This window comes from Antechinus flavipes, chromosome 1 (assembly GCF_016432865.1).
Source record: "Antechinus flavipes isolate AdamAnt ecotype Samford, QLD, Australia chromosome 1, AdamAnt_v2, whole genome shotgun sequence".
In the NCBI taxonomy this organism is placed as follows: domain Eukaryota; kingdom Metazoa; phylum Chordata; class Mammalia; order Dasyuromorphia; family Dasyuridae; genus Antechinus; species Antechinus flavipes.
The window spans coordinates 284076757-284220935 of NC_067398.1; the positions used below are offsets into that span (position 1 = coordinate 284076757).

The 144179-nt window shown below is 34.3% G+C and overlaps 1 protein-coding gene across 1 annotated transcript; it reads left to right on the top strand.

The window, feature by feature from the left end:
• Nucleotides 1-1119: 1119 nt before the first annotated feature.
• SMC5 (structural maintenance of chromosomes 5) lies at nt 1120-69317 on the top strand. Its single transcript, XM_051962029.1, has 24 exons — nt 1120-4880; nt 21771-21912; nt 25463-25515; nt 27535-27697; nt 30823-30957; nt 35557-35697; nt 36992-37153; nt 39346-39417; nt 41784-42039; nt 42902-43056; nt 45033-45146; nt 51308-51402; nt 51540-51672; nt 53591-53764; nt 54739-54908; nt 55933-56056; nt 56314-56436; nt 60153-60278; nt 63620-63715; nt 64108-64212; nt 64488-64607; nt 66289-66468; nt 66557-66652; nt 68601-69317. Exons 1-24 carry the CDS (start codon nt 4702-4704, stop codon nt 68742-68744), a joined length of 3258 nt encoding a protein of 1085 aa, XP_051817989.1. The 5' UTR covers nt 1120-4701; the 3' UTR covers nt 68745-69317.
• The last annotated feature ends 74862 nt before the right edge of the window (nt 69318-144179 follow it).

Here is a 144179-nt window from a genome sequence, read left to right on the forward strand (position 1 = left end):
TATCATTACTAGGTCTCTATCCCAAAGAGATCATAAAAAAGGGAAAAGGACCCATGTATGCAAAATATTTATAGCAGTTATTTTAGTGGTGTTAAAGAATTGGAAATTGGAGGGGAAATTAATTGGGGAATGGTTGAACAATTTATGGTACATGAATGAAATGGAAGTTTGAAAGACTTATATGATCTGAGTGAAGTGAGCAGAATCAGGAGAGCATTGTACACAGTAACAGCAACATTATATGAAGATTAAGAATGATACATAGCTATTCTTAACAATATAATGATCCAAGACAATTCCAAAACTCTCAAAATAGAAAATGCTACCTCTATCCAGAGAAAAAACTATGGAATCTGAAAATAGATTGAAGCATACTATTTTCACTTTTTTGGTTGTTTTTAGCTTTTCTTTCTTGTAGTTTTTCCCTTTTGTTCTGATTCTTCTTTCACAATATGATTAATATGGAAATATGTTTAACATGGTTGTACACATATAACCTATATTAAGATTGCTTGCTGTCTTAAAAGAAAGGATAGAGAAGGAAGAGAGGGAGAAAATTTTGGAACTCAAAAATCTTATTAAAATTAATGTTGAAAATTATCTGTACATATAATTGGAAAAAATAAAATATTATTAAATGAAAAAAAAAGAATGGCTGAACCAATTCACGGGTGCACCAATGATATATGAATATTCTGTAGATGGAGAAGTTCTTAAGAAATAAAATTTGATAACACAAATTAATTATTTTGGTGAAGAAGAAAAAGAGCTCTGTTAAAACAAATGTGAATACACAGACCAACATGGATTTATTTTTTAAAAGACAAAAGCATGGACAAGTACTGAGGATGAATAGAAAACTAAAAGAATATTGTAACAATAATGTCACAGAAGCATTAATGCTCAGAATGATCTAAGGCTAGATAGATCCTAAGAGAAAGCAGAGCCAAGGTCATAGAGTAACAGAGCAGTAAACTTCCCTTGCTGAAGCCCTACAAACAGAACTGGAAAACACATCAAGTGGCATCCTGATAGGGAAATCCAAGACAAAATCACAGTGAGTTATTTTTGCAGCCCAGGCTGGCATAAGGAAAAAGAAAGAAAGGTCTGTGGCCACTGGGAAGTAGTTCTGGTCAGGAGAAAGTACCCCAGAAGGAGCTTTCTACCTTTTAAAGAAAGGTGCAGTACATAAAGAGGAGGTCCTAGATCCATGCAGGGTACCCTGAGATCTATATCAAAACACCTCAATGGAGACAGATGTCAACTGGCACCTTTGTTACTCATATTCATTTCCCAAAGATTGAAGGTGGACTGAGGAGAGGATTTGTTCCAACAGATTAAGAGTTTTAATTAACTACAAGCTAAGTATGAGTCAGGAAAAAAATTACATTATAGCTAAAAATGTTAAAAGTATCTTGAGCTTCACTAATCAATGTTCAAGATTAGAGGCACAAATAATGGCATTACACTCTGTCACAGTCAAATACTATCTAGAACATTGTGTTTAGTCAGTGATGCTATATTTTTAAAAGCTAGGGAGAGTTCAGATAAGGGAACCTAAAATGGCATAGGAATCAGAGAGGATGCCATATGAGGACTGATTAAAGGAATTAGAGATATTTAGCCCAGAAAAAAAAAAAAAAGAAAGAAAGAAAATTTAGGGGGAATATTCAAGAATGTGCTAGTAGATGTTTACCAACTCACTCTAAATGTATACATGATACATTTTTAAATTTAATCTGCATTAATTCTTCATCAGTCAAGACAATCAACAAAGCAGTAAAACAAATCATATTTTTAACATTTGTAGATTTCCGAAATATAAATGCTCACACTGAAAATTTAAAAATTGATTTTCTAAAGCATGTAGAAGCTGGCTTCAGTACCCTGGCATTGAAGGCCAAAGGCCAAGAACCTGTCTCCTTGCTAAGTTTCTGAATATCACAAGATTCACAACCCAGTCAAATCTCATTCATATTAACCCCTACCTTATGAGTAGACTTCCTAACTCTTCAAAGTCTATTCATGCTTGCCTAGCTGGTTGGGACAGACTAACTACTGCTATGTGATGAGAAACACACCACTTCTTGCTCATACCTGTCATGTGAGAGAGGCTTCCACATGCCTTCTAAGGCATAGCAACATGCCAAATTGGGCAACTAAAGGTTCTGCCAAAACTTTGATCAACCTTCAACTTCTAGTCATTTGCCTCCATCCACAGAACTTACAGATATCTAATCTGGATCTACTCCCAAATACTTGGCATGCTCCTATTCCATTCCAATGATGCAAAACCTCTAAAATTTACATATTTAGTGATGTGCACATTTACTACATAAAAATCCTTGTCTTGCTTTGCTGGGCTGCTAACTTCTTCAAGGAGCTTGGCCTGCCCATGAGAACATATATCTCATTTTAAAATACCTTTGCTTAAGTTGGAGACTGTCTGAGCCTTTCAGAGGTTGTACCATGACACATACCTGATACCTCAACAATACCAGAATCACATGACTGGTAAAATAAAAATTATAATTTAGCCCAAAAAGAAAGAAAATAGAATCCATATGAAGTTTTGTTTTTGTTTTTTTTAATGTATAATTTTAAGATTGTGATCAAAATGGAGAACAACTGTGTCTATTTCATCTTAGTCTTTTGCTTGACCTTCATCTGTGTCACTCTCACTGACTGTAGGTTTCCCCAAGGGTCTGTCCTAGACCTTCTCTATTTTTTCCACATTTAAGTTTGTTGAATTTCATCAGCTCTAATGAGTTCATTTATCATCTTTGCCAATTCCATAGACTTGGAGTGGAAAATGCCAGTTGTACCGATTGAGAACTATGGAGACTGAATGGATAGAAACATTTTTCTTTCTCATGTTTTTTTTTTTTTTCCCCTCTTTTTCTGATTTTTCTTGTATAACATAACAAATTTGGAAATATGTTTAAAAGGATTGTACATATTTAACCTATATCAGATTGCTTGCTTTCTTGGGGAGGGAGGACAAAAGGGAGAAAGAAAAATTTGGAACACAGTCTTACAAAAATGAATGTTAAAAACTATCTTTACAATATTTGGAAAAATAAAATACTATTGAAAAAAATTATTATCTTTATGCAGATAATTCCCAGATCAATATATCTAGTTCTAGTTCCACATTACTAATTGCCTATTAAATATTTTGAAGTGGATATCCTGTAAAGTTTTCAAATTCAGGATATCCAGAACTAATTATCTTTCTACATAAGTCTACTTCTTGTCTAAATTTTCCTATTATTGAGGGAACTATGCTCCTTTCAGTCACCCAAGAAAGCTACCTCAATATAAGTACTTTTAATTAATTTTTTTTTTTTTTTCTGGAGGCTTTTGACTTTTTTTTTTTTTTTTTAAATTGGGACATGATTTTCTAAACTGATGTGTGATTTCTGTGATGTGGGTAACCTCTAAGTGAAGAAAGCAATTTTTCATGTCTGGTAATTGGAGGGAGGGGTTCTGAGAGGTTTTGTGACTGGAGAGGAAGAAAAACACAGTCAATATGCTATTGTTGTGGATCTTGTTTATCTACTGTATCATTGTATCAGACTTGTCTCATTGACTTTTGTTTTTTACTAGTGATTCCAGTCATCTCATATTTTCTTTTTTCCATCTCTGTCACTTCAGTACTTTATTATCTGGTACTTTAGCAATTATTTTAAAAATGTACTAAGTATTTGACTTGCTCATTTTGCCTTTTGCTTGATTCTTATTTCTTCGTGTTTGATTTTTGTTTTTTTTTTTGGGGGGGTAGGGATATTTCTGGGTGTGTCTGAGAAATCTAGATCGTTTTGAACTGGACAACATCATCACCTTCTCCTCCTCCTTAATAATCTCTTGTTGTTCTGGTTATCTCTTAGTTACCTTTTTTTGGATTTTTTTGGCCAGGAGACAGGAATGGTTTGTCATTTCCTTCTCCAACTCAGATCAAGAATTGAAACAAACAAGGTTAACTGAACTGACACACTGCTGAGTCTATGAGAGTACAGATTTGAATTTAAGATGATTTATCTTCTGTACTCCAGGTCCAGCATGACAGCACTCCATTCACTGTGGCATCTAGCTGTCCTCTTCATAATAACAACAACAATAAAGAATGACCTCCAGTGCACATTTAGAGATAGTTATGGGAAGAAACTCAAATTGCTTGAGATGAGGAACACCCAAACTGACTAATCCCTTCAGTTACTAAAATCAGGAGTCTTATCTCGAGCAGCTCCTCCCTCGCTTTCCATAATTTTCCCTTTGCTCCAACTCAATCACAGAAGAAAAGAGATTAGAAGAAAAGTCTTAAAACCCGCCTCTCCTCAACTCCCCACAACCTTTCAGCTCTTCTCATTTCTTCCTGATTCTTTCCTTCCTCGCCCACCTTTATTCGTCTCCTGAGTGTGACGTAGGGTTACTACCGGATCCATTTCCGTTGAAACTGAAAGTTTTCTCCGGAAGGCGCGGCCAGCAGTCTGGCGGAACCGAGGCAGAGGAGGGAAAAAAGGCTAGGCCAAGGAGCCGCGCAAGCGCAGGCGCGGGAGCCTGAACCCCCGCGCGCGCTTTTTCTGCGCGGGAGTCGTGATCGAAAGGCTTCTCCTTTCTTTTCTTCTCCTTCTCGTCCTTCTTTGCTTTTTCGTCCTGGAGGGAGTAGAAGCCGCGGTCGGGGCAGTTGAGCCGGCGGCGATGGCGACTACTGGTAAGAGGAAGGCAGACTCGGACGCGGGTCATTCTAAGAAGACGGCTTTGGATCTCGAAGAGACTAGATGGGGGAAAAGAGGAAGCCTCCTGCCTCCGCCTTCGCGGGCGATGCTGTCAGGATTCGTGGAGGGCTCCATCGTCCGGATCACCATGGAGAACTTCCTGTGAGTGAATCCGGGGTGGGAGCGCCAAGGCTGGACCCCAGCGGCGGGAATCTTTAGGCCGCCTCTGGGGCCTGTTGCGCGAATCCCAGCTGTCCCTGCCCCTCCCCCTCAAGTCTAGTCGCTCTTTCTTCCTCCACCTTCCAGTGCCCAATCCTTTGCCTTATCCCCCTTCCTCCAACCCATCCATTCCCTCTTATTATCTCCTCCCTCCTCTCTCCAGCCTATCCCGACCCCCAAACCTTGCAGATGATTAAAAAATTCCATTCTAAGGGCTTATTTTGTGCAAGCCCCCAAAAATTGTTAGACTTGGGAGGGACTCCCAGAGCTTATCGAGGACAAGGAGTCCCTTTTTGTCTCTTAAACCTAACCCCTTTGACAATCCTGTTGAAGCCGATGGACCCCATCCCCGAATAATATTTTTAAATAACTGGAGGAAATGTTAAATTTCATATAGTGAAAATAAAGAGTTTCCCCTCACCAACCTTAATTCACAGAATCATTTAAATATCTATACAGATCACCCTTTTCCCCCAGGTTAAGAATCCTTGATTTAGTGTAATGCCCTCTTCTTATTTTTTTTTTTTTTATTACAAAGAAGGAAAATGCAAGAGTCCGATTGTAGCCTAGCAAATATTTAAATCCCAAATCTTTTATTTTGAATCTAGGTGGTTGGGATTTTTTTGTTTTTTTCATTTGTGCCTTTTCCTGTTCACTTCCCATTCCTTAAATTGCTACTTCTGGGCTTTCTCTGATTACTAAATAGCCGAATTGCAATATCTTCATTTATTTTGCGTTGGGAAAGGAAATTATTTTAATGCCTTGGCTTTCAGCGTGATGCAGAGTTCTGAGTTTTTGTTTTTGTTTTTTTCCTCTTGGAGTTTGGTAATCAGCTTTGATAGCTCTTCCCTGTAACATTGAATTTGTCTGGTAATGAGGGCCAGGGATACACATGCTGAATTTATTTTTCATGTGCCTCCACATGAAATTGAGTTTTGAAAAGGAGACAATTTACATAACTATTAAAGTTTTGCTGGTTTTATAAAACAATTAGATATTTCTGTTAAATTCAAAAGAGGTCAGTTCCCAATTTTATTTACCAGTCTAGAAAGTTTCTTCCTTTGGAAGAATTAGTACTAGCTTCTGACATAAAAGACTTTAAAGTTTTGAAAAATACCTTAGATGTATGTGTGTAGGTTTTTTGAAATCTGTGTATACATACATTTGTGTAGTTTATATATACCTATATCACACATCCATATCTCCTTTGATCCAGCATTGTTGTGATGATACATCTCTTAACAAAAAATAGAATAACGGATGATCATTTTTTTCCTTAGTTAAATTTTTATTTGCATATTGTTTTAGGTCCCATCCTTTGCATTTAGGCTTGTTTTGTGTTGTAATTATGAGTATTTTTTTCTATTTCATAGATCACTTGAATTATAAGGTGAAACGATTTTATGTATGAGAAAAGTGAGATAGATTGAGAAAAAGTAACATCTAGGATCATACAGGACAAGAGTTCAGATTTTCTCATCCTAGTCCAATATTTACTCAGCCAATAAATATTTTTTAAGCACTATCTTTACAATAAGCTATACTACTAGATTAGTGTGCTATTCAGTACTGTGCTAAGTGCTGAAGATACAAAGAAAGATAAAAGACAGCACTTGATTCCAAAAAGCTCACAATCTAATGGGGGAGACAGCCTGGAAACAACTGTACAAACAAACTAAATTGGAAATATTAAACAGGGATTGGTAAAGGCTTATAAAAGATGGAATTTTAACTGGGACTTGAAGGGGAGCCAGGAAGAAAAAATGTAGCATGGTAGAAAGCCAGTGAAAATGCCTGGAGTCAGGAAATGATCTGTCATGTAACTAGGAACAAACAGCAAGGAGACCAGTCTGGATTGCAGTGTGTGGGAAGTGAAAAAGGAGTATAAGGTATAAAGGAAAATTGGGGAGGAAAGTGTGGTAGATTTTAAAGAACTGTGAGCATAAATAGAGGTTTATATATTTGATGCTGGATGTGAGAGGGAGCCACTAGAGTTCACTGAGTAGCGGTTAAAATAGAAAATCACTTTGACAACTGAAATAAGGATGGACTGGAAGAGAAAGAGACGTGTGGAAGAAAGACTAGTACCCAAGCTTTTGGCAATTCAGATAGGCCTACACCAATGTGAAGGCAGTGTTAGAGGCAAATAGGGTATATGTATATACATGGGGGTAAAATCACAAACATTGGCAACAGATTAGATATGGGGCCTTGATAAGTTTTGAACATTTGGGCCGTTATCAAAGAAAAGAGGGTAATAGACAGTATTGAGAAGTAAAGAAAGATAAGGATTGACAAAAGGCCATTAGTTTTGTCAGTTAAGAGATCATTGGTAACAATGTAGAGACTTTTTATTGAACTATGAGGTAGGAAGCTAGACTAGATAATTTAATGGAATGTAATGAAAAGCAATAAATACTGGGAATTCAGGGAAGATTTATATGAATTAATACAAAATGAAGTTAGGTAGAAACATCCAGTTACACAATGACAAGGTAAATTTTTTTTGATATTTTTCCAATTTTATGTAAAGACAATTTTCAACTTTCGTTTTTACAAAATTCTGAGTTTTTAATTTTTCTCCCTTCTCTCTCCCTAAAATGGTAATTTGATGTTACATAGGTTCAATCATGTAAAGCCTATTTCCAAATTAGTCACAGTTGTGAAAACAGAAACAGAGCAAAAAGAAAAAAAAAAAGTGAAAATAATATATTTTGATCTGCATTCAGAGTGCATCAGTTCTATTTCTGGAAGTAGATAGCATTTTTCATTATGAGTCCTTTGGTATTGTCTTGGATCATTGTATTGCTGAGAAGACCTAATTAGCTCATCCATAGTTTATCATCATACAATATTGCTATTACTGTATATAGCATTTTACTTTGTATCAGTTCCTAAAAGTCTTCACAAATTTTTCTTAAATCGTCTTGCTCCTTATTTCTTATTGCATGGTAGTATTCCGTTACAATTAGATCATGTAAGTTTTTAAATCACCAGAAGGAAGCTGAATTTGGGGTGACTACACTATTAGTTATCCTAGAGACAAGTAATGACACACACTTCCTTTCTCTACATAAATAGGTGGGGCAATTGGGCAAAATTTTTTTGTTTAATTTTTTTTCTTTGAGGGAACTTTCTAAAAATTATTGTTGTGAAAACAAAGCATTGATGACATTTTAAAAAAATTAAATTTCTCAGAGCAGATCTATGTATTTTTCTCAATTGTATTTTATTTATCCAAATAACATGTAAAGATAGTTTTCAACATTCATTTGTTGTAAAACGTTTTGTTCCAAATTTCCTTACTCCTTTGCCTCCCCCTCTGATAAAGGTTAAATATGTACTATCCTTTTAAACATTTCCATATTTGTTATATTGTGCAAAAAAAAAAAAAAATCAGACCAAAAGGAAACAAACCCAACAAACAAAAAAGTGAAAATATGCTATGATCCACATTGAATTTCCATAGTTCTCTCTCTGGATGTAATTGGCATTTTCCATCCCAACTCTTATTAGAATTGCCTTGAACCATTGTTCAGAGTTGTTTAGAAAAACTGGATCTGTCATAGTTGATCGTCATATAATCTTATTACTGTGCACAATTCAGTCAACATCAGTTCATGTAATTCTTTCTAGCTTTTTTGAAATCAGCCTGTTTCATCATTTCTTATAGAACAATAATATTCCATTAACTTCATAGATCATAACTTATTCAGCTATTCCTTACCTGATCGGCATCCACTCGATTTCCAGTTTCTTGCCACTACAAAAAAAGCTGCTAAAACATTTATGCACATGTGGGTCTTTTCCCCTTTTTTTATGATCCCCTTTTAGCTACAGATCCAGTAGAAATACTGCTAGATCAAAGAGATGCAGTTTGATAGTCCTTTCATAGTTTTAAAGGCATAGTTTTAAGAAAAGGGTATAGTGTAAAGTAAATCAAGAAAAGTTGAGTAAGGCCCAAATGTAGGGGACATTGAATGACCAATTTTATTCAAGTTTGGCTTTGTGGAGGGAAAAGGACCATCAAAAGATTTTTTAAGCAAGAGACTGGCATGGCTAGAGAAAGCTATTTTGTTGTTAGTATTTAAAATGGATTGTAGGAGATAACTCTTGCTTGGACAGGAATTTTTTTGTTTTACATCACTGGCAAGGAGTCATCCAACTTTTGCTTGAAAGCCTCTTAATGATTAGAAGTTATATTGCCCAACTATCTACCTATAAAACAATCTAATAAAGTAGATGATAATTACAAAAATAAGTATTGCCCAAATTAACATAAGGGAAATTAGAATAACACTAACTTAGAAAAACCAATTTAATAAGCTATAAATGATATCTCTAAGAAAAACTTAAGCTGTTTGAAAAAATAAGTTTAAAAAGAGTTCTACTGTGCATATCCTTTGATCCAGCAGTGTTACTACTGGGCTTATATCCCAAAGAGATTTTAAAGAAAGGAAAGGGACTTGTATGTTCACGAATGTTTGTGGCAGCCCTCTTTGTAATGGCCAGAAACTGGAAATTGAGTGGATGCCCATCAATTGGAGAATGGCTGAATAAATTGTGGTATATGAATATTATGGAATATTATTGTTCGGTAAGAAATGACCAACAGGATGATTTCAGAAAGGCCTGGAGAGACTTGCAAGAACTCATGCTGAGTGAAATGAGCAGGACCAGGAGATCATTATATACTTCAACAACAATACTATCTGATGATCAATTCTGATGGACCTGGCCATCTTCAGCAATGAGATGAACCAAATCAGTTCCAATGGAGCAGTAGTGAACTGAACCAGCTACACCCAGCAAAAGAACTCTGGGAGATGACTAAGAACCTTACATTGAATTCCCAATCCTTATATTTTTGCCTGCCTGCATTTTTTTTTTTTTAATTTCCTTCACAGGCTAATTGTACAATATTTCAGAGGCCGATTCTTTTTGTACAGCAAAATAACAGTTTGGACATGTAAATTTATTTTGTATTTAATTTATACTTTAATATATTTAACATGTACTGATCATTCTGCCATCTAGGGGAGGGGGTGGGGGGAAGGAGGGGAAAAATTAGAACAAAAGGTTTTGTCAATGCTGTAAAATTACCCATGCATATAACTTGTAAATAAAAAGCTATTAAAAAATAAATAATAATAATAATAAATAAATAAATAAAGAGTTCTACCAAATCTCTTCTATGTCACAAATATTATTTTGGTGCCTAACCTAGGGAGAGCAAAAACAGAAACAAAACAATCCTAGTAGTTATTGACTAATTTCCCTTTAGAGCAAGATTATAGCAATATATCACAAAGATAATATACTATGATTAGGTAGAATTTATTCTAGAAATGTAGGGGAGGTTTAATATTAGGAAATCTATAAGTGTAATTTAGCTTTAGTAACAAAAACAACCAAAAAAAATCACTATTAGGTCAGTAGATGGATAAAAAAATTTTATTAACAAAATACAACATTCATTTCAATTCAAAGCAATAGAAAGCCCAGGAATAAATAGAGGTTTTCTTAAATAATAATTAATAGCTATTTAAAACTGAAGTCTTTCAGTAAGATTAGAGGTAAAGCAATGATGTTCATTATTAGCATTCATATTCATTATTGTACTATAGCAGTGACAAGAAAAAGAAATTGAAGGGATAAGAATAAGCAGTAAAGAAAACTATCACTCTTTGCAGATTATATTATGATATATATTATGTGGAGAATGCTAGAGTATCAATTAAAACAATTAAAACTTTAACAAAATTGCAGAGTATAAAATAAACCCTTATAAATTATCAACATTTCTGTATACTACTAACAAAATCCAACACAGAGAATTAGATATTTTATTTAAAATAAATGCAGATGTTTGGGAAAAGGACCAAAATTATGTTGATTAATTAATTAACTATGTTAATCAAGTTAATGTACACAACTGTGGCTGATCAGACCAATATGAATTTGGAATACAATTCAGATACAAATCCCTGTGAACATTTGGGGTGGGTTGTCTAACTGTTTATCTTTCATTTCTGTTGAGCTAATTCAATTCCACTTTGCTCATAGAATACATCTTCTCTAATGAGGGTATGCTATGCTGAGCAGTCCAGTGCCAGTGTCTCCTGTATCAATCAATCAATTGTAAAATTCTTGAGAGTATCCTTGTATCTTTTTCTGACCTGTGAATGCTTAACCCATGTGAGTCTTTCTGGCATTCCAATAGTTTGGTCAGCTGAACAGAGTTGCACCCTCTGTGGTAGTGTGAATGCTTGGCAGTTTAGTTCAAGAAAGGATATCAGTCCTGATCTTCAGAATCTTCCTAAGATAATTCAAATGGAAGTGATAGTATAAAATACTTAAGATTCTATCAGCCAAGACACATACAGAAACAATATGAATACACAAAGCAATGTTCACCCAAATACGTAACTAAATAATTGGAGAAATGTTAATTGCTCATGAGTAGATTGAAGCAGTAATATAAAAATGACATTACTACCTAAATTGACATATTCAATGCTGTTGCATTCAAACTGCCAAAGAATTACTTTGAAGAGCTAGGAAAAAAAACAACAAAATTCTTCTGGAAGAATAAAATGTCAAGAATATCAAGGCAGTCAATGGAGAAAAATGTGAAGGAAAGGCATCTATCTATCAATACCAGATCTCAAAATATATTATAAAGAAATACTCATCAAAACAGTTTGGGATTGGATAAAAAATACAGTAGTTGAACAATATGCAATAGATAGAAGCAAATGAGCATAGTAACCTAGAGTTTGAATCTCATTTATCAGGATAAGAGCTCACTATTTGACAACTGCTAAGAAAACAGGAAAGTCATCTGGCAGAAACTAAGCATAGACCACAAATAGACCCAAATCTTTTTTTTTTTTTTAATTTTTATTTAATAATTACTTTATATTGACACTCGTTTCTGTTCCAATTTTTTTTTCCCTCCCTCCCTCCACCCCCTCCCCTAGATGGCAAGCAGAACCGAACAGTTCTCTTGTTGCATAGGGAGAATTGGATTCAGAAGGTATAAATAACCCGGGAAGAAAAACAAAAATGCAGATAGTTCACATTCGTTTCCCAGTGTTCTTTCTTTGGGTGTAGCTGCTTTTGTCCGTCATTTATCAATTGAAACTCAGATCTCTTTGTCAAAGAAATCCCCTTCCATCAAAATATGTCCTCATACAATATCGTTGTCGAAGTGTATAATGATCTCCTGATTCTGCTCATTTCACTTAGCATCAGTTCATGTAAGTCTCGCCAGTCCTCTCTGTATTCATCCTGCTGGTCATTTCTTACAGAACAATAATATTCCATAACATTCATATACCACAATTTACCCAGCCATTCTCCAATTGATGGGCATCCATTCATTTTCCAGTTTCTAGCCACTACAAACAGGGCTGCTACAAACATTTTGGCACATACAGGTCCCTTTCCCTTCTTTAGTATTTCTTTGGGATATAAGCCCAATAGAAATACTGCTGGATCAAAGGGTATGCACAATTTGATAATTTTTTGGGCATAATTCCAGATTGCTCTCCATAATGGTTGGATTCGTTCACAACTCCACCAACAATGCAATAGTGTCCCAGTTTTCCCGCATCCCCTCCAACATTCATCATTATTTTTTCCTGTCATTTTAGCCAATCTGACAGGTGTGTAGTGGTATCTCAGAGTTGTCTTAATTTGCATTTCTCTGATCAATAATGATTTGGAACACTCTTTCATATGAGTGGTAATAGTTTCAATTTCATCCTCTGAAAATTGAAATAGACCCAAATCTTAAGGGGAGGGGGGCAGGGGGAATTACCTATAGCTAGAAAAAGAATTCATGACCAAACGAGAGAGATTTCATGGAAGATAAAATGGATAATTTTACTTACATAAATTTAAAAGGTTTTGCACAAACAAAACCATTACACTCAAAATTAGGGGGGGAAATCAGGAAATGGGGATGGGAAGGAAGGTATAACAAGTTTCTATGCTAAAGGTCTTATTTCTCAAATAAAAGAGCCATTCCTAGTTGATAACTAGGCAAAGGATATGAATAAGAAGTTTTCACAAAGTTTTTCCCTATCTCAAACCAAAATCTATGTGCTTTTTAACCCATTAACCATTCTTTTAGTTCTGCCTTTTAAAGAGTTAATTTTTATTCTATGTGGGTTTTTGCAAATTTTTAAAAACATCTGTCATAATCTTAAGTTTTCCGCATTTCTTTCAGATGATCCTCATATGGCCTTAAGTTCCATAATTATTGTGTTCACTATTCTTTAATTATGTCCAATGTTATCCTTTCTGAACTAAACACAGTACTCTAGACATAGTCTAATCACAGTAAGGTAGAACAGGACTGTGAATGAATGAATTTATTAAGCACTTATTTTGTGCCAGGCACTGTGCTAAGTCCTGCCATTACAAATATAAGAAGTGAGACAATTCCTACATTCAGGGAGCTTGAATTCTTATAGAGGAACATAGTGTATAGGGTTGTGTTAGAGAATAAGAGAGAGAAAAAGGGATAGTGTGGAGAGAGAAGGACAGAATATCAAGGCAATCAATGGAGAAAAATGTGAAGGAAAGGCATCTATCTATCAATACCAGATCTCAAAATATATTATAAAGAAATACTTATCAAAACAGTTTGGGATTGGATAAAAAATACAGTAGTTGACAGTAGATTTTCCAAGACAGTTTTGGTCTATAAAGGGATGGTGAGTTGTTCCATAGAGTGCAACTGTTGTCATTTTCTGGGAGATTGGGGCCTGTGAACTTCAAAGAAAAATTTGATAATCACATTTCAAAATAATGGTTTCTTCTGTAGTTGTTTATCTCTTATTTAAGGCATTTAAAAATGTTATTCTGAAAAGAGGCCCATAGGCTTCATCAGATAGTCAAAAAGACCCAAAAAGGGTTAAGAACCCCTGGCTTAGAACAAGAGGTAGAAAACAGGATTGGATGAAAGATTTGAGGAAAGTAGAGGGTGGGTGTAATGTGTGCACTTACTTTCAAGATGGCATAGGTGGACTTGCAGGCGGGATCTGGAGCTAGCCAAATATAAAGTAAATTAATAAGTAAAGTTGAATAAATTAAGTAAATTTGAACTCTCAGTCACCATTTAAAATGCATGCTCAAAGATCACTACAGATGCAAGCTTTGAAATTAAGACTTACCTTTTGGACAGAAGCCATGGCTACTAAAAAGTAAGAGACATACCTTGCCAACAAAGGTTCACATAGTCAGAGGTATGTTTTTTCTAGTAACAATGTATGTCTGAACCTCATAGAAACAGTGCTTTTGAATTGTGGTGCAGAAAACTCTCAAGAATCCCTTGAATAACAAGGAAATCAAATCAGTCAATACTTGATGAAATTCAAGCTATTCCTTGGAAAGATAATTACTGAAACTGAAGTTTAAGTACTTTGGCCATATGATGAGAAGACAAGATATAGTGTGGACTCTGCTTTTCTTAACAAAACCTAGTTAGCACTAATCATATTATTAACCTTGTAGTCCACTAAAGGATCATTTTCCCTACCGCCATTTTTTCACATTAACTGTTCTGACATGCATCCACCTAAGTACATACAAGATCTATACAATATAAATGGAAAATAATCTCATAAGGAAAACATTAGTAAAAGGAGGAACAAGGGTAGCATTTTGTAGAAGATAGACTAGCTGAATTTTAAAGAAAGTCAGGAATAAATCAGTGAAAGGTACTGAATTGGGAAATGGAATCTAAGTTTACAACAGCTAGAGGACAGGTGTCATTGGATTAGAAAGTACTGAAAGAGAAAGTGGAGATGAAATCTTTTTTAGTAGAAGTCTATATGAGAATGAGGTTTTGAACCTCATTGAAAGTGGTGCTTGTAGGAATGAAAAAGAAAGAGATGTATTAAGATATTGAACTCAAAATAGTAGAACTTGACAGTTGTATTAGCTATTTGGGAAAACAGTATATTGAGGAGTGGTGATAGGACCAAGAAGGATCTTCTGCAGATGGTGCCACTTGAACTCAGTCTTGAAGGAACCAAATATTGCAAGAGGTGGAGGTAAGAAAAACATTCCAGTTATAGGGAATAGACATTGTAATAACATGAAGATGGGAGATGAAGGGAAAACTTTTGAGAGCTAATGAATCTCTTCCAGGAATTCCTATAATGCAATCCAAGTATGATTACCTGTCACCTACTGAATGGAAAGTGGGAGAGGAGTTTGAACTAGATGGATAATGAACTAGTTAAATGGATGAATCCTAAGATCCCTTCTACTATCTTATACTCCTATAATCTGCAAATATGAACATCTTCAATACCCTCCTATCTTCCAAAAAAATCCTTAGACCTTTGTACTAGGTTTCCATTATATTGACAGACATATTCGGCATATAGTCATTCTCTCCTCTACCACTTTTCTGAGATTTAATATCCTCAAATTATATTATCTCTGATGTTATGTCATTTTAGAAATTTCCTATAATTTTGGCATCTACCTTGTTGGAAGAACCTTAAGATAGTATTTTGCTCTTATCAAATCATATGTACTTTTTTTTTTTAAGTAATCAAATAAGTGGAATTGTATCTTCTACGTCAGTGGTATTGAATTCAAATGAAAAAAGAGCTCAGCTGTCTATATATTAACTTGGAAAATCTACATATTAACATGTTGCTTGTGGTTTTTATTTACTTTGTTAAACAGTTCCTAATTGCATTTTAATCTTATTCCAGGTCACACCTGGGGATTTTGTAGCAGTGAGTTTGACACCTGTTTCACATAGTATTTTCAATCAGTTGTGGAAAAGGAAAGAAAAGCAAAACCCTTGTAATAGCTATACCCCCCAAAAATATATCTCATTTTGCAACCCTAATCTCATCACTTCCTTGTCATTGATTATCTCTTGAATAATCTACTCTGGAATTTTTCTAGGAATTGAAGTTAAATTTTTTGGCTTTATTTGCAGAGTATATTTTGAAAATTAGGACATTTGCCCTTCTGCAATCATATACCTTTCAGTGACTGGCAGACATATCTGTCAGCTTTTTCAGTACTTTTACTATATGACCTTTTAGGATGTAATTCATCTGGACTTGATGATTGAAACCCAAGAGCAGTTATATGTTTATTATTAGTTCCCCATTAGCATTTTTCTTCTATCCTTTCCAAACCAAGGATGAAGCTTTTGGGGAGCGAAAACAGAACAATTAGAATTGAGATGCTTTTTTTTTTTTTTAGCCTCCAATATTTTCTTAACTGTCTTCTTTATAATGATTTTTTTTTTTTTTTAAGTCTGCCTTGGTTGGTGAGCTCTTTCATTTACTTCAGTTCATCTGACAGCAAGTGGCTAACTATTTGGAATTAGGGAAGGGATATTGCATGTCCTGTCTCTTCTTGCTTTAGCTGAGATAATGGAAATCGGGCAAGATTGGTCTCAGGAGTCCCAGATTAAGGCATTAATTTTTGGTTTAAGATTCCCTTAATTCAAAATTCTGATCCCCCTACAAGTAAATTAATTAATTAAAAATGCTAATTATGCAGATAAAAATGTTATGGGCCAAAGTACCTTGGGCCAAAAAGTAGGGAGACCAAAATAACCCTCTTTACCCCCACCTTCCTACAACATTGACTGGTACTATTAAGAAAGGAAGCAGCAGTGAAAACTTCGGGTTAACTTCATCTCCAGTTAGATTGATCTGGGACCCAATTCTAGGTCTTTGGGACAACAATATGAAAGGACTTTTAGGACTTTTATTTTGAGAGACCTTTCTATTTTTGGGGTGGGGTGGGGGGGAGTTGGTTTGTTTGGTTTTTTTCCTTTTCCTGAACTTTTTAACCCACTTCTTTTACTAGATCAAAAGTAATTGATATATTTTTACTAAATGGATTGTTCGAATTCTTGGGCTTTGATTGTTCAGAATAAAAAGTAACTATTTGGACAACAAAGAATGAAACAGTCCATGATCTTAAGGAGCTTTTTTTCTAAAGGAGAAGAATTATAAGTGTGTGAATATATAAAATAAGTATAAAGTCATTGCCAAGTAATTAGAAGGGGATCTCACTAGTAGTTGGTTGAGTCTTGGAGGAGGTGGTTTTCCAGTACCTTTTGAAGGAAGTTAGTTGAAGTGAGGCAGGAGGGAGGAGGGAGTAGGCACAGTGAGGCTAGAGTAGGCCAGGGCTAGGTTATAAAGGACTTTTAAAATAATTATATATTCTAGAGTCAATAGGGAGTCATTGAAGTTGTTCATTTGAATAGTGGAATAATAAACTCTCATAGACTTGATTTAGGAGGTAGTAGTCTGTCAAGGTGTAGGATCCTCTTAATTCAAAACAGACTCCTTTGAAACAGTGAAGACAGTGTTTTATTTTCTATCCTGAAGAGCAAGTTCCTCCATTCTCCATTAACTGGGTGTTATAGAAATTACAGAATGTGAATCTCCATCTCTCCTTACATAGCTAGTCCCTGTCCCCAAGAAAGCTTACATTATAGTTTTTTTCCTCCCCACTTTAAAAAAGCAAAGATATTTAATAGGAATTAAATATTTAACCATTTTCAAACATTTTTACCACATTCTTTTAATATCTCAATTCATAACCTAACAGCATCCAGATTAAAAAGGAAAGTGTTTTTAAATAGCATTTCTGATAAAATGGTTCCCCAAATTTCACAACATAAGAAAAAATTTTGAAAAACAAAAATAACATACACAATATCATTTATTTAAAACATGAAGCAACACTTATCAGTCATATATCATCAATTTAGTAAAAGGCATTTCCAAATTACTTTACATAGAAAATTACTTGATCACTTTTGACATTTTAAATTTATTGTATTCAAGAACAATTTAGAATTGCATAGTTCTTTCTTTACAATCATGTGATTCTCATCACCACTTTGGTAGATAGGTACTAACTATAGTTATCTCTCTCTTTTTTTTTCTGTGTGACTTTAAAAAAAAAAGGAACTTATATTCTTATAGGGAAAGATAACCCAAAGAGGCAAAGTTCTAGAAATCTCCTGTTTATGTCTAAAATCTCCATCTCTGATTATTATTTGATGTCCTTATGGATTTCAGTTTTCTAATTTAAGTTTTATTTTTCCAATTCATAACCATGGAAACAAAATTCCATCCATTTCTCACAAGCTTGATTTGAGTAGGGAAGCAGAAGTAGCAAGGTGACACTGATAGAGTTATATGAAGTAGATTTGGGAGAGTGTAATGGTTCATTTTGGGAAATGAAACAATCCTGACACAGTCATTTATCACAGGACCAGAGATTTGCCATTTATTATGTGAAATAACAACTTTCTTTGAGGTTCAGGAACCTTTAAAGTTTTGGGAGAGAAGGAACAATGGTTGGGTCTGAGAATAAGGAGAGGAGTAACAACAATCTATGATGACTTAGAAGGCAGTTTGAGAAAATTGACTTTTGTGTGTGGTTATGGTTGGTAGAGTTCATTGAATGACTCTCTTAAATAGACAGTTTGGGAAAATTAACCTCCTTTTATATGTGATTAAGATTGATAATAGGTACTTTAACACTTTCTAACTGTGTGACCCTGGGCAAGTCACTTAACCCCAATTGCTTCAGGGGAAAAAAAAAGATTAATAATAGGAACAGTATGGGCTCCTTTTGACATTTACAGAATCATCTGGTTTAAAGTTAATATCAGCTTCATGGATAGAGTACCAGGGCTGGGTTCAAGACACTTATTAGCTCTGTGACCTTAGGCAAGGCACTTCATCTTTGTCTGCCTCAGTTTCCTTACCTATAAAATGGGGATAAAAAGGGCTATTATGAGAATCAAATCAGATAATATTTGCAGATTGCTTAGCACATGGCTGGCACATAATAAGGACTGGCTCTTTTTCTGAAGGAAAAGAACTGTTTCACCATGCCCTAGTCCTAAAATCCACACTTAGAAAGTACCTTTCACCCCCACAACCTCTCTCTTACTAGATTCCTGTTAGAGTCTCCATTTAAATAAATTCTTATACCAGACACTCTAAATGAATATGCCTCTGGCAGGCTCTCTCTACTCTTTATTTCAGGTTCCTTCAAAATACATTCCTTGAGAGCAAAGACTGTATTTGTGTATGTATTCCCAGTACTTAAAGCTTAGTTAAGTGCCTTAAAAATAAATGCTTGAATAACTAGAAATACTTTTTACTTACTTTAGAAAGTATGGAGAGCTCCCTAGCAACCTATTGGAAGATGTATATAGAGGTTGGCTATTCTTCTGGTAGACAGGGATAACTTTTTCTTTCTTTTTCTGTCTTGCTCATTTTCTCCTCCAGGCGTTGAGAAGTTAATATGGCCTAGTTAGTGTTAAGGTAGGTTCAACTGAACCCAAAGAGATGATCCATGGATCCTCCTCCACCCCACCCTTATGAAATTAGTGTGTCATAATTTTAGTATTATTGTTAAGAATTGCATTAAAGAGGAGCAGCTAGGTTGCCCAGTGGATAGAGCAGTAGCCCTGAAGTCAGGAGGAGTTGAGTTCAAAATTTGCCTTCAGATACTTAACACTTCCTAGCTGTGTGACCTGTGTGTAAATTACTTAATCCCAATTGCCTCAGGAAGGGGGGGAGGAGGAAGAATTACATTAAGCAATGGTTTTAGTAGATTTTGTTCTTTATATTGAGCTAGGAATTTCTTCTAGTAATTTCCCTACTTGATAGAATCAAATTATACTGCAGTTACATGTTATTTATTGCTCTTTTTTCCCTTATAACCCATGTGCTTGATAGTTCACATTAAATATTTCTTCATCATAGAATTTTACCTTAGCATTCAACTAATGCAATCCATACTTGAAAAAGAATATCTACTACAACATACCCAACAAGTGATCAGCCAGTATTTGCTTGAAGACTTCCAGTGAGGGAGAGACCAGCTACCTCCCAGAGCAGTCCATTTCGCTTTTGGATAGTTCTCATTGTTAGTAAGTTTTCCTTACATTGAAATAGTCCAGGCAATAAAATTCAAGACAGCTGCAATGAGGAAAGTTTTAGAATTTATTTGGTACCGAGCTCAGGACGGAATTCTGATCGAATTCTGTACCTTACAGAACTAAAGACAGCCTTATAAGCATTTCTGTTCGGCTTGTTACATTTTGTGATTTGCATTTTACAACAGGAGGATTGGGGTTTTACAAACCGCACCTGGGCAGATATTTTAATATAGATAGATTGGTTCGAGTACCACCCTCCCAGAACAGATACCCTTAAGGGCATTGTTGAGCGGGCCTTTTGAAATGCAAAAGAAATCCCCCAATCTAGCTGAGCAAACTTTTTTCTGCTGGCCCAAGGCGGAAAGGAGGGATTTGTCCATTTCAACATCAAGCTTTTTGCAACTTCCACACATTACTCCTAGTAAAGTACCTAGTGGGTACTAGCTAGTAAAATTATGTCTATCTTTGTGGGGTTAAGTCTCTAGACATTATACTGATGGGTGCCTAGGAAATCTCAAGAGTATTAACACCTGACAGATTTGGGGTACAAAACAAAGCAGCTTCCTACTATGTTTCTCTACTCTGGTATCTGGGTCACATAAGCATGTCTCATTAATACTGTGTCCCACGCCCTAATCTCTTAGCTATTTTCTTTTGAGTAAAGCATTACCTTCTAAATTAAAGAACTGTTAAGTTTCCCTATCTTTGTACCTTGTGCAAGTTATCTCCTATGCCTGGAATGTCCTTCAACTCTCTCCTCTTAATCAGAGCCTTCTGCATCCTGCATTTGCTAGTTTATTTAAAAGTTTAGCTTAACACCACTTCCCATTTGAAGCTTTTGCTGATCCCTTTAGCTACTAGCATCTCCCATTTTCCATTCCATCCCCCTTGCCTTTTTATACTTAGGTTTGCACTTACTGCCTCTCTCTCCCCCTCCTCTCCTTCCATTAGAATATAAACTCCTTGTGGTCAAAGACTATCATTTTCATCTTTCTATTCCCATTGACCAGCATAGTGCCTGGCATATAGTCATTTAATAAATACTTAGGTTAATTGATTTATTCTGGTCATGGGGCTCATTCTCTACCAAATCTTATTGAGAATTATTTAAATTAGCTTCCCTTTGTATTTTCTAGTTTAGTGTATATAAAATACTACTACTAATGGGTGAGACTGCTTCTGGTATCTCTTCGATCTCTAGTTGTTAATTAGGACTCTTTGCAATGATTTATAGGTTCCTTCTGTCTGTGTCATTTGTATCTTTTTAAATCATTAGTGATTGATAGAAGTCATTAGTGTGGAAACTTATTAAAAATTTTTAGTTTTTCTGATTTTTGTTTTATTTTGTTTTGTTTTTGCTGAGGCAATTAGGATTAAGTGACTTACTCAGCTAGATTTGAATTCAATTCCTTTTGACTTCAGGACTGGGCTGGGGCTCTATCCACTGCGCCACCTAGCTGCCTCCAAAACTTTTTTTAGTTTTTTTTTGTTTTTTTTTTTTTAAACAATATTAAGAAGTAATTCTCTAAAACTCTTTCCAAAATCCTTGGAAAATCCCCTTAGAAAATTGTGTCATAAATAGAGGACACTTTCTTAGAAAAATGGATAAAGGTGATAAATAGTAAGTGTTGTCTTAAGATTATATCTCTGCGTTCCTCATTACCGGAGTGATTAGTACTGGGATTAATATTGGTACTTTCTCTATTTACAATGGATTAAGATATCAATGGAAATGGAGGGATTTCCTTTATTTAACTCCGTGAGTGAGAGGCTAGGAAAAAAACAATTGTGGCTTGATTTAATACCCATTAGGTCATTATTCCTTGGTTTATCTCTTTGATAATTTTATCTGCATTTTCTTTCAGAACCTATGATACCTGTGAAGTAATCCCTGGACCCAACTTGAATATGATAGTTGGAGCTAATGGAACAGGGAAATCTAGCATAGTTTGTGCCATTTGTCTTGGATTGGCGGGTAAACCATCTTTTATAGGCCGAGTAGATAAGGTAAGTAACATTCCTTGTTCATTATCAACCATTTGTTTAGTGCTCAACAGATTCTGAGGTGTTTGATGCTATATCTGAATTCCTTGATTCCATAAACCCATTTTATTTGAGTAGTGGTCAAATAAGAAGTTGAGGGAAGAGGAATATAAGATAAAATGGTTTGCTTACATTTTTAAAAAGAAAGTCAGACGTTCCCACTGTTTTTTTTTTTTTTTTTTTTTGGTGGATTTAATTTAAAAACATTTTATTGATCATACTTTATTTTTTTCAGACTAGATGATTTAGGAAAAACTTTGAAGCTATGCTTATAAAATGATCATCAGCTCTTAAAGTGGATTGAAACTCTGAATGATGGTTTACATGTAATTATAAGAGACTGAGACTTCTAAAATTATAATAGCAATATTTTCAAAGCTGAGGTTTCAATGCTGAGGTTTAGCATCTGGTAAATAGAAAGTTTAAAAGCATTGTCTTGTGTGTGTGTGTGTGTGTGTGTCTTTGTGTCTGCATATGTGTGTTTGATAGCATGAATACATGCTGAAAGTTGGCTTGTTTAGCCCCTAATTCTGCCCCCATTGCAGTACAAGTTCTTCTACAAGCAGCTTAGAAATTTATCATTTAAATACAAATAAATGAAAAAGCATTGATTGAACAATTACTGTATACTAAGTACTGTGCTATATTGTAGGGTTAAGCTCTAGCATTATAAATACAAAAACAAAGCACACATTGAGAAGTGGTAGCCAAGAAGGGGAAGGGTACAGGAATAGTGAGTGGGACCTTAGTGGATATATTGATATAATCAATCTAAAAAAACAGTGGCAGATTTGATTTGCTCATACTTTGTGGATTGTCCAGGTTGTGAAGAACTTGGCCTGAGATGAGTATGAAATAGTGTTAGGGTATAGGATATCATCAAGATTTGTGGAACCCAAGGGCGCATGGGCTAGGGCAAGTCCCAAGTAATTGGGAAGATTGTAGAGGGAAGACAGTGTTTTTCAACATGAGATCTGACTATTGTCTGTCAAAATTTCTAGCATTGTTATCATTACATAAAGAAGGCATTGTGACAGAATATAGCATTTTCATTGCACATGCTATATTACACTGAATCCTTATAGATTCGTATACACTGAAACTTGTAAATATGGTATTTCTCTTTCAAATCACTTACAATCTGGAATAAACCTTCTGGGGACTACCATCAAAATTAGTATGTCATGCACCCTGATTTTCAGAATACATTTTTTTGTGTTTGGGTTTTTTTTTTTTTTTCTGACAACATGGAGTGTTTGCACTAATTCTCAGCTCTTACTCTCCTATCTATAATTTATATTTTACATTTTCTTATAACCTATAAAAACTTGCTGGTGTCAGAATTCATCTTTAAAAGAGTACCTCTATGAAGGATGTGTATGTATCTGTGTTCAAGTCTGAAGATGTAGTTTTTTTTATACCTGCTTGAGATTTGCACATCTTTTTCAGAAGCATTGAGGGGTGTTTGAAACTAATGGGAAAAACTAAGTCTAATGTGCATATGTTGTTTATAGAAAAATTAGTGCTGGGATTCAAAACAGTCAATGTGTTAAAAAGAAAATTATCTTTTAATTGCCAAGTCTGATGACATTTTCTCTCTACATTCCTTTTTACAACCTTTTTTTAGCATTTAAGATTATTGATTGCCCTTCCCTCCTGGATTCTTTTTTTCCCCCACTGGGAAAACTCTTCTCCCTTGGTTTTCTTTCTGTTTGTCTGACTGCTCAGTCTCCTTTGTGGATCATCATCCATATCACGTGTCCAAACTAGGATTATTCATCAAGGCTCTGTCCTGGACACACACACACACACACACACACACTCTCTCTCTCTCTCTCTCTCTCTCTCTCTCTTTTGTTATTAGATGATATAGATTTCATTATGTCTATAAAGCTGACTTTCAGGTCTATATATCTGTCTCCTAAGCTCCAGTTTTATATCAAATGCCCATTGATCATTTTCAACCTGACGTCTAATAAAGCTTCCTTCATGACTCACCTAAAGTGCCATGTTCTCCATGAAGCATTTCTTCATCCCCCCAGCTATTAATGCCTTCCCTTGTATTTATTAAAATTACCTTGTATTTATTTTATAAATAAATATGTGTGTATGTACAAATCCCTTAAGAGTATGACGATGTAAGTCCCTTAAGGGTAAAATCATTTCATTTTTGTCTCTTATTTCAATATCTAGCACAATGAAAAGAACATAGAAAGACTATTTGCATTTGCTTGTTGATTCCATAATAGTCATTGCTTGTGAAGGAATTTCAGAGCCCTAGTGGGATTATTCTAGCATCAAAAATATATTTGAGAAAAGCAATTCTTTAATGTCACTGTACTAGCACATAGTTAATCAGTTTAAAAGTGTCTATTTTACTATAATGGATTAGAAAACTAGTATTTATTTATTTAAAGGATAAAAATCCAATATTTATCATTAGATGGCCATAAACTGCTTGTTGACTAAGTAATTAGGATTTAGGAGAAAAGGTTACATTTTTTTTGGTCAAACATAGAAAGTATGCTATTTAGTAGTTTCTTTTTTCCATGTGTTAATTCTCCTTCTGCATTGTACTTCATTGTACTTCAAATCTATCCTCTATTTCAAATTGTAACCCACTTCTTGGACTTTTTTTCAATAGCCTCCTCTAACAAGGTAACCAGTTTCTCACTTTTGCCCCAGTCAATCAATTTATGCTATATTTTGCTGTCAGATGGAAACCCTAGCATTCAAAATTCTCCAAAATATGGGGTCATTCTACCTTTCTTCCCTTTACTTTTAATAATCCTCTTCATGTAGCATCTCTAATACCACTTAATTTGACTGTTTAGAAAGTTGGCTGCTTTCCTAAAAGAAAGAAAAGGGACCTTTTCTTGTGTTCTCTGCCTGGATTACTTTCTTCACTCTCTTTCTACCTTACTCATCCATTAAAGCCCCCATCAAATAGCATTTTCTTTAGGAAACTTTTCCTCTTTTTTTTTTCTTTTTTTTTGCTGAGGCAATTGGGGTTAAGTGACTTGCCCAAGGTCACACAGCTAGGAAATGTTAAGTGAGGCCAGATTTGAACTCAGGTCCTCCTGACTTCAGGGCTGATGCAACATTTCCTCTTCCTTCTCTCCTCCTTTAGCACTCGCTTATATACTCTCTTAATTATGTGATATATATGTGATATGTGATATATCCCTTTTCTAGACTATAAACTTATATATAATGTGTGTTATCTTATTTAAACCTTCGTTTTTTTTTCAGTCTGTGTGCTATGTGTACTCTGCCATTATAATGAATTAAAGATATTTATAGGAAGAAGTAATGATAGTGCCTAGAATTTAAGTATTGCAATTTTACACAGTCAAAGGGATGTATATGTATGTATCATATGCATTAAAGAACCAAATATGGTCACCTGAGATAGATATCTAGTAATGCTAATTGCTCAGTGTCTCCTATCTAGCAAGTTAAATCATTTTTAAAGAATTCTCTCACTCATTTTGCCTTTTCTCGTGTTCTTTAGGTTGGTTTTTATGTGAAGCGAGGATGTGCCAAAGGCTCAATTGAAATTGAATTGTGAGTGTTGAAAATGCTCAAATTAAACTTCAGTAATTAGCTTTTAAGTTTTTTTTCATTTAATATGTTATTTTGTTTTATGCATTGGCTGTAGGAAATGACAGTAATGCAATAATATCAATTATGTCTTCTCAACAATATAATTTATTCAAATAAGTAAATATACTACTTAACTTTGCTTTTTGAGTATTTTTTTTTTTTTTAATGCAAGCATTTTCTTTAAAAACTAGCTTCCTTTAGGGGATAGTTTCTCCATTGAAATCACTTAAAATGTTTCTTGTTTTAAAGTTATTTTAGATAATGAATTGTAATATCAGCTGTAGAAGAATTTAACAGTGTGCAATATTACAGTATAAGGACCACTCAGTAGCCATAAATGTATGCCTAAAACAAAGCAAAGCTATATGTTAGTTAATAAACATTTAGAGTCTAAATAAATTATTTTGCTTTTGTTAATAGTCATCTTTAAGGTTATAATGATGGCCAAAGACAAAATACAAAATAAAAATGGCTTAATGTAAATTGGCTTTTTCAAGTGATTTAGTTGGAAATTTACTCTCTATTTTCTAGAATATATGCAAGAACCTTCGAGGACTTTTAATCTTTGAAGTCGTTATATTAATAGACAGACTGTGTAAAAAAATAGATTAGGAGATAACAGATCATAGAATATTAGATTTGGAAGAAACTTTAAAGATCTAACCTAGCTCTTTATTTTACAGATAAGGATACTGAGATCGTGAGAAATTAAGTAAATTTTGTGATCCAGATTGCATAGCAATATCAGACTCTCTGATTCCAGGTCCAATGTTCTTTATGCAGTACCATACTTCTTTCTAACTTACAGCTTAGAATAAAAGAAATTAAAAAAAAAAAGTTTTTAAGTGCGCAAGAAGAGAAAGTAAAACTGAGAGATTGAACTTGGAGAATTTATAGCTAAATTAATCAAGGTTCACAAAACAGAATTAAAATTTTTACTTAAAGTGGCTTCAGTAGTCTTAGAAGATAGGTAAATAAAAAGAAATCTTAGCTCTGTTTTCTGTACTATTGAGATTTGCAAGATTTAATTTTTATTGAATTTGATTGTATCTTATCTGAGAATTCACAGTAGTTCAAAATAAACTGTACTTTACAGGCCGAATGTTCATCTTTCCCCTATCCAGCTTCCATATTCTTTTTTCTTATTTATTCTCTACTCCAACCTAGAAATGGAATGAATCCATCATTTCTCAGACTATTTCACCAGACTATTTATTAGGACACTAAGTTATTGGATATAACATATCACATTTAGTAATTTACACCTTTGCTTAGGCAGGGTCATAGTTTGCCATAGAAGATTTTTTAGGTTATTTTAATTATTTTGGAATGAAGCAGCTTGCTCTTCCTTCTGACTTTTCCTTATTTTTATTAGCACCTCCACAATTGTTCTTTCCAGTCACTCAATTCAAAAATTTTGTTATCTTACCCTTCGTATCCAGTCATTTGACAAGTTATATCAATTAAATGATTTCAAATTTAATAAATAAATGCTACCATAGGTAGGTTGGGTTTGGATGTCTATAGTATTTCACAATTAATTTAGACTGAAAAATAAGTAACATTTATAGAGAGAAACTCTTCATAACCACATCTGAGATTTCCTTGGCGGATACCAGAGCAGTTTGCTACATCCTTCTCTGTCTTATTTTAGGAAACTGAGGCAGACAGGGTTAAGTAATTTGCCCAGGATCATAGAATTAGTGTCTGAGTCCAGATTTGAACTCAGAAGATGAATCTTTCTGATTCCAGGCCTGGCGCTCTTTCCATTGTGCCACCTAGCTGCCTTTTGGAAGATGAAGTAAATGATAAGTAGGATTTCAAATGGAGCAAAGATTGACGTATCGGGGGGAGGGGAGAAAGGGAGGGGCAGTTATTGTTTATTTTCCCGAAAGTTATGACATTAATTTAGATGATAAATTTAGGCAACTTTCAAACTGTTTTTAAAATAAAATATTTTAAAATATGTTTGTTAACCAGGTTCAAGACTTCTGGAAATGTTATAATTACTCGAGAGATTGATGTGCTTAAAAATCAGTCTTCTTGGTTCATTGATAAAAAATCTACAACTCAAAAAGCCGTAGAAGAGCAGGTAGCAGCCTTGAATATTCAAGTAGGCAATCTTTGCCAGTTTCTTCCTCAGGTATGAAGAAGATATAAAGACTAGAAAATTTTTTGTTTGCATGATTTAAAGAGCTTTTGTTTTGTGAAGAGGAAAATAAATTAATGTTTTGAGATATATTTTGTAAAAATTGAAATTTAGTAGTATTGGGTAAGTTATAGTCTTAATGCATAGCAAATTGATATTTCTAAGAAGCTATACTTAACAGCTTATAGTACAATCTTAACTTTCCAGTTTCTCTTAATATTAAATCTGAATCAATAATCTCTTACATCAATGCTTCTTTCAGTGACTCTATAATCTCTTCAATGTTCTTCTCCTTCCAAAGATACAAATTGCAACTGATTCGAGCTTTCCTATATTTTGCATATTGCTGCATAGCTTTTAATTATGTCCTCATATAAATTCTCCCTTGGGGCTTTACTCAGCATTTTGGGACTTTTTCATACCACCGGAGCATACAAGCTCTCTATTGGTTATTTCTCAGGTTTGCTATATGAATAGGTCTTCTTTTTCAGATAATGCATCTTAATATCCTTTTTGCATTTCTTCATTGGTGATAATGCTGCATTCTATTTGTGATATACTATATATCTGCTCATTGCCCTTTGAGTGACCATAGCATTTAATTTTTTAGAGGCATTAATCATTCCAAGATTTATAGCTATACAAAAAATATTCATGTTTAAAAGATTTGTTTCAGGGGAAGTTTTAGGACATTGAATGCATTGTACATCTTCCCAACTAGAAATCGGCTTATTCTCTTTATTTCCTTCAATGTTTGACAGTTCATTGTCATTCCAGAATATCTGTCCAAGATGTTTCTTCTGATGGACCAGCTTTATAGACTGACTTTTTTTTATGTGAATAATTAGGCTGAAGTCTTTTAAGAGATTATAAATACCATTTAAGAGGTTGTACAGTGTTCTGGATCTTCAAACAATCATCATAATAATATTGATAAACAGCTTGGAGGTCCCACCATCTGCAGCGTATCCCCTTTCCCTGTGGGATACTTGGTATTCTATTCCAGATAATCTTCGTTGTACTGGCAAATGCCTTTACCAAAACATACATTTCCTTATTTTCTCATTAATAATAAGAGGATTGTTAAAAATAATCTTCTCTGTTAATCTACCAAGGAATTTTGTATTATTTTAATGCATTCATGGAAACAAACTTGTTGGAAGAGAATCTTAAGAAAACATTTTATTCTGCCAAATCAAATATTTATTTAGTCAATAAGTATGATAGGATATTATATTATCTATATCCATAAATATCAAAGAGTATGTTATGTTTCACTAGGTATGCCACAAAATGCTTCCTTCTATGCCAAGACACCCATAGTCGCCTTCCTTATAACCCTATTGCAATTATAATCCTATTGCAGTTAGCTAATTGCCTTCTTTTTCTAGCTTGGTATTGGGAAATTCACAATAGCAGTTTAATCCACAGATGTACAAAACTGCCTTTTCTGTTGTTAGTCCTATGTAAGTGAAGAAGGGGATTAATGGGTGGGGATAGGGAGATTGCAAGAGAGGCAGAAATATCTCAGGGCCTGGTAGGAGATCTGGAAGCCCAACAATCTAGAAACTTTTCTTTGTAGCCGTCCTAAAATGTTCTTTTGTCATAATTCCACTTTGTAAAGAGTACTAAACCATGAGGACAAAAAGCTTTCTGAGCCACTCTTTTTTTTGTTTCAGGAACTTGGGTGACTTAGCTAAAGGATCTTTTTTCCAAAGATTTACCTATTTCCCTAATATTCTGTACATAACAAAGATAATACCTCACAAAGATATTATAAATTGGAATGGTTTATATGTATATATTTATATAACGGGTTAGTAGTTATTAATATTTTGTTTGCATTTTTTTGACAATAGGAACAATGATCCTTTTTTTCTCTCAACTGTATGAGAAAATTTGCATAGTATTATATCCGTTTCCAAATATTTAAAGAATTGATCCTTTAACATCCTCAAAAGCATAATTGATATCTCCAGCAGAAACCTCTCTGAGCAACTGTACATAACTAATCCAACTGGGGTGGATTTTTCCATTCTCTTTTGTTTTTCTTCGATGCCATTTCTACTCTAAAAACCCATCAGGGATTATTTTTATTAGGATCCTCAGATATGATCTCTACCTTTTCTTTTTCTTTTTCTTTTTTTTTATTATACTAAACATATATGCACCTAATGGTAGATCCCTACCTTTTCAATGATAGAGAAAAGAATTTGTTATAGATATTTTGATGGACATTTAACATTTTTCATTTCTTTTATCTATTCAAGTTTTATGCTTCTATATTATCAAGATGGTGTAGCTTAATTAGATTTCTCACCAAACTCGCTATAAGTTGTTTTTCCATCCATTCTTGCCATTTAATCTTCAGTCTATCTGTATAAAATTTTTACAAATTAATTTGATACATATTCTAAACTAATACTGCCTTTCATTGGTATATCTCTATATTTTACAAGCAGAGCAAGCATTTTCTGGGTGAAGCAGTCTATGGATACTTGGTTTTCTTCATTGTGAAAGTTATTTTACATTAGTTACATTTCTTTAGGAAATGGTGAAAGTCTATATTCTTCTAATTTAGCTTTGACTTCAGCCTTTAGTTCTACTTTACATTGGTGCTGTTGTGTTTTTTAGATTAATGGATACCAAATTTTGTAATTTAAAAGTACTAATTGGATCTCTTTCTATAAATATATAAAGATTATAGAAAACTTAAGAACTATATTAATGGTGTTTTATCATGGTCAGGTATAATTTTTTGTCTAGAGTTCAAAGTATCTTACCCTTTTCTGTGTTGTGAACAACTTTGGCAGTTTCTTAAACCTGTAAACCTCCTTCTTAGAATAAATGTTGTTTTTAAGTGTATGAAATAAATACACAAGATTATAAAGAAAACCGATACACATTTAAGAAAAGATTTTTAAAAACAAGTTTGTGGACCCCAGATTAAGTCTAGACAATTGTTCTTACTTTGATTGTAACTGGCAAAAGGTTACCTGTGGCATTTCTTTACCAATACTTCATTTGAAATAGCTCTTTATGGTTCTTAGACAGAAAGCATCAAATGTCTTATGTAATAGCATTTTTATAATTAAATACTGATTTTTCTGATACTCCAGGACAAAGTTGGAGAATTTGCAAAACTCAGCAGAGTTGAACTTCTTGAAGCTACTGAGAAGTCAATTGGTCCTCCAGAAATGCACAAGTTTCATTGTGAACTCAAAAACTTCAGAGAAAAAGAAAAACATCTCCAGGTACTTATGTGTATTGGACATTTACAATATTGCATAAAGATAACATTTAAAAGTTTTTATAGTGGCATTTTTTAAAAACTCCAATAGTAATGAGTTTGAATGAAAATATAAAAAACAAATTATTTTCTCTAACTTCTCAAAATAATGAAATGTGTGTACTTTATTTTAATTCTAGGTTTTCCTTATTATTTAAAAACTTCACCTTGTCACCCTTGAGTTCAGTTCAGTAAAATTCATTTATTAAATGTGCCAGGTACTGTGTTAAGCACTGGGAATATAAAAAGAGGCAAAATACAATCCTCACTATCAAGGAGCTTATATTTTCCCTTTTAGAGCCAAATTGCTAGGGGGAAAAAAAAGAGGCAACACTTTTTTACTTCCTTTTTCAGCCCCTTCCAATATGACTGAAATTGCTCTCCAATCTTAGGAAAGACCTCTTTTAATTGTTAAATTCAATTGCATTTCCTTAATCACCCATTTCTTTTCTCTCTTTGGTTTTTGAAAATATTGACTATTTCCTTCTGAATATATTTTCCTTTCTCTTAGCTGTTCTTTCTCTTTGTTTTACTGTGTATCTGACCACTCTTTCACAGGTTTTATCATCCATAATCATGTGTCTTTTTCAAGATCAGTCATAAGTTCATTTTTCTCTCTTTACCCTCTCTTCTGGTAATTTCATCATTTGATCTTTTCAGGCCCTGAAGTTGATCTGTCATCTGTGCAGATGACGAATTCCAAACCTTCTCTCCCTTAGCTCCAATTCCCCATCACAAATTATATTCCTTTCCAAGCATCTTTATATCAGTAGCATGTATTTCCACTGTGTTCTAGTTATTTTAGTTTGAAACCTTGACGTCATCCTCAAAAGTAAAAATGAAGTCATCCTCTGCTTGGTCTTCACATATACATCTCTGTCCCATCAGTTGCCAAGTGTTCAATTCTACCTCTACTATATGTATCTTTCATCCATCCTTTTCTTCTCACTTATGTGGCTACTTCCTAATTCAGACTGCTCCACCTCTCACTTAAGACTTTCACAATAATCTCCTAACCAGACTCCCCATTTCCCCTCTCTCCCTTTCTCAGTCTATTCTTCACATAGCTCTACCATGTGGATAGGGCCCTTTCTTTCCCCCCCTCCACTCACCCCTCTCCAGGACCATTCTTCACAATACCTCAGCATCATCTACTGTCCTGGTCCTTCACTTCATTTTCAAAGAAAAAGGTAATCCTTATCCATACCAAGACTAACTCCTTCTATTTATGACCTTGATCCAATTCTAGCTCATTCCCCAGTATGCTTCTTTAGTCATGTTCCTACTTCTAGAGCTGATAGTTCTGAGTCTCTTTTGTAGGTTTATCAAGTTATGTCCTATGTCTGTATTTTAATATATCCTGGGGTTCTGTCCTGTCCCATGTTCTCTCTATACACTTTCTCTCTTGATGACCTCATCAACTCTCTTGTGTTCAGTTGTCATTTCTCTGCAGGTAATTCCTAGACTCATGTATCCATCCCTAATCCCTCAAACTCAAGTCCTCCATCACTAATTGGATGTTGTATAGGCATCTCAAACTCATGGCCAAAAACAAGTTCATTATCTTTCCCCCTGAACTGACCCTTTTTTTTTTGTTTGTTTTTAACTTAGCAGTTTATCTCAGAACCACTCCCATTCTATCAGTTGCTCACAGTGTTCACAATATAGACATTATCTTAAACTTTTCATTATCAGTCACACATCCCTCCCTCCCTATACGAGATCATTTGCTGACTCTTGCAAATTCTGCTTCCTTGATATTTCTCATATCTATCCCTTTTTCTTGTCACACCATAATCAGATTAGTGTAGTCCTTCATCATCCCCCTACCTGAACTATTAGCATCACCTCCTAATTGATCTCTCTGTTTCTTTTTCTTCTGCACAGCCAAATGTTAAATTGACCTTTCTATTATACAGATCTAAACATTTCACTCTCCTACTTTAGTGGCTTCCCATTATCTTTAGATTTAAAGTACAAACTCCCTTTTAAAGTCCTTCACAATCTGCCTATACCAGATGCTCCAGCCAAAATGGCTCACCTGCTTTTCAACATTCACAAGTTTCTTTTTCCTACCTCCATGCTTTTAATAATTCACAGATTATTCTTTACCCCTGGAATTTTCTCCCACTTCAGTTTAGTCTCTTGGAACAACTTCTAGTATCTTTCAAAGCTTAGCTCGTGTCTCTTTCTTCAAAAGCCCTTTTCTGATTCCCCCAATTGTTTCTGCTTCTCTTTGTATTATTTCCTTATCTGTGAATATTATGTATCCTTTAGTGGACTTTAAGCTTCTTCAGGGCACAAGCTGTCTCATTTTTCTGTTTTTAGCCCCAATATTTGGCATATAGTAGGCATTTAATAAATTCTTATTGATAGTTTTATTGCTAAAATAATCTTCCTAAAGTAGGGATCTTACCATGTTCCTTCCCTATTTAAGATTCTTAATTGGTTCCCTAGTGTCTCTTAAAGTCCTTCAAATATATTCCCAGCCTGCCTTCACACACTTTACATTTGAACCAAACTGGCCTACTTTCTTTTCCTCAAGCAAGGCTTTTTAATCCTCCATTCTTTTGTATACCCATAATGCTCTTTTTCCTCTTATAATTATTAGCTTCCTTCAAGGCTAAGGAAAGGAACCACTTTCTTTAGGAAACCTTTGCTCATCCCCCTAGTTGTTTGTCTCTCTTCTGAAGTTAACATTTATTCACTTATTTTTGTAAATTCCTCTCCGTACATAAGAGTGCTTTGTAGATGAAAACTCAAAAAAGTGTTAGATTCCAAATCTTTCATTTTATGAAAGAAATAGGTTTATAGAGGTGAGAGCTTAATAAAGCAGTTGCACTAGGTCATACAAGTAATAGGTAGCCAAGTTGAGATTTGTATTCAAGTCATTTAACTCTAAATTCAATGCTATTTCCCCTGCTCTATACTATCTCTCATCAGTCTCCTTGATGGTAATTGTTCAATCAGCAAACATTTATCAAGCTCTTATTGTGTTCTAGGTACTATGCTAAGTATGGGTATCCCCCTTTTCCTCCCAAAAGACAAAGTTGCCCGGTATTATAAATTTTAGTCTCTGCTTGAATATGTCATTTAAGTGTAATATCAATATATCCGATAATATATCAGACTAGTATAATTCTATAATGAATAGAATTTACAGACTTTGCTAGTTGCAACAATACAATGATCCACAACTACTCTGAAGGACTTAGGAAGAAAAGTGTTTTCCATACCCAGAGAAAGAACTGATTGTGTGTGAACATAGATTGAAGCATACTCTTTCATTATTTTTCTTGATAGTTTTTTTATAGGGAGAAGGGAAAGAATCTGTTTTCTTTCACAGTGTGACTTATGAAATTGTTTACATAACTTCATGTGTATCTTAATGGGGAGTGAGGATGGGGAGGAAAGGTGAGACTTTAGAACTCAGTTTTAAAACAAATGAAAAAAAAACTTTTTCTTGTAAATGGGGAAAATAAAAATATTAAATATGAAAAAAATACCATTTACAGAAGAATTCCATAACAGAATTCAATTCATTTTCTTGGTAGATGGCTGGTAGTAAGGTATTTTTAAAAAATTGCATTCTATTTTCTATGTGATATATAATATTGGAGGAACATATTTTCCTATAGAAATACAGTGGAATTTAAAGCTTAAAAGGGCTTTTAGGTATTAATGAATCTGATTGTCTTATTTTAACATGAAATAATTGATACCTAGAGGAGTTGAATTACATGTTCAAGATCATACAACCAATAAATACCAGATCCAGGATTTGAATCTTGATTCTCTTAGCTACAAATCTAATAGTCCTAGAAGCAGCTACACCCAAAGAAAGAACACTGGGAAATGAATATAAACTGCTTGCATTTTTGTTTTTCTTCCCGGGTTATTTATACCTTCTGAATTCAATTCTCCCTGTGCAACAAGAAAACTGTTCGGTTCTGCACACATATATTGTATCTAGGATATACTGTAACCTATTAAACATGTAAAGGACTGCTTGCCATCTGAGGGAGGGGGTGGAGGGAGGGAGGGGAAAAATCGGAACAGAAGTGAATGCAAGGGATAATGCTGTAAAAAAAACCCTGGCATGGGTTCTAGCAATAAAAAGTTATTTTTAAAAAATCTAATAGTCCTTTTCCATATCAGTCATTCCTATCAGAAAATCTTACCTTAGCTCTCAGCAATGTAACAAAAACAAAGCTAGTACATAACTCAGAATGATCTAGTAGCTTTAGAAAGCATATGAATTGAGAATAACTTATGGCTCCCTGATTTTCTATAGAAGACAACTTTCTTATTAATTCATAGTGTTGAAATTGTACTTTACCATTGAGTTTCATTTCTATAACCTGAAGATTGAGAAAAATGAATAATAATGACGATGATAACAATAACATTTCCTTGTCATTTAAATTTTACTACAGTAATATAACTTGAAGGTTCTGTGGAACTCACCATAATGGAATTTTTATACGTATCAGATTTTTTTATTTGAACAGATTTTTACCTACAAGTATTCTAAGTCTGCTTTGTGTAATATATACCTGTATAGATCGCATGCAAAGAAAAAAGTGACTACTTGGAAAAATTGAAACAGACTAATGAAAGGCATAAGCAGGATGTGGAGAGATATTATGAGTGTAAACGTCATTTGGATTTAATTGAGATGCTTGAAGCAAAAAGGCCATGGGTGGTAAGTCTTAAATCTTGGAGACCATTTCTTCATCTTTTGCCTCATTTATTACATACAGTATAGTATGTTTTCTTGTTCCATTTTGTGAAATTGTGCTTCTTTCACTTATTATTAATTACTGTTTTACTAATTAGAATAATTAGACAAGGAATCTTTTAATATGTATGAGAGTTCTCAAATTCTATCTGTAGACTTCAACTAAATATTTTATAATTATATATACATCTATTACTTTATATATTGTATCTTCAAGTAGAAAGGTAAGTGCCTTGAAGGGAGAAGGACATATTTAATTTTATCCTTGCAACTGCAGCCAATATATGTCATTGCAAATACTGGATATTTAATGAGTACTTACTGTTTTGGAATGAATTTTATCAGTTTTTTCAATCTTATTCATCTAAGGTTTCCAATCAAGTTTTATTCTGGTCTCTTGTTTTGGTATGGAATAGGTTTTTGTCAAGTTGGAAATGGACCCTTTGATTATGGGGTAGACACACCAGCCTAGCTAGCTTATTAGGAAAGAAGAACTCCACCAGAAAATTGACCATTCATAAAAATACTTTTTTTTTTGACCATGGCAGCTTTTAAAATGAAGATTGTTTGATTTGTATTTGTGAATAAAAATATGTATATTTTTAAGGGGCAAGAGAGAGCACATGTGCATGTTTGTGAAAATTTAATCTTACGGTGTCCTCATGGCTAGGACATTGAGAAATTATTTGGAAGATATAAATATAAATATAAAATTAATGTTCTAATTCATCTAAATTTTTTGCTAAAATCTCATATTCTTTGTATTCTATGATTCTGCTTCTAATTGCTGTATAACGTATTTGCTTTCACCTTTAGCACTTTAAATTATTGAATCCACATGAATTAACATCTTTTAAGATAATGTCAGTAAAGAGCAATATGGTTTTTCACTTTATATTTTTCTGTTAAAATTTAATTCCTTGCTTCTTGACTTTATTAATGTATCCACTGTCAGTCAAGATACATTATGAAATTTGTTTTTCTTTACTGTTTTACTATTTAAGTAGAATAAGAATGATTAGTTTTGAATACTAGAAAGACCTCTGGATATATTCTATGTTTGTCCTTTTTTTTTTTTTTTTTTTTTTCTTTTTCTTTGCCCTTTCTCAAATATTTCTTTACTTTTCCTTTCTAATTTATATTTTTTAATCTTTGCATCTCCTATTTTGTTCCTATTCTCTTTAGCTTATATACTTTATCACTTAAATACCAGCCTAGACTAGCAGGTTAAATTCCATAACCTCACTTTTTTTGCAAGGAATATGAAAATGTTCGCCAACAGTATGAAGAAGTAAAACAGAATCGTGAACAGATGAAGGAAGAACTCAAAAAGCTTAAAGAAACACAGGGCCCTCTAACACAAAAAATTCAAGAGTATGAAAGGCAGCGCCGGCAGTTGGATAATCAAGTCAAAATAAAGGTACTGTATCTATATTGAATTTCAAATTGTTTCTCGTATAGAAAAACTGAGTGAAAATGTGTAATATAGAGCCTAAATTGATGTTACCAAATCTGCATTTGTAGGAATTGAGGAATTGGGGAGAGATTTGCGTGTAGAGCATTCTCTACTAAAATTTACTAGTAGGAAGAAATATATCTCTTTAAAGTTTGTATAGTATTATACATATACAGTGGTACCTCAGTACTTTTTGTTAATTGGTTCTAGAAGGTAAGTCGAGTGGCAAAAGTGATGAGGACTGAATATTTTTCCATAAGGAGCATATCTAACCATCCCTCCCAAAATGGGCAGAGGCACTTTCAGCTGCAGAGAAACAAGCCCAGCCAGCTTCCTCCCTCTTAGATCCAAATTGCTTTCTGAGAGGAACTTGCAACATTTATGCTTTACCTTTACCCCACCCAGTCCAGGGCTGGGGAGCAGGGGAAGCATTGGGATGGAGTCTGGATGTGATGCAAAAACTATGTTCCCATGTCCCCTGCCACCCAGGATTTAGGTCTACTGGGAATCCTGGGTCCTGTACCATTACTGCTGCTGCTTCTCTTGCTGAGCACTATGGCTGTTCTACCCCTTCAGTATTACTAATGGGAGGCAAGAAACTAATAATGCTGTAGCCACATCATCCTGCCAACACAAACAACTTCTGCATTGTGGGCTCCAACATGACAGTCCTGCACACTTCTGCCTTCACTAAAGAGGAATTGCTCCTGGCTGAGGACAATGACAGCTGTCACAGGGGCTGGGCGATACCCCAGTATAAGTAGTCTTATATCCCTACTCCTCAACCGACAGTAACCAAGTATGATGAGTGCCAAGCAAGCATCATGTGTTGAAGCATTTTTTTTGGTCATTGTAATTGTTGAATACTGAATTCAATTTGAAGCATACTGAGACACCACTGTAATCTTAAAGTTATTGAATTTTAGATTTGGACGTGACCTTTTAAAGATTAATAGTCAGGTAGAGGAGACTTAGAATATTTAAAAAAATAAAACTAGACCTTGCTTCTTCAGACTTCTACTCAGTTGTGCCTTTTACTTATTGCACTGTTTAAAAAAAAAAGTGATGTGAATCACTTTTTAAAAACCCAGTGTAATAAATATGATCCCTGTCCTGAATACTAAAGCTTCACACACTGAAATAAATTGCTCAGCACAACCAATTTTAATCCCAGCCAGCCTCTTTATACTAATTTGGACAAAAATGTAGTTGTCTTAGCATATCAGTTTAAATGTTCTGCATTCCTATTGTTGGAAAAACTTTGGAAATGCATCTTCTTCTTGATAAGTTGTATCATGTTGAACATTTGAAATAGTGTTATTATTATACTTTTTTTTATTATTCAGCTCTCATGTGATTGTAGAAATAATGTGTCTATTGAAAAAATTCAGTATTCATGTACATATGTGATCTCATTAGTATCGATGTTCCTTTCTACACTGATCACCAACCCATCCTTTGGAATACCGTCCAGTGGTATTCCTTACTTTCTTTTGATGAGAAGATATTGGTTTGAACTATCTACCTAATGTCACTTGCCTTTACCACCCTGCCATCTACTCTTCCTTTTTTCTGATGAATTTTGTTCCTCTTCTTTGAATTTTTTCTTCAATTATATATATTATATCTAACTTATACACCCCATGTGTTTCTTTATTGCTATGTAAACCCAACCTTTGTTTCTGGGAGCAGTTGAGAGTCATTCAGGGAACTTAAAATGTCTCTAATGGAGATCCCAGCATTTTCTCATTGTCCCTTTTAAAAGATGAAAAGGTATTTTTGTTAATAATCTGAGTGGCAGCTGCTAAAAAAAAAATCAGAAGTATTAAGTTTTACTGTGCCAGAAATTTTCTCATCAGAGGACAAAATGCTAGAGAACAGTAAGTCAAGTGGAGAGAAACTTTTTTACTGGCAAAAAGACAGGCATAAAACATGCTTATACTTATAGAAAATGAATGTTTGGACATTTGTTTATAAACATGATGACATAAAGGTACCACAGGAAAGATCCTGCTTTACTGCTGATCCTGTTCTTCTGTTGTATAAGTTTTCTTAGCTTTCCTGGCTGTTTGAGGTCTGGGAAGTTGAGATCAGATGAATAAATGACTATGCACTTACTTAAATTTTAATTTGTATACATTTTTATTTCCTTATAGAATAATGACATCAGAGATACATCTTGTAAATGCAAAGAAAAGCAAGATGCATTAGAAAGGAGAGAGAAACAAGTAAGACTACATAATGAAATATTAACTACATAAATCTGTGATGCATATACTGCTCTTGTCTTAGAGCAGTGATTTTTAATGTGGGATTCATAAGCTTATTTTTACAAATGTTTTTAACCATATTTCAGTACAATTGGTTTACTTTGCAAATTTTTATATATAAAAATATTTTCATTTTTAAAAATTCATTCTAAGAAGAGGTTCATAGGCTTTACCATACTGCTAAAGGGGTCCATGTGTGCAAAGAGAATAAGAACTCCTGTTCTTAGAGCATAGAAACTCTGATATAAATGTAAGTGTGAAATAGGAAATTTTGGGGGAATTGCTGCTTTGTTAAAGCTCTCTTAACACTATTTGGAAGGAAGGCTTATTCAGAATTGTACTGGTTGAAAACTGAATTCTGTGACGGTTAATATTTCCCACTCATGGGAATAGTGGGTTGGGATCACCTAAGTTAATTAAAAAATAAATGATAAAACATACTCAGCAACCTCATTGGAATTTGATCCATGAGGGCTTTCTGGTGCTCAGTAGAATGAATTTGCTTTTACATAGAATTTAACTGTTAACCATTCTCTTGTAAAAGTATTTAGATATAAATATAATACAAATAAGAAATTAAGAGAAAGATTGCTGCCTTGGAAGGAGATATTTTATTTGCAAATGTGCTCATAGTCTAAAATATGTCATGAAAGTGCTTTGTACTCTTCCAAAAAGTATAAATTGCCAGGGAAATTTCTATGTGTGGACAGATTTCATGCTGATACTATATATCAATGTCATTTTTCCCTTTTTCTATCTCACAGTTAAAAAGATAGGAAAACAGAATTAAGGTAATATTCTCACTCCTCCTTCTGCCTGTTCTTTCCCAAAGTTGTGGAAGTTCTTCCCCCAATAATTGATAAAAAAAAATGAAACTGAGGTAGAATATGTAACATAATAACTAGTTTTTAGGAAACTAAGAATTTTGAATCTTAAGCAACAAAGAGAAATGTGTATATGCAATTTCAACACCAAGAAAGTCAAATGTTTTCTTTCTTTGAAGAGCTAAGGAGAAAGGGAGACAATTATTAAATTTAAAGTTAATAGCAAGAAAAGTTCTAAATTGTGCTTTGGTGGATTCTTCAAAAACTTTCAGGTTCATTTTGCAAATCTAAACTTGGGAGTCTCCTGTGAAGTTACACACAGGAACTATATAGACACAATAATAAAACATTCTTTACACAAATAAAGATAGATCTAAAAAGATTTTCCATAAGCTGTGGCATTTGAGTGAAGTCTTATATGAACCTAGAAACTCTACAGGACAGCAGTCAGAAGGAAAGGTGTTTTCATTCCCAGCATAGGGAACAACCCCTCCCAGATTGATTGATTATTTTTTTTTGAGTAGGTAAAAAAAAGCCATTCTTTGCCCCATTTCTTTATCTAGTCCTAATGACTGAATGGGCATTACCAAAGACCTAAGCTTAAAAAGGCCAAGGTCTTTCACTGTATCCAGAGATAAATCCAATCGTCCTGATCTATATCTTGCCACTGGACCCAGATGGTTTTGGAAGAGAAAGTGAAGCCAGTGACTTTGCTCTTCCTCACTTAAATCCAATTCACTTGCATATCATGGCATTACCTCACTGATGTGGTCCTCTTCGGGAACAAAGGATAAACAACAATATAATTTGCAGTTCTTTTGTGAACTTTTTATTCCTGTTCTTTGACTCCTTATTTGGTCTAGCAGAAAATGTTAATTGTCTTGGATACTACATCAGAGAAATTTGCTAGAAAGTTTTTTCATTCAACCATTTCCCTTCTTATTCTAAATATATTAATTTTGTTTGTATAGAAGCTTTTCAGTTTCATATGATTAATATGAGCTTTGGTATTAAGGTAATGTATGCACTTAAAATTTATTGTGGAATGTTGATATAAGCCTAATTTCTGTCAGTTCTCAACTTTTTTTTTTAAATCAGGTAGAGAATTCCTTAGTGATATGTGTTTCAGTTTATTGGACATTGGGGTTTTGAATTTTTCTGAAACAAAATGGTTTCTTTTTCCATTTTTTTTTAAAAAATTGAATATTCATCAAGTTGCATTCATTTCTGTGAATTTGTTACTGTAACCATATTATATGTCTCTTGTGCCCTGGGAATGATTTTTTACATGGATAATTGATACATAAGAATGACTCTTGTTTACATATACTTTGAATATTTAGTTGGGCTTAAAAATGGGATATTTTTCATTAGTACTAAGGCATAAATAAAATATACACTTAGAATGTTGATTTTACCTTTTTTGAAAAAATCAACAATATAGATTTTTAAACCAACAGAAAAAGTCCTAAGTAATAATTTATTCTTGTACTCTGTTAGATTGAAGAAGCAAAGCATGCTTTCAGAGTGAAGCGAGACGAAGAAGATAATAGACTGCAGAGAATAAGTAATACTCGTAAGATGATCGATGATTGGAAGAGTGAAATTGAGTCCATAGGAAGCTGTGAGAATCTGCAACCTCAAATTGATTCCCTTAATGAAGATCTAAAACAAGTGCATGAGGAAAAGTCAGCAATTGATGTAGAGATAAATGAGAGGCTAAAAGAGATAGAAAATCTAAAGAAAGATAAAGAAAGTAAGTTTTATTAAAACTCTGTATATATATATATGTATGTATATATTTGAATATTGTTTTAAATAAAGGCAATATTATTTTTCCACATTTGCTGTATACAAAGCCTGAAGCTGTCCTATAATATATTGTTTTCATGTATTATATATATTTACTTCCTCTCAGTCAGTAGGCATTTTTAAGAACCTATTTTGCTTAGCCAAGAACTGTGCCAAATTCTGGGGATTCTAAAAGAAAGGCAAAGTGCCCAGCTCTCAAGGAATTCAGAATCTTTAAAAAAAGGCAATATGCAAACAATTCTATTCAAAAAAATAGAATAAATTGGGTATAGTCTGCAAGGGAAGGTACCAGCATTCTAGGTGGTTAAGAAAGATTTTTTTGTAGGGGCTGAGATGCTAGCTGGGACTTGACAGAATCCAGGAGACAGAAAGGAGGAGAGAGAGAGAATTTCAAGTATAAGAACAGCCAGGAAAAATGCCTGCAGTCATAGCATTGCGTGTAAGGACAGCAAGGAAGCCACTGTTAATGCATCACAGAATATACTGATTATATTGCAGTATTCTAGAAATCAGGTGATTAAGGCTTGCATCAGGGTGGTGGCATTGTCTGCAGAGAAATAGAAATGATACACATGAGAAATATTGCAGAGTTGAATTTGGCAACAGATAGGTTATAAGTTGTTGAGAAAGTGAGAAATTGAGGTTGACTCCTAGGTTAGAAAGATGGAAACTTATTTTCTATTTAAAATTACCTATGAAACAGTTACAGTGATATAATACTATATTTATCATGTTTGATAAATGGCCAAATTAACTTGCTAAACTTTTCAGAGGCATAATGCTTTATTTTTGTTTTTCAAAAATAGCTATAACTGCTCGTATTGTATGCCTTGATAACCTATTGAATCAAAGGGAAGAGAAATTGAGAATGAGATATCGTGATACACATGATGCTGTTATGTGGCTAAGAAAAAATAAGCAAAGATTTAAGAAAACAGTTTTTGAACCCATCGTGCTCATGGTAAGAGAATCTGTTCATTTTAAGAAAGCTTATTTTGTCAGTAATCTAATTGATGTTTTTTGTTATAATAAAAATGTTTAGACAAGTAACACTTCATTTATTCCATCATCATGCTTCTGGCCACTTGTAACAGATTTTAATCTAGAATTGAATTTAAATACACATCCTTTCACACCTTGGTAATCTCTGAAGCCTTCACTTTACCATTTAAAACAATGCAGTAATTGATATTCATAAGATTAAAATTTATTTTAATGTTTATTTTTATGTTATATGTTATGTTTAATAAATAATAATAAAAATAATCATACTATATATTATGATTACTTAAATAATTTTAAATAGTAAATAACTTAAAATGAAAATCTAGTAATTAAAGTATACATTTTATTGATATATTTAGTACGTATTGCTTATATATCAATACTAATATATCACTTATGTGGAATAACATTCTGTGACATGCTATAAATAGGATATTATGTATAGATAATAAAACATAAAATAGAGAATAATAATCTGCATAACAAAATGATTTTACTTAACAGAAGAATTTATTACACTTTTCCTGCACTTCTAAAAGTATATATATATATGTGTATATATATATATACACATAATGATAACTGTATTTCAATATAATTGGTTTCCTTTGTAATATTATGTATTTCATTTTGTATATTTAAAAACATTCTGAAAAGGGATCCATAGACTTTACCAGTCAACCAAAGGGGGTACATGACACACAAAAAAAGGGTAAGAATTCCTGGTTTGAATAAATCAGTAGTTTTCTTTCAATATTGGATATGTGAAACATAATTATATTTTATATAGCAGATATTCAAAGCAGGTAGTTCCTCTCATTTATTTAATTTATATTAATTATTTGAGTGCATAAAAGTATTCTAATAATGTGTTCTTTCTATATTTCTGATGTTTTAAGCAATTCAAGGCACATCTACCTTCAAGTTAAATTTTATTTGAAATATTAAATATTACTTGAAAGAAAATGTTACTTTGAAAAGCTTTGTGACATTTTACAAATACCCTAAATATTAAATAAGCCTTGGAAAGTGACTCTCATTAAGTCTCTATAGCAACATAAAATCAGCTAGAAAGTCTAACTGTAAAAATGGTTCTTTATTATTTTCATCTTTTCTTCTTAACAATCTTCTCTCATCGATTTAATATGATGCATTTACCATTTAAATATTAAAATTTATTTTGAGGAGAATTTCATGATATAGCTTGCTTTTTTTTTTTTTTTTAAACCCACTAGATTGATTATAAACTCCTTGCTCTCCTTATAGTTACCTTGTCCCAGTACCTAGCACAGGACTTGGCCAAACAGCAGGTATTCAGTAAATATTGAATAAATATTAGGGTATTAAATGCCAGGTTTAAGAATTGTTCTTCTCAAAATGTTTAGCATTATACTAAAGCCATCATAAATTCTAAATTCTAAAGAGTTGGGTGTTTTGTTTTGTTTTGTTTTGTTTTTGTATTTTATTTGCCAGTTATACATTTCAGTGTACATATCTTCTTGTATATTGTAAAGACAAATGTTAAGTTTGGAGTCTTCTGGGAAATTTTTCTGTAACTGGATATAATTTAAAACTTTTTTTTTAAATTGCATGCATTTACCTTTTTTTAATTAATTAAGAACATATGCAGAATAGGAGTTATATACTCTGAAGGGAAAACATTGATCAGAGATTGAGGCTACTTATCAGTTGCTAATAGTCTTGGATTTGTCTTTTTTATAAATCCATTTTAAATTCATCCAAGACTAGGCTTGAAAAATTAAATTGTAACTGTCACCTTAAACAAGAAGTATTTTTTTTTTTAATTTGAGCCTTTAAAACTTCAATATTTCTTCTAGGACCTTTGACCTTCTTTGCAGTTTCATTTATAGAGACATTGGGTTTTGAATGGTTTCAGTAGTCATAAATATACTATTTCTTTTCTTGATTTAGATTCATGTGAAAGACTATAAAAATGCCAAATATATTGAAAATCACATTCCATCAAATGACTTGAGATCTTTTGTATTTGAAAGTCAAGAAGATATGGAATATTTTCTCAAAGAGGCAAGTACTTATTGATAGAATTCTTTGAATATCTGAGTAAATGTTTTTCATTTCAGAGCTCAAATAATGCCAGAATTTTATTTTTCTTACCAAGGTAACATGATGTAATTAACTTTGACAGGTAACATTTTGTAGATTCTTTTGGTTTTGCTTGTCTTCTCCCTGTGTTTATCATTAATATAATTAAGTACTTATGATTTTATTTTTATGAGTAGTGCCTCAGTTTATGCAATATTTTGTTTATTGTAATTTATAACATTATAGAATATTATATGTGAAAATGTCAGTTGGTCAATAAATATTTATTAATTACTTAACTATATGCCAGATGCTGTGCCAGAGATACAAAGAAAAGTGAGAGATAGTTCCTATTTTCATGGAGCCTTATGGTCTCTGTATACTACTTAGTGGCTCCCCTGGAGTCAGGATGATCTGAATTTAAATCTGATCTGAGATAATTACTACTTTGGGCACGTCAATTTATTCTGTTTGTCTCTTTTTCCTCATATGTAAAATGAGCTGGAGAAGGAAATGGCAAATCGCTCCAGTATTTTTGCCCAAAAACCCCACAAAAATTAGGTCACAAAGAATCAGGCACAACTATCAACTAAAAAACAATTTGTATTTGTAATATATTCTGTCCTCCTTTGCCCAGTTCAGATGAGTAAGATTTCATGTAAATTCCATTTTCTCCCATTTTTTTCTTTCATTGTATATTATTTGCTTTGTGTATTCCTATTTTGTGAAATACAATCAGTCCTTAACATTTGTGCTTTTTACTTCCACAATTTAGTAACCTGATTTATATTTTTTAACATCCATATGCATCCAGAGCTATGCAAAGTAGAGAAAAAGTAAGAAATGTGATGTGTCCAAGTTTGTGGAGGAGCTGATAACCTAATAGGCACTTGTGGTTTTGTTAACTTATCATTGTAAAAAGCATACTCTGCATTTGTTGCCTATTTTTCATTGTTTGCCTTTAAAATTAAATTTTGGGTTACAATTATGCCTCTAAATAATAATGCACATTCCCTAGGCTCTAAGCTACAGCTTTGCAAAGTTCATGATGCAGTGTAGTAATTTAATATAGTAAGTTATATCTGCAAAAAAGGAGGAAAGTATGGTTCCATAGATTTCATGTATTATGGAAAGAGAATATTGTCTGAAATCATTGTTTTGGTTATTTTTTTTTAATTGAGAAGTTAGCACAATAATTCAGTTTCAATTGATCAAGGATGGACAGAAGCAGCTACACTCAAAGAAAGAACACTGGGAAATGAATATAAACTGCTTGCATGTCTGTTTTTCTTCTTGGGTTATTTATTCCTTTTGAATCCAATTCTTCCTGTGCAACAAAAGAACTGTTCGGTTCTGCACACATATATTGTATCTAGGATATACTGTAACCTATTTAACATATAAAGGACTGCTTGCCATCTGGGGGAGGGGATAGAGGGAGGGAGAGGAAAAATCAGAACAGAAGTGAGTGCAAGGGATAATGCTGTAAAAAAAATTACCCTGGCATGGGTTCTGTCAATAAAAAGTTTAAAAAAAAAGAGAGAGAGAGAGAGAGAAGTTAGCACAAAAGGTCACAGAATTCTAGAGAATTACTGAGTGAGAAAATGTTTTATATGTTTACCCATTTTATTTTGTGTACATGATTACTGTGTTAGAAAAAGTGTATATTAATAGAAAAGTGTACTTTCAGCAATGAAATACTTGTTTTTGGTGGTCACAGGAACCTTTATTTCCCATAGTTCAATAGATCCAACATTAATATTTTTTAAAACTTTTGTGCCATTGTCTAGAAATATTACCCCCATAAAAAGTTGAGATTTGACAGTAGTAAATGCTCTCTCTCTTCTTTCCTTTTACTATTCTTTTTAAACCACTAAAATAGAATAAAACCACCCAATAACCACCCCTTGGTCCTCTGTTTTATTTTACTTTATTTTACTGCCTCTCTTTTTTAGTTTTTGTTTGATTTTTGGGTCTACATTTGAAAGTTTTAGTTGGCTCTCTCCCTATATAGTCTTGGTTGTAAGTCTTTTAGCTGTTTTGCCTTTGAGAATATCATTTATCAAGATTACTTTTTCTTTTTAGTAGTAGTTGCCAAATCTTAGTGATCCTGCATGTGGCTTTTTAGGTCTTGAAATGTTTCATTCTGGCTATTTGAAATATTTATTCATTGATCTGTAAACTGCATTTTGGCTGTGTTTTGGGGACTAGTTTTGTTTCTCATTGCTAGTGTTTCTTTTAGGAGATATTCAATAGATTTTTTTCTCTTTCTACTTTGTTTGTGGGCAGTTTTCAGTTGTGATTTCCTGAACTCTATTACCCAAGCATTTTTGTTTAGTTGTGATTTATAATTAATTTTTAGATTATCTCTTTTTGGATTATTTTTCCAGGCCATTTTTTAGTAATATGTATTTAAATTTTCTTTTTAAAATTTTAATCTTTTGATTTGTTTTCAGTTTTTTTATTGTATTGTAGACATTGTTTCTTATTTAGTTCCCTTCTAAGTTTCAAGGAGACCAGTTTTGGGCAAGATTTATTTTCCATTCTAGCTATTAATTCAACTTCACATTCTTTTTTCATTAACTCTCATTTCACATATTTTTTTTTTTTTTTTTAATCTCTTGCTTAATTCATCTGGATACTTTTATATACTTATTGGAGAGTTTCTCTCTTTTGAGTTTACTTCTTGGTCTTTTCTTATTTTATAGCATTTCTTTTTTGTATTTAGCATTTTATGCTATTTATTCATATCACCAGCTTGCTTCTTGTTTGGAGCTTTGTACTTGAATCATAATTTGCTCTTTCTTGTATTGAATAGTATGGACACGCTTCCTGAATATAATGCTGCCCTGCTCATTGGCTAGACCCCCTATCTCTTTTTGTGACTTTGGAATTTCCTGGGTAGTGGGTCTGGTCCAGTTCCATGTGGGTCCAGAATGCTTGTATCCTGTGCCTTTTACTACATTGGATTTTCTTTGCTCATATCTAATGTTGGTTTTTGACAGTCTTTTCATGCAGTCCCAGGGTTTGGACAATTTCCCTTGGGTCTTTTTTTTTTTTAAACCAATATTCCTTCTGGTACACCTTTAGGACTTTAATGATATGATTATGAAGAATATGGACTTTTCAGCATCCTAACATCATTGTCATAGTTGGAAGCCTTCTTTGTATTTTATAAAATATTTTTCCTGGTTCTGCTTCTGGAATCAAGTGTTTGAAGATAACTGTTATATCCTCCCAATTCATTTTTTCCCCAGGCTCAGTGTCCCCAGATCTTTCAATCCTCATATATTATGAACTCCAAACTGTGCACCTTCCAATTTTCTGTCCTAAATCTTTTCCAGTTTACTATTTTTATTCCTAAAATATAATAGCTAAACTGATTACATTGTTCTAAGATGTATCCTCCTCAGAGCAGAGTACAGTGGGACCTCCTTATTCTTTGAAATGCTCTTGAACTTTGCTCTTGAAGCTTAGATTGTATTTGTGTTCTTGTTCCTTCATAACATCTCTAACAATTCGAGGTGAGGGTTATCTTGCACCTCTTGCCTCTGGTTCCTCTCCTCCCCCAAGATTGTTTGTGTGTATGTTTGCTTGTCTCTCCCTTTGGATTGTAACTGTCTTTTGCCTTTTTTTTTTTTTTTAAATAGCACAGTGCCTAGCACACAGTAGAGGCTTAATCGATATTTATTGACTGATACATATCTACTAGAATGCTATGATATGCTTTATTTAGTTCTTTAAAAGAGCCATGATATCATTGATGAGAATACTTACTTAGCAACTCTACAATAAGGCCATCTGTAGGATTCTCATGCTTGTGCTATATGGAAAAATCACGTACACTATGAAAATACATGGAGAGCTTTTCCAAAGATAGAAGAGTAGAGCAAAGATGCCCACTTTCCCCATTATTATTTTATGTAGTTCTAGAAATGCTCTAATAGTAAAACAAGAGAAAAAAACTAATAATAAAAAAAATAATAATCAGAGGAGATGACAAGATGGTTATTTAGAAAGTCCAAAGTATCAGCAAATATATTATTGAGAACATTAATAAATTCAGCAAAGCTGCAGGCTCCAAAATAAACCCACAAAAATCAACACCATTTCCATATAATAATAATAGCCAAAAGCAATAATAGAAAGGGAAATCTTATTCAAAATAAATGTATAATAATGTTTGGGGATCAATCTACCAACTTACACAAAATATTTGTATAAATTCCATTATACATTGCTTCTTAAAAAAATACTGCATAACTTAAATTGCTCGAGGAATATAATTATTAAGTGCAGAGCAGGCCAAAACAATAAACATATCAAATTACCAAAAACATTTCATGGAACTCAATAAAATAATAATAATAAAATTAATTTGGAAGAACAAAATATTCAGAATAATAAAGGATATAATGAAAAAAGGAAGGAAGGGAAAAGATCACTTCCATCTCTCAGAGTATATTATAAAATAAGTCATCATAATCATTTGTTAAAATTTTAGGGAAAAAAAAGTAGATCAATAGAACAAGAATAGAAGAGAGAATCAATAATCTAGGATTTTGATTTGATAAAGCTGAAAATATAAATACTTAGGAAATAATTCTCTGTCTGATAAGAAATACCAGGAAGACTAGAAAGTAGTCTGACAAAAATTCGGCTTAGATCAATATTTTACACCATATTCCATAATAAATTCAAAATGACTTCAGCATTAAGAATCACAGCATAAAAAATTAGAAAAGATAAAAATGTACTTTTCACAGCTATGGGTAAGGAGTAGATTTTTAACCAAACGAGATATTGATGAGGCTGTTAGATAAATTTGATTATATGAAACCAAAAAGCTTCTGCACAAAGTTAATACACTTAAGAGAGGAAGTAGTTGAATGTAAAGAAATCCATATCAAATGTCTCTACAAGAGTTTAATAACCAAGATATATGGATAGTCAACATGTATGTGTTATTATCCCCAATAGATAAATGGTCAAAAGATATGAACAAATAGTTTTCAAAGAAAACCTGTAAATAACTACATGAAAATGTTCCAAATCACCAATAATAAGAGATCTGTAAATGAAAACAACCTCGAGGTTTTACCTCACACCCAACAAATTGGCAGAGATGACAAAAGATGGAAATAGGCCGCATTAGAAAGGTTGTTGGAAGATAGGTATTCTGACCCCATATGGTTGATAGAACTGTCAATCCATACAGCCATAATGGAAAACAAGTTGTAATTAAGCAACTAAATAATAAATAAATAAATAGATAAATAGAGCAGGCATGCAACTAAAATGGCCATATCTTTTGACTTAGAGATCTAGTTATAAAGCATATACCTTGAGGAGGTCATTAAGGAAAAAAATAACCTATGTACCCCAAAACACTTACAACAGCACTTTTTTATGATAGTAAAAAATTGGAAATAGTTAACATTGTTGTATATGGCTGTAATTTAGTATTTCTGTGCTATTAAAAAAAAAAAAAAAAAAAGCATGGTAAACAGAGAAACATGGCAAGATCTACATAATTGTTGTAAAAATGAAATAAAAAGAACCAAGAAAACAATATACACAGTGGATACCACATTGTAAATGAAAAGAACAAACACCACCAAAAAAACCCCCAAAACCTCAAAGTGACTGTTGCAGGATTACAAAGAAAGAATTATGAAGAACTGTAGGAAGAGAATTCCTACTCCTTTTCAGAAGTGTGAGGTCCACGGTCCACAAATATGAAACATTGCATATATGTCCAGATTTTTTTTTTTAATTGTACTAACTGGTTTTCTTGGGCTTTTATTTTCCTTTAAAAAAATATTATTTGTTATAAAAAATCACTTCATCTTAACTGTGAAGTTCATTTATTATATTTTTGATATTTTTCTATTTTTTTGTCCTAATATTCCTAAACTTTCTAGGAAAGATTTTGTTTAATTGAGTCTCTCACCTTAAACTTATTTTACTCTTGACTGCTTTTCTGTTTTATGAGATGATATTGCTCGTAATATTCCAGAGTCCTCTTTTCAGATTTTACAAATAATTTTATATTCCAGCCCTTAATTCATAAATTTTTTTATGAAGCTTTTTTTTGTTTTGAAATTGCTTTTTAAGAATGCTTTTGCTTTCCTACTATCTAGATGCGTGACAATCACAAATTAAAAGTAAATGCTGTTTGTATCCCCAGTATCGTATATGCAGACAGAGTACCCACAAGGTCTCTAAATGATCTAAAGTAAGTATTTAAAATTATTTCTGATTTTGAACCATTTTTACCTCTTAAATGTTTTTTAAGTATTATTTACAATGTAAAATTATTGGAAAATATATTAAAACTAAGACCATTCTGTTGGTCATCTTTGTATTCATTAGGAAATATGGACTTTTTTCTTATCTAAGAGAGTTGTTTGATGCACCTCAATTTGTGATGAGTTACCTTTGCTACCAGCATCATGTTCACGATGTCCCTGTAGGAACAGAAAAGACCAGAGCAATAATTGAACAGGTGAGGAGATTATAACTAATACTATAGTAAAATATTGTAGTTTAACTTAGTTAAAATCCCTGTAAGAAATGGCAGAAATATTGGAAATAACATTCAGAACAATGAGATAAGATGACAGCCTTGTGGTTTTGCCTTTAAGCAACTATAAAAGTTACTTTGGCATTTTTCATTTTTTGTAAATTGAAAACAGGACTATTGGGTAAAATTGACAGCAAGAAGTAAAGGGTAAGTAACAAATAGGTTTAAGTTAACAGATTGAATATAAAATTTCACCTGGAACACTTCTGCTTTTATTCTTTCTAAGTAATTGTCTCTTTCTCTAATCTCATCTTGATGGCATAATTGAAAAATATACATCACTACATTGTCAAAGTCTAAATTGTCATCTTAGTAATTTTGAAATGGTGGATGTTATAAAATCATATAGGCATTATCATACATGTAAAAATTTGTGTGAATATCCACTACCTTTGTGAAAACATATCCACATTTGGAATAACAATTTATGAAACTTCTTAGTATGTTTTTCAGTGGAAGGAATATCCACACCAATGGAATAATATATCTTTTCAATTACAACAATAAAGATTTTTTTTTTTAAGAAAAAGCAATATTTTTACTTCGAATAAAGATTATGGGTTTTTTTTTTCTTTTGAGCAAAGGAAAGAACCCTGAGCTAGAAGTCAGGAAGTCTCAATCCGGTGATCATCTCAATCATTAATTAAACAGCTTAGCCCTTCAGGACCCCTGGTTTCCTTATATGTAACATGAGTCTATTTGGAATGACCATTAAAAAATATCTTCTATTTCTAAAATGTTAGGAATCTTTAAAAAGTTTAGCAAGATATGGATAGAGGTGCCTGTTTTGCACCTGGTGCAATGCCAAGGCCTTTGCAAATATCTCTTAATCCTTACAGCTTTGGGAAATAAATACTATTATAATCATTTTACAGATGAGGAAACTGAGGTAAACAGGCTAAGTTATTTACTGATGGTTACATTGTTAATAAGTATATGAGGCTGGACTTGAACTAAAATGTTCTGATTCTAAGCTCAGTACTTTATTGTGCCATCTAGCTGCCTCAAGTCCCCAAAATACCATCACTTCTGAGATTACTCTTCAGGTTTTTGTTTTTGTTGTAGTTGTTGTTTTGGAGGGTTTTTTAGATCCCAAACCTTTAGGGAATCATCAGATGAAATTTTAATGGTCTGTTATAAGGTTTTAGAAAAGGAAAATCAAAAAGGAGAATCCTCAGCAAAGAGTCATTGTAGATATCAGGGACTTTAAGTACCACAGAATACTTCATTTATATTTGATATTCTACTCCACTGAAAAATTACAGGATCAAGCCACATTGAAATCCAAGAGACTAAGAAAGTCAGAGTAGCTCTTTACCCTATTATTCCTATTAATTCACATCAACAACAACAACAACAAAATTTTACAAAATATTTTATCTAATATAGGATCTATTTATGGTATTTGTTTAATAAATAGAAATTCCTGAGATCTAGAACCACCTACACAGGACTATATGTTTTATGCTTGTTTTTTTTTTTTTTTTTTTTTTTTTTTTTTTAATGGTAGAATTAGGCTGTGATTTGTTTAAGGTGGCATAATAAGTCTTTGAAGGCATGGAAGATTTTTTTTTTAAGTGGATGTAAATGCATGAAATTATTTTGATTTACCTACTATATTAGAATTAAGTTGATGATAAAGCACAATTTCTAGGTCTTGGACTCAGTTTGCTCAGTTTTTAGTAATTTTCAAAATTAGCAAAAATTTTATCGATCTGTTTTCAACTATAGTTGTCTTAGTTACCCCTTCAGAATTCAAATGTATTCATTTATGCTTTGATCCTTTAAAAAATAATGCAAATGAGCATGACCAAATAAGTGATCATATTTTTTGTTTTAGGTTATTCATGAAACCAAACTGAAACAGATTTACACAGCTCAAGAAAAGTATGTAGTAAAAACTTCTATTTATTCAAATGACATTATATCTAGTAACACACACCTGAAAACAGCCCAGTTTCTCACATTTACTGTGAATGTTCAAGAAAGAAGACAATTAGAAGATCAGGATAAGGTTGGTTATCTCTTTAAAGTAGACAGCACTACTCTTGCCTTTTCTATTTCTCCCACCCCAACTCCTGCCCTCTCCCATACTCCCACCTTCCCCCCACTGACATGTATAAAACTTGAAAATGTAAAAACTTAGTATTGATTAGTCTAGTACTTCTACTCACTGCTGCAGAAATAATTTCATGGAGCTCCATGAGGCAGAATAAGAGGGAGGTGAAGACTGAATAGATTCCACAAGGTAGTAATGTTTCTAATATGTATAATTGACAAGCAGTTGTCTTAGTTTAAAAAGGAGTTGGGGGGGGGTGGAGAAAAATTAAGGACAAAGAAGGACAAGCAATCCCATCTATATCAGTCTTCTTCCCAGTAAAAGCTAAAGAAATGTACTAGTTGCTATTGCCTCCAAAATAAATAACAATTGAGAGCTTTTAATTAGTTCAAGATAAAATTGACATCCTTAATTTAGAATCCTAAGAAGCCAGCATGTCAGCAAGTTGTTTACCAACATACGAGAATATGATATGGTGGGACAGCATCCTAAGACTCTGAAGGATGGGTGAAGTATAAAGAAGATGACTTATTTCACCAAAGTCATGTTCAGAAGCCATCAGAAAGAGGGGATATTTCTTAGCCTAAGGCTATTTACCTAGCATTCCCTCACTTACTGATATAAAACATTTTTTCTATGTAGTTTGAATGGGATGCTTCTGACTCAAAGGTATCAAGATTTGGTACACAAGACCAGGAAATGTGAATTTGAGAGTAATACTCAACAAGGGTTCTCATCTCTACAAACATGAGATGGGTTTCTCCTACATGGATAATTTTATATGATTCTTTTTCATATACATTTTCCTTTAATTTGTTAATTTATGGGTTAAAGGCTATATTTGGGTAGCACTTATTTAAACCAATATTGAAATTCAACTAGGACTTGCTTAAATATGTACTTACAATTTGAATCTATATTTTCCATAGGAAATAATTAAAAAATTTCAGACACTTGATATAGAGTTAACAGTCTTTCGTGAAAAAATCAAACATCTTGAACACAGAGACAATGAATTCAGAAATAAAAAGAAGGATCTTCAAGACAGGAAAACCAAAAAGAATCAACTGGAACAGAAAATTGGTTCCAAATTAGATAGGTATTGTATTATTTTTACCCTAAAGTAATATTTTTGACTTTTTTCTTCTTTTTAATAACAATATTAATGACTTGAATTATATATTATTCTTTAAAGTTAACAAAGAATAGTAGATATATGAGGCAGAAAATAGAAAATATTATTTCAATTTAAAGATGAGAAAATGTTTTCACAAATTATAATGTAGTATTAAGTAGTGGAAGCAGTATTTGAACCCAGGTTTCCTAGCTCTGAGTTTTATTTTTTTCTAGTATATCACACTATAATAAGTGACAATTTTTTGTGCAAGTTCAGTTTTGACTCTATATACTTTCCTAAAGAATTCAAGTCATATTAAATCGACTTGAACTCAGTCTATGAAAGAATTCTACTTTTAATTCTTTTGTTAAGTTAATATGTTGCCCTCTTGCCTGCTGTTAATATCAACTTTTCTTGGCTTCTAAGACTTTTCATAATCTAATTCTATCCTATTAACCTTTGCAACATATTCTCATCAAATGAATGTTCTCTCTGCACTCTGCATCTTTCAGGTTTTTTTCTCACCTCTACACCTTTGCTCTTGAATTTCCACCCACCTAGAATCCTTTCTTCTTTCTCATTGATCCTTCAAGATCTAATTGAAATTGGTTCGTTCATTAAAAAAAAAAAAGTTTGTGTTTAGAGTAGTTCTAAGCTAGTTCTACCTCCTCCAGATTATTAGAGGAGATGCTATGCTTTGTGGGTTTTTTTTGTATTTGCTACAATAAACCTAGGTGATGATAGGTGTAAAGTAGATCTTCAGTTAAACCTTTAGAATCATGGAGTGTGAGATTTAGAGATTTACAAAGACTTTAAAAAACATCTAACCCAACTCTCTCATTATATGAGAGAGAAACTGAGGCCTCTTTCAGATTAAGTAGTTAATTGACAACAAGGCTAAACAGCCATTGAATGGCAGAGCTAGAACTTCGATGTCAGAATAGAATTGTTCTCCCAGTATTTCAGGATACCCTTAATTAGGGTATCATTTTATTTTTTTGTACAGTTTAAAGCTGATAGAACATCGTACTTACAATCTTGAAGAAGAGGAGCAGAAAACAAATGCCAAAATCAAAGAAATTAATGCCCAAAAAGCAAAGCTGGTTTCTGAATTATTGAAGCTAATTAAGGTAAGTTTTGAAATCTATAGGTGATATGTCAAGAAAAAATATTAAAACTTATTTAAAAACCTGATTTTGCCATTCTGAAGTAACACATTTAACATAATTTTTTCTGTAGGAAAATTGTAAACAGAATTGACATAAATAATTTAAGAGATGATTGATTAAATTGATTTTTTAAAAACTATATTATAGTAATCTTAGATATGAAATATAGGAAAGCTTTTAAAATAAATATAAACAAGTTTTGTGGGTTTTGTTACCAGACTTGCACAATGTTGAATGTACGGAAAGTAGATTTAGTTCTTGAGCTGGCTACTGAAGGCTATGAGAAGAACAAATTAGAAAGAGAATATAAAACTACAATATCAAACCTGCGGCAACTGGAGGTAAGATTTTACCATTTACTTATTTTAAATAAGAAATTTTGGTCATTATAAAAATCTGTGCAATTTCATATTTGGATCGCAGGTTTTTAGTTTTGGGAGGTACCTTAAGAGTTATTTTCTTCAGCCTCTTCATTTTACATCTGAGAGTGTCCAGAGATATTCAGTGATCTTGCCTGAGATTACAAAGGTAGTAATTAGTCAAGTAGGGATTTGAATCCCTGAACTTTGAATCCATATATGCCTTTAAATTTTACTGTCTTTGTGAAGCCTATTGATGAAAAAAAAATATTCAAAACATAGGTTGGATTGGGTTTGGTTTTAAAATGATCATTTTTTAAAGAGAGGTTAGGTTACCTAATTTGGTTATTTAGTACAATTGCTTGTGTTTTTTTCCTGTGATAATTTTTGGACATTAAGGTCTTCATAATTAGTAAATAATAGCCATTGGCTTTGATTGCTATTTTTACATCTTATAATATCTAAAGATAAATAAAAATAAAGAGCATAACTGTATATTTTGATATCCATATCTAAACATTTTCAATTAGTATATTGAATCAACAATTAGTATATTGAACTATTACTAGGGGACAGCTTGGTGATATGGTGGATCGGGCACTCACTAAGGAGTCAGAAGAACCTGAGTTCAAATTTGGCCTCAGACACGTGACACTTACTGTGTGACCCTGGGCAAGTCACTTAATCCAGATTGCCTCATCCTCTCAAAGAAAAAATACTAGTCTAATATTTTAAAAATATATCTTGTTATATTTTTATATTCTTCAAAATTGTAATTTAAATGATGACATAAGAATTGAGGATAGATGTGCTATACCCTAAGTTAAAATCCAACAAAATTCTAAGGTAATCATGAGAGTATCTTCAAAGAATAAAAATCAAAACCAAGATTGTATTAAATACTTTATTAACATTTTTCCTATTATGTTATAAAATGTTTAATTTGAAATCTCAGATTAACAGTAATACTGGTTCAATAGAGACAAAACAGCATAGATGAAGGGAAAGTTGGCCTTAGGATCAGGAAGACATGAATGCCATGCCAGGGGTTCACATGCAAGTCATTTCCTTGTTCCCCAGATTCTGTTTCTTCTCTATAAAAAAGGAGATAATAACATCTATCACATTGAGTTCTCAATAGTATTTTATTTCAAAATTTTTTTCCCTTTTTCCCCAAGACAGCAAGCAATCATATACAGGTCATACATGTACAATACTTTTAAACAGAATATATTCAAATTTTGCCTTGTTTATTGCCTTATTTGTAGTATCTTTGTAATGGTTATACTGAAAAGAGAGCACTGGATTTAGAATCACAAAATCTGGGTTCATGTATCTGCTCTGCCACTTATTAACCATATGACCTTGGGCAAATCATGAAATCTCTCAGATTCTTAGCGTCCTCATCTATAAAATAAAACTAATAATACTGTAAGTTCAAAAGTACAATAATTCCTAATGATATCTGCATGCCATGCTGAGAGCACATCTCCCATGAGACATCTCTTACTAATTTATCTTGATTGGCCAGAAGCAACAAGTCAGGAAGTGAATTCCTCTTGCTTTCCACATGCTTTTATTTATTTCTCTTATCCTTCCCTCTTTAGCAGAACCAAAGAGGGAAAGTACTTTAAATAGATTGAAAATCAATAAACCATTTCCATAAATAATATTGATTTTTTAAATTATGCTGTCACAGTATTTTTAAGTTTTCAGGTGATGATTTAGTTTTCATGTTCTGAAACCCATTTATCTTGTGCTATAAATATATCCAGTTAATTTGAAATGGGAAGCAACTTTTGTTACAGTTGTAATATTACATGGCAGAAAGAAAGAAATATAGAATAGCATTGATTAAAAAGAAAATAATAATTAATATGTTAAAAGGCTCACATATCTGGAATTGCTTAATTTCTCATATGAAATATTTTCCTACATTTTTGATTCTTGTATTTCAGTATTATTAAGTTATATATTTTGAAACATCTTCAGTGTCATTAGTGTACTTATATAAACTTATATAAATTGTAAAAATTCATGCCTCCTTACTTAAACTTTTATTTTTGACCATGTTCTTCTATAAATCCTCTAAGAAGATTCTTATCCAATAAAATTCATATGTATGCATTTTGGATCTAGATTTAAAATAAAGAACATCTTTTCTATGGGTGACCTCTAGTAAAATAGTTCTAAGAATTTGTTCTTATATAAATATATGTTTGTACATATATGCATATATGTGCATATAGAGTATATTATAATATATTCTAATATATAATATGGTTTTTATCTGCATATAATACATGTTCATGTGTGTGCATTCCTTTGTAGAACTATTCTAATATCTCCCACTAGGGGGCATCCATAGAAAAGCTGTTCCTTATTTTAAAGCCAGAGAATTTGTTCTTTAAAAATTAGGAGTATGTGTTGCTCAGTGGATAGAATGCCAGGCTTAGAATCAGGAAAACTTGAGCTCAAATCTAGCCTCATAAACTTCCTAGCTATGTGTCACCCTGAAGAAGGAAAAGGCAAACTACTTTATGGTCTTTGCCAAGAAAACCCCATAGACCAAGGTCCATGGGGTCACAAAAGAATCCAACATAACTGAAAAGGCTGAACAACAACAAATACATATATTTGTATATATAGATTTTTTTGAGAACAGATTTCTAAAGATCTAATCTCTTACTTTAGAGGTCACCTCCCCCCCAAAAAAATAAATAAGGACCCCAGTTAAACCCAGACATTCCTACTTGCAAATCAGACTTTTTCAAGAAAAAATTTAAGCAGTGTATCAGATATATATCTCTTAAGAATTTTGCTTATAATTAATAGTGTGACTTGAAGTCTTTTTCTGTAGTTTTGTTATACTGTATGTATGTATGTGTACATATATATATTCTGTTATAAAGAGGCCCCCTAATTGCTCTATTTATCATTGTATGAGGTGAATCTTGTGAGCAGGACTAAATATGATCTTCATATCTAAAATCATAGCTGAGCAATCCTGAGAATTTATCTGCTCTTGGTGTTTCAATTCTCCACTGAAAACTGTCTTAGGGAACCCTGGAAAGAAAAGTTATTCAGTGATCTCCAATTTTCAGTGGTGTGTGATCCTGAAGGGCCATTAAGGTATAGAATATGCAGTTTCAACAGACATGACAGTACTGGTGAATTTATTCATACTCCCTGCTAGGATAGCAGGTTATAGGAAGTAAGTAATTCCAAGTCAGATTTAAGGAATTGGCACAGGGACAAGAAACTTTCATCTTATACAAGAGTTTTTCCTTTGCATGTTTCTACTTATACCAGTAATAGTTGTTATGTTATGTATGTCAATTAAAGCAATTGTATTCTATTGTCATATTCATCCTCATGATCTTCCTTATTTGAGGGGGATGGGGACATCACATGGACACCTATGGTTCTAGATGGAAGATAAGTGTTATTTTTTTTAATGACATGTTTACACTAAGTGTTTAAATTTTTCTTCTCTAGATGTATATAGGTAAGTTTACCCTTTATACTCAGAACAAAATTTGCATTTCTTTGTCAGTAAATTAACTGTAATTTTCAATACTATTGCAGTTGATTTACTCATGATTGTGAAATAAAGTACATAGATGAATTTGCTCTGATGGTTTAATATAACTGTTCTCCAAATTCTTAAAAGCCCTTCTCTCGTTTTATTATAATAGCAACAATACAACGTTTTTGGGGAAAAAAAACGTAGACTTCTAGAAAAGTGCAAAGAGCTTATGAAGAAAGCTCGACATGTGTGTAACCTTGGCCCAGATCAGAGCATTCCTCAAGAGTACCAGACAGTAAGTATTAGAGTACATAATTTTGTAGATGTGGGTATTTTACTTTTGTTAGCATTTAACTCTTCGATATACTCCTACCCCATACTGTTGAGAAAAAATGTGGTATAAAGGAAAGAGCATTAGAATGAGAACCAGATGACTTAAATTCTAATCTTAGTTTTTAAATGAATTGCTTGATTTTTCTGGATTTCACTATATTTCTCTCTGCCCATTTTCTTATGTCTGTAAGACTTGAACAAACTACTTGTAAGGAAATTGCTTTTTAAACTGTTCAGTGCTATATAAAGATATAACCTACTGTGACATTACTGATCATTTCAGAAAAAGATCATTTTTTAGCTGTAGTACCATAATTCTCAAATCTTGGGTTGGTTGGTGATCATTCTCCTCTATTGGTCCTGTCTTATCCAGTTTTACTTTTAAAAATACATACATACATACATACACACACACACACACACACACACACACACACGTAGAAAGGTTTTTTTTGGTTGTTTGTTTGTTTTTTTAGGAAAGTTTTTCTGGAGGTTAGATTATTTTAGGAAAATTTTCCTAGAGGTTGGATTATTAGTTGAGTGGCCCAGATATGTTAGTAAAAAAAAGAAAGAAAAAGAAAAGCCTTTGTGCTCTCCATTCAATGTTAAATGTCGACAACTCATTGATGTACTAAACAGGAAAGATTTGTCTTAGTCCAGTTTTTTTTTCCAATTACAAAGTTCTGAAAATTTCTTCTGTATTCTTTACTTCAGCTTCCCTGAAAGAGGGAAAGAAATCCTGACAAAGTGTGAAAAGGTCATTGGATTTAGAGTTGAGTAGATTTATGTTCAAACCTTGACTTACTCATTAGGAGCAAGTCACTTGGACAAGCCACTCAGCTTTCTGAGCTTCTGATTCTGAGTCTTTTCTAGATTAAATCTGTCTTAGAAACTGGGACTCAGGACATTTGGGTAATAGTCAGTTCTTCACTTCATATTAACCATATGAGCTTTAGCAAATAACTTAAGATCTCTGAGCCTAGTTTTTGTGGGAGACAGGAAAGGGCACTGAATTTGGAAGATTGTATTCAAATTCTAGCTCTAAGGAATTAGCTTAAACGACTTCTGAAGTCTGTTCTAGCTCTTAATCTATGAACACTCCATATGAAATGATGAGATTGACAAGATGATCTTTACAGCTTTCCTTCTAGCTCTCACATATTAGAATACTTTGTATTGAATAAATGAGTGGCAAATTCTTTGAAAATAGTTATAATATTTATAATTTTTAAATATTTGTATAGAATTTTAATTGTTTTGGTATTTTGACATATCAAAGTGTAAGTATTTAATCAGTCTAAGTATTTTTTCCACTATTTGCAGGACCTTCTCGTTCTGTTTGCTTCTTGTCCATTTTCCCCATAATTTATTGCTAATTATTTAAAATGCTAATTACTTCACAAATATAATTAAAGATAATAATCACAAAGATAGATAAATGAAATGTAGACAACTGATACATGCCTCTAATTGGGATTAAAGTCAGTCTGTCTATAATTATGATGCAATAATATCACTCACAAAGTAGATAGAAAATGAGTTTGATCTCTATAGAGTTTAATCTAGATTTATTATTATACATTAAAAGTAAAAATTCATACTAACCACCAGCTCCTATCCCTAATTTTTTTTTTTAAGTAATGTGGTCTTACCCAAGAGAGTCATATTACTCTTTGAGAAATATAAAATGAAAGAGGTACAGTATAGATCCATCTCCTACTCCTGCCTCTACTATACCACATTTCAAAAGGAAGGGAAGTCAGATTGATTTCAAGAGGGTAAAATTGAGAAAACATGGACCTTGATGAAGTAAAAAGTTTTGAATAATAGTTAGGATCATAAAATTGCACCAAATCTCAGCTTGAAGAGAACTCTCTGATGTGGTATACTCAAAAACTTTTGAACTAAAATTCTCTCAAAAGGATCATGGAGCTTTTGTCTACTTGAAAACTTCCAAAGTTAGGGCATACATGACTTCATTAGGCAGATTTCCTTTAAGGAAAGCTTCACCCCTGGCTCCTTGTTCTGTCCCATGGATCTTTTTCATCCTATGTTTTTTCAGCTTACTTCTTTGAGCCTAAGCTTAGGAGTTTATATTTATGTCTATTAAATACTTCATTGGTATCTGTAGCCCATCAAGATCTCTTTGGATCTTGGATAGTAGTTATTCCTCTCAGATTATTATATGCAGATTTCAGAAACAGGTCAACAATTAACTTTATCCAAATTATGGATATGAATATAGAACAATACAGCCAAGGGCAGATATTTGTAGCACTCCTCTGAAGTCCTTCTACAGTTAAAAGAGCCTTTAAAAATCTAGTCCATTTCTTTCATTTTATGTATGAAGAAATTGAATCCCCTGAAAGATTCAATAACTCACCTAAGAGAATAAATGTGAGTCAGTATTCAGATTCAAATGGTTTGACACTATATCCTTCCAATACGTATTAGTAAAGAAGTGGAAATAAAATTATAGTGGGTCTTAGAAAGCAGACGAAGGTGTTTGTATTTCATATTGTAGATTGTTGGATATTAAAATGCTAAAAATCTTTCATCCCTTTTTACCTATCCAAATCTCAGCTCAGGACCCTATTTATCTACAAACATTTATCAAGCTCTGAGAATGTGCCAGGCATTGTATTAAGTAATGAAAATGAAACCCCCCAAAAAAGACTTGTCTTTAAGGAGCTTACATTTTAATGAGGAAAATAATACTAAAAGGAATGCTAGAAAAAGGAAGTTTGTTTGGGTTGGGAGGATGGGGGGAGAGTGAGACAGGAATGGGGCGGGGGGGCGGAGAAAGGATGCCTAATGGAAAAGTCCAGATAGGGAATACAAATAACCCTTCTAAATACACCAACCAGAGGAAGGGTCTCCAGAGTCAGAGGATATTTCCAGGGTCTGAGTTCCAGAATTGAAGTAATCTTCCAGGATGAAGAATAATGGAAAAGTCCAGTGGAATACAGTTTGGTGAGAATGAAGAGTTAAAAGATTTCCTGACCACTGTAGCCTACCTGATTTCTCATTCCATATTTTAAACCCAAATGACACTATTTATGTTATTTATTTTTATTCTTTATGTCAAATTTATGTTGTATTCCTTATAAATTATATGGTGCATATATATTCTCTATAAGGCTTGTTTTTTCAAGAAAATTGTAAGCTTTTTCAAAGCAATATTTATGTAATTATTTTGTATTCCTACATGGTGCCAGCCTCAGTAAAATACTAATTGAATTTTGTTATTTCTTAGTATTCTTACTATCTAGTACTAATGGGCAGATTTTTTTTTTTCTTTAGGCTTTCCAAGATCTCCCAAACACAGTGGAAGAAATTGATTCTTTACTTGCTGAAGAGAAGACGAGAGCTTCTTGCTTCACAGGCCTGAATGCTTCAGTATGCTTTCCACCCCCCAGTCTTCTTAGTACTTGCCTCCCACTCTGTACTAGAGCTCTTGGTAATAATAAGCTAGACAGCAGGAACAATGTGCTTTAAATGCCAGCTTCTGAATCTATTAGAATTTTAAATAGATTTTTCCTAAGAAACAGGGTGTTCTTGCCTTTTCTTTATAAAAAGAATAGTAGGGCTAACTTAGAATAGCAATGTCTAACAATTTTCAAAAGATAGAAATGTCATATTTTCAGTATATAAGGAGTGCATGAGTTAATTGCATGCAAACAAAGCAACACAGTTGGCATTTTTGAGTTAAGATTTTAATTGATGTACATTTTAATGTTATTTTATCTTCTGAAAGATTTGTCCTAAAGTAAAGTGCTTTTTGCTGCCAGGTTGTTGAAGATTACAAAAAAAGAGCACAAGAAATACAACAGCTTACTGAAGAACTAGAGCAAAAGACAAATGAGCTGGATAACTATAGGCAGACTATTTCAAAGGTGATATTTTAAATTCTTTTTTTTTGCCCCTTGACTCAACTAATGAACATGAGGAGAGGTAGGACATAAAAGGGAATATACTATGAATAGATTCATGGGTTTTTTGTTTTTATGGGAAAAAAAATTTTTAGAGAAAATGGTAGTATTTAAAGTTTATTCAGTATGTAATAAAGTCTAATTTGATGTTGTGTTCTTTTTATAATATAATAGTTTGAGGGGGTTTTTTGTTTTTCTCAAATTTGTATGGTACTATATATTTGTCTCTTTATTTTTAGGTTAAAGAAAGGTGGCTCAATCCATTGAAACATCTGGTAGAACAAATAAATGAAAAATTTGGCAGTTTTTTTAGTTCCATGCAGTGTGCTGGTGAAGTAGATCTCCATACAGAAAATGAGGTATAAATGTCTTTCCTGAATACAAAAAGAACTACAAAAGAATTAAAGAACAATAATTTACTTTTCTCCTATAGAAATCCCCCTTAAGTTTATTTAGTTTGAGGTCTTAGAAGTCTTCTGTTAAAAGTCATTGCTCACTTAAAAAAAAAATTGGAGGAAAGAAAAATAGCTGTTCAATCAAACCTTTTTAGTGACTTTTAAAGATTAGTGAATTAATAATCTCATGGTGAATCCAACTTGGTGAACAATAATGAAAAAACTTCTTGATTTAGAATTGAACTATAAAATTCATTAGTGTGAAAATTTGTGAAAAAGAATTAGTAATATTGCAAAAGCTAGAATTTCACAAATTTTAGTATTTAATATTAAGTAAAATAACTATATGATAAGTAGTAAAGCAGAATGTTAATACAATAAAATGTGGAGGCACAGGGATTTTTTTTAGTATTTAAGTATTGCTTAACAATTTGGAATAGAAGTACAGGCAAGCCCTTAATGATAAGGTTTATCAGGATTCTTTCCCTCTCCTCTAGGAATATTTTCTCTTTCTTGATATTGATTCACTCCTAGAATCCTTTTTTTCTTCACCTATATATGATGAGGATTGTTGATAGCCAACTTAGGCAAAGCCATTTCCTGGAATTTAACTAAATGTTATATTCATTAGTTTTGGTGAACTGATGCACCTTTCTCCAATAATGTTCAGTTGTAACATATCTGGAAACTAAGGCCATCATTCTAAGACTGTTTCTTTTAACTTATGTATTCTGTAAAGTTTTAGATGGGTTGATTTGCTTCTTAGATAATTAAACAGATTTAATTTCAGAAAATAGTTTTTCTCATCTAGTTGAATGTGAATAGTGAAAGGTTTTTTAAAACAAATCTTTTAAGCACTTCTATGTTCACAAAACACTGCTAAGTGCCGGAAATACAAACACAAAAGCAACCTAGTCTTTGGGTTCAAGGAGTACACATTACTGAAGGCCACTTTAGAAGGTTTCAGATGGATGTTAGATAGAAAACCAAGTAGACTTTTAAGATATAGAGACAAAAAGAGTAGTAAGGTTAATACTGATAAAATCATCTAAAGTCAGTTTTGATGATGCCAAGGCATTTAAGGATAAGAACTTTCTGATTTCCTTAAGGTAGGACTACTTTGGAGGCAGCTGCTTGGATCTGTCTCCCTAAGGATTGTTCTTCTTGAACAGTGGCCACAGGGATTAGAAATAGGGCTGGTGATACTGAGGATGATCAGAGGATGGCAGTTAGTCAGTAATTGAAGTGGATATGGTAGACATAGTTGGCTTTCAATTAGGAATACTCTCCTTGGTTACTGCAGGAGTTGGATAAGTAGTCTGGGGAATGATACTATTTCTGGGATTCCATTTCCATTGGTGTTTGAGTGGTAGTATTTGTTTGTCTAACTGGGACCATATTGCCTCTTGTCTTTCAGGGAACCTTCTATATTAACCCGTATAGAAATATTTTCACTATGCATTAGAGCCCAGTAATGCATTTTAACAATTTCATTTCAGACAAAACAGTTCCACTAAAATTTAATCACTTTATCTTATAATTGATATTTTTATCTTGAGAACTTATTTTACCCTATTGTAAAAATATTACATGAAATACAAGAGGAAAAGGCTTAAGTTATTTATAAAATGTATCTGATTTACAGGAAGACTATGATAAATATGGAATTAGAATTAGGGTCAAATTTCGCAGTAGCACCCAACTGCACGAATTAACATCTAGTCATCAAAGTGGAGGTGAAAGAAGTGTTTCCACGATGTTATACTTGATGGCACTCCAGGAACTTAATAGATGTCCATTCAGAGTTGTAGATGAAATCAATCAGGTAAGAGTATTACTTTGTGAAATTAAGTTTTATTCATTTTCCAATAAATAGGAATTTAATTTTTACTATTATCATTATTATTATCAAGGGAATGGATCCAGCCAATGAAAGAAGAGTGTTTGAGATGGTTGTAAATACTGCCTGTAAAGAAACCACATCTCAGTATTTCTTAATTACCCCAAAGGTAGGTAATCTATAACCTGAAAGCATTAACATACTTTTAAGTATGTTGCCATTTGATGATGTCTATTTAGTAACTAGATAATTTAAGAGAATTTACCCAATTGTAAAAATATTCATGTACTTTATAGTAATAGCAGTGGTAAAGGAATAACAGAAAGAATTAAAATAATGTTTCTTTTATTAAAGAGGATAATAGAGGCTCATACCTCCAGAATTGGGAAAAAAAACTAGGCCCCAAGGAGGTTAAGTCATTCCCTTGAGATCATGCCAGATAGTCAGCATCTGGCAGTATTTGAAGCAAGGTCCTTTTCACTCTAGAGCCAGTACTCTGTGCCCTATAGATAAATACCTTCTACATCATTTAAGATGAAATTTTGTTTTCTGTAATTAGTGTTCTTTGTATTTTATTTTCATTCTCTGAAATTGTAGTACATTTGTATTAATTACTATTCCTCATGGAATTCTGTATGACAGAATACATATACTTCAGAGTACATTTCCTACAATTATGAAATGTTAGAAAACTTGAATTTGTGAAACAAAATATTATCTTTCCATTTTTAAACTGTTTCCCGTTTTTATTAATGCTTCAATTTGTAAAGGTAAAAATGTTGGAGGACTTTTATGAGGTAGTTTCATTAAAAATTTGTCTTCAGGCTCATGAAAATTCATCCATTCTATTCCAGTAGCACACTTTGCTATTTGAAACTTCATCGTCACAATTTTAAAAAGTTAGTCATCTTCTCCCATTTCTCCTGCCTTGGCAGAGTATATTATATTTTCCTGGCCCTTTTATGCTACATAAGGGGCATCCCTATAAATGACCATAGCCATTGGTATGTGATAAGGACACTAAATCAGATGGTGGATCTCACTACCTTAAAAAAAAAAAAACAACCTACCTGAAATAGTGTGGTCACCTTTTCCATAATCACCTAAACACTTAAAGAGTCTGAACCTTCCCCTAACTTCCATTTGTCAAATACTACTGTATTTAGTGCTGTGACTAAATCTTAATACTAGCATTCAGACAGAGATTTATTAAGAGAAATCCATCAGAACTCTGACTTCATTCTAGAGTTAACTATTTAACCGGGCACTATCCTCTTTCTATAACCACTTTGTCCCTTCTACTAAACTTTTCACTTCCAACTAAATTCTAATCCTGCAGATACTTCATCTGCAGAATGAAGATATCCTTATGTATCATACCTATTTTGGTGTTCGTTGAGTACCAAATGAAATAACATATAAAGCATTTTGTAGACTTAAAGTCCTATATAAATGCCAGCTTATTGCTATTTTTCACTATTACTTCTTAACCAGTTAGTCCACTCAAAGTTCATGCTCCAATCAGATTTGGATTCTTACTGCTGCAAGCACAACTCTTTTTTTTTTTTTTTTTTTTTTTTTTTTTTCCTCCTGAGGCAATTGGGGTTAAGTGATTTGCCCAGGGTCACTAGAAAATGTTAAGTCTGAGGTCAGATTTGAACTCAGGTTCTCCTGACTTGAGAGCTGATGCTCTATCCCCTGCACCACCTAGCTGCCCTTAGAGATGGGGCATGAAATTCTTTAATGCTTATTATGCATCGTAAGCACTGGGCACTGGCTGATTCTGGGAAAACATGAGGATTCAGGTTTAAACTGGAACAAGATCACAGAGTCCACTCTAGACCAGAGTCTCACCAGAAATTTTGATTATGTTCCTTTAATAATAATCATCTGGAGGGCTCCCTGGAACATACAGGTTGGTCTTTGAACCCTTTTCAAAGCTGTTCAGCTGAGGATCCCAGACTGAGTCTCAGTTATACATTTGAAATCATTCAGTGATTACTGGTCTTTTGTAATTATTTTGGAGTTCCTAGAATTTTGTAGTATTGTTATAATGAAATAATAATGTTAAAAGAATGTCCCTTAACTTAAGTTTTTATGTGTTTTAATTTTTACAGCTTCTTCAGAATCTCACTTACTCCGAAAAGATGACAGTGTTGTTTGTCTACAATGGCCCTTGCATGCTAGAGCCAAAGAAATACAATTTAAAGGCTTTCCTTAGGAGACGACGACGTATTGGAGTTAGCCGAATGGATCAGTGATGAAAGAAAAGGGGTCTTAGGAATTTTGCCTTAAAACTATGTTTATAATTACAGAGCTGTTTAATGAAAATGAAAAGTTTGCTGAAATGACAAAGAACAAGATTTACTTTTGGAAGCCTGCTTTCAAATATAAGTAGGGTGATAAGGTTGAAACCATGTACTTTGTGCTCCTTTGGAAAATTTGCTGGTAGAGTTACCCTATTTAGTTTTTGTTGATTTGGGGTCCTTAGTACCCTGGTGTTAATTCATTGAGGTTCTATGTAAAATTTCTAGTATGGAATCAAATTGTGTCGTGTAATATGTGAAAATGCAGATTATAGAGTTAGATGGTTCATGCTCATGTGGCTATTGACAACAGAACAACCATTAGTTAAATGTAGAGAGACCTAAGTAATTTTTAAAACCTAAAATTGGTTCTGTAAGCTTAGGTCATGATTTTTCTTCTAAGGTTCCTTATTTAACTGATAAAAATGATTTTAATATTTCTAGTCTGAAATGTTTGTCAGTACTCATTTCTACTCTGAGATATACCTTTGTTTTGGAAAATTTAGAAAAAATTTTATGGAATTTGAAGTTTTTTGTCCTATTTGTCTTTCATATTCCTCCTTTCTCCCCCTGCTTCCCAGTTAAGCATATTGGTTTAAAAAATAGTAGTAGGACTCTTTTGAAGTGACATAAGGTGGAACTTGGAAGTAACACGAATAAAACCAGGAAACTTCCAAGGAAGAAAATCAGGTGTTGAGGTTACTGGGGAGGGAAATAATAACACTATAAAGTTTTTGTATTAAAAGTAAATTTTATTTTCCATTTTAAATCTTGAGCAGTTTCATAATTTGGAAGGAATTAGTTTGGGATTCATATATTCTGGGACTTATTTATATCTAAGATTCTTAAATATTTTACATAGAGGAAAAGTGCATTCATTTATTCAGAACACAAAGAGTTCTTAAAACTTCATATTTATTGCACTTCTGTAATTATATTGATCTTCTTCATTGTCTCAAACCTAATTAAATTTTTTTTCTTCAGTGAAAAACCTGTTAAATAATTTTTAAATTGAAGATATCCCCTCAGCAGTGCAAAGCAAATTCTGCACCTTTTTGAAATATATATGTGTATATATATATATATATATATATATATATATATATATTGGAAACAAAGGCTTGCTCTAAGAATACATCCATTTGCTTAAATGGATGAATTGTCCATTTGGTTAAATTTGTATTATCATCTACATATGTCCATTCAGTGTGTCTGCTCACAGAAAATGAGAAATTAAACTCAGTGCATTTTATATATGTATATATTTTAAATAGCCTTCAGAATTGATATTTTTCTTAGGTCAAGAAATAATGGTGTTATAACTTATACTCTTTCAGCCTAGAGATTTTCTCAGTGAAAAAGAGTGAAATTGCATTTTCCTGTATAAAAAGTTTAAAAGAAAACCTTTGTTTATTAAGTCTAATGAATGAAATATGTAAATAATATTTTTACTTGTGAGTTTATCAAATTGCTTTGATATTTTGTTCCTTATGGAAATTCTGAAACTTAGTAAATTTTTTTGTTTTATTTTAAAGTATATTCATTTTTACCAGTTAAATCTATTATTTATGTTGTTAACGTAATATAGATTTAATTTTTTTATTCTGGGTTCAGTCATTACTTTTTAGCAAGATAAAAGATTTATGGAAACAAACTCAAACTTGCCATAGATAAAAATAAGAGGGTAATGACATTTCAATTTATATATCATAATCATTTCTTTATAAGCATTCAGATTTTTGTACTAAAAACATGAATGTGTGATTCCCCTTTGAAATACTGACTTCAAAGATAAATTATGTAGCATTTTAATACAAAAAGTAAAAAATGCAAAGAATGAAAAGTCTACCAAGGTCAATATATTGTCAACCACTTGTAAATGTCATTTTGAAAAGGGAAAAAAAATGAATTCTATTTGCACACAATTCATAAAAACATCAAGAATAAGATTTGATTTAAGTAATGTAATATTCAAAATTTTTAGTGCATTGATGTTAAAGGGTAAAGATTTTCAGTAATTGAAAGTAAAAGGAAAATATTTTGCTGTTTTCTAATTGGTTTTAATATTTAATTTTCTTTTGTATATTTCCTTCAAGATTATGCCATTTTCATAAGTCCATCCTTCTGAAATATTTTTATCCAAAAATGTGAGTAAATAAAGAGATGATGAACAAAAGACTTATTTTTAGGAATTGATGGAGGGATAGGGAGGAGTGAGGTTGGGAAGAAGGGACAACCTATCATCTTGTTGGGAAATTTGGAAATAAATCTATATTTTTATATATTTTTGGTGAAAATTATTTTAAACTGAAAAAAAGTTATATTTTTTACATATTAACATCACATTTGAGTTTCAAATGTGTCAAAAACAATTCTGAGATGTTATTTACAAAAAATGTCTGGGCTTGATACAAAATTACAGTTGAATAGGAACTGAGGTCGAGGCTTATCTTCAAGAAGTTTATAATCTAGTTGGAAAACAAAATATTTACCTAAAAGAGATTTGCCTTTCAGAGCAACCAATGCTGAGTTTATCCAATGTAATAGAAGTTTGTGAGTTAAAATCAGTTGTAATTGTTACTTTGTTATTGTTTAAGTCATTTCAGTCATGTCCAACTCTTTGTGATCTTATTTAGGATTTTCTTCGCAAAGAGTGGTTTGCTATTTTCTTCTCCAGCTCATTTTACAGATGTGGAAACAGTGGCAAAAAGGGTTAAGCAACTTGCCCAGGATCTCACAGGATCCTGTAAGTATAGGTCAAATTTGAACTCGGTTCTTTCTGAGTCCAGGCCCAGCGGTTTTTTCTCTATGTCAACTAGCTTACCCCATCTTTAATTCTTAGCCTCACTGCATTTTTAAAATTTTAAATATTTTTACAGTGTTTATGAAACATTTTATCATCAAAATGTTTAATATTCATTTCTGTAGATATAGATAGATATAGATATAAAACCTAGTTGAAAATTAGTGAATAATTTTCATCTTTGCTGTCCAATAAATTTAATATCATTATTGAGAATATCTAGATATTTGGTCTTCAACCAATTGGCTGTAGTTTTGAGACATTCTTTTTTAAAAGATTTTAAGATTTTATATCCATTAGAAGGATCTGTAAATTAATAATACTGGTTTCAATAGATCATATAAGGAAATAAGTTTTTTTTTTTTAATAGTCCTGCCTTGTATTCTGTCACTTTCTAATTATAGTACGTATATATGAATTCTGGAGGTGAGCCCATGTCCCCCACTAAGTTTTCTGTATTGTGGGCATATAGTGGTTGTTGACATAATAGGTTACTTGGTTATGCAAAATTAGGTTCTTAGTAACTAGGGTATAGGTAGGTGTGGGTTTGGGTGTTGGCACCAGGGTAGTTAACTGGTGGAAAAAACAGCCATTGATGCAACTCTAAATGCAGCACTTGAAGCTGAGAAATGCATTCTCAGATATTTCCCTGAGTCCTGCTTAAAAATAGTCTGGTTTTGTTCTTCTGTAACACTGGCTCCGTCTGAACCTCTGCAGTAAGGAGAGGTTAGTTATTTTTAGACAGGCCTCAGAGAAACACCTGAAAGGTACTCTGATTCACCAGATGCCACAACTGTGCCTGTCTGACCTTCCTAAAGCTAATGAACTTACTTGAAATCTTATCAAACCATTTTTCTATCTTTATGTTGGAATTGTGTATTGATGCCACTTTAGCTTATCCTTCAGATAAGAAACCATAAGGAAATGCAAGAGAGAATTTGTCAGGAAGGTAAATTACTGCTAATCTGCTATTTATTTCATGAACTTTATCTATCACTTCATTTTTAGACACACTTAATACTTTACCAGAATCAATAGAATGACAGTCACTATTATTTTCTTTTATCATCTTCAGACACAATTCAGTTGAAATAATCATTTAAACTATGTACTTTGTGGATGTGATATGCTTCAGAAATTCTTTGCATAATCCTGTCTCATATCTATAGACTTATTGCATCTTAGATGATAGTAGCTGCTGGTGACCTTAGACCTAATGGTTATCTGGAGAATGGAATGAAAAGAGGATATGCTAAAATTAGAAAGGCTAATTAAATCCAAGCAGAAACCTGAACAAAAAGCATTCTCTGTAGAAGAGAGGCTGGATATTAGGGATGTAGAATTAAACATTTGGCAACTGATTAGATGTGAACTGTGAGGCAGAAGGAAAAGTCTTGAGTTTACTGATCTGGGTGACTTATATGATGGTGGCTTATTCAGGAAATACAGAAGTTTTGAGGTTTCTGGGTTGGAAAGTGGAAACGGGCAGAGATGATCAGCTCTAATTTGCACATATTGAATTAATGTTAATGGAATGTCTACATAGAAATGTCCAGCAGTTAGTGGGTAATGTCAAAACATGTAAATTTGGTGGTCTTCTGCATAGAAAACTAAACCTTGCAACTGAAGAGGTCACCATGGCAGAAAGCAGAGAACCTAATTCAGAATCTTAAAAGGTCAAGTACAGTTTGAACAGAATGATGAGCTAGCAAAGGACACAGAAATGAAAAGCATGAAATAGGACATTCCAAAGAGAGTATTATTGCCACAGATAAGAGGAATAAGAGAAAAATCCAAGAGGAGGGGGTACTCAGCAGTCAAAAGTTTTAGAGATTTCATTAGCATGAAGACAGAGAAAAGACTGATGATAGAAATTCCAGGATTGTTAGTAATGAAGAGAATGGAATGCAAGTGGGTACTGAAGTTAGACAAATTTTTTTTCATTCATGTGTACTTATTTAGAAGTCCATAAATTTGGCAAATAAAGGAAGAGATAAAAGGTGACTGAGAAGATTTTATGATTCCAATAAAAGTTTCTTAAAGATGGAAGAGATGGTCATACTATACAGTCAATAGGCAAGGACATGGGAAAGAGATCAAAGATGAGCAGATTAATAGGGCATCTTGAAGCTTATGGGAAGAAATGGATTGAAAGCACAAGGAGGTCCACCACTCCACAAAGAATAGGGGTCCTTTTCCCCAGTAGAATTTTTTTTTTTTTTTAAGCAAGTTGCTTTGATTTTTGGCATCTTTCTAGAACCTTACATAGAATGGGTACATAATTCTCATCGAATTAAAAGAAATAGTTTGGTCATTCTCTGCCCTACCTTTTGGCAGAATATAACCTGACCTCTCTTCCAAAAGACTATACAAGAAAAGCTCTATTTGTAGCCTGTTTCATGTTCTTACTAGATTACAAAAAACCAAAACATTACATTAACTCAATCTTTGCAATTTTAAGTTCAGTTCTTCCAATTCTTTCAGCAGTGAAGTGTTAAAACTTGGTCAGCATCATTGATTTCAAGGTAAGAAATGATTGATGAAAATAGTATAACCACATAGACCTTTCATAAATAACTTTGACTTTTTGTATTAAGAAATACTTCCCATTAACTTAAAAGTGTAACATTCTATTAGGACCAATGCCTTTTTATTAGGTAATATATTTGAGAATTAACAAAATATGGTTGAAGAACAAATAAAATCCAGATCTGAGAGAACTTTAGAAAATGTGTATTTCTTAAGAGTTTTAGTTAACAAAATATTCATACTTCTGAGGAAGATCTCAGATGATCATAATGTTATACTTGGGATTTTCTTGATTAAGTTTAGCTTTTAAAGTTCTTTAGATTACCTCGATTTCCCAAATCTGGCAAAAAATGGTTAAATGTACCTTCTGAGGAAGTATACTCTTTGCTTTTGAATGAAATTAGAATTTAGAGAAGAATTTCTTATCCTTTATGGTTGGTTCTCAGGTAAAGCATTACTTTACCAGTTACATAAGCTTAAGCTTCCCAAACAGGAGAAATCTATTATAGAAGAAAATGCCAAGGAAAAAGTCCTTAGGCCATTCATCTGTAGAGCTTTAAAGTTCAGCAATCTGAAACTAGAGTTTAAATTATGCTTTTTAAAAAGTAAATTAGGAAAAAATATTAATATAAGAAATATAGAAAACCTAAAAAAATAAATGCAGAAGGAACCTGCAATACTACAGAGGGAAAGCAAGCTCAGAAAATAACTAATGAATTGGGGAAAAAAATGCAAATGATTGGAAGAGCTGTCTCTCTCCTTGACCCCAGTTGACACTTCCAAGAAAATTTAAGGGAGAAAAAACTTGTAAATTAAAATAGTTTAGACCTTAAGTCACAAAAATATGTCAGAACAAAAGAGTGAACCCCCAGATGAACTGTCTGTGGCTCTGCTGAATAATAGAAGACCAATATTTACTTGAAATTTCTGAATTCCTATTTTGATTTTAATAAGGCACATAGGATAGAGTGCCAGACCTGAAGTCAGACTCTTCTTGATTTCAAATCCAACCTCAGATACTAGCTTTGTGACCCTAGGCAAGTCATTTAATCCTTTTTGCTTCGATTCCTCATCTGTCAAATGAGCTGGAGAAGGAAATGGCAAATCACTCCACTGTCTTTGCCAGGAAAACCCCACCATGGGATCACAAAGAGTGAGACATGACTGAAACAACTGAACAATCTAATTTTACTAAAAGATCTTTAAGGATCATCTAAACTAATCTTGTCTTCTTCATAGTTTGCCTTTGTGTTTTTAAAGACCTTTTCTATAAAACTTTACCTTCTCATTGCTTAATAAGAGAAAGTGGAGTTTTTCAGATCTGATTTTGTAAACAAGTTCATTTTCTCTATCAAAATGGAAACAAGTGTTAATTACTAAGAATTGTTAAGCGATTTTAAAATCTGGTGAAATTACCTACTAAGTTCTTTCAAATGAGGTAATATTCATAAAAGTACTATGGTACCCAGCAAACTTAATGCTTATTCCCTTCCACCTGTCTCAATTGTTGATCAAAAGGTTGATGTTACATAGTTTATGTGTTAAAATAGACAGTCTTTCCCACAAAAAGTGACACAAATGAATTCCTTTGGGGAAGGAATTATGTAAATATAGCATCAAAATATTTAATACTTGAGTCATTTTTAACCATGCATTAAAAGGATTTCATGAACAAAATTCAAAACTACATCACCTGGCTATTTACACACTTTGGAAGTTAATATGGATAAAGGAAGATTTATGGAACCTCTTTTTTTAATATTATAATTTTTCCCAATTGCATGTAAAAACAATTTTACCATTCATTTTTAAAATTGAGTGTTTAGAATAAGCAATTTGACATAGTTATATATGTGCAATTATGCAAAATCTGTCCATATTATGTTGTGAAAGAAAATGCACATGCAAACCCACGAAAAAATTAAGTGAAAAATAGTTTGCTTTGATTTGCATTCAGACTCCAGTTCTTTCTCTGGAAATGGATAGCATTTTTTTTTAGTATAAGTTATTCAGAATTGTCTTGGATCATTATATTGTTCAGGATAACAAAATTCTTCACAGTTGGTCATCATATGTTGTTAATATTACTGTGTACAATGGTCTGCTTCTGCTTGTTTCAGTCTACATCAATTCATTTAGGCTTTTCTGGGTTTTTCTGAAATCACCATTTTCTTATAACATAAGAAAATCATATATCTCAAATTGTTCAGCCATTTCCCAGTTGATGAACTTCCCTTCAATTTCCACTTCTTTGGCAACATAAGAATTGCTAAAAATAATTTTGTACAAATAAGTCCTTTTTAAAAATCTCTTTTTGATACAGCTGTAGTAGCTGAATCAAAGGGAATGCATAGTTTTATAGTTCTTTGGACATAGTTCCAAATTACTCTGCACAATGGTTGAATCTGTTTACAACACCAACAGAGTATTAGTGTCCTAATTTTCCCACATTCCCTCCAACATTTATTATTTTCCTTTTCTATCATGTTAGCCAATCTAAGGAATGAGGTGGTACTTCAAAGTTGATTTAATATGCATTTTTCTAGTCAATGGTGACTTAGGGCATTTTTTTAATGACTAAAAATAGCTTTTATTATCAATTGGGGAATAACTAGTATTTAAATTTTATTCAGTTCTCTAAGAGATATGATCTTTATCAGAAACACTTGCTGTTAAAAAAAATACTCAATATTTTGCTTTTCTTTTAATTTTGGTTTCATTAGTTTTGTTTGTGCAAAACCTTTTTAATTAAATATAATCAAAATTATTAATTTCATCTTTTAATGCTCTCTCCTTCCATAGATTTGACAAACTATTCCATGCTTCCCTAATTTGCCCGTGTTAATCTCCCTTTATGTCTAAGTCTTGTACCCATTTTATTCTTATCTTGGTATACACAATATGAGATACTAATCTGTATCTAATTTGTATTTAAGTGCTTTTTAATTTCCCAACAGTTTTAGTGAATTTTTGTCCCTAAAACTTGGATTTTGTGCTTACTTTATTCTATTGATCAACCACTCCAGTGTTTTGATAAATACTTTATAATAGTTTTGAGATTTGATATAACCAGACTACCTTCCTTCACATTATTTTATTAATTCCCTTGATATTTTGTTTTGTTTAACATTTTTATTTTCCCCAGTTACATATAAAACATTTTTTTTTACATTTGTATTTAAAATTTTGAGTTCCAGATTTCCCCCCCTTCCTTTCCATACCACCCTTCCCCTCATTGAGAAGGCTCATGTGAAATTGTGCAAAACATTTTCATAAAAGCAAGGATGCTTCAGTCTATTCAGATACAATTAGTTCTTTTCTCTAGGTATAGAGAGCATTTTCTATTATAAATTCTTCAGAGTAGTCTTAGATGTATTGCTGAGAATAGTAAAGCCATTCACAGCTGTTCACTTAGCTATTTTTATTATGTACATAGTACAATAATATTTCACTTTGCTGGACTATATGGAGGATTTTCCAAGGTTTTTCTTCTAGAACAATAATATTCTTTCATAATCACATACCATAGTTTATTCAGCCATTCCCCAGTTAATGGGTATCCATTAACTGCTATAAAAAAGAGCTCCTATAAATATTTTTATGCATATAGGTTCTTTTCCCTTTTTAAAATTCTCTTTAATTCCCTTGACATTCTTGACCTTTTGTTCTTACAGACAAATTTTGTGGTTTGATATGGCACTGTACTTATAAATTAATTTAGAAAGGACTGTCATTTTATTATGTTGGTTTAATTTTGTCCATAAGCAATTAATATTTTTCCAGTTGTTTAGATCTGATTTTATTTGTATAAAAAGTGTTTTGTAATTGTGTTATAGAGTTCCTGGGTTTGTCTTGGCAATTAGACTCCCAATTATTTTATATTGTCTACAATTATTTCAAATGACATTTCACTTTATATCTCTTCTAGACTTTTTGGTATTATACAGAAATACTAATAATTTATGCAGATTTATTTTATATCCTACAACTTTGCTGAAGTTGTTAATTATTTCACCTAGTTTTTTAGTTGATTATCTTAGACTGTCTGCAAAGTGACAGTTTTGTTTCCTTCTAGTCTGGTCTAATTCTTTCAATTTCTTTATCTTCTCTTATTGACACAGCTAACATTTCTCTTTCAATATTGAATAACAGTGAGCCTTCATTCCTGATCTTATTGTTCCTTTTTTAGAAATGTTTTTCATAAAAATGAGTGTTGTATTTTGTCAAAAGCTTTTTCTGCATCTATTGAGATAGTTATAGTTTCTTTTGGTTATGTTATTGATATGGAAAATTATTTCTGTTGTAAAAGAATTTAATAGGACTTCTTTACCCATTTTTCCAAATAGTTTATCTAATATTAGAATTAATTATTCTTTAAATGTTAGGGAGAATTCACTTGTGAATGCATCTTGCCCTGGGAATTTTTTCTTAGGACATTCTTTAATGGCTTGTTTAATTTCTATTTTTAAGGTAGGGCTTTATAAGTATTCTTTTTCCTCATCTGTTAATTTGGGAAATTTATAGATTTTAAAATAATCATCAATTTTACTGGCATTTAATAAGGCAAAATAGCTCCTAATGCTTTAATTTCATCTGTGGTGAACTCACCCTTTTCATTAATTTAGTGACCATTTAAAAAATTTTATTAATCTCTAATTTTCAGGATTTTTAATTTGATGTTTAATTGGATACAAAACTTTTTAAAAGATATATACTTAACAGATTTTAAAAATTAGAATAAACGTTCATGGCTATCCAAAAGAACACTACCCAAAAACTTTCCCACTGTAATGGACCTGTAAAGTCGTTATTCAGCCTTTGCCTGAAGACCTCCAGTAAAGGGAAATCTACCTAATAACTTCAATTCTTTTCATACATAATTTTTTTAATATAACTTATATTCCCTCTAAGTTTACTCTTTCTTCTTCAGACTCTTTTCATTATAGCATGCCTTCAGGGTGCTTCATTTTTCTGATTCTTCTTCAGTGTTAATAATCACACTATCACAAATGATCAGGGTACAATATAATATAATGCAACTATCAACTTCCTTATTCCTTATTGTCTTTGATTTCATCTGACATCATTTTGAGTTTGTAGTTGACTAACACCAAGTTCTTTTTTCATACATAATGCTAATTATGTCTTGTTATATATGTCAATTTAACAGTGATGCTCACTATTCTATATATGTGCTCAGGACAAAGTACATATCAGTGTGGTATTACACTCTATTCAACCATTCAGACAACTTGAATGCCAACGGGTCATTACCCGTTGAAGGGAAGTACTTTTGAGTTTACAACATGTCAGTTTTAAACTAGCAATTTTATATGTATCTCATCATAGATACTCAACTCTTACATCACACTACAAAAAAGTATTGCTTTCTTATATGAACATCATAATTCACTCCTTTTTCTAAAACAAAATGAAAATACTTCATTTTGCCAGAAACAAAACAAAAGCCTTTCATAAAACTGTGAGGTAAAAGGCAGTGTCATTAATGCACCTGCTAACATTGTTTTATTTCCATAGATGAAAATAACTAATAAAATCTAGCCCATCATGAAGCTGCTTCATAGTCTTTCAAAGATTTAGCCAGAAGACCTAACTGACCCACCCACTTTTTGTAGTTCATTACAATACTTTTTAATGCTAAGATGGGCACCATTTTGCATTGACACTGGCCCTATTGAGAGCTTGAAGTTTAATTAAAGAAATTGTACCACTTCATAACCTGATAAGCTTAAAATCAGCTCATCCATGAGGAGATCTAAGCTTAATATTGAATGATCCCTTCAGCTAGCTATCTGCAGAGCATTCTACATCAAGGCTTGTCTTTGGAAATTATATAGATATGAAAGTTGCCTATATCGTGTGTAAAAAATTATATCTAAATGTCACATTATCTAAATGTATTCTTTTCATCCCTATTAGAAGTTGGAGGTAGACTGGTATTCTGGAAAGGTTTGAATTCCCAAAATTATTTTGTGAGTGCAGATAAACTGAGTTCCTATAGAGATGAGTTTTGATGGGCCTTCGCAGAAGTCTGTTCCTTTATGTCAGAGGTTCTTAACTTTTTTAAAAATATAGTGAATTGGCAATCAGCTAAAACCTAAGGACCCTTTAAGAAGTAATCAGAATTGAAGGAAATGCTAAATTTCATTTAGAGAGTAGTAATAAGGGTAGATTTTTTTCTCACGCAAGTTCATTGACCCCAAATTATGGATCACTTTCTTAAGTATAATTATTCCATAAAGGACAGAATCTTTGTTTGAAATTCATAAATTTAAGGGACTTCCGGCCAAGATGGCGGAGAGGAGGCACATAGCTGTGTAAGCTCCGCATTTTCTCTCACTATCCATTTCATTACAAGCCTCTGAATTAATGCTTGACTGAAAAAAAACCCACAAATAGTTACCAAGAGAAGCCATCCTTGAGATTCGCTAGTAAAGGTCTGTTTTTACTCGAGGGTGGGGATGGTTTTAGATCGGGCGCAGGCTGAGGGCAGCGGCAGTGAGAGCACGGGAGCAGACTGGAGAGGGGGTGGGCTGTGATTGCAGCAGTCTCTGCGGGGAGAGCTTAGCTACAGGATTGGATATTTTGCCCTGGCAGCAAGTCAGCAGCCCAGCAGAGAAGCTAAAACACCGGGGGGTGAAGAATACAACCCCAAATAGCTGGAGTCTCTCCGGACCTGGCCACCCCTCCCCCACAGTGTCTCAGCACGTTCTCAGAGTCTCAGAGCACAGGCGCAGCACAGTCCTGCTAGTGCCTCACTGCTGCTCGCCGCAGTCTATACAGGAAGCTCGGTAACACCACCCAGCCCTTCCCCCCCAAAAAAAGCAGACTCCATTTAGGGTTTTTCTTTCTTTTTTTTCTTTGCTAGTTTGTCTTTGATTCTTCTCTGACAAAAATGAGCAAAAAATTGAAGAGGACTTTTAACCTTTGACAGTTTCTATACAGATAGAGAGCAGACTCTAAACCCTGAGGAGAATAAAAACAGACTGTCACCAGGTGAATCCCCAAAGAAGGAGATCATCTGTTCCTCAGCACAGATGAACTTCATAGAAGAAATTAAAAAGGCTTTCACAAGAGAGCTAGAAGAAAAATGGGAAAAGGAGAGGGAGGCTTGGCAAGAGAGTCTGGAGAAGTCATCCCACTCATTTAAAGACAGAGTGGATAAAGAAATAAAATCCTTGAAAAACAGGATTAGTGAACTGGAAAAAGAAAATAGCTCTCTAAAAAACAAAATTGGCGAAATGGAAAAAAATTCCATAGAACAAAAGAACTCAATTGGACAATTAGAAAAAGATTTTTAAAAAGTGAGTGAAGAAAATACTTCATTGAAAATCAGAATTGAACAATTGGACCTGAATGACTCGAGGAGACAAGAAGAATCAGTCAAGCAAATCCAAAAAAATCAAACAATGGAAAAGAATGTGAAATACCTTCTGGGGAAGACAACAGATCCAGGAGAGACAATCTGAGAATCATTGGACTCCCAGAAAAGCATGATGAAAAAAAGAGCCTGGACATTATTTTCCAGGAAATTATCAAAGAGAACTGCCCAGAAGTCATAGAAACAGAGGGTAAAATAGACATTGAAAGAATTCATCACTCACCTACTGAACCTAAAATCAAAACACCAAGAAATATAGTGGCCAAATGCCAGAACCCTCAGACGAAGGAAAAAATATTGCAAGCGGCTAGAAAAACCCAATTCAAGTATCGAGGAGCCACAATAAAGATCACCCAGATCTAGCAGCATCCACATTAAAAGATCGAAGGGCCTGGAATATGATATTCCGAAAGGCTAAGGAATTTGGTGTGCAACCAAAAATAACTTACCCAGCAAGAATGAGCATCTTTTTCCAGAGAAGAAGATGGACATTCAACGAAGTAAGCGAATTTCACCTATTTTTGATGAAAAAGCCAGAACTTAACAAAAAGTTTGATCTACAAATATAGAACTCAAGAGAAATCTAAAAAGGTAAAGATTAATCTTGGGAACTATATTTCGGCTATAAAGATGTATAAAGAATACATGTATACCTTGTTCTGGAAACTAGATGTGGAAAGGACATTATACCAGAAAAAGAGTAAAGTGGGGGTACTACATCTCATGAAGAGACAAAGGAAACCTATTATATCTGAGAGAAAGAATGGAGAGGGATGAATATAGTGGGTATCTTACTGCCTTCAGAATTGGCTTTAAGAGAAAAATTTTAGACATATTCAATTTATGGTGAAACTTCTCCCACCTCATTGAAAAGTGAGAAGGGAAAAGTGAAAAGGGAAGGAATGAGCTAAGTGGAAGGGAATACGGAAACTAGGAGGGAAATGGGTAAGACAGAGGGAGGAAATCTAAGGCAGGGGGAGGGATACTAAAAAGGGAGGGCTGTGAGAAGCAAGTGGTGCTCACAAGCTTAATACTGAGAAGGGGGGGAAAGGGGAAAGAAGGGAGAAAAGCATAAACCGGGGTTAACAAGATGGCAAGTAATACAGAATTGGTCATTTTAACCATAAATGTGAACGGGGTAAACTCCCCCATAAAGAGGAAGCGGTTAGCAGAATGGATTAAAAGCCAGACTCCTACAATATGTTGTTTACAGGAAACACACCTGAAGTGGGGAGATACATGCAGGTTAAAGGTAAAAAATTGGAGCAAAATCTATGCTTCAGGTGAAGTCAAAAAAGCGAGGGTAGCCATCCTGATCTCAGATCAAACTAAAGCAAAAATTGATCTAATTAAAAGAGATAAGGAAGGGCACTATATCTTGCTAAAGGGTAGCATGGATAATGAAGCACTATCTATATTAAGCATATATGCACCAAGTGGTGTAGCATCTAAATTCTTTTTTTTTTTTTTTAATAATTTTTTATTGATAGAACGCATGCCAGGGTAATTTTTTACAGCATTATCCCTTGCATTCATTTCTGTTCCGATTTTTCCCCTCCCTCCCTCCACCCCTTCCCCCAGATGGCAAGAGTCCTTTACATGTTGAATGGGTTGCAGTATATCCTAGATACAATATATGTGTGCAGAACTGAACAGTTTTCTTGTTGCACAGGGAGAATTGAATTCAGAAGGTATAAATAACCCAGGAGGAAAAACATAAATGCAAGCAGTTTATATTCATTTCCAGTGTTCTTTCTCTGGGTGTAGCTGCTTCTGTCCATCTTTGATCAATTAAGGCTCTCTTTATCAAAGAGATCCACTTCCATCAGAATACATCCTCAAACAGTATCGTTGTTGAGGTATATAATGATCTCCTGGTTCTGCTCATTTCACTCAGCATCAGTTCATGTAAGTCTCGCCAGTCCTCTCTGTATTCATCCTGCTGGTCATTCCTTACAGAACAATAATATTCCATAACGTTCATATACCACAATTTACTCAACCATTCTCCAATTGATGGACATCCTTTCATTTTCCAGCTTCTAGCCCACTACAAACAGGGCTGCCACAAACATTTTGGCACATACAGGTCCCTTTCCTTTCTTTAGTATCTCTTTGGGGTATAAGCCCAGTAGAAACACTGCTGGATCAAAGGGTATGCACAGCTTGATAACTTTTTGAGCATAGTTCCAAATTGCTCTCCAGTCAGTGTCCCTGTTTTCCCACATCCCCTCCAACATTCCCCATTATCTTTCCCTGTCATTCTAGCCAATCTGACAGGTGTGTAGTGGTATCTCAGAGTTGTCTTAATTTGCATTTCTCTGATTAATAATGATTTGGAGCATATTTTCATATGTCTATAAATAGTTTCAATTTCTTCATCTGAGAATTGTCTGTTCATATCCTTTGACCATTTATCAATTGGAGAATGGTTTGATTTCTTATAGATTATGGTCAGTTCTCTATATATTTTGGAAATGAGACCTTTATCAGAACCTTTGATTGTAAAAATGTTTTCCCAGTTTGTTTCCCTTCTAATCTTGTTTGCATTTGTTTTGTTTGTACAAAAACTTTTCAGTTTGATATAATCAAAATTTTCTATGTTGTGGTCAATAGTGATCTCTAATTCCTCCCTCTTTTACAGGTCTGACAGGTAAACTATCCTATGCTCTTCCAATTTATTTTTCATCTCATTCTTTATGCCTAGATCATGAACCCATTTTGACCTTATCTTGGTGTACGGTGTTAAGTGTGGGTCAATGCCTAGTTTCTGCCATACTGATTTCCAGTTTTCCCAGCAATTTTTGTCAAATAATGCATTCTTATCCCAGAAACTGGTGTCTTTGGGTTTGTCAAACACTATATTATTAAAGTTATTGGCTGTTTTGTCCTTTGAACCTAACTTATTCCATTGATCAACTAGTCTATTTCTTAGCCAATACCAGATGGTTTTAGTAACTGCTGCTTTATAATATAATTTTAGATCTGGTACAGCTAGGCTACCTTCATTTGATTTTTTTTTTCATTAATTTCCTTGAAATTCTTGACCTTTTGTTTTTCCATATGAATTTTGTTGTTATTTTTTCTAATTCATCAAAGTAGTTTTTTGGGAGTCTGATTGGTATAGCGCTAAATAAGTAGATTAATTTAGTTAGTATTGTCATCTTTATTATATTTGCTCGCCCAATCCAAGAGCATTTAATATTTTTCCAGTTGGTTAGATCAGACTTAATTTGTGTGGAAAGTGTTTTGTAGTTTTGCTCATAAAGTTTCTGATTTTCCCTTGGCAGATAGATTCCTAAATATTTTATACAATCAGTAATTACTTTAAATGGAATTTCTTTTTGTATCTCTAACTGTTGGGTTTTGTTAGTGATATATAAGAATGCTGATGACTTATGTGGGTTTATTTTGTATCCTGCAACTTTGCTGAAGGTGTGGATTGTTTCTAATAACTTTTGAGTAGAGTCTCTGGGGTTCTGTAAGTATACCATCATATCATCAACAAAGAGTGATAATTTGGTTTCCTCATTGCCTATTCTTATTCCTTTAATCTCTTTCTCAACTCTTATTGCCAAAGCTAGCATTTCTAATACAATATTAAATAGTAACGGTGATAGTTGGCAACCTTGTTTTACTCCTGATCTTATTGGGAATGGTTGCAATTTGTCCCCGTTATATATTGCATCTACATTCTTAAAAGAGAAATTAAGAGAGCTGCAAGAAGAAATAGACAGCAAAACTATAATAGTGGGAGATCTCAATCTTGCACTCTCAGAATTAAATAAATCAAACCACAAAATAAGAAAGAAGTCAAAGAGGTAAATAGAATACTAAAAAAGTTAGATATGATAGATCTCTGGAGAAAATGTAATGGAGACAGAAAGGAGTACACTTTCTTTTCAGCAGTTCATGGAACCTATACAAAAATTGACCATATATTAGGACATAAAAACCTCAAACTCAAATGCAGTAAGGCAGAAATAGTAAATGCATCCTTTTCAGACCACAATGCAATGAAAATTACATTCAACAAAAAGCCAGGGGAAAGTAGACCAAAAAATAATTGGAAACTAAATCTCATACTAAAGAATGATTGGGTGAAACAGCAAATCATAGACATAATTAATAACTTCACCCAAGAAAACGATAATAATGAGACATCATACCAAAATGTATGGGGTGCAGCTAAAGCGGTAATAAGGGGAAATTTCATAACTCTAGAGGCCTATTTGTATAAAATAGAGAAAGAGAAGGTCAATGAATTGGGTTTGCAATTAAAAATGCTAGAAAAGGAACAAATTAAAAAACCCCAGTCAAACACTAAACTTGAAATTCTAAAAATAAAAGGAGAGATCAATAAAATTGAAAGTAAAAAAACTATTGAATTAATTAATAAAACTAAAAGTTGGTTCTATGAAAAAGCCAACAAAATAGATAAACCTTTAGTAAATCTGATTAAAAAAAGGAAAGAGGAAAATCAAATTGTTAGTCTTAAAAATGAAAAGGGAGAACTCGCCACTAAAGAAGAGGAAATTAGAGCAATAATTAGGAGTTATTTTGCCCAACTTTATGCCAATAAATTCGACAACTTAAATGAAATAGAAGAATACCTCCAAAAATATAGCTTGCCCAAACTAACAGAGGAAGAAGTAAATATCCTAAACAGTCCCATCTCAGAAAAAGAAATAGAATAAACTATCAACCAACTCCCTAAGAAAAAATTCCTAGGACCAGATGGATTTACATGTGAATTCTACCAAACATTTAAAGAACAATTAACTCCAATGCTAAATAAACTATTTGAAAAAATAGGGATTGAAGGAGTCCTACCAAACTCCTTTTATGACACAGACATGGTACTGATACCTAAACCAGGTAGGTTGAAAACAGAGAAAGAAAATTATAGCCCAATCTCCCTAATGAATATTGATGCTAAAATCTTAAATAAAATATTAGCAAAAAGATTACAGAAAATCATCCCCATGGTAATATACTATGACCAAGTAGGATTTATACCAGGAATGCAGGGCTGGTTCAATATTAGGAAAACTATTAGCATAATTGACTATATCAATAACCAACCAAACAAAAACCACATGATCATCTCAATAGATGCAGAAAAAGCATTTGATTCCAAAATATATAGAGAACTGACTCAAATTTATAAGAAATCAAGCCATTCTCCAATTGATAAATGGTCAAAGGATATGAACAGACAATTTTCAGAGGATGAGATTGAAACTATTACCACTCATATGAAAGAGTGTTCCAAATCATTATTGATCAGAGAAATGCAAATTAAGACAACTCTGAGATACCACTACACACCTGTCAGATTGGCTAAGATGACAGGAAAAAATAATGATGAATGTTGGAGGGGATGCGGGAAAACTGGGACACTAATGCATTGTTGGTGGAGTTGTGAACGAATCCAACCATTCTGGAGAGAAATCTGGAATTATGCCCAAAAAATTATCAAATTGTGCATACCCTTTGATCCAGCAGTGTTTCTATTGGGCTTATATCCCAAAGAAATACTAAAGAAGGGAAAGGGACCTGTATGTGCCAAAATGTTTGTAGCAGCCCTGTTTGTAGTGGCTAGAAACTGGAAAATGAATGGATGCCCATCAATTGGAGAATGGCTGGGTAAATTGTGGTATATGAATGTTATGGAATATTATTGTTCTGTAAGAAATGACCAGCAGGATGAATACAGAGAGGACTGGCGAGACTTACATGAACTGATGCTAAGTGAAATGAGCAGAACCAGGAGATCATTATACACTGCGACAACGATATTGTATGAGGACATATTTTGATGGAAGTGGATTTCTTTGACAAAGAGACCTGAGTTTCAATTGATAAATGACGGACAAAAGCAGCTACACCCAAAGAAAGAACACTGGGAAACGAATGTAAACTATCTGCATTTTTGTTTTTCTTCCCGGATTATTTATACCTTCTGAATCCAATTCTCCCTACGCAACAAGAGAACTGTTCGGTTCTGCAAACATATATTGTATCTAGGATATACTGCAACATATCCAACATATAAAGGACTGCTTGCCATCTAGGGGAGGGGGTGGAGGGAGGGAGGGGGAAAAAAATCGGAACAGAAACGAGTGTCAATATAATGTAATTATTAAATAAAAAATTAAAAAAAAAAAAGAAAAAGAAAAAGCATTTGATAAAATTCAACATCCATTCCTAATAAAAACACTTGAGAGCATAGGAATAAATGGACTTTTCCTTAAAATAGTCAAGAGCGTATATTTAAAACCATCAATAAGCATCATATGCAATGGGGAAAAACTGGAACCTTTCCCAGTAAGATCTTGAGTGGAGCAAGGTTGCCCACTATCACCATTATTATTTAATATCGTATTAGAAACACTAGCCTCTGCAATAAGAGTTGAGAAAGATATTAAAGGAATTAGAGTAGGCAATGAGGAAACCAAACTATTACTCTTTACAGATGATAGGATGGTATACCTAGAGAACCCCAGAGATTCTACTACAAAGCTATTAGAAATAATTATAATTTTAGCAGAGTAGCAGTATACAAAATAAATCCCCATAAATCCTCAGCATTTTTATACATCACCAACAAAACCCAACAGCAAGAGATACAAAGAGAAATTCCATTCAGAATAACTGTTGATAGCATAAAATATTTGGGAATTTATCTACCAAAGGAAAGTCAGGAATTATATGAGCAAAATTACAAAAAAGTTTCCACACAAATAAAGTCAGGCTTAAATAATTGGAAAAATATTAAGTGCTCTTGGATAGGCCGAGCGAATATAATAAAGATGACAATACTCACTAAACTAATCTATTTATTTAGTGCTATACCAATCAGACTTCCAAGAAAATATTTTAATGATCTAGAAAAAATAACAAAATTCATATGGAATAATAAAAAGTCAAGAATCTCAAGGGAATTAATGAAAAAAAAAATCAAATGAAGGTGGCTTAGCTGTACCTGATCAAAATTATATTATAAAGCAGCAGTCACCAAAACCATTTGGTATTGGCTAAGAAATAGATTAGTGGATCAGTGGAAAAGGTTAGGTTCACAAGACAGAATAGTCAAACTATAGCAATCTAGTGTTTGACAAACCCAAAGATCCTAACTTTTGGGATAAGAATTCATTATTTGATAAAAACTGCTGGGATAACTGGAAATTAGTATGGCAGAAATTAGGCATGGACCCACACTTAATACCATCTACCAAGATAAGATCAAAATGGGTCCATGACCTAGGCATAAAGAACGAGATTATAAAAAAAAAAAATTAGAGGAACATAGGATAGTTTATCTCTCAGACTTGTGGAGGAGAAAGAAATTTGTGACCAAAGATGAACTAGAGACCATTACTGATCACAAAATAGAAAATTTTGATTACATCAAATTAAAAAGCCTTTGTACAAACAAAACTAATGCAAACAAGATTAGAAGGGAAGCAACAAACTGGGAAAACATCTTCACAGTTAAAGGTTCTGATAAAGGCCTCATTTCCAAAATATATAGAGAACTGACTCAAATTTATAAGAAATCAAGCCATTCTCCAATTGATAAATGGTCAAAGGATATGAACAGACAATTTTCAGAGGATGAAATTGAAACTATTACCACTCCTATGAAAGAGTGTTCCAAATCATTATTGATCAGAGAAATGCAAATTAAGACAACTCTGAGATACCACTACACACCTGTCAGATTGGCTAAGATGACAGGAAAAAATAATGATGAATGTTGGAGGGGATGCGGGAAAACTGGGACACTGATGCATTGTTGGTGCAGTTGTGAATGAATCCAACCATTCTGGAGAGCAATCTGGAATTATGCCCAAAAAGTTATCAAATTGTGCATATCCTTTGACCCAGCAGTGTTTCTATTGGGCTTATATCCCTAAGAAATACTAAAGAAGGGAAAGGGACCTGTGTGTGCCAAAATGTTTGTGGCAGCCCTGTTTATAGTGGCTAGAAACTGGAAATTGAATGGATGCCCATCAATTGGAGAATGGCTGGGTAAATTGTGGTATATGCATGTTATGGAATATTATTTTTTTGTAAGAAATGACCAGCAGGATGAATACAGAGAGGCTTGGAGAGACTTACATGAACTGATGCTAAGTGAAATAAGCAGAACCAGGAGATCATTATCCTTCGACACCGATATTGTATGAGGATGTATTCTGATGGAAGTGCATTTCTTTGACAAAGAGACCTAACTGAGTTTCAATTGATAAATGATGGACAGAAGCAGCTCCACCCAAAGAAAGAACACTGGGAAACAAATGTGAACTATCTGCATTTTTTGTTTTTCTTCCCGGGTTATTTTTACCTTCTGAATCCAATTCTCCTTGTGCAACAAGAGAACTGTTCAGTTCTGCAAACATATATTGTATCTAGATTATACTGCAACATATCTAACATATATAGGACTGCTTGCCATATAGGGGAGGGGAAAAATCGGAACAGAAACGAGTGCAAGGGATAATGTGATAAAAAAAAATTACCCTGGCATGGATTCTGTCAATATAAAGTTATTATTAAATAAAATAAAATATTAAAAAAAAATCCTGGCATTCTATCCACTTCCCACCTAGATGCCTATTCTTTCCATTAGCACCATGCAAGTACCTTGCTTCTTGGAGCCTTGGTTTTATCAGGAGAAAATGGAGAGAATTCTGCTGGTACCATCTTACTCACAGGGCCATTGTGAGGAAAGGTTTATGTATGCCAATATAAATGATTGTCAAAGTAAAGCATTCACCAAAATTAACAATAGAATGGATTCCAAATAGAATTTCAATTTCTTGAGGAATTTGGGAGAATATAAACATAGATTAAAATGTAAAAAAAAAAAAAATTCATAAATTTAAAATGATTTGGTTCATCACCTTTATCCCTTGGGATTTTTACTTTCTTTACAGGACCTGTCTGGTGGACAAGTTTGAAGAGAAGCACCTCCATCCCTTGTTAAGGCTGCCAGAGAAAAGAGTGATCTGCTTCAGCTATGGCAACCTCGATTTCTCACCACAGGTCTCACAGTGGTGATAATGCCCTATTGTCAGGTCAACTGCCTAGTATATTTTAGAAAATATTTTTAAGTGTGCTATCTTTTTTGTTTTATATCAACTTCATTTGCCACTATATCCCTCTCCTTTTCTCCATCCAAAGAATCATCATTTTATAATGAAAATAATGAAAGGGGTGAGCTTATTAGGGAAAACTATCTAATATACCAGTCGAGTCTGATGTCCCCAAATTATCAATCAAGTATTCTACACGCGTAGTCTTTCCAGTTCAACAAAGAAGGGAGAGAAAAATGCATTCTCATCTCTAGAATACCAAGCTTAGGCATTCTCATGAAACGTTCAGTTTCAGTTGTTTTACTGTTTTTGTTGTTTTTTTTTTCAACATTGTATGGTTTTTCCCAATTCTGATTTGCATCAGTCACTTCATATGTTCCCTCACATGTTCCTTATGGTATTCATATTTGTTTCTTGCAGTGTATACATAATATTCACATGCCATAGTTTGTTAATATCCAGTTTATGGGTTATCTATTTCCAGTACTTTGCTACTTTAGAAAGTGCCAATATAAATATTTCAGGATACATAATTATGTTTACTTTTTATCTTTTTCTTCCGTGGAGTATGTGCCTTTCACCAAATCTCTGGGTCAAAAGCAGACTTTTTAAGTCATTTTCTTAGCAAAATTCCAAAATTGCTTTCCAGAATGGTCATGCCATTTCAAAATCCCAACTGTCTATTAGTAAAACTGTCTTTGCACAAATTTCCAATACTATACCTATCTTTGTTATTCTTTGCTAATTTGCTAAACATGAGATAAAGCTTCAACATTGTTTTGATTTCATTTTTCTTTTGTGACTTTGAGCAATATTCAATATGATTAAGTTTGCTATTCATTTGAGAATTGCTTCTTCAAATCTTTAGACCACTTTCCATTAGTCAGTGGCTTTTGGTGTTGTATCAGACCCTTAGAGAAGTTTGAAATAAAAAGATTTTCCAATTGACTGCTTGTCTAGCTGGGATTAAAAATTAATTTCCAATTGTCATCTCCTGACTTTTTAAAAGTCCCAAAAAATAATAAAGTAAAAATTGTGCTGATCATACTGTAACATGTTAGAATAACATCAGAAGCTCCTTAACTTCATAAATGTGCATAGTAGTTCAAAGTAGCAAGGGATCCCAAAGGAAAGAGAGAGACATGAGTAGCATGTGTCAGCCAAACAACTGCCCTATCTTCCTCTGAGCTCAGAACCTTGTGCGCAAGGATTCTAGAACAAGCATCCCAATCTAGACTATCAATTCTGCTTCCATCCTCACTACCGTTAAGGGGAACAACATCTATAAAGAAGGAGCCTACAGTTGATGAATTGCAATGATAGACAAGCTCCAGAGTCCCATGAATGGTAGTTCTCTCAGGTCCATTCCTGCTTCCATTCCTGCAGCCTTTGCTTCTGTCATCTCAAGATATAACCTCTATGGAAATATAACATGGCAATTTCTACAGTTAAGTCCTCACTTCAGCTCCACAATGAATAAAAATCCCCAAAGAGTTTTCAGCATTTAATTCTTTGGAACTCTCAAAACAGTTCAAAACAAGAAGCCATATATGATTTCATCAGTAGAAAAGACATTAAAGATGCATAACCATCTATTTTGCCGCTGCATTTTAAGGGCCGTTGGGCCTTTCTATTTGACTTGCTACTAAAATCTGTATTTGTTGTCTTCCCTATTAAAATGAGATCCTTGAAAAGGACTATTATATGTCTTGTACTTTAGCACATTGTAAGCATTTAATAAGTCCTTTTTTATTCATTCAAAAAAATCATAGATTATGGCTGGAAAAGACCTTTGAGGCAATGAAGTACAACCCTCTCATACTGGAGATGAGGAAATGATATACAAAGTCACACAGTTAGCCTTCTAAAGCAAGATTCAAATTCTGGTCTTCTTGCCTCCAAGCCTACCATTCTATCCATACACCTATCCTGTCACATGGGAGGCTCCTAATAAATGCTTGCTAACTAATAGTGGAAACCATGTACATAACAAGGAAGAAGATTAGTACCAGAAATTGCTTAGTTTTGCCTGATAGTTATTCCTTCAAAGTTCTCAATTTTTGTTTTTAATTGTCTTTTCTTCTGACTGATTAGAAGATTCACCAAGACCCATTTTAGATTTTTTTAAACCTTGTGATAGTATCAATTTTTCCTTTGCTTCCCATTTTTATAATTTGGCATGTTTCTGTTGATTTGTTCTATTAGCTGCCCTACCTCACAAAGTGCTTTGATGCCAGTCAACTTAATACCCAGCTGGCTAGCTCCACCTACTGGTTTTCACTGCCATTATTTTATCAGCTATTCCCAATACCTATAATAAGGAAACCAACATTTTAAGGCCACTTCAGTCGGATCTTGCCATTGACAGTTTTAGTATAATTTCAGTAGAGTTTTTTGTTTGTTTTTTGTTTTATGTGGAGGGGTTTTGGACAGACTAATGCATTTAAACCTCTGACATTTACTTTTTTAGTCTTAAGTTGTATTAGTGGATCTAGGCTTTAGGTACATCCTACTCAAACAGCTGATCCATTTTGATTGTGTTCACGATATTTTACCTTGACCCTTAATGTGGCCTACGAGGCCACTTTCCCTTGCTCCCATTAATATTGTTGGTTTCATGACACTTCACTCATCCTAGAGGTCTTTACACTCTGGTTCTTTGGAAGCTCCTATTTGTACATACTCTTCCCTTGCCCTATGCCATCTCTTCTGGCTGGTCCCAGAATAATATACTTCTCAAAACAGCTGCTTAGGTCTTTGGTATCAGGTTGCTATAGAGGCAAGAGAGTAGGAACTTAACTCCTGTTCTCAAATCTTATTCCTAATTTATTACTTCCTTGCTTTGTAACATCTGTCCAAATATCAACCTTCCTGACAATTTCTTCACCTATAAAATGAAGAAGCTTACAATACTTAGTCTTTAGAGTCTTTTCCAGTTATCATCTTTTCTCTTTATCATTATCCAGACCATGGGGACCATAGGAGCCAGTACACTTGGAGCTTTGAGACTGCTCAGACTACTTTTTTTCAACAATCTTGCTTTCTAGCTGGGAACTTTTGCTCCTAGCTGAGCCTTCTCTTGTCTCACTTCTGTGGCCTGAAATGAAGTGGTGCTACAAGAGACTAAACATTTTGTCCTCAGGTGAAAATGTTTCCCCCCAGTTTTTGCTACCACCACCATACTACTTAGCAGTAGATCCAGACAGAGGTTGTGCAATAAATAATAATAACAAAACTGTTGAATATATGCTACTATAAATATATTATCACATTTTCCAGTGTGAACATTAATGTATTAGAAATCATACAAATGCTATAAATCAATGTTTGACTGATTGTTTTATTGATTGTCTAAACTTAGGACAGTAATGGAGAAAATATTAATAATGTAAAGTTAAAAGTTTGTTTTCTACCTAATATCTCCCTCCCCACTTCAGCCAATTGTGGATCTATTTATTGGCATTATTTCTCTTATGTCTGACATGTCTTCCTATTAATAGATCTGCAAACCATATTACAGTTTTTCTCTACAACAGTCCTGAGGAAGGTCAGAGGATCATAGAATCATAGAATTGGAGGCAATATTCCAAGTTAAATTTTCAGATGAGGAGTGAAGTGGTGGTCCACTAACTATAAAACCACTTCTTTCTAGTTACACTAAAGAGAATACAGACAAAGAAACAGAAGCACAAACAGGATTATAACTTAGTCAAAATCTTAGCCCAAGTTAATTTGCAGTAAGCTCCATTGAAGTGAGTAAGCATCTCCTGTAACCTTTCAACAGATTTTGTTGCAATCCATTATACTAAAATTATTATTTAAAAAGAAATACTCTACAAGTCTCTCTAGCAGTGCATCTACAGTGATTTCCACATTCTTCTGCCTTGCTTTTTGTTTGCTTCACAAAGTTCTCCCTTCTCACCAACTTCATCAAATAAATCTGTTATCCCTGATACTCAATTTGTTCCATTTCTATTCCTTTTTGCTTGTAATTCCCCTCGAATAGCCTCCTTTCTTTTGTGAAAGCATATTTTACTTAAAACCATAAAAATCAGTGTTTATAACGTGTCCTTGGCTTAAACTGATTTTGACATCTGTACACATGTACTCTGATGGGACTGTTTTGTGCCATTAAAAAAATGTTAAGATTAGGCTGAGACAGACATATTGAAAATCTTTTAAGTATATCATTTTCTTAATGTAACTTTTAATAATTTTATGGCTACACTACCTTCTAAACTAGTAAAATAATCCTCATTTTGTGTGTATGTGTGTATATGTGTGTGTGTGTGTGTATTTTTTTTTTTTTAAGGCAAAGCCAAAATGGCAAAATAGCTAGGTGGCAGAAATACAGTGAGATTTCCTCTCAACGGATCTAGAAGATAAATCAGACAAAATCCTGGTCAGAAAATTGAAAGGGGGGGGGTCATATTTTTCCAAACCAGATATTCATAAGAGAAGGATCTGTATATCTGCCACACTAAGGATGGGGTGTGATTGGAACACATGAAACTAATCACTGCAGTTCAGGGGAAGGTTGTCTCTAAATTAAGAGGAGGCTCTGAATCCAGCACAAAAGTTACTGAATTTATGCATGATCAGGAAATGGGTGCCAACTTACAGTTCTGTCACTTAGTACTTGGGTCTGCATCACAGATCCAAAGCAGACAGGAGAGAACCTACAGGAAGATGGCATTTGAGAGTGAAGAGCAATTATAGGCTGTAGGTTGTATGCTTAGAAGAGTTAAGTTCAGAAACAAGCAACAGCAGCTATATGTCTTATTCTCAAGAGAATTGAGGTTCTCCTGCCCAGCATGAAGCCCTCAATAGAATGATTGGAACAGCATTCTCAGTCTAAAAAGGAGCTTTTCATCCAAAATAGTTTTCAGGCTGGCTGATAGTCCAGTAGCAGTCTTATTGAAACTCCGCATAGTGCAAGCCCCAAGACATATTGTTGAGACTCAAACCCAGATCTGTATTTACAGAGTTTAGCTCTGGGGATGGGACAATGAAAATTTATAGAACTCCAGTCTGAACTGTGCTTGAGATTCTGGAATAACAACATTCAGTATTCTGAAGAAAGCAATAGCAAGAACAGCTCAAGTTCACAGTTTGGTCTTGCTCTAATATAGTCCAAAGAAAGTAGTCTGGATAGAAGAATTGTTAAAAAACATTTTTAATATCTTTTCCTCTTTGCAAAGCAATTGAGGTTAAATGACTTGCCCAAGATCGAACAACTAGGAAATGGTAAGTACCTGAGGCCAATTTTGAACTCAGATCCTAATTCCAGGGCCAGTGTTCTATCCACTGCTGCCCCAAAAATAACATTTTAGAAGCATTTCTTCATAAAAAGCTAATGATGCCAGATGCTTAAGATACAAACCTGAAGAAGGGAATGATTCCAAAACATCTACCCATACAGCTGCAAAGAAAAACAACTTGGATACAACTAGAATTCCTGCAAGAAATTAATCAGAATATTTCTTAAGAGTTAAGGATTTTTTTTTAGTTAATGAAATAAATGTGCTCAAGGATAAAAAATGAAAAGAGATAAGAACTGGAAGCAAGAAATGGAAAGGAAATTAATAGCTTGGCACAAATGATAAGTGATTTTATCCTAGTAAAAATCTTCCTAAAAATTAAAATGAACCAAATAGAAGCTAATGATTGATTCCATGAGATAAGAATTATTAAAGCCAAGTTAAAAAAAAAAAAAACAATTACAGAATATATTCCATAGGTACCTCAACAGAAATAACTGACTTAGAAAACAAATCAAGAAAATATAATTCAAGAATGCTAGACTACCTGAAGCTATGACCAAAAAAGACCTTCATATATTTCTTTTTTTTTTTTTTAATTTTTTTAAATTTTAAGACCTTCATATATTTCAAGAAAACATAAAGGAAAATTCAGATCTGGATCTAAGAGATCCAGAGAGAAATATGAAAATAGAATCTGCCAGTCATTACCTGAAAAAAAACCCCAAACGAAAATTCCAAGAAGCATAATAGCCAAAATCCAGAGCTTTTAGATCAAAGGAAAAATACTACTAGCAGTCAGAATTCATGTGTCAAGTCATGATATATCGTATATAGTCATGATCACACAAAATTTAGCAGCTAAAAAGTGGAATAGAGTTTAAAATGACATTCCAAAAGTCAAAGGACTCATAACCAAGAATAACTTAACAAAGGATGATCCTTACTGGAGAAAACATGGATCTTTGATGAAATTAAAGACATTTCTTAGTGGGAGGGGAAACCAGAAAAGGAATAAACATTACAATTTAATTAATTTAATCCTGACAACAGCCCTGCCAGGCTGGTGTAATTTATTTTACAACTGAGGAAAGGGAGGCTAAGAGAGGGTAAGTCATTTTGCTCAAGGACATATAGAAGGTCTCTGGATTTGAACTCAGACCTTGGCTTAGCACTTACCTACTCTACCAGCAGATGAAAAGACCAAGCGCTACATAGTAACAAGTGCAAACACAGAACTCAAGAAAACCATTAAAAGACAAATTAGGATCAATCAAAAGGGACTTTTAAAGAACATAATGCTTACATTCTAATATGGGGAGATTATGCATGTATCTCTATTAGCAAGGGTCATAAAAGGAGTCTTAAGACAGAAGGTTTAGAGGTGGTTCTATTATCTCTTGATGTTCTTAAGAGGGGAAAAGGAATCCTCTTTTTAAAAATTTTCAGTAGCATTTTATTTTTCCAAATACTTGTAAAGATAAGTTTTCAACATTCATTTTTGTAAGACTTTGTGTTCCTAATTTTTCTCCCTCCTTCCTTTACTTCTCCCCTCCTCAAGTCAGCAAGCAATCTAATATAGATTAAATATGTGCAAGAAATATTTTTAAGTGGAAAAAGGGAAGAGGAATATTGGAGAAAATTATCTCATAAGGTGCACAAGTATTCTAAAAGGAGAAAAAGACTGACATGAACCTCAATTTGAACTAAATACTCTTCAAAGGAGAATAGAATATATTCACAATTAGACACAAAATATATCAGAGAAATAAGAAGGAAAGGGAGAATTAAAGGGCACATTAAGAGAAAGATTAGTCCTAAGCAAAACTAAGAATGTTTAAAAAATAGAAATTTTTTTGAAACTGAAGGGATGTCCAACTGGGATATGGCTGAATGAGTCATAGGATGGTTGGTTGTTCTTTGTTCTTGTGATTCTAGAGCTACCTGCCAATGGCTGCTGGGGATCCATCCAACTCAGACCTGTAGAATAGATCTCTTCTTGTGAGAGGATGATATGATACAAGGAGAATGAGAGGCAGTTGCTGTTCTCTGACCTCCCTACTAAGAGGCAGTTGCATTGTCTGACTTCTCTCTTTTTTCCCTCTGCCTCCAATTTATTTCATTCCCAGTCCACAAGCAACATCTGCGTCAGCAAAGGCTGCTTTGCAACTCAGATGTTATGATTCACAGCTGTAGAGGCTCTCAGAGAATTGACCTGCCCCTTCACCTAGGCATGGTCCTTGACAATTCTCCATTTTTTGTTTCATGGGTATTTTCCTCTCACAGCATGTTCAGTAAGTTTGTGCATTTGCTGTTATCTGAGTTCGCACACTAAGGAATGCAAGCAGCACTATCACCTCTGAATGGTTGTAGGGTGAGATACTATAGCAGGTGTTGATTTTATGAGATGTCATGGAGGCAAACTTTCAAACAGAAGAGGACTATAGTCAGAACAAGCATTTAAGTCTCATCATTCTCCTGGCTGGGTCCTTTGATTTGTTGGCCCATTTCATTACCCCGACTAAAAAAGTCTTACCAGTTCTCTTCTTCTTTTCCTTCCCCACGGGTTACCGAAGGAACTCTGGAAGAATCCTACTCACAAACAGCTCTCAAACACTGCTGCTTCTTTCTTGTGATTTTTATATCCCATACTCGGGCGCTATATGTTATAATATGGGAGCCACCCGCCAGTGGCTGCTGGGGATCCAACTCAGACCAGTAGAATGAGAAGATGATGATACAAGGAAATTGAGAGGTAGTTGCTATTCTCTGACCTCCTCTACTGAGAGGTAGTTGCATTGTCTGACCTCTCTTCTTTTCTCTCTGCCTCCAATTTATTTCATTACCAGTTCACAAGCAACATCTGCATCAACAAAGGCTGTTTTGCACCTCCTTCAGATGTTATGATTCACAGCTCTGGAGGCTCTAGGAGAATTGACCTAATCCTTTACCTAGGCATGGTCCTTAACAGACTGGGACCAAAATTATATCACTATATTAGAGTCGTTAGTATGTCCAACTATGGCTGATCAGACCAATATCTATTTGGAATGCTTTGTCATAAGTTGGGCACAAATAGTTCCTATCAACATTGGGATGGATTCTAACTTCATCTTATGTTTCTTCTGAGTTAATTTTGTTTTGCTTATAAAGCACAGTACCTTCTCTGAAAAAGGAGCACTCCGATCTTGTGCCAGTGTCACCCTTGTCATACAGTCAGTTCTAAAGTTCTTGAGACCTCAAGAATGTCCTTGTACTGCTTTTTCTGACCACCTTGTGAGCACTTGCCCTGTGTGAATTCTCCATAAAATAGCCTTTTTGGCAAGCATACATTTAGCATTCAAACAATGTGGCTAGCGAGACATAGTTGCACTCTCTGCAGTAGAGTTTAAATACTTGACAATTTAGTTTGAGAAAGGACTTCAGTGTCTGGGATACTTGAGAGGTGATCTTCAGAATCTTCCTAAGACAATTCAGATGGAAGAAATTCAGTTTCTTGGCATGGTTCTGGTATGCTATCCAGGTTTCACAGGCATACAACAATTGAGGTCAATACAACAGCTCTGTAAACTTTCAGTCTCACACCTCTCCTCTTTCATACTTCAGACTCTAAACTACCTCTGGCAATGCCTGGGTCAACCTCATTATCAGTGTGTACATCCCTGCCAAAGGTAAATAAACATCCACAGAATTAAAAATTCCATTTGCTATAACTGATGGTTCCACATATGGATAGTGTGGTGCTGGCTGATGAAGTACTTGTTTTCTTGGTATTAATTGTTAGGCCAAAAGTAGCACTAGCATCAGAAAACTGATCTATACTTTGTTGTATCTCAGCTTCAGAGGCTGCATTAAGTACTCAATTATCTGCAAACAAAAAAGCATGCACCTCTACTTTGTTTTTGGTCTATAGCCTTTTCAAGTTGAATCTGCCATCAGGGCAATAGCTGACTTTGATGCTAACATGACAGAAAACATCATGCTAAAAAGTATGGGAGCAAGCACACAGCCTTATTTTACTCCACTGGTGACTGGGAAAGTTTGAGAGCATTGTTCATTGTCTGTCCAGAATCCAGGAAAGCATGCCATCATGAAATTGATGCACTATGCTGATGAACTTCTCTGGGCAACCAAATTTTGACATAATTTTCCATAAGCCCTCAGGACTGACAATATCAAAAGCCTTGGTCAGGTCTACAAATATTGGATACAGATCTCCCCCACTGCTAATATTTTTCCTGGAGTTGTCAGGCAGCAAAAACCACATCTTTGGCCTGTCTCTCTCTCCATCTCTTAATCCATCTTCCTTCCTTCTCTCCCTCCCTGTCCTTGGCCCCTTTTTAAGCCACAGTGAGCTCTCAGGTAGATAGCCTTCCAGGTGTAGAATCTTTCTTTTAAAAAGGACTAACAAGAATCTTTCCAGCAATGACTGACAGACACCTCCTTCCCCTTTCCTCCTGTAATTCAATAAAGTCCTATTACCTTTTTTTTTTTAATAACTTTTTATTGATAGAACCTATGCCAGGGTAATTTTTTTACGGCATTATCCCTTGCATTCACTTCTGTTCCAATTTTTCCCCTCCCTCCCTCCACATCCTCCCCCAGATAGCAAGCAGTCCTTTACGTGTTGAATAGGTTACAGTATATCCTAGATACAATATATGTGTGCAGAACTGAACAGTTTTCTTGTTGCACAGGGAGAATTGAATTCAGAAGGAATAAATAACGCAGGAAGAAAAACAAAAATGCAAGCAGTTTATATTCATTTCCCAGTGTTCTTTCTTTGGGTGTAGCTGCTTCTGTCCATCTTTGATCAATTAAAGCTCTCTTTATCGAAGAGATCCATTTCCATCAGAATACATCCTCAAACATTATCATTATTGAGGTATATAATGATCTCCTGGTTCTGCTTGTTTCACTTAGCATCAGTTCATGTAAGTCTTGCCAGTCCTCTCTGTATTCATCCTGCTGGTCATTCCTTACAGAACAATAATATTCCATAACATTCATATACCACAATTTACTCAACCATTCTCCAATTGTTGGGCATCCATTCATTTTCCAGCTTTTAGCCACTACAAACAGGGCTGCCACAAACATTTTGGCACATACAGGTCCCTTTCCTTTCTTTAGTATCTCTTTGGGGTATAAGCCCAGTAGAAACACTGCTGGATCAAAGGGTATACACAGTTTGATAACTTTTTGAGCATAGTTCCAAATTACTCTCCAGAATGGCTGGATGTGTTCACAATTCCACCAACAATGTATCAGTGTCCCTGTTTTCCCACATCCCCTCCAACATTCCGCATTATCTTTTCCTGTCATTCTAGCCTATCTGACAGGTGTGTAGTGGTATCTCAGAGTTGTCTTAATTTGCATTTCTCTGATTAATAATGATTTGGAGCATATTTTCATATGTCTATAATTTCAATTTCTTCGTCTGAGAATTGTCTGTTCATATCCTTTGACTATTTATCAATTGGAGAATGGTTTGATTTCTTATAGATTAGAGTCAATTCTCTCTATATTTCGGAAATGAGGCCTTTATCAGAACCTTTGATTGTAAAAATGTTTTCCAAGTTTATTGCTTCCCTTCTAATCTTGTCTGCATTTGTTTTGTTTGTACAAAAACTTTTCAATTTGATATAATCAAAAATTTTCTATTTTGTGGTCAATAGTGATCTCTGGTTCTTCTTTGGTCATAAATTCCTCCCTCTTCCACAGATCTGAGAGGTAAACTATCCTATGCTCTTCCAATTTATTTATAATCTCATTCTTTATGCCTAGGTCATGAACCCATTTTGACCTTATCTTGGTGTATGGTATTAAGTGTGGGTCAATGCCTAGTTTCTGCCATACTGATTTCCAATTTTCCCTACAATTTTTGTCAAATAATGCATTCTTATCCCAGAAACTGGTGTTTTTGGGTTTGTCAAGCACTATATTATTAAAGTTATTGGCTGTTCCTTTGAACCTAACCTATTCCATTGATCAACTAGTCTATTTCTTAGAAACTGTTGCTTTATAATATAATTTTAGATCTGGTACAGCTAGGCCACCTTCATTTGATTTTTTTTTTCATTAATTCCCTTGAAATTCTTGACCTTTTGTTTTTCCATATGAACTTTGTTGTTATTTTTTCTAGTTCATTAAAGTAATTTTTTGGGAGTCTGATTGGTATAGCACTAAATAAATAGATTAATTTAGGTAGTATTGTCATCTTTATTATATTTGCTCGCCCAATCCAAGAGCATTTAATATTTTTCCAGTTGGTTAGATCAGACTTAATTTGTGTAGAAAGCGTTTTGTAGTTTTGCTCATAAAGTCTCTGATTTTCCCTTGGCAGATAGATTCCTAAATATTTTATACAATCGGTAGTTACTTTAAATGGAATTTCTTTTTGTAACTCTAACTGTTGGGTTTTGTTAGTGATATATAAGAATGCTGATGACTCTTGTGGGTTTATTTTATATCCCGCAACTTTGCTGAAGGTGTGGATTGTTTCTAATAACTTTTTGATAGAGTCTCTGAGGTTCTCTAAGTAGACCATCATATCATCAGCAAAGAGTGATAATTTGGTTTCCTCATTGCCTATTCTTATTCCTTTAATCTCTTTCTCAACTCTTATTGCCAAAGCTAGCATTTCTAATACAATATTAAATAGTAACGGTGATAGTGGGCAACCTTGTTTTACTCATGATCTTATTGGGAATGGTTGCAGTTTGTCCCCATTACATATGATGCTTACTGCTGGTTTTAAATAGATGCTACTGATTATTTTAAGGAAAAGTCCATTTATTCCTATACTCTCAAGAGTTTTTAGTAGGAATGGATATTGGATTTTATCAAATGCTTTTTCTGCATCTATTGAGATGATCATATGGTTTTTGTTAATTTGATTATTAATATGGCCAATTATATTGATAGTTTTCCTAATATTGAACAAGCCCTGCATTCCTGGTATAAATCCTACTTGATCATGTTGTATTATCTGGGGGATGATTTTCTGTAGTCTTTTTGCTCATATCTTATTTAAGATTTTAGCATCAATATTCATTAGGGAGATTGGTCTATAATTTTCTTTCTCTGTTTTCAACCTACCTGGTTTAGGTATCAGTACCATGTCTGTGTCATAAAAGGAGTTTGGTAGGACTCCTTCACTCCCTATTTTTTCAAATAGTTTATAAAGCATTGGGGCTAATTGTTCTTTGAATGTTTGGTAGAATTCACATGTAAATCCATCTGGTCCCGGGGATTTTTTTTTTTAGGGAGTTGATTAATAGCTTGTTCTATTTCTTTTTCTGAAATGGGACTATTTAAGCAATTTACTTCCTCCTCTGATAATCTGGGAAGCCTATATTTTTGGAGGTAGTAATCCATTTTGCTTAGGTTATCAAATTTATTGGCATAAAGTTGGGCAAAGTAACCCCTTATTATTTCTTTAATTTCCTCTTCATCAGTGGAAAGTTCTCCTTTTTCATTTTTAAGACTGCCAATTTGATTTCCCTCTCTCCTTTTTCTAATCAGATTTACCAAAGGTTTATCAATTTTATTGGTTTTTTCATAAAACCAACTCTTAGTTTTATTTATTAGTTCAATAGTTTTTTTACTTTCTATATTATTAATTTCTCCTTTTAATTTTAGAATTTCAAGTTTAGTAATTGATTGGGGGTTTTTAATTTGGTCTTTTTCTAACTTTTTAAGTTGCAGGCCCAATTCACTGATCTCTTTTTCTATTTTATTCAAGTAAGCCTCTAAGGATATAAAATTTCCCCTTATTACTGCTTTGGCTGCATCCATAAATTTTGATATGATGTCTCATTGTTGTCATTATCTTGAGTGAAATTATTGTGTCTACAATTTGCTGTTTCACCCAATCATTCTTTAAGGTGAGATTATTTAGTTTCCAATTACTTTTTGGTCTATTTACACCTAACTTTTTGTTGAATGTAGTTTTTATTGCATTATATTTATTGTGATCTGAAAAGAAAGCATTTACTATTTCTGCCTTCCTGCATTTAATTTTGAGGTCTTTATGTCCTAATATATGGTCAGTTTTTGTGTAGGTTCCATGAACTGCTGAGAAGAAAGTATATTCCTTTCTGTCACCATTCAGTTTTCTCCAGAGATCTATCATACCTAATTTTTCTAATATTCTATTTACCTCTTTAATTTCTTTCTTATTTGTTTTGTGATTTGATTTATCTAAATCTGAGAGTGCAAGATTGAGATCACCCACTGTTATAGTTTTGCTGTCTATTTCTTCTCGCAACTCTCTTAACTTCTCTTTAAGGAATTTAGATGCTATACCACTTGGTGCATATATGTTTAATACTGATATTGCTTCATTGTCTATAGTACCCTTAAGCAAGATATAATTTCCTTCCTTATCTCTTTTAATTAGATCAATCTTTGCTTTTGCTTGATCTGAGATAAGGATGGCTACCCCTGCTTTTTTGACTTCACCTGAAACATAATAGATTCTGCTCCAGCCTTTTACCTTTACTCTGTATGTATCTCCATGTTTTAAATGCGTTTCCTGTGAACAACAGATTGTAGGGACTTTTGATCCAGTGTGCTATCCACCTCCTCTTTATGGGAGAGTTCATTCCATTCACATTTGCGGTAAAAATAACCAATTCTGTATTTCCTGCTATCCTAATATCCCCAGATTATACTTTTCTTTTTCTTGCCCTCCTTCCCTTCTTCCCTAGTATTAAACTTATTGGTCCCACTAATGTCGCGCAGCTCTCCCTCTTTAGTATCCCTCCCTTCTCCCTTTGAATCCCTTCCCCTTATTACTCTTTTTCCTTCTCCCTTTTCCTCTCCCACTTTTTAATGAAGTGAGAGAAGAATCTTTGTAAAACAAATATGTCAATTATTTCCTCTTTGAGCCAACTCTGATGAGAGTAGGATTCACACAATGTTCCTCCCCTCTCTAAGTTCCCTCACATATGATAGGTTTCCTTTGCCTCATTGGCACATGTAGTTTCCCTCTTTTTATCTCCCTTCTTCCCTTTTTCTGACACTATCCCCTTTCCATTTCTACTTCCCTTTTTTATGTTATATCGGTAAAATCAAATTATACATATGGTTTTTATGTATATTCACAACAGAAATACAGTTCTCAAGAGTTCCTTTTACCTTTTTCTACTTCTCTTGATTCCTGTTGTTGAAGATCAAGTTTTTTGTTTAAGTCTGGTTTTTTCCTTAGAAAAAGGTTTTTTCCTCTATTTCATTAAATGTCCATCTTCTTCCATGGGAAAAAATACTCAGTTTAGCTGGGTAGTTTATTTGTGGCTGCATTCCAAGTTCTTTTGCCTTTTGGAATATCTGATTCCAGGCCCTTCGATCCTTTAATGTTGAGGCAGCCAGATCTTGCGTGACCCTTATTGTGGCATTTGAACCGTTTTTTCCTGTCTGCTTGTAAAATTTTTTCTTTAGTCTGAAAATTCTGAAGTTTGGCCACAATATTCCTTGGAATTTTTATTTTAGGGTCTTTTCCAGAAGGTGTTCGATGAATTCTTTCAATGCCTATTTTCCCTTCCGGTTCTATTACTTCTGGGTAGTTCTCTTTGATGATTTCCTGTAAAATAGCATTTAGGCTCTTTTTTTCATCATAATTTTCTGGCAGTCCGATGATCCTTAGGTTATCTCTCCTAGATCTATTTTCCAGGTCTGTTGTTTTTCCAAGTAAATATTTGATATTTTTTTCCCAATCTTTCATTTTTTTGGTTTTGCTTGACTGATTCTTGATGTCTCAATGAATCAGTCATTTCTCTTTGTTCAGTTCTGATTTTTAGTGAGTTATTTTCTTCATTAGCTTTTTTTAACTTCTTTTTGTATATGTCCAATTGAGTTGTTTTGCTCTATGGAATTTTTTTCCATTTCACTAATTTTTTTTTTTTTTTTTTTTTTTTTTTTTTTTTAGTGAGTCATTTTCTTTTTCCAATTCGCAAACTCTGTTTCCCTGCACTTCTTGGGAGTTTTTTACCTTTTCCAATTCACATTTCAGGGAGTTGTTTTCTTTTTCCACTTTATCAAATTTTTCTTTTAGTGAGTTATGTGTCTTTCCCCATTTCTCTTCTAGCTCTCTTTTAAGGTTTTTAATCGTCTCTTCTAGGAGAGCCTTTTGCATTGGAGACCAACAATCGTCTGGAGACTGTCTGCTATTAGTCTCTTCAGGATTGAAAAGCTGTTCTTTTTCTGTGTAGAAACTATCAATTGTTCTTTTGATTTTTTTTTTTACTCATTTTGTTAAAGCCTGTAGGGTCTGCCTTCAGAGCCAGGAAGTTACCAGCTTCCTCTGCAGAGCAGTGAAAGGTGTATGGATGGGTAGCTGTCCTGCCAGCCAGCTACAAAAAGCAGCGAGGTACTGGAGTGCTCTGGGAAAGAGTTCCCCACCCGAAAGTAACTCAGGCCTGCAAGGCCGAGCTGGGAGAGTGCCCTGCAAAGAACCCCTGCTGTGTGAGATAACGACTGCCCTGGGGCTAGACGCTGAGCAGTGAGAGTTTCACTTCCCAAGCCAAACCCTGCCCTGGAGCTATGGGTATTAGTAGCTGAGCAATGAATGGATTTGCAGGGACCAGAAGTGTCTGCCCGGGAAGCACAGTCAGCTGGCGAGGTTCTATTGCCCCAGGCTGAGCCTCCCACTCTGACGATCATAGGCTGCCCAGGCTGTGCCCCCCTGCCGTGCAGATTAGTAACTGCCCCCGCAAAAGCCCCAAACTGTAGGATGTGGCCGCAGGGCTGCGGTAAAGTTTGCCTGAGTTACTTCCGGGTTTGAGGGGTTACAGCCAGATCTCATTAGGTTCTGGCGGTTTTTAGAGGACCCTCTGTTTTAGGCTTTAATCTCTCTGCCAGTTTACTGCTTTATAGTCAAGGCAGGATAGTTAGCCTATAGCAGAGTGGTCCCTATGACTTCTCTAGCTACAGAGATCACCCCAGCCCGGTCTGCTCAGGACGCTAGTCTCTCACTGCCTGTGCTAGTCTGTTCCTGGCCCCTCAGAACAAACCTTTCCTGGTGATCTTCCAGATTATCTTCGGCTAGTAAATTATAGTGCTTCTAATCTTCATGAATTTAAGCAGTGAAGAGCTATTTTTGAGGCTGGATTAAATAGTTGGTTATGAGGGTAATGAGAGGAGCTTAGAGAGTCGTGTGTGCCTTTTCTGCCATCTTGGCACCTCTTCACTTCAATAAAGATTGAAGATTTTTCCCTTAACCTGAATTCCTGACTCTGGCTGATTTTAAATATGTGGTCATTACAGGGAATGATTGATTTCAACCTGAGGTCAGTGGCTTCAGCATTGATTTTTGACAGAATGTTGAGAACACTATGGAACTGTTCAGCTCATCTCACTAGGATAATGTCATCACTAATAAGTTTTGACTCCACAGGCATTTAGGAGTTGAGATGAACCATAGGTCTTTGAAACATAATTAACCTTCATTTCATCATAAAAGCAGTTTGGGTTGTTGTTATATCAGCATAAAACTGTATTTCATCTGCCTTCTTACTGAGCCAAGAATCCTGCATCTCTCAAGTTTCAATTGTACTTTATTTTTGATGATATTGAATGTTACTTTCTTAGAAATGGATGCACTATCCTGCTGGTACATTGTGGAGTTCTTGTTTTTCATTTAGCAGCTTCTGAATTTCTCCATCATTTTCATCAAACCAGTCTTGAGGTTTGCAAGTTTTCTGACTCATCTGGAGCCAATGCAGTCCTATGCACAAAATCTCTAAAAACTGCCCACTCCTTTTCTTACTCCACTGTTGCCAACTCTTTTGGCTCAACTTAGGCAGCAACAAACTGTTCCCTCTCAGAGAAGCACTCTAATCTGTAGACATTCATTCTTCTAATAGTCTTTTTACCTTGGGACTACCACTTCTGTTGAATGTGAATATTCAGCTTGGAAAAGATAAATTCTATGATTGGTCCAGTGCTCTATACCATATATTCCCTTCATCATTCTTATATCCTATCTGTCTCTTCTTACAATTACTTAGTCTATTAAATGCCAATGTTTGTTTTGATGGTGCATAGAAGTTTTATTGCATTTAGGTAAATGGATGGTAATGAGAAGATCTTGAAATGCACAAATCTTCAGTAGTAAGTGATCATTGCTGTTGTTTCCAAATCCATTCCTCCCAAGGACTTCATATTATGTCTGGTACTGTGAACCTACTCTAGCATTAAAGTCACCCAGAATTATGAGTTTGTCCTCTTTTGACACTTGGATAATAAGGATCTCCAGATCTTCATAAAATTTTTCTTTTACTTCATCAGGGTTTGTCATGGTGGAACATAGACCTTGATGATGGTAATATGGTGTTTTCTTGCAAGTGGCGATCATAGTGTCATAAGTCTGTTGTTTATTCCTTTTGTAAAGCATAGGAGCTTATTTAGTAGATTAGTTTTGAATGCAAAACTTACACCAGCTTCATAGCATTCTCCTTCCCTGCAGCCATTCCAGAAAAATATATACCAGTTCTAATTTCAGGAGACTGAACTTCATTTGCCAACCTTTTTTTTTTTTTTTTCATTTGAGGCTACTATTTGGACGAAATATCTTTTAGCTTCTTGTGCAACAGTAGATCTTTCAGTTCTAATGGATTTTGTGTTGTCTGTAAGTGTGAGCACATTCCATGTACCAATGATGAGTGCAATCAATTTTGGAGAAGTTTTTGTACATTTTTTAGTGTTTCAACCTCAGAATAGGATTCCTGCCTGCTGCAGCAATCAGTTGGGTAAGCAGACAATTTTTAGAACACCTTTTCTAGCCTCCTCACCATACCAGGAGGTGAGCAGTGTGACTTATAAAAAGCTATTCAGGCACCCAAGAATCTGTTGAATTTCACTGCTGCTTCCAATGAGAAGACAACCCTAGGGCTTTGGCTACTTGTATGCAAAGTTGTGACTCAGTTCCAAGTGTTTCTACATCTGCTGGTATCCATTGCTACCAGCCTTTTTTGATTTGTATAAAACTGAATTTAAGTGAGGTGAGTGGCACAAAGTCATCAGCCTCACTCTCACTGCCAGAGTCATCACTGTCCAGTGGCAGAACAGTCAAGATGACTGTTGATGACTCAAGATGCAGTAGATGACCTTGATATCTTCAGTGGCTAACCAAGCTCTAAGTGTTCACAGCATCTATTTTATCTGCCATCAAGGCTATTGGAATAAATTGTTCTTATCAGCTCATTCCCGTATCTTCCTCTCCCTCCCCCCCCCCCCAACTTCACGTAGTATGAGACCTCTTTGCTTAACCTCAATCTGGTTTAATCCATCTGCCAAAAGGATGTGTCCACTGTGCATGCTGTGGCTTCTTAGAGCCATCTTCTTAGGTAAGAGTTCAGGGGATCAACTGGATACCAAAGTGAAAACAGCTCTGTAAAGAGCTCAGTAGCCCTCATTCCAGAAGTTACTAGTCTACCCTAAACACACCTTAAACCTACAAGGATAAGAGAATATTATTGTGTGGAACGATAAAGGGAGTGGTTTTAGAGAAGCCTGGTAAGATTTTTATGGACATCTGATGCAGAATGAAATGAGCAAAAAAGAACTTATTCAATGACAAAATTTTAAAATTTTGAAAGATACAGGAATTCTAACCAGCAGGATAACCAGCCATGACTCTAAAGCACTAATAGTGAAACTTACTTCCCAGTTATTGATAGAAAGCTGAAGGACTCAGAGTTTTAGAATGAGCCTTCCCCCACTTTTTTAGAGGGGAGAGGAGAAGAGAACGTGGCCAGTGTGGAAATGCGTTTGACTTGACTATACATTCTTCAATCAACATTTACTATATGGATACAAAAAGAGACAAAATACAAAAGACAAAAATCTTTTATTCTAATGAGAAATACAAAATACGCACATACACATACACACAGCAAATATAAGATAATTTTAAAAGAGAAGGCACTAAAAAGGGATTAGGGAAAACGTCTGTAGAATAAGATTTTAGTTGAAACTTAAAAGAAGTGACTTCCGGCCAAGATGGCAGAGAGGAGGCACATAGCTGTGTAAGCTCCGCGTTTTCACTCACTATCCATTCCATTACAATTCTCTGAATTAATGGTTGACTGAAAAAAAAACAAAACCCACAAATAGTTACCAAGAGAAAACATCCTTGAGATTCACCAAGAAAGGTCTGTTTTTGCACGAGGGCGGGGACGGTTTTAGATCGGGCGCAGGCTAAGGGCAGACAGCTGAGAGCACGGCAGGCAGTTCACAGCCAAGCAGATCGGAGTGGGGTGGGGTGTAATCGCAGCAGTCTCTGCAGAGAGAGCTTTGCTACAAGATTGGATGCTTTGCCCTGGCAGCAAGCCAGCAGCCCAGCAGAGAAGCTAAAAACACCGGGGGGTGGAGGGGGGGGGGGCGTTGAAGAATACAACCCCAAACAGCTGGAGTCTCACTGGACCTGGCCATCCCTCACCCACAGTGTCTCAGCACGCTCTCAGATCTCAGAGCGCAGGTGCAACACAGTCCTGCTGGTGCCTCGCTGCTGCCCCGCAGTCTGTAGAGGAAGCTCGGTAACACCACTCAGCGCCTCCCCCCAAAAAAGCAGACTCCATTTAGGGGTTTTTTCTCTTTTTTTCTTTGCTAGTTTGTCTTTGATTCTTCTCTGACAAAATGAGCAAAAAATTGAAGAGGACTTTAACCCTTGACAGCTTTTATACAGATAGAGAGCAGACTCTAAAACCTGAGGAGACTAAAAACAGACTGTCTCCAGATGAATTCCTAAAGGAGTACCTCATCCTCAGCACAGATGAACCTCATAGAAGTAATTAAAAAGGCTCTCACAAGAGAGCTAGAAGAAAAATGGGAAAAGGAGAGGGAGGCTTGGCAAGAGAGTCTGGAGAAGTCATCCCACTCATTTAAAAACAGAGGGGATAAAGAAATAAAATCCTTGAAAAATAGGATTAGTGAACTGGAAACAGAAAATAGCTCTCTAAAAACCAAAATTGGCAAAATGGAAAAAAAATTCCATAGAACAAAAGAATTCAATTGGACAATTAGAAAAAGATATTAAAAAAGTGAGTGAAGAAAATACTTCATTGAAAATCAGAATTGAACAATTGGAATTGAATGACTCAAGGAGACAAGAAGAATCAGTCAAGCAAATCCAAAAAAATCAAACAATGGAAAAGAATGTGAAATACCTTCTGGGGAAAAAAACAGACCTGGAAAACAGATCCAGGAGAGACAATATGAGAATTATTGGACTCCCAGAAAAGTATGATGAAAAAAAGAGCCTGGACACTATTTTCCAGGAAATTATCAAAGAAAACTGCCCAGAAGTCATAGGAACAGAGGATGACATAGACATTGAAAGAATTCATTGATCACTCACTGAAAGGGATCCTAAAATCAAAACACCAAGAAATATAGTGGCCAAATGCCAGAACCCTCAGAGGAAGGAAAATACTGCAAGCGGCTAGAAAAACCCAATTCTAGTATCGAGGAGCCACAATAAGGATCACCCAGGATCTAGCAGCATCCACATTAAAGGATCGAAGGGCCTGGAATATGATATTCCGAAAGGCTAAGGAATTTGGTATGCAACCAAAAATAATTTACCCAGCTAGAATGAGCATCTTTTTCCAGGGAAGAAGATGGACATTCAACGAAGTAAGCGAATTTCACCTATTTTTGATGAAAAAGCCAGAACTTAAGAAAAAGTTTGATCTACAAATATAGAACTCAAGAGAAATCTAAAAAGGTAAAGATTAATCTTGGGAACTATATTTCAGCTATAAAGATGTATAAAGAATACATGTATACCTTGTTCTAGAAACTAGATGTGGAAAGGACATTGTACCAGAAAAAGGGTAAAGTGGGGGTACTCCATCTCATGAAGAGGCAAAGGAAACCTATTATGTCTGAGAGAAAGAATGGAGGGGGATGAATATAGTGGGTATCTTACTGCCTTCAGAATTGGCTTTAAGAGAAAAATTTTAGACATATTCAATTTATGGCGAAACTTCCCCCACCTCATTGAAAAGTGAGAAGGGAAAAGTGAAAAGGGAAGGAATAAGCTAAGTGGAAGAGAATACGGAAACTGGGAGGGAAAGGGATAAGATAGGGGGAGGAAATCTAAGGCGGGGGAAGGGATACTAAAAAGGGAGGGCTGTGAGAAGCAAGTGGTGCTCACAAGCTTAATATTGGGAAGGAGGGTAAGGGGGAAAGAAGGGAGAAAAGCATAAACAGGAGTTAACAAGATGGCAAGAAATACAGAATTGGTCATTTTAACCATAAATGTGAATGGGGTAAACTCCCCCATAAAGAAGAAGCGGTTAGCAGAATGGATTAAAAGCCAGACTCCTACAATATGTTGTTTAAAGGAAACACACCTGAAGCGGGGAGATACATGCACAGTAAAGGTAAAAGGTTGGAGCAAAATCTACTATGCTTCAGGTGAAGTCAAAAAAGCAGGGGTAGCCATCCTGATCTCAGATCAAGCTAAAGCAAAAATTGATCTAATTAAAAGAGATAAGGAAGGGCACTATATCTTGCTGAAGGGTAGTATGGAAATGAACCAATATCAATATTAAACATATATGCGCCAAGTGGTGTAACATCTAAATTCTTAAAAGAGAAATTAAGAGAGCTGCAAGAAGAAATAGACAGCAAAACTATAATAGTGGGAGATCTCAACCTTGCACTCTCAGAATTAGATAAATCAAACCACAAAATAAATAAGAAAGAAGTCAAAGAGGTAAATAGAATACTAGAAAAGTTAGATATGATAGATCTCTGGAGAAAATGTAATGGAGACAGAAAGGAGTACACCTTTTCAGCAGTTCATGGAACCTATACAAAAATTGACCATATATTAGGACATAAAAACCTCAAACTCAAATGCAGTAAGGCAGAAATAGTAAATGCATCCTTTTCAGACCACAATGCAATGAAAATTACATTCAACAAAAAGCTAGGGGAAAGTAGACCAAAAAATAATTGGAAACTAAATCTCATACTAAAGAATGATTGGGTGAAACAGCAAATCATAGACATAATTAATAACTTAACCCAAGAAAACGATAATAATGAGACATCATACCAAAATGTATGGGATGCAGCCAAAGCAGTAATAAGGGGAAATTTCATATCTCTAGAGGCCTATTTGCATAAAATAGAGAAAGAGAAGGTCAATGAATTGGGTTTGCAACTAAAAATGCTAGAAAAGGAACAAATTAAAAACCCCCAGTCAAATACTAAACTTGAAATTCTAAAAATAAAAGGAGAGATCAATAAAATTGAAAGAAAAAAAAAACTATTGAATTAATAAAACTAAGAGTTGGTTCTATGAAAAAACCAACAAAATAGACAAACCCTTAGTAAATCTGATTAAAAAAAGGAAAGAGGACAATCAAATTGTTAGTCTTAAAAATGAAAAGGGAGAACTCGCCACTAACGAAGAAGAAATTAGAGCAATAATTAGGAGTTACTTTGCCCAACTTTATGCCAATAAATTTGACAATTTAAATGAAATAGAAGAATACCTCCAAAAATATAGCTTGCCCAAATTAACAGAGGAAGAAGTAAATATCCTAAACAGTCCCCTCTCAGAAAAAGAAATAGAACAAACTATCAACCAACTCCCTAAGAAAAAATCCCCAGGACCAGATGGATTTACATGTGAATTCTACCAAACATTTAAAGAACAATTAACTCCAATGTTATATAAACTATTTGAAAAAATAGGGATTGAAGAAGTCCTACCAAACTCCTTTTATGACCCAGACATACCTAAACCAGGTAGGTTGAAAACAGAGAAAGAAAATTATAGACCAATCTCCCTAATGAATATTGATGCTAAAATCTTAAATAAAATATTAGCAAAAAGATTACAGAAAATCATCCCCATGATAATACACTATGACCAATTATATATTTATACCAGGAATGCAGGGCTGGTTCAATATTAGGAAAACTATATTCCTATAGTTGATATATAATTGATTATATATAATTATATAGTTCCTATATAATTGATTATATCAATAATTGACCAAACAAAAACCATATGATCATCTCAATAGATGCAGAAAAAGCATTTGATAAAATTCAACATCCATTCCTAATAAAAACACTTGAGATCATAGGAATAAATGGACTTTTCCTTAAAATAGTCAGGAGTGTATATTTAAAACCATCAGTAAGCATCATATGCAATGGGGAAAAACTGAAACTTTTCCCAGTAAGATCTGGAGTGAAGCAAGGTTGTCCACTATCACCATTATTCAGTATCGTATTAGAAACACTAGCTTCTGCAATAAGAGTCAAGAAAGATATTAAAGTAATTAGAGTAGGCAATGAGGAAACCAAACTATCACTTTTTGCAGATGATATGATGGTATACCTAGAGAACCCCAGAGGTTCTACTAAAAAGCTATTAGAAATAATTCATAATTTCAGCAAAGTAGCTGGATACAAAATAAATCCCCATAAATCCTCAGCATTTTTATACATCACCAACAAAATCCAACAGCAAGAGATACAAAGAGAAATTCCATTCAGAATAACTGTTGATAGCATAAAATATTTGGGAATCTATCTACCAAAGGAAAGTCAGGAATTATATGAGCAAAATTACAAAAAAGTTTCCACACAAATAAAGTCAGGCTTAAATAATTGGAAAAATATTAAGTGCTCTTGGATAGGCCGAGCGAATATAATAAAGATGACAATACTCCCTAAACTAATCTATTTATTTAGTGCTACATCAATCAGACTTCCAAGAAAATATTTTAATGATCTAGAAAAAATAAAATTCATATGGAACAATAAGTCGAGAATCTCAAGGGAATTAATGAAAAAAAAAAAAAAAAGAAATGAAGGTGGCCTAGCTGTACCTGATCTAAAATTATAAAGCAGCAGTCACCAAAACCATTTGGTATTGGCTAAGAAATAGACTAGTGGATCAGTGGAAAAGGTTAGGTTCACAAGACAGAATAGTCAACTATAGCAATCTAGTGTTTGACAAACCCAAAGATCCTAACTTTTGGGATAAGAATTCATTATTTGATAAAAACTGCTGGGATAACTGGAAATTAGTATGGCAGAAATTAGGCATGGACCCACACTTAACACCATATACCAAGATAAGATCAAAATGGGTCCATGACCTAGGCATAAAGAACAAGATTATAAATAAATTAAAGGAACATAGGATAGTTTATCTCTCAGACTTGTGGAGGGGAAAGAAATTTGTGACCAAAGATGAGCTTTAGAGACCATTATTCATCACAAAATAGAAAATTTTGATTACATCAAATTAAAAAGCCTTTGTACAAACAAAACTAATGCAAACAAGATTAGAAGGGAAGCAACAAACTGGGAAAACATCTTCACAGTTAAAGGTTCTGATAAAGGCCTCATTTCCAAAATATATAGAGAACTGACTCAAATTTATAAGAAATCAAGCCATTTTCCAATCGATAAATGGTCAAAGGATATGAATAGACAATTTTCAGATGAAGAAATTGAAACTATTTCTAGTCATATGAAAAGGTGTTACAAATCATTATTGATCAGAGAAATGCAAATTAAGACAACTCTGAGATACCACTACACACCCGTCAGATTGGCTAAGATGACAGGAAAAAATAATGATGAATGTTGGAGGGGATGCGGGAAAACTGGGACACTGATGCATGGTTGGTGGAGTTGTGAACGAATCCAACCATTCTGGAGAGCAATCTGGAATTATGCCCCAATAAGTTATCAAACTGTGCATACCCTTTGATCCAGCAGTGCTACTATTGGGCTTATACCCCAAAGAGATACTAAAGAAGGGAAAGGGGCCTATATGTGCTAAAATGTTTGTGGCAACCCTGTTTATAGTGGCTAGAAACTGGAAATTGAATGAATGCCCATCAATTAGAGAATGGCTGGGTAAATTGTGGTATATGAATATTATGGAATATTATTGTTCTGTAAGAAATGACCAGCAGGATGAATACAGAGAGGCTTGGAGAGATTTACCTGAACTGATGCTAAGTGAAATGAGCAGAACCAGGAGATCATTATACACTTTGACAATGATATTGTATGAGGATGTATTCTGATAGAAGTGGATTTCTTTGACAAAGAGACCTAACTGAGTTTCAATTGATAAATGATGGACAGAAGCAGCTACACCCAAAGAAAGAACACTGGGAAACGAATGTGAACTATTTGCATTTTTGTTTTTCTTCCCGGGTTATTTTTACTTTCTGAATCTAATTCTCCCTGTGCAACAAGAGAACTGTTCGGTTCTGCAAACATATATTGTATCTAGGATATACTGCAACATATCTAACATATATAGGACTGCTTGCCATCTAGGGGAGGGAGTGGAGGGAGGGAGGGGAAAAATCGGAACAGAAGCGAGTGCAAGGGATAATGTTGTAAAAAAGTTACCCTGGCATGGATTCTGTCAATATAAAGTTATTATAAAATAAAATAAAATATTTTTTTAAAAAGAAACTTAAAAGAAGTTAGGGAGTTCAGGGATTTTGCTTTTCCTTTTGGACTTTTGCTAATTGAAAAAATTTTTATTTTTTTAAAATTAATAAAAATATAGGCCCACCTTAGGTGTCTTTGTAGCTGTTTCAGAAAGCTTTCCCTAGCCACCATTCTTTTAACTAATTAGATCAATGATAGAACTTTTTATGCCTGATGTATTATAATTATTTTTGTACTTCTCCCCTACTAAACTATTAGTAGAGGAATTGATAACCTGAGGCAGGTAGCGAGAAGGCACTGATAGAGGTCAGTTTAGCTCCATGGTTACATCCTCTGGGGAAATCTTCTACTCTGAAATTCAAGTTTTGTCAAACCTCTGAGACCCACCCTCTGTAGAGGTCTCCAGCAGGCTCACCTTGCTCACCCTGTCAGAAATCCCAATCATATCCTTAAGGTTAAATTTTCCCTATAAAATCTACTTATAGGTCATCTCATGGCTACTGCCGCCTTTTGCGTCAAACTGCCACAGCACTCTGTCTCATGGTGTCTTTCCCCTTATCCCATGCTATGTGGTATCTCCCCTAATTCTACTATGCTTCTCAACCCCACCTCTCCTCTGTTATGATATGTGAGCCACCTGCCAGTGGCTGCTAGAGGTCTAACTCAGACCTGTAGAATGGATCTTTTCATGTGAGAGGATGATGATGATACAAGGAGACTGAGAGGCAGTTGCTTTGTCTGACTCCTCTCCTCTTCCCTCTGCCTCCAATTTATTTCATTCCCAGTCCACAAGCAACATCTGTGTCAGTAAAGACTGCTTTGCAACTCCTTCCATTCACAGCTGTGGAGGCTCTCGGAGAATTGACCTGCCCCATCACCTAGACATGGTTCTTAACACTCCTCCTTATTAATTGTTTTAGCGTGCTAAATTTAGCACCTGCTAGCCAAGGGCATGCCCCAAGCTCCACTAGGTAATTGTAGGTTCTGCTGAGGAACTTGTCTTTCATATGCTTTTCCTCTCTATTTCACATTTACCATTACCAGAGTCTGTTGTGTCCCTTCATTTTGCCTGTAACCTCTTCCCTTAATCTACCTTTTGCCAAAGAGATTGGCCATTGTGAATTCTTCACATGACCAAACCCCAACTTACCATTATCTGGTGTCTATATCACTTATATCATTTTGGTCCTTGAATTACATCAGGCACCATATCTTACTAATTTTTTTTATACAATACATACAGTCTCTCAGATCTATCACAGTGCTTTGCATATAGGCCTTTAAAAAATGTTCATTTAGATTTAACCATTCTGGAGAACAATTTAGAGCTATGCTTATACTATGTGCACATACTGATGCAGCAATTATTCTACTGGGTCAGTATCCCAAAGAGATCATAAAAAAGAGAAAAAGATCCACATGTGCAAAAATGTTTGTTGCAGCAATTTTTGTGGGGGCAAGGAACTGGAAAGTGGATAGATGACTCTCAGGTGGAGAATGGCTGAATAAATTATGTTATATATTGTTCTATTATTGTTCTAGATAATTTTTAGACAAATTAAAACCATTTTTAGTCATATGAAAAAAATGTTCTAAATAACTATTGATAAAAATGCAAGTTAAGAAAACTCTGAGGTACCACTACACACCCCTCAGATTAGCTAAGATGACAGGAAAAGATAATGATAAATGTTGGAGAGGATGTGGGAAAACTGGAACACTAATACATTGTTGGTAGAGTTATGAACTGATCCAACCATTCTAGACAACAAGTTGGAACTGTGCCCAAAAGACTTATCAAATTGTACATACCCTTTGATCCAGCACCGTCTCTACTTGGCCTGTATCACAAAGAGATTATAAAAAAAGGGAAAAGGACCCACATGTGCAAAAATGTTTATAGCAGCTCTTTTTGTAGTGGCAATGAACTGGAAACGTGAGTGGATTCCCATCAGTTGGGGAACAGCTGAATAAGTTATGGTATGGGAATGTTATGAAATATTATTTTTCTATAATATCAACAGGATGATTTCAGAAAAGCCTGAAGAAACAAGAACTGATGCTAAATGAAGTGAGTAGAATCATGAGAATATTGTACACAGCAACAAGATTATGTGATGATCAAGTCTGATGGAAATGACTCTCTTCAACAATGAGGTGATTCAGACCAATTCAAATAGACTTGTGATAGAGCCATTTGCATCCAGAAAGAGGACTGTGGGGACTGAATGTGGATCATAACGTAGTGTTTCTCACCCTTTTTGTTGTTTGATTGCTTTTTGTTAATTTTTTTTCCTTTTTGATCTGATTTTTGTTGTGCAGCATAATAAATACAGAAATATGTATAGCAGAGTTGCATATGTTTAACATATATTGGATTACTTCCCATTTAGGGGAGGGGGTAGGGAAAGGAAAGGAGAAAAATTTGGAACACAAGGTTTTGCAAGGGTGAATGTTGAAAACTATCTGCATATATTTTGAAAATAAAAAGCTATTATTTTTTAATAGACTATTATTGTTCTGTAAGAAAGGATCAGCAGGCTAATTTCAAAAAAGCCCAGAAAGACTTATATGAGGAGGTGGAGCCAAGATGGCAGAGAGGACACATGCTTCATTCTAAGCTCCCTTCTACCCTCACTAATGATTACCAAATTCAGCCTCTGAAATAGTGCTTGACTGGGAGAATCCATGAATATTGGGAAAACAACAAATTACCAGCAGAAGATAATCTGGAAGATCGTCAGAAAAGGTCTGTCTTGATTGGGTAGGAGGAGGCCAGTGCAGGCAGGAGGCAGAATATGGAGGCTAGCTCATGCTGAGCGGTGGGGAGAGGGAGGGAAGGGGAGGAGGTTCAGGGGAGTATCTACAAAGGTAGAGAGTTTGCAGGGAGGACTCTACTACAGATTGGCTGCTCTGCTTGGTTGTAAAGCAGTAGATCAGCAGAAAAGTTACACAAACTCCAAAGGTACAGTGTATCCCAAAACGCCAGAGTTTCGTAGGACCTGGCCACATCCACCCAGCACCAGGAATGACTCAGCACAAACACAGCACAGCACAGTCGCATTCTGCAGGCCAGGGAAACCCGTTAGCAGGATAGCTATTATCCATATATCTCTGTTCTATAGAGGAAGCTGGGAACCTCCTTGTCCTGAAGGCAGATCCCCAAAGATTTTTTTAAAAATGAGTAAAAAAGCAAAGCGAGCTCTAACTATAGATAGCTTCTATACAGAAAGAGAACAGATTTCCAATACTTGAGGAGACTAATAGCAGACAATCTCCAGATAAAACCCCAAAGGGGGATATAATCTGACACCCATCACATAAGGCTCTCCTACAAAAAAATTATAAAAGATTTTAGAGAAAGCTAGAAGAAAAATAGGGAAAGGAAAGAGAAGCTCTGCAAGAGAATATGGAAAAGGCATATAACTCATTTAAAAAAAAAGATTTGATAAAGTGGAAAAAGAAAACAACTTCCTGAAATGTGAATTGGAAAAGGTAAAGAACTCCCCGGGAAACAGAATTTGTGAATTGGAAAACTCCCAGAAAAGTAAGATTTGTGAATTGGGAAAAAAAAAAAAATAACTCATAAAAAAATTAGTAAAATGGAAAAAAAAATTCCATAGAGCAAAACAACTCACTTAAGAACTCAATTGGACATATACAAAAAGAAGTTAAAAAAAAAAAGTTAATAAAGAAAATAACTCATTAAAAATCAGAACTGAACAAATGGAAATGAATGATTCATTGAGACATCAAGAATCAGTCAAGCAAAAAACCAAAAAGAAAAAAAAGAAAAGAAAAGAAAAAAATTTTGTAAATGTTAAATATTTTCTTGGAAAAACTACAGATCTGGAAAATAAATCTAGGAGAGATCGTCTAAGTATTATTGGGCTCCCTGAAAACCATGATGAAAAAAAGAACCTAGACACTATTTTTCAAGAAATCATCAAAGAGAACTGCCCAGATGTAATAGAATCAGAAGATAAAATAGACATTGAAAGAATTCTTTGAACATCTTCTGAAAGCGACCCCAAAATAAAAACTCCAAGGAATATTGTGACTAAATTTCAGAACTATCTGAATTTGGAAAAAATATTACAAGTAGCCAGGAAAAAAAACCATTCAAATATCAAGTAGCCACAATAAGAATCACTCAGGATCTAGCAGCTTCCACATTAAAAGATCAAAGGGCCTGGAATATGATATTCCGAAAGGCAAAAGAACTTGGAAGGCAGCCAAGAATAAACTACCCAGCTAAGCTGAGCATTTTCTTCCAGGGAAGAAGATGGACATTCAATGAAACAGGTGAATTCCATTTATTCCTAATGAAAAAAACGGAGCTAAACAAAAAATTTGACCTCCAAATATAGAACTCGAGAAGCATAAAACGATAAAAAAAAAAAAAAAAAAACTCGAGAACTATATTTTTGTTATGGGCATAAAGAGTGTGTGTATAATTTGATTTTACTGTTATAATATTTTTTTTAAAAAGGGAATTAGAAATGGGAAGGAGATTGTATCAGAAAAAGGGAAAAGTGGAGATAAAAAGAGGGAAATTACATCTCATGAAGAAGCAAAGAAAACCTGTCATATCTGAAGGAATTAAGGGAGGGAGAGGAACATTGTATGAATCTTACCCTCATCAGTTTTGGCTTAAAGAGAAAATATTAGACATATTGGTTTACAGAGAAACTTCTCTCACCTCATTAAAAAGTGGGAGAGGTTCCTGTGTAACAAGAGAATTTTGGTTCTGCACACATATATTGTATCTAGGATATATGGTGACCTATTCAACATGTATAGGACTGCTTGCCATCTGGGGGAGGGGGTGAAGAAAGGGAGGGGAAAAGTTGGAACAGAAGTGAGTGCAAGGGATAATATTGTAAAAGAATTACCCAGGCATGGGTTCTGGCAATAAAAAGTTATAATTTAAAAAAAAAAATTTTTTTAAAGTGGGAAAGGAAAAGAGAAAAGGAAAAGAGTAGGATAAACAGAAGGGAATATAGAAAAAATAAGGGAAAGGTATAAGAAAGGGGGAGGGACATAACAGGGTTTGGAGGGATTCTAAAGAGAGAGAGCTGTGTGAGGCAAGTGGTGCCCATAAGTTTAATACAGGGAAGGGAAGTAAGGGGGAGGGGGGGAAGAAAAGTATAATCTGGGTATAATAAGATAGCAGGAAATATAGAATTAGTAGTTTTAACTGTAAATGTGAATGGGTTGAACTCTCTGATAAAGTGGAGACAGATAGTAGACTGGATCAAAAGCCAGAATCCTACAATATGTTGTTTACAGGAAACACATTTAAAGCAGGGTGATACATACAGAATCTACTATGCTTCAAATGAAATTAAAAAAGCAGGGGTAGCCATCCTTATCTCAGATCAAGCAAAAGCAAAAATTGATCTAATTAAAAGAAATAAGGAAGGAAACTATATCTTGAAGTGTGGTATTTTTCTTCTTTAAAATATAATGGTTCTCTCTAGGAACAGGTTTCTTGGGGAGGTTTTCTGGAGGCAGCCTTAATTTCAGTTAAAAGTAATAATCACCCAAAATGCAGCCAGCTGATAAAAATGCAAACATTTATTTTCTCCTTCCAAAATAGCCTGGTTAGTTGAGACCTATCTCTCTGCTTGGTTCTAAGAGCTCTTGCAGATTTGTCCTTTGCTTCTGCCTCTGCTTTCTTCAGCCTCCAGCCAGCACCAAGTTGAATCTGTCTTGCCTCCGAGAGAGGGCTTCTGGCTCTCAATCTCCTAGAGTGCTCTGTGTCTGTCCCAGAGTGCTCCTCTCCAATCTAATTCAGCTGAATTCCCTTGACTGAGCTTATATATGATCTCTTCTGAGAGAATGGGCTTATGGGTTTTCTCTCAGAGTGCTCTCTGGCCCTAAGAGCTGAAAGGGAGGTGTGAATTCACAAAGTTATAAAGTTTACTTTGTGAATCTCCCATACTTGTGAATTCTAATGAGTACTTAAATACTTCTTGCTTATATAAGCTCTCTAAAGGTGTGAACACAAGCATTGTATCAACTAGTTCTACTTAGTACCTTGTTTCAGGTTCTGGCCCAAAACATCTTCTGTAAGATCAGATCAATGATACTGAACCATACTAAATTAGATAATTATTGTCTCTATCAACTCTAATGACTTAACAATTTGTAAAGATTCCAACATTGAAGGGTATCATAGACAATGAAGCAATATCAATACTAAACATATATACACCAAGTGGTATAGTATCTAAATTCCTAAAGGAGAAGTTGAGATTTGCAAGAAGAAATAGACAGCAAAACTACAATACTGGGAGATCTCAACCTTGCGCTCTCAGAAGTAGATAAATCAAACCAAAAAAACAAATAAGTTAAAGAAGTAAATAGAATATTAGAAAAATTAGGTATGATAGATCTTTGGAGAAAACTGAATAGAGACAGAAAGGAGTACACTTTTTTCTCAGCAGTTCATAGAACCTATACAAAAACTAACCATATATTAGGACATAAAGACCTCAAAATTAAATGTAGAAAGGCAAAAATAGTAAATGCATTCTTTTCAGATCACGATGCAATAAAAACTACATTCCACAAAAAGCTAAGGGTAAATAGACCAAAAAATAATTGGAAACTAAATGATCTCATCCTAAAGAATGAACGGGTGAAACAGCAAATCATAGATATAATAATTTCTCCCGAAAGAATGACAATAATGAGACAACATACCAAAATCTGTGGGATGCAGCCAAAGCAATAATGAGAAATTTTATATCTCTAGAGGCTTACTTGAATAAAATAGAGAAAGAGATCAATGACTTTGGCTTGCAAATTAAAAAGCTAGAAAAAAAAGCAAATTAAAAAACCCCCAAATACTAAACTTGAAATTCTAAAATTAAAAGGAGAAATAAAATTAAAAGTAAAAGCAAACTATTGAATTAATAAATAAAAATAAAGAGTTGATTTTATGAAAAAACCAACAAAATAGATAAACCTTTGGAAAATTTGATTAGAAAAAGGAAAGAGGAAAATCAAATTGTCTTAAAAATGAGAAGGGAGAACTTTACACCAATGAAGAAGAAATTAGAGCAATAATTAGCAGTTATTTGCCCAACTTTATGCCAATAAATTTGATAGCCTAAATGAAATGGATGACTACCTTCAAAACTATAGGCAGCCCAGATTAACAGAGGACGAATTAAATTGCTTAAATAGTCCCATTTTAGAAAAAGAAATAGAACAAACTATTTATTAATCAACTCCCTAAGGAAAAATCCCCAGGACCAGATGGATTTATATGTAAATTCTACCAAATATTTAAAGAACAATTAACTCCAATGTTATATAAACTATTTGAAAAAATAGGGAATGAAGGACTCCTACCAAATTCCTTTTATGACACAGACATAGTACTGATATTTAACCAGGTAGGTTGAAAACAGAGAGAGAAAATTATAGAACAATCTCCCTAATGAATATTGATGCAAAATCTTAAATATTAATAAAAAGATTACAGAAAATCATCCTCAGGATAATACTCCATGACCAAGTAGGATTTATACCAAGAATTCAGGGCTGGTTCAATATTAGGAAAACTATTAGCATAACTGACTATATCAATAACCAAATTAACCAAAAACCATATGATCATCTCAATAGATGCAGAAAAAGTATTTGGTAAAATCCAACATCCATTCCTATTAAAAAACACTGAAGAGTATAGGAATAAATGGACTTTTCCTTAAAAGTAGTCAGGAACATCTATTTAAAACCATCAGTAAGCATCATAATATAATGGGGATAAACTTGAACCATTCCCAATAAAATCAAGAGTGAAACAAGGTTGGCCACTATCACCATTACTACTCAATATTGTATTACAAATGCTAGCTTCAGCAATGAGATGAAAATTAAAGGAGTTAGAGTAGGTAATGAGGAAACCAAATTATCACTCTTTGCACATGATATGATGGTATACTTGGAGAAACCCAGAGATTCTACTAAGAAGCTATTAGAAATAATCCACAATTTTAGCAAAGTTGCAGGATACAAAATAAATCCACATAAATCATTAGCATTCTTATATATCACTAACAAAATCCAACAGCTAGAGATACAAAAATAAATTCCATTTAAAGTAACCGCCAATAGTATAAAATTTTTGGAAATCTATCTGCCAACGGAAAGTCAGGAACCATATGAGCAAAACTACCACTTTCCACACAAAGTCAGTTCCAACCAATTAGAAAAAGATTAAGTGCTCTTGGCTAGGTTGAATGAATATAATAAAGATGACAATACTACCTAATCTATTTATTTAATGCTATACCAATAAGACTCCCAAAAAAACCTTTTAATTACCTAGAAAAAATAACATCTGGAAGAACAAAAGGTCAAGACTTTCAAGGGAACTAATGAAAAAAAAAATCAAATGAAGGTGGCCTTGCTGTACCAGATCTAAAACTATATTATAAAGCAGTAGTCACCAAAACCATTTGGTATTGGCTAAGAAATAGACAAGTTGATCAGTGGAATAGGTTAGGTTCACAGGACAAAATAGCAATAACTATTATAATCTAATGTTTGACAAACCCGAAGACCCCAGCTTTTGAGATAAGAAGTCACTGTTTGAAACTAGGCATTGACCCACACTTAACACCATACACCAAGATAAGGTCAAAATGGGTTCATGACCTAGACATAAAGAATGAGATTATAAATAAATTGGAAGAGCATAGGATAGTTTACCTCTCAGATCTGTGGAAGAGGGAGGAATTTATGACCAAAGAAGAACTAGAGATCACTATTGACCACAAAATAGAAAATTTTGATTATATCAAATTGAAAAGTTTTTGTACAAACAAAACAAATGCAGAGAAGATTAGAAGGGAAACAATAAACTGGGAAAACATTTTTACAATCAAAGGTTCTGATAAAGGCCTCATTTCCAAAATATAGAGAGAATTGACTCTATAAGAAATCATACCATTCTCCAATTGATAGATGGTCAAAGGATATGAACAGACAATTCTCAGATGAAGAAATTGAAACTATTTATAGCCATATGAAAATATGCTCCAAATCATTATTAATCAGAGAAATGCAAATTAAGACAACTCTGAGATACCACTACACACCTGTCAGATTGGCTAGAATGACAGGGAAAGATAATGGGGAATGTTGGAGGGGATGTGGGAAAACAGGGACACTGATACATTGTTGGTGGAATTGTGAATACATCCAGCCATTCTGGAGAGCAATTTGGAACTATGCTCAAAAAGTTATCAAACTGTGCATACCCTTTGATGCAGCAGTGTTTCTACTGGGCTTATACCCCAAAGAGATACTAAAGAAGGGAAAGGGAGGTGTATGTGCCAAAATGTTTGTGGCAGCCCTGTTTGTAGTGGCTAAAAGCTGGAAAATGAATGGATGCCCATCAATTGGAGAATGGTTGAGTAAATTGTGGTATATGAACATTATGGAATATTATTGTTCTGTAAGGAATGACCAGCAGGATAAATACAGAGAGGACTGGTGAGACTTACATGAACTGATGCTAAGTGAAATGAGCAGAACCAGGAGATCATTATATACCTTAAAAACTATACTGTTTGAGGATGTATTCTGATGGAAGTAAATCTCTTTGATAAAGAGAGCTAATTCAGTTTCAATTGATCAAGGATGGACAGAAGCAGCTACACCCAAAGAAAGAACACTGGGAAATGAATATAAACTGCTTGCATTTTTGTTTTTCTTCCCGGGTTATTTATACCTTCTGAATCCAATTCTCCCTGTGCAACAAGAAAATTGTTCAGTTCTGCACACATATATTGTATCTAGGATATACTATAACCTATTCAACATGTAAAGGACTGCTTGCCATCTGGGGGAGGGGGTGGAGGGAGGGAGGGGAAAAATCAGAACCCAAGTGAGTGCAAGGGATAATGCTGTAAAAAATTACTCTGGCATGGGTTCCATCAATAAAAAGTTATTAAAAAAATAAATAAATAAATAAATAAATTTTTAAAAAGGGGAAAAAAAAAAAGAGAGAAATGGCAAGCCTGCAGAGATCTTTGGCACTGACAAGGATGCCATTTTTCAAGCCATCAGGGAGGTGGTGTCTCAAGTCCAAGATATCTGCTGGTGATTCCAAACCAAAACACAGAGTAGGGAAAAGAGAACCATTCCTATAACTTTAAATACACTGAGTAACTTTTGTTCCTACAATCAATTGAAAATAATAAAAGTATTTTAAGAAAGCAAAAAAAGTCACTGTTTGACAAAATTGCTGAGAAAATTGAAAATTAGTATGGCAGAAACTAGGCATGGACCCATACTTAACACCATACACCAAGATAAGGTCAAAATGGGTTCATGATCTTGACATAAAGAATGAGATTATAAATAAATAAGAATATAGGATAGTTTACCTCTCAGACTTGTGGAGGAGGAAGGAATTTGTGACCAAAAAAGAACTAGAGTTTATTATTGATCACAAAAAATAAAGTTTTTGATTATATCAAATTAAAAAGATTTTGTACAAACAAAACTAATACAAGATTAGAAGGGAAGCCATAAACTGGGAAAACATTTTTACAGTCAAAGGTTCTGATAAAGGCTTCATTTCCAAAATATAGAGAAAATTGGCTTTATAAGAAATCAAGCCATTCTCCAATTGATAAATGGTCAAAGGATAGGAACAGACAATTTTCAGATGAAGAAATTGAAATTATTTCTAGTCATATGAAAAGGTGTTCCAAATCATTGCTGATCAGAGAATTCAAATTAAGACAACTCTGAGATACCACTACATACCTCTCCTATTGGCTAGGATGACAGGAAAAGATAATGCTGAATGTTGGAGGGGATGTGGGAAAACTGGGACACTGATACATTATTGGTGGAATTGTGAATGCACCCAACCATTCTGGAGAGCAATTTGGAACTATGCCCCCAAAATTATCAAACTTTACATACCCTTTGATCCATCAGTGTTACTACTGGGCTTATATCTCAAAGAGACCTTAAAGAAGGGAAAGGGACCGGTATGTACAAAAATGTTTGTGGCAGCCCTTTTTTGTAGTGGCTAGAAACTGGAAATTGAATGGATGCCCAACAATTGGAGAATGGCTGAATAAGTTGTGGTATAGGAATGTTATGGAATATTATTTTTCTATAAGAAATGACCAGCAGGATGATTTCAGAAAGGCCTGGAAAAACTTACATAAACTGATGCTGAGTGAAATGAGCTGAACCAGGAGATCATTATACACTTCAACAACAATACTCAATGATGATCAATTCTGATGGATGTGGCTCTCTTCAACAATGAGAAGAACCAAATCAGTTCTATTTATTCAATAATGAAGAGAACCAGCTACACCTAGTGAAAGAACTATGGGAAATGAGTGTGAACTACAACATAGCATTTCCACTCCTTCTGTTTTTGTTTGCTTGCATTTTTTACTTCCTTCTCAGGTTATTTTTACTTTATTTCTAAGTCCGATTTTTCTTGTGCAGCAAAATAACTGTATGCACATATATACATATATTGTGTTTAATATATACTTTAACATATTTAACATGTATTGGTCTACCTGCCATCTAGGGGAGGGGGTGGAGGGAAGGAAGAGAAAAGTTGGAACTGAAGGTTTTGCAAGGGTCAATGCTGAAAAAATTACCCATGCATATATCTTGTAAATAAAAAGCTATAAAAAAAGTGAGAAAAATATACATTCATAGGGCCTTTTTCAAACAATGAAGAGAAAGTGATACATCAAAAAACTGAGCTCATGGTTTAGACCTTTTACTATTTGAGTTGTAAAAGAACTTAGGAGACTCCTAAAAATAGAAAAAAAAATTTTTTTCCCAATCAGACAAGCTAAAAAAAGGTCTGTGAGTCTACATGAAGTATACAGTACATTATATTTTTAAGGGAGAGATTGCATTCTTCTATTCCCCAAAATGTTTAGTGCCATATTGAACTAAATAGTTGGTATCCTGGAATATTAGAGATCAATATATGTTTATTAATTGTCTAAAAAAAAGACTTATATGAACTGATGCTAAATGAAGTGAGCAAGAACCAATAAAACATTGTACAAAGTAACAAGTGTTGAACTTGGCTCTTTTCAATAATGAGCTCATTCAAAATAATTCCAGTAGACTTGTAATGGAAAGTGCCATCCAAATCCAGAGAGAGAACTATGAAGATTGAATGTAGATCAAAGCATAATATTTTCATCTTTTTTGTGTTGTTTAGTTGTTTGTTTTTTTTTCTTTTTATCTGATTTTTTTTAGCTCAGCATACCAAATATAGAAATATGTTTAGAAGAATTGCATATGTTTAACTTATATCAGATTGCTGTCTTGAGAGGGAGGAGAAGAGAGGAAGAAACATTTGGAACATAAGGTTTTGCAAAGGTGAATATTGAAAACTGTCTTTGCATGTGGAAAAATGAAATATCATTTTTAAAAAATATTCAATTGAATTGCTTTTTCAAAGATGAGCCCTATATGTTTGATAATCCTAAAAGAAGTTTCCCTGTGTGGGTTACTATGATCTCCAGAAATGTCAGTTCCTTCAAAAAAGCAGCCTCACTTTGCTACAGCTATTTTCTCTCAATAGTTGAGAAAAGAAGAAAATGACAAGTGTTTTTTTTATGGAACTATGAATTGATTCAATCATTCTGCAAGACAATTAGGAACCTTGCTCCTGGAGTCATTAAACTGTGTAATATATACACTTTGATCAGCAATACACCTCCTAAGTATATACTGAAAAATAGCAAAAGAAAAGGAAAAAAGACTTATATGCACAGAAACATTACAGCTTTTTTGTAGTAGAAAAAAAAAATGGAAACCATGAGTGAATACTTTTGGAAAGGAGCAAAACAAATTATGGTTTAAAAAATGTAATGGAATTATATTATATACTGGCATATTATGCCATAAGAAAAGACAATGTGTAGTTTGTGAGGAAACTTTATGAACTGATGCAAAGTTAATTGAGCAAACCCAGATCAATTTGTACAATGACAACAAAAATAAATACAATTTTGAAAGGTTTTTGATAAATGCTGTTAAAAAAAAAAAAGATTCTAAAGAATCAAGGATGAAATGTTTTACTCACCACCTAACAGATACTGCACTTGAAAGTCACAATTACATTTGTTTCAAGAGTTTTATTCATTTTTTATTGTTCAATTAAAGGAGGGGTAGAAAGAGAAAAGTTTAAAAACAAAAAAACTTCTAAATGGCTTGAAAAGAGGAGTTGAAGGGCATGTATAATAGTTATATAAGTAACTTTTCTCTCTAAAAAGTTCCCCTTCCCCAACTTCTCAATTTTTTTGCAGGGCTATTCCTCTGTGTGTGTGTGTGTGTGTGTGTGTGTGTGTGTGTGTGTGTATGTGTGTGTGTATGTGTATAGATAGATAGATGTTTATATATGTGTGTGTGCTTTTATGTTTGTGTAAAAATGATTCCCCAGTAGCGTGTTATTTGGGGGAGAAAGATTGCAAAATTTGAAATTGTTTCTAAATAATAATAGCTCAATTTTGCAAAACACCTTAAAGTTCACAAAAATGCTTTATGTATATTTTATTTGATCTTCTCAAACACTTGAGGGGTAGATATTATATCCCTTTTGCAAATAAAGGCTCAGAGTTTAATGAATTGCCAGTCAATCCATTGTGCCATAATATTGAATGAGGCAGACATATTCCCTTATAAACAATAACAAATAAGATCCTATAATAATTTATAAGCCTATAAAGATATCTTTGTCAATTTACAAAGCTGTGAGGCAGAAGTTCTTTTATATTCAAACCCTTAGGCATACCTTTAGAAGTCTTAAAAAAAAAAAAAAAAAAACAACTTCAGAAGTTCATCATGAAACAAATTTTTATTTTAAATGGAAACTTGAAGGTTTGTATATGCTGGTACTATACAAAAAAAGACTTTCTGTAGAAGGAAACTTTGAAGATAGGGCTAATTAGCATTTCAAAAGGGCAGTGTTAATAGTTGGCAATTTACTATGCTGACTCACAGGTCCTAGGTGTGACTAGAGAGTTTTCTTTAAACTTGCAGACACTAGTTAAAGGCTGTTGTAAAGTGTGTGTGTGTGTGTGTGTGTGTGTGTGTTAAGGAAAGTTATTTTGGGATAGCCACCTGGGAACACTGTATAGAGTTGCCAAGCTGACAATCTCCAAAAGGAACAAAAGAATCCCCTTTTGTTTCTGCCTTTTGCTTGTTGCTTCTGACAACCAGCCACCTTTTTAAATTTGGAAGAGAATAGTGGAAAGAGAGATTGGAAATGTGTGAGGAAAAAGATACTCAAATACAGTGTGAGAGAATAAAAATGAATGAGGCATTCCTAAAAAGAAACAAAATCTTGTAAAGGTTCTAAAAATCTAGTACTTTCAGTTTATTATATTTCCTTGGTCCCTGTCATTCCTGATGCTCACATACCTTCAATGGGTTTGGTTGCCTTCCATGTAAAAATCTGACATTCAATGCTTTCACATCCTGGCTCCACCCAACCTGTCCAACCATGTTGTACCATGTCTTTCTGTGCTTAGTCTTCCAACTCACTATGGAGTATTTTCATTCTCTCTCCCATTGTTCTGCCAGTTAGCATGCTGTAATTTAGTGAGCAAAGGATTTGACGCCAAAGCAACCAAGATTCAAATTTTTTCTCAACACTTATTATTTATGTGATCTTGGTGATGAGGCTGATGTAGCAAATGATGTGGCACTGAGGTCTTCAGTGTTGGGTGTGATTAGTAGAAGTATAAACCCTAAGGCTGGCAGGGAGAAGGCTCTAATAGAGATCAGTTTTAGCTTAGTATCCCACCCTCTGTTGGAGGTCTCATGTTGCTGAGATCAGTCAAGAAATCCAAGTTATGTCAAGCCTCTGAGGCCCACGCTCAGATTGGGGGTTGTGGGCAGCCTCACTTTGCTACAGCTATTTCCTCTCAGAAATCCCAGAGATTAAATTTCCCCTATAAATCTGCTTATGGTCTATGCTATCTTTGCTGCATTCCTTTGCGTCAGTCTGACAGAGTACTGTGCCTCATGGCATCTTTTCCCTTTCCCCTCCCTGATGTTGAGTTGTATGTCTTCTCTGATCGCCCACGATGTTTCATGGTCTCTTTCTCCTCCTTATAGCTAACTAATTCTTTGAGAGTGCTAAATTCCTTTTAGGATTTCACTTGCCAGCTAAGGGCAACCACTTGGAGTGTTTCCTTTCTCCTGGCTAATTGTGAGTTCCACTAGGGAACTTGCTCTTTCCAATATTAATTATTAAAACTCTTTTCCTTGCTATGTGCTCTGCCACTCTATTCCATATTTACCACTCCTGGTATCTGTTGTATCCCTTTATTTTGTCTGTAACCTCTTCCCTAAATTGTAATGCTGGAGAAACTGAGGCAAGATAGAGATTAGAGAGTATTTAATATTTTATTTGAAAGGGAGAGATTTATTGGGGCCAAATAGATCCATGGTTTGGTCCCAGGACTGAATGAGACTATTGTCTCCAAGAATCCAGCAAACAATGTGAGTTCTCAATGGCATATATACATGTGGCTCAGACACAGGAGGTAGACCAAGGTAGGGGTGGAGTCAAGGTGCTGAGACTGGAAACAGGACTCTGACAGGGTGGGGTGAGCCTCCGGAAATGAGGGGAGACACCTCAGAGATGGGGGGAGGCACCCTGGAGATGGAGAGAAGCATCTTGATAAGATAATATCTGATATTCTAATAGCTTGGGATGGGGAGAGGCATTCTGATATTCTAAAATATAAGATCTTTTAACCTTATCAAATATTCTGATTAAGAGGGAGGGGTGGCTTTGCAGGATTGAGCAAAACAATTATAAACCGAGGCAGAACAATTAGGGAAACCGAGACAGGACAATTTAGGGAAACTGAGTCAGGATAATTAGGGAAACTGAGTCAGGATAATAAAAGAGAATTGTGGCATAACAAATAGGTTTACTTTTTGCCAAAGGCACCCAAATTTTGGTACCTACCATCATCTGGTATCTATATCACCCATATCAGCACCAGGTAATGTCCTTCAGGAAAAGCACCTAATGTTGGGGTTCAGTTATGTGAATTCACAATGGCAAGAGCTTTTTTTGTTAGGTGGTAGTGATGTGGTTATTTTTCAGTTGTGTCTGACTCTTCCTGACCTTGTAAGATTCTGGGTTTGCCATTGCCTTTTCCAATGGCAAATAGCAGTTAAATGACTTGCCCAAGTTAACTTTTCTGAAGTTTGATTTGAACTCAGGTTTACCCCACTCTTAAGCCCCATTCTACTGGGTCACCTAACTTTCTTTTTTCTTTTTCTTTTTCTTTTTTTTTAGATTGATAAAAGAGGTTTATTATAGGCCTTGGGGAGTAAGGTTAGAAATCCTGACAGAGAGGTATAAAGTCTCGTTGGAGAAATAGTGAGGATAAAGAGAGGGTAACACTGGAAGAGAATATTATTCCAGTGGGCAGAGGCTTCCTTGGCATAGCATGGCATGTTTAGAACCTCTGCAAAGAGAGGATTTTAGATTGGCTCTTTTATAATAGTTTTAGCTACAAGCTGGGTTTCAGCTTGAGCTAAATTTGAATAGAATTAAATGAGTTTCTTTAATTGAATAGGGTTGGAATTCTTTTGCTCAAGACTGAAGCAACCCCACCTAGACAACAGAATGAAGCTGTTTCTCTCATAGCAAGTTGGGACTACCCATGACCTCTGGGTTACTGATCCCCATATGTATCCTTCCCTGCTTGCCACAGAGAGTAATTTTATCAGTGTGTGGGATGAGTGCTAGACCCCCTTTCCCAAATTAACTAATCAGAGACATCTTCAGGAACAAAGAGAAAGCATTTATTTAGTCCCTGCAGGGAGAGGCCCAGACACACCTGGGAAACATCTCAGCTCCCAACATGTGCTCATCAACCTGACAAGCCAGAAGCTTGTCAGAGGTTAAATAGCAAAAGACCCAAGCCTTTTCTTTGGATAGACTAAAAGGAAGTAACTATCATTGACCAATGGTCACCAATGTTGTCTACTTCCTGTGGGTCATGTCACTTCTTGTAACTTCCTGTCACTGAGCTAGGGTCTTAACCATTTAGAGACCTCTAGGCCTAGGAATCATGTGACTTCTTGCAATCTGAGGCCCAAGACCTGATCTTCTGGCTCTGGGAATAGAAATCATGTGACTTAGGCCTAGTCTCATGGACTGAGAAAACTTTACCTAGTCAGCCCCATTCATCAGTACTTCAGGCTTTCAATTTGCCAACCCCCATCTAGTAACTTAGAACCTCATCACATATCATGACTTTCCCTATGGGGGTCAGCATAAGAAATTAAGTGTTAATTCCACAAAATGTGAAAAAGATTACTATATATATTCTGGTTCTTTCAGAGCTAAGATCCAAAGAAAGGCTCCTCTAAAGTAAAGCATTCTTACTTCCTCAAGGCCAAACTTTTAGTCAGTCCCAGTCAACTTGAATATGTAGCTCAGAGCATAGGTGGAGAAGCAGCCTGATGCCTCAGACTTCACTATTCATTGTACTATTTCTATATTTTTAAAAACTATTTAGCATATATGAAATTGCCCTACTCTTTTTAAAAATTAGGGTTTGAATTTTGTTTTTAGCATTGTGTTCCTAATCCCATTTATCCATTTTGTAGAGAAGTACTTTTAGGGGAACTAATATGTGCTGTTATAATGGAATTGACTGTACTAAAAAACTATCAGATAAATGTAGTTATGATGTAAACTGTGTCCCCTTTGATCTTTGGGGGAAGGGTGGTCCTGGGTTAGAGAAACCCTAAAACCTCAAACCCCTTCCAAGCTCTGGGAGGCACCTCACCCTTCTGTTCATAGGGGAAACTCCCATAGCATCTCCATCTACAATTCAATTTGGAGATCTTGGCCTGGGGCATAATCACCACCCTTTTTTTGAATTGAAAATTAGCCTTTAATTGCTCCTTAATCTTAAACCTCTGAAGGCTAATAAAAGATGATTCTGAACCCCAAACCTTTGCAAAAAATCTTAACAGGATTTTGCCCAGCTGAGAAAATTGTTTTCTCAGTAAACCTGCCTTTGCTAAAACCTGGCTTTGCTAATTCCTTTGGAGCTAGCCCTCTGGGAAGTTATATTTCAGCTTAATAGACACATTTTTGCCACAAACCTCTCCTACATTTGGAATTGAGAATTCTTTTGCAAAGCTTGCGACACTGGCCAGGGGACCCCATTGCTGTCAGAGGATCTCTCGACCCTCATTTCTCACACCTCAACAATTAGTACCCAGGTGCCAAGTGGCAAGAGAGCAGTTCACACTGTGAAAAACTCACATGAAAGATATTTATCACAGCCACAAAGAATGCTATTTATCCTGAAATGGCTCACTGGATAAATCAAATGGTTGAGCAAGTCTAAATCACATAAGAATAAGCAGAATGTTTCCAGTGGCTTGGACCTTTAGAGTAGGAAGGAAGTTTGGGCATAGTCTAGAGAGTAAGGGAAGAATTGGAGGGGAATTAGAGAAGGGCCTAATGGAGAAAAAACTCACAAGTGAATTATGTTTATTGGAGAAGTCAGATGCATAATAAAATATTTGAGTTTGTCTTAGATAGGCTAACAAGACAGTGTAAGGAATTGGTCAACCTTTGTGTGTGATTATAGGAATAAGATGGGTGGATTAAAGTTCTTGTTTCATAGTCTGTACAGTTGTTGCCTTTGCTGTCCTACCTTAAGAAGGTGAGTTCCTTGAGGGCAAAAACTATATTTGCCTGTCTTTGTACCCCTAGTATTTAGCACAGTACCAAGAACATAGTAAATATTTAATTAATGCTTACTTGATGAGGGGAGACCCTGAAATTCTCTCTAAAACTCCTTCAAGGAGAAACTCTCCTTGAATTCTGGCTTTTGTAAAAGACCCCACCCAAGGGAAACAGGACAAACAGCTTCATTTTGTTATCTAGGTGGGGTTAGTTGAGTCCCAAGTTGGAAATTCTAAACCCATTGGAGATTAGTTGAGAAACACTCATTCAATTCTAAGATTCTCTATTTTAATTCCAGCCCAAGCTGCACCCAGCCCCCATCAAGAGCAACCCCAAGCTTGTAGCCAAGGCCTCAATTATAAAATGAGCCAACTTGGGGCTCAGTCCTTGCAGAGGACCTAATATTCCATGGCATGCATAGCAGCAACCCTCTGCCTGCTGAAATGATATTCTCTTTCAACATTACCCTCTCTTTATCTTTCTTACCTATTTCCTTAACAAGACTTTATACCTTTCTGTTGGGATTTCTCTGCTAGAAATTCTCTATCTCTCTTCCAGGACTCCTACACTAGAAACTTTACCTTGCCATCAAGGAACTCAGTCTTTCTATTCATGCATAGCAAAGGCTGACTTCCCAATACCAATAATAAACTTCTTTTTACCAGTCTAGCTTTTTGGGTTTTTAAATTACTTTATAAAGGACCTCTGCGCCACCAGAAGGGGGTTCCCATAACTCCTCTATCCTGCGCTGAATCCTAGGGGGATTTAAGGGATCCAAACCTCTTTATTTGGTTCCTTGAACCCTGAACCTGCCACTAACCTCATCATTTAACTCCCTGACCACCAAGAACCCTAATCCCATCATACTGACTAAATAATATAGGGATGACTAACCCAATTTCTTATAAGGAAATATCTTACAAAATAATAGGTATTTTTCATCTTGTATAATTTTTTTTTGCCAACATCTTCATTAATAGGAAAACAACTAAGCAAACCTTATATCAATTACAATTCGAACTCTGCCTTTTCCAAAAAGAGAATATATGGGTGGGAAGTGTCAAATGAATAAACTCTCAATTAATCATAAAACTAATGCAATAAATGCCCATCATAAAAAAATTCCAGTTTTACTACACTAGAATAATGGGATCACTTCTCTTAATAAGTAGGTACTCCTTCTACTATTAAAAAAGACCACAGTTTCTATACCTTATCTTGTGTGGATCTTGTCTATGTTTTCCATAATCCTGTATAAAGAATCTACCATGTATCATTGAGACTTCATTTGCTTACTCTCACTTTGAATGACCTGCCTTATCTCATTTTCTAGTCATGCACTCAGGATCATAATATCCAGAAAGGGGTGAGTCCTAGAGCTAGATCTTAGAAAATATTTAATGTAACTACTTTATTTTACAATTTTATAATTGCTCTTGAAGATAATAGGAAGAATATTTCAATCTTTAAAATCAAAAATAGTGAGCACTGCAATTGGTCAGCCAACTGATATTCCTGATGGAATATAGTTCTAAGAGAGACTAAGGAGGTCCCCCTGATCTTGGGGTGCTTCTATTCTAACAATCTGTCAATGATTCTAAAGTCTCTTGGCTTTAGAATCAGTGATCCCAAGATCCCCCCCACTCCCACCTTAGAGTGCTATTGTTCTAACAATCTATCCATCAATGATTGTAAAAGTCTTTTGGTTTAAGAATATAATATTTCTTCCCTTAGTGACTTTGGGGAAGATATATTAATGATCCTGATACTCTCTAACATTAAAGTGCTATTGTTCTGACAATGTCTGTCAATGATTCTAAAAAGTCTTCTGTCCCTAGGATAATCCTAGATCTGCTGGTCAGTGATAACTAAATTCCTCAGACCATTTCTCAGTTCTACTTCTAGGCCATAAAATTAGCATATCAATGACAAGAAGAACTGGATAAATGTGTCTTGGTTCTTTGCTAAACTCTTTTGGAACTTAATCTGTTTCAATTGGCATTACAATTACAAGAAACTTTGCTCCTTGACTTGGATGTGAGTTCAAGCCTAAAAATTCTTTTGAGACACCTAGTGACACTGGCCTGCAATCTCCAACCTTTTGAGGTGTTTTCTGAGTCTCAGTCTTTGGTGGCCCATATGGGGAGAGTCTGGCTTTCCCCTGGCTTGATTCCCTTCTTGTCAAGGTAAGCCTTCCATTTTTTTCTCCCCCAATCCTATATCTGGGACATCCCAAGCAATTGAGAGAAGGCTTGTCTGAGTCATCATGAGCAACACGCTCAGCAAGTTTTCCTTGACTGGGGACATTCAGACTTGGAAATTCTTGCAATTTTCAGTTAGGGAACCTTTGCCACTTTTTCACCTTCTCTGGGATACCAGAGGAGATGAAGTGCTATAGGATGGCTTTTGTCAAAGAAATCTTATGGCTTTTGGCAAAGATGGGACAGTCCTTTTTCATGTCATTTTTATCTGCAGAGTGTGTCATGTTGCTTCTGTGAGCTAGATTCTGTTACATGGAAAGATTTAAAAAGCAACCATCAAGAAAAAAACTTCTATATGGTACTTAGAATGCTGGGAAGATTTCTTAATATTCTTGACTCCCACCTTAAAAAGGGAAAAAAATTAACTTTTTCCTATGGACCTTAGCTCTGGCCAAGCTGGGGGCTACAGAAATAAAGTTAGCTAATTAAAATTTAAAAATCTTTACAGATTCTCAATTTTGAGAGCAAACTTCTGAGCAGATTCTCAAAGCTTTGAGAGCAATGATTAAGAAGTCTGGCAATTAGTCATTTTAAGATTGCAAGAAAAATTCCTGAAACATTGAGGATAATTCCAGGAATTTAACCCATTCTGAAAGAAAAGAACAAACTAGATAAATATCAACTTTTTCTAACCCTTCCTTGAGTCTTATCTTATCCAGAGTCCTTGTCTGCTCCTTTGGGAAAGCATCCCAGAAGGTATTAAGGGACCTTCTCCACTCTACTCTCTGGTGTGGTCCTGAGTGTATCTTAGTTGTGAGGATTGCTAACAAGATCAATATAGCCCAAATTCCTCTGTTTGCTCCCTTCTCTTATTTCAGATCCTCTTAAGAGAACTCTAAATTTTGCCTCATCTGTAAAAATAGGGGAAGCAACAATAGCTGTGGGGATCCCATAACCTTGCCTAAACACTTCTCTAATCCAGTTTTGGGAGAATGGGGTCAGGCTCCATGGTCAGTATTCCTTCAGCCCTGGCACCTGAAACTATCATCAAAAGGAGACCTGGCACCCAGCCTTTAGTAGGTTCTGTCCAGCAACTGCCTAGGAAGAATCTGGGTACCCCTGGCAGCACCCAACATTGCCATGTGAGATAAGAAAGGCCATCAGCCTCTGCATTTGGTAACCTCCTTCTCCCTCACTATTCTCTGTTTCAGTTGTGGATATTTATTTATTAACTATGTAATTTATGGAAAATTATTTTATCTCTGCCCAGTTTTCTAATTTGTAAAGAGAATAATGATTATTGTTGTGAACTTCACATGATTGCAAGCATAAAACATTCTATATGAATATTAGTTGATTTATTGGATATAAGTGCCTCACATTTGATAACTTTACATGGGTTTTTATATGTGACCAATATACAATGTCAAATTTGAGATAAATAATTTCTAATTTGTTATCTGAAATATGATAGTAAAAATAATTTTATGCATTTATGGTGCTTGCACCCTAGACCACCTGAGTACTTCTTTCACGTATAATGTCACTATTGTACCCATTACCCCTACTCCTTTGAGGAGACAAAAGCAGGGATTTTGGGGAAATGTTCTTTGATATTTACCCTAGGAAAAGCTGTCTGGATGAGACACCCTCATGATAGTCTCTTCAGCACCCAAATCTTCCCCTGGGCAGAGTTCCTGGTTACTGTCCCTAGTAACTGCCATACTAATTCCACTTTTAATTATTCTTTTTTTGGCTCATATTTGGCCCCTGCATTTTTAACCCACTTACTCCAAGCTATGAAATTCCAACTATTTGTTGAACTCATATACTATCAGTTGATTCTGACACTTAGCACCCTCTGAATGCTGCCGTCTTCAAGTTGTATGCCTCTCCTACTCAGTCTAGACCTCACTAGGCAGGGATAGCTCTACTCCCCTTATCAGCATGAAGCAGCTCCAAAAGATGAGATCTCTGTCCCTTTATCCCAAATGAATTTGGGATACAAACTTCTTGAGAGGGCAACATGAAGGCATATAGCTTTTAGAGGGAGAAAGCAGTAGGGAAATCCCTAAGGTCTCCCCGATCTTAGAGTGCTATTGTTCTAATAATCTATCCATTAATGATTGTAAAAGTCTTCTGGTCTAAGAATATAATATTTCTTCCCTTGGATTTTGGGGAAGATATATTAGCGATCCTGAGATTCTAACCTTAGAATGCTATTGTTCTGACAATCTGTCAATGATTCTAAAGTCTTCTGGCCTTAGAATAATTCTAGATCTGCTGGTCAGTGATAATCAAATTCTTGAGACCACTCTTCAATTCTACCTCTAGGCCATAAAATTCTCAAAAAATGAAGAACTGGATAAAAGTGTCTCCTTTCTCTTGGTCCTTTGCTAAATTCTTTTAGAACTTAGTCTGCTTCAATTGGGTGTTACAATTACAATAAACTTTGCCCCTTAGCTTAGATATAGGTTCAAACCTGCAAATTCTTTTGAGATACCTAGTGACCCTAGCCTGCAACCCCAATATTTTGAGGTCCCTTCTGAACCTCAACACTTCCATAAATCTTGGTCGTACTAATTTGATTACCATCTCCATAGTGGGAACTAAAAAGTGGGAGAATTGGAAAACGGAGAAGTGAGGTGGCATACTATTCCCTGTAAAACTTCTATCTCTGGGGAGAGTGGTTCCAAGTCTTATTTCTACACAGAACAGGACACGCACACATATACAAGTTCATATACAAATTCAGCATCAGCACTAATGTGCTATTCGAGCATAGCCTCAACACAGAGATTTTTGGATGACTTACTTTTTTGACCTTTTAAAAGGTCATCTTCCAATTTTTTTCACCTAGAATGAAAGGACAAATCCTAAAGCAAGGAACTAACGCCTGTATTCATGCATCGATTATCAACTATGGAGGAAAAAGTTGAAAGCCTTTCCTTTTACAGCTTTGCCTATTGCCAAATGCTAAGAAGTCACATAAAGAGGAGTAAAAGCAAGATAGAAAGGTCAAGGTTTTCATCACCCAATGTCTTTTGAATGCAATGTCAGCAGAACAGAATCAGTTACAGAATGTCCAAGCATGTTGCAAAATCTCTCCAAGGTACCTTTATTTACATATCATCTCAACTCTCTCAGAAGTAAGCTCTCTATTCTCTTCCACATGCAGCACTTTGTACTTATTCATAAAGACTGGGCATAGTGCACAATCCCCTTTTTCATCAGAGAAAAACTTTCCAGCAATAAGAGCCATTTAAATGGTTGATTGGATTGCCACAGTGGTAGTGCATTATCACTTCCTGGAGGTCTTCAAAAGAAAACTAGAATATTTGTTGGGTATATTTTGTGGAAAGGTTTCCTGTTTAAGTATTGTTTGACCAAATTGGCCCCTTTTATATCAGTTCCACTCTTCATGTCATCTAACTCTGAGATTTTGCCTTTTTTTTTTCATTAAATTTCTTCAATGTCTACTGCCCACCAAAGGAAATCTGAACCTCTCAGTTTGATATTCAAGATTTTCTAAAAGCTGCCTTAAATTCTATGTTCTAACCAAACATATTAATAATCTCATACATGCCCCATGCTTCCTAATTTTCATTTCATTGTTTATTATGTGACCTCTCACCACTAATTTCTTCCTGTAAGGATAATTGTCTGAGAAAATGACTAACTGGAACAAAGTCATCACATTTTTTTCTCAAAGTAAGTTTTGTTGAGTCTTCTGTCTCTTACATTATCATAATTATACCCACTAATTTCTTTGACAAAGAGACCTAACTGAGTTTCAATTGATAAATGACGGACAGAAGCAGCTACACCCAAAGAAAGAACACTGGGAAACGAATGTGAACTATCTGCATTTTTGTTTTTCTTCCCGCGTTATTTATACCTTCTGAATCCAATTCTCCCTATGCAACAAGAGAACTGTTCGGTTCTGCAAACATATATTGTATCTAGGATATACTGCAACATATCCAACATATAAAGGACTGCTTGCCATCTAGGGGAGGGGGTGGAGGGAGGGAGGGGAAAAAAATCGGAACAGAAACGAGTGCAAGGGATAATGTTGTAAAAAAAAAAAAAAAAAATACCCTGGCATGGATTCTGTCAATATAAAGTAATTATTAAATAAAAATTAAAAAAAAATAATTATACCCACTATCACTTCCTCTCCTCACTGCAGAAAGTCCATCCCATACAACAAAAAGTATTTAAAAACAAAAACAAAACAAAACAACCCACAATGGATAGATCCATTGAAAAAGTTCCAAAACACCTGGGGCCTCCTATCTCCACAAAGGAATAGGTTGTTGGTATCCTCTTGTATTTCTTCATGCATGATCTTTATAATTTTGTTATATTCACATTTTTTTTTTAGTTTGTGGTTGTTCTTTCCTCATGAGTAATCCCTGTGTATATTGTTTTCTTGGCTGTGTTTACTTTACTCTGTGTATGTTCATGTAGATCTTTTCATGCTTCTCTGGAGTCATCACATACATCATTTCATATAATACAGAAATGTTGCATTATATTCATGTACCACCATTTATTTAGCCATTCCCCAATTGATGGGTATCTATTTTTGTTAGGATTCTTATAAAGTAATAAGTCAGTTATTTAATTTTAGCATTGTGCTTAGCAGTTCTCTAGTTCAGAGTTCACACCTTTCATACTTTTAAGAGTTCACACATTAGCATTCGAGATCCACAAGTTCAGTGGACCAGATTCACAAGTCACAGCTCCCACAATCCCACTCTCGGAGGAGGAGTCAATGTTTGAGTTCACACCTCTAAAAGAGCATATAAAAGGATGAGCCTCAGTGAGGAGTCAGTGGAAGAGATTGAGAGAGCCAGAATTCAGTGAGGATTCAGAACCAGGATTCAGAGAGAGCTGGAGGCTGAAGCTGGAAGAGGCAAAAGACAAGCTGCAATAGCTCTTGGAACCAAAGAGGGAGATAGGTCTCTAAGAAAACTAATCAGGCTATTTTGGAAGAAACAATAAAAGACAATTCTGATGGACATGACTCTTTTCAACAATGAGATGATTCAGGTCCATTCCAATGTGTTATGATGAAGAGAGCCATCTGCACCCAGAAAGAGGACTGTGGGAATGCAAAAAGAAGAACTCATCCCCTACTTTGGCTGTGAGAAATATATGATTTACTTCTGTTCTAATTTTTTACAGCATGATCTTTCTTAGTGAGGCAATTGAGTTTAAGTGACTTGCCCAAGGTCATACAGCTACTTAAGTGTCAGAGCTTATATTGGAACTTGGGTCCTCTTGACTTTAGGGCCAGTGCTCTATTCACTATGCCATCTAGCTTCTCCAAGTATAATCTTTAATATTAAGGTTATATATTCATTTAGAATGTGTTCTAGAATGTGGTATAAACTGTTTGTCTAAGCCTAATTTCTGCCAGACTGCTTTCCAGTTTTCCCAGTAGTTTTTATCAAATAAGGAGTAATCTATGTTGCCATGAGCATTGTATATTCCATCTGTTTTAAGCTGTTCTTTATTTCTTTAAGGAACATTTTAAAATTGAATCTATGTAAGCCTTTTGTGTAATATGAGCAGATATTTTGCACATTTTGTAATTATTTGAAACAGGATTTCCCTATCTACTTTTGCTTGGGTTTTGTTAATATGTAGCAGTGGATTTATTTTTGTGGCCTGAACTTTTGCTGAAGCTGTTGCCTCAATTAGCATTTTTGCTAATTCACTAAAAGTTCCAACTATGGCATGATATTATCAGCATATAGGGAGTTTCATTTCTTCTTTATCAGTTTTTATGTCTTTAATTTCTTTCACTTATTGCTATTTGCTAGCATTTCTAAAACTATATCAAATAATAGTGGAGAGAGTGGTCATCCTTTCATATTTAGTGTTTTCCTATTGGATATGGTACTTTTGTTAAGGTTCCTTTATATATTGAAAGATTTTTTGAATAAATAAAAAATAAAATAACTTTGCCAATGTTTTTTTCCTGCATCTATTCAGATGATCACATAGTTTTTGGTTGCATGTTTTCAGTATGAATAGTTATGTTGATTTTCATAATGTTGAAACACCTTTGCATCTGTGGTATAATAGTGTTCCCAGTTTGGGTGTTAGGGTAGTTGTCTCACAAAAGGATTCTAGTAGGGTACTTTCTTTCTCAGTTTTTGAGAATAATTTATGAAGTACTAATTGTTCCTTAAAGTTTGTCCTGTAAATTTACCAGGACCATTAATTTTTGTAGTTCCTTTATAGCTAGATCTATTTCTTTTTCTAAGATAGGGTTATTTAAGATGTCTGATCTATTAATGGTTTGGGTATTTTATATTTCTGAAGGTATTCCTCTATTTTTGCTGTTGCTGTTTTCAGCTTCATTAGCAAAACTGTGCATAGTATGTTCTGATTATTCTTTTTATTTCTTGTGGTTTTGTTGTGATTTCACATTGTTCATTTGCTATTTTAGTGATTTGATTTTCTGCTCTCTTCTTTTTAATCAGATTAGCCTAACGACTTATGAACTCTATTAGTCTTTTCAAAGAATGAATTTTTAATTTTACCATTTCTATGGGTTTTTTGTTTCCAATTTATGTATTTTCCCTTTTAATTTTTTGATATCTTTTGTGTTTATCCTAAATTTATTGGCTTTCTAATATCTTTAAATGCCTCTTATTAATTATAAATTTATTTTATTAAATTTAATAATTGCTAATTATTAAGTGCCATTTATTAATCCTTCTTTAAAAAATTTTTGTTAATGTATGTTTTCCCCCACAAGGACTGCTTAAACTGCATCCCAGAAATTTTGATATATTGTTTCATCATTATAATTTTCTTTTACAAAGCTATTTCTGTGATTTATTC

What these genes read in the sequence shown, in the direction of transcription:
- SMC5 (XM_051962029.1), top strand. Translation starts at nt 4,702, where the DNA reads ATGGCGACTACTGGTAAGAGGAAGGCAGACTCGGACGCGGGTCATTCT. An exon ending in ATCACCATGGAGAACTTCCT is followed by an intron (nt 4,881 to 21,770) that starts GTGAGTGAATCC and finishes ATTTTCTTTCAG; the next exon opens with AACCTATGATACCTGTGAAG. An exon ending in TGGAATATTTTCTCAAAGAG is followed by an intron (nt 45,147 to 51,307) that starts GCAAGTACTTAT and finishes CCTACTATCTAG; the next exon opens with ATGCGTGACAATCACAAATT.